At 53.4% G+C, this 136,489-nt stretch overlaps 7 protein-coding genes and 1 long non-coding RNA gene across 14 annotated transcripts in view; 5 read left to right on the top strand and 3 right to left on the bottom strand.

Annotated features, from left to right (window-relative positions):
• POU2AF1 (POU class 2 homeobox associating factor 1) overlaps window positions 1-3,008 on the top strand; it is an 11,411-nt gene extending 8,403 nt beyond the window's left edge. Inside the window, exons 2-5 of the mRNA XM_036397601.1 lie at window positions 1-66; window positions 891-933; window positions 1,012-1,283; window positions 2,694-3,008. The exon at window positions 1-66 is cut by the window's left edge and continues 62 nt beyond it. Coding sequence (XP_036253494.1) covers window positions 1-66; window positions 891-933; window positions 1,012-1,283; window positions 2,694-3,008 — 696 coding nt within the window. The remainder of the gene's footprint in view (window positions 67-890; window positions 934-1,011; window positions 1,284-2,693) is intronic.
• Window positions 3,009-30,719: 27,711 nt separating this feature from the next.
• POU2AF2 (POU class 2 homeobox associating factor 2) lies at window positions 30,720-39,852 on the bottom strand. The gene is made up of 5 exons (XM_036397308.1): window positions 39,843-39,852; window positions 37,919-38,028; window positions 33,541-33,583; window positions 32,284-32,585; window positions 30,720-31,118 (listed from the first exon to the last, which is right to left on the bottom strand). Exons 1-5 carry the CDS (start codon window positions 39,850-39,852, stop codon window positions 30,720-30,722), a joined length of 864 nt encoding a protein of 287 aa, XP_036253201.1.
• A 1,628-nt stretch (window positions 39,853-41,480) lies between these two features.
• Window positions 41,481-47,041, top strand: HINFP (histone H4 transcription factor). Its single transcript, XM_036397623.2, has 9 exons — window positions 41,481-41,746; window positions 42,424-42,650; window positions 42,944-43,055; window positions 43,528-43,680; window positions 44,232-44,309; window positions 44,404-44,524; window positions 44,615-44,753; window positions 44,873-44,997; window positions 45,549-47,041. The coding sequence occupies exons 1-9, from the start codon at window positions 41,578-41,580 to the stop codon at window positions 46,054-46,056; spliced, it is 1,632 nt and encodes a 543-aa protein (XP_036253516.1). The 5' UTR covers window positions 41,481-41,577; the 3' UTR covers window positions 46,057-47,041.
• Window positions 47,042-51,303: 4,262 nt separating this feature from the next.
• ABCG4 (ATP binding cassette subfamily G member 4) lies at window positions 51,304-64,151 on the top strand. Of its 4 annotated transcripts, none has more exons than XM_036397437.2 (15): window positions 51,304-51,703; window positions 53,105-53,381; window positions 55,890-56,007; window positions 56,081-56,213; window positions 56,456-56,506; window positions 56,634-56,779; window positions 57,026-57,149; window positions 57,292-57,406; window positions 57,559-57,695; window positions 57,777-57,875; window positions 58,010-58,178; window positions 58,674-58,774; window positions 59,230-59,388; window positions 59,498-59,616; window positions 59,698-64,151. In XM_036397437.2, exons 2-15 carry the CDS (start codon window positions 53,153-53,155, stop codon window positions 59,921-59,923), a joined length of 1,926 nt encoding a protein of 641 aa, XP_036253330.1. In that variant the 5' UTR covers window positions 51,304-51,703; window positions 53,105-53,152; the 3' UTR covers window positions 59,924-64,151. The 4 variants fall into 4 exon arrangements, with proteins under 4 accessions (XP_036253330.1, XP_036253328.1, XP_036253329.1 ...); XM_036397435.2 differs by having other exon boundaries at window positions 51,305-51,703; window positions 53,144-53,381; XM_036397436.2 differs by lacking the exon at window positions 51,304-51,703 and adding an exon at window positions 51,802-51,905 and having other exon boundaries at window positions 53,144-53,381.
• A 910-nt stretch (window positions 64,152-65,061) lies between these two features.
• On the top strand, window positions 65,062-73,445 carry NLRX1 (NLR family member X1). 3 transcript variants are annotated; one of them, XR_008508771.1, is made up of 12 exons: window positions 65,062-65,148; window positions 65,568-65,699; window positions 65,800-65,927; window positions 66,084-66,144; window positions 66,497-66,594; window positions 66,785-67,401; window positions 68,273-69,687; window positions 70,492-70,578; window positions 70,662-70,913; window positions 71,023-71,299; window positions 72,869-72,933; window positions 73,390-73,445. XR_008508771.1 is itself a non-coding variant. In XM_054517077.1 (11 exons), exons 3-11 carry the CDS (start codon window positions 65,807-65,809, stop codon window positions 72,659-72,661), a joined length of 2,967 nt encoding a protein of 988 aa, XP_054373052.1. In that variant the 5' UTR covers window positions 65,062-65,148; window positions 65,568-65,699; window positions 65,800-65,806; the 3' UTR covers window positions 72,662-72,825. The 3 variants fall into 3 exon arrangements, 2 of the variants coding, with proteins under 2 accessions (XP_054373052.1, XP_036253461.1); XM_054517077.1 differs by lacking the exons at window positions 72,869-72,933; window positions 73,390-73,445 and adding an exon at window positions 72,623-72,825; XM_036397568.1 differs by lacking the exons at window positions 72,869-72,933; window positions 73,390-73,445 and having other exon boundaries at window positions 71,023-71,649.
• A 4,385-nt stretch (window positions 73,446-77,830) lies between these two features.
• Window positions 77,831-78,920, bottom strand: LOC118695771 (uncharacterized). Its single transcript, XR_004981582.1, has 2 exons — window positions 78,699-78,920; window positions 77,831-78,180 (listed from the first exon to the last, which is right to left on the bottom strand). It is a non-coding gene; the product is annotated as an uncharacterized LOC118695771 (long non-coding RNA).
• Window positions 78,921-79,219: 299 nt separating this feature from the next.
• Window positions 79,220-116,224, top strand: CBL (Cbl proto-oncogene). Its single transcript, XM_036397354.2, has 16 exons — window positions 79,220-79,450; window positions 85,462-85,709; window positions 96,162-96,308; window positions 97,531-97,687; window positions 99,142-99,263; window positions 99,716-99,853; window positions 100,255-100,342; window positions 100,740-100,871; window positions 101,305-101,508; window positions 103,088-103,219; window positions 104,400-104,738; window positions 106,656-106,750; window positions 107,177-107,332; window positions 107,833-107,936; window positions 108,747-108,929; window positions 111,452-116,224. The coding sequence occupies exons 1-16, from the start codon at window positions 79,304-79,306 to the stop codon at window positions 111,730-111,732; spliced, it is 2,673 nt and encodes an 890-aa protein (XP_036253247.1). The 5' UTR covers window positions 79,220-79,303; the 3' UTR covers window positions 111,733-116,224.
• MCAM (melanoma cell adhesion molecule) lies at window positions 115,926-129,134 on the bottom strand. Of its 2 annotated transcripts, XM_036397355.2 has the most exons (16): window positions 128,940-129,125; window positions 125,126-125,253; window positions 124,806-125,019; window positions 124,643-124,713; window positions 124,475-124,562; window positions 123,317-123,496; window positions 123,112-123,239; window positions 122,404-122,563; window positions 122,192-122,313; window positions 121,777-121,915; window positions 121,344-121,465; window positions 121,126-121,264; window positions 120,335-120,479; window positions 119,859-119,976; window positions 118,930-119,248; window positions 115,926-116,158 (listed from the first exon to the last, which is right to left on the bottom strand). In XM_036397355.2, exons 1-15 carry the CDS (start codon window positions 129,004-129,006, stop codon window positions 119,219-119,221), a joined length of 1,851 nt encoding a protein of 616 aa, XP_036253248.1. In that variant the 5' UTR covers window positions 129,007-129,125; the 3' UTR covers window positions 115,926-116,158; window positions 118,930-119,218. The 2 variants fall into 2 exon arrangements, with proteins under 2 accessions (XP_036253248.1, XP_036253249.1); XM_036397356.2 differs by lacking the exons at window positions 115,926-116,158; window positions 119,859-119,976 and having other exon boundaries at window positions 118,097-119,248; window positions 128,940-129,134.
• Window positions 129,135-136,489: the final 7,355 nt, after the last annotated feature.

Raw genomic sequence — 136,489 nt, 5'->3', positions numbered from 1 at the left:
GTGAAGGAGCTGCTGAAGAGGAAAAGGGGCAATGTCCAGAATTCCAGTGCAACTGCAGCTACAACGGTAGGGAGAAGCAAACGGGAGGAAAATTCTCCCTCGGGAGCTCAGTGCTTGCCCAGCCCCAGCACTACTGAGCCAAGGAAAGAAACCTTTGCATCTCTAAAGCATTTGGAAGGCCCTGCTGTTACCTGTTAATGCCATTGATATCTCTTTAGCTGGGGTGCTTTGATGTGCTGAGCGCCTTCCACCACTTAATGGAAAGGGGAAGTGCTTTGCACTTGGCAGGATCTGATTGCTGGGGACTGAAAACGGCTCGGGAGGGAGGCAGCAAGAAACCATCCCCAGCCATCCCTGGCTGTTTGCTGCTTCTTTTCAGCCGGGATTTGCCCTCCCAGCAGGCAGCAGCTTGGCTGGCTCCTCTCTGGAGGGGAATTCTCTCTGCTACATGAGATTTAAACACACTTGAGGGTCCCCTTGAGCTGAGGGTGTTTGGGGTGGTGTGTCCTGGCTGTCAGGGTCAGTTCTTCTGGCTCTTGTGTGGGGTGGGAGAGCTCAGACCCTGGCATTGATAACCAGCTGATAATACCTGGAATGCTCTGTGGGACTGAATTTAACGCTGATGGGCTTCACCTCTGATTTTTAGTTTTTCTCTTTGCTACATGAGATTTAAACACACTATAAGATCCCCTTGAGCTGAGGGGTTTGTGGGTGTTTGGGGTGGTGTGTCCTGGCTGTCAGGTTCAACTCTCTGGCCCTTGTGTGGGGGCCAGAAGAGTTCAGCCCCTGGCATTGATAATGAGCTGATAATACCTAGAATGCTCTGTGGGATTGAATATAATGCTGATGGGCTTCACCTCTGATTTTTATTTTTTTCTTCTCTCTTCCAGGTTGTTCTGCCCCATCAGCCAGTCCCTTCCTACTCAGCCATGGGTAAAGTATCCCTGACCCTCTGGGGCTCTCCAGGGAAGACTGTGCTGAGCTGGGCTTTGATCCTGTCCTGTTTTCCAGGCCAGCCTTGCATTGACATGGACACTGCTGCCCCTGCTCTGCCTGGCCCAGAGGAAGGAGCTGTGGCCTCTGGATGGATCCCCCAGGCCCCTGGCACCCCCCTGCAGCCCCTGGCTCAGTGGAGCCCTTACCCTGACTACGTGTCCCACGAGGCTGGCAGCTGTCCCTACTCAGCAGATATGTACGTCCAGCCTGTGTGTCCCAGCTACACCCTGGTGGGACCCTCCTCTGTCCTCACTTACACTTCCCAGCCTCTCATCACCAATTTTGCAGTAAGTCAAAAGCACCAAGATGGAAATGATGTTATTTCCCTCCTTCTAGCAAGAGCTGTGGGGTGGGTGGAGTTAGGCTGATTTATTTAATTACTGTAATGTTGTGTGTCTTTGCATCCATGCCACGTAGTTGCCAGGACAGGAATATGGTTTGAGCAGGGCAAAAAAGTTGTGTTGTACTGGAATCAGGCAAATTCACAACCTTTTCCAGCTACACCCTGGTGGGACCCTTCTCTATCCTCACTTACACTTCCCAGCCTCTCATCACCAATTTTGCAGTAAGTCAAAAGCACCAAGCTGAAAATTACATTAATTCCTACCTTCTAGCAAGAGCTGTGGGGTGGGTGGAGTTAGGCTAATTTATTTAATTACTGTAATGTTGTGTGTCTTTCAATCTATGCCATGTAGTTGCCAGGACAGGAATATGGTTTGAGCAGGGAAAAAAGATGTGTTGTAATAATACTATAATATACTAAAACTATACTAAAGAAAAACCCATGACCCTTTCAGACAGTGACAACACAGCTTTGACCTAATTGGTCAATCAATCCAAAACAACCAGAGTCCAATTAACAAATCCCTTGTTGGTGGACAATCTCCATAACACATTCCACATGTGCCAAACAACAGGGGTAGCAAGTAGAGATAAGAATTGTTTTGTCTTCTTTCTCTGAGCTTTCTCAGTGCCTTCCCCAGGAGAAATGCTAGAAGAGAGAATGATGTCTCTCTCTGCTCAGAGAAACACATGAGTTGTAGAAGTGTCGGGGGTAGGATGGTCAGGATGGATGAAGATGAGAGATCTCAGAAGCCAGGTTGTGGAACTTGGGGTTTATTGCAAAGGGCCAAGTGCAGGGCCCTGCTGGGAGCTGCCAGGCACAGCTGGAGCAGGACTGAGAGAAGAGAGGGGAGAGAGGATGAGAGACAGAGAGAGAGAGAGAGAGTAAAAGAGAATGAGAGCATGACGTTCCCGTTACAGCACCATAAATCTTCTTCTGTGCTGAATATTCTAATTCTCACTAACCAATCTAGTACAATACACAAATCCTACAGCATTCCCATACAGCCTATAAGAATCATTACATCACCATCCTGTGTTACATTTTAAACCCTAAAAACTCCTCTTTGGGCCCCTTCTGCCAAGCTGCAGGATCTGCTCTGCCCCTTGGGCCTGTCTGCAAGCAGAGGGTGTTGTTCCATCAAAAGGGGATCACCTTCAGCAGCCACACCATTGTTTTCCAGTTGTTCAGTAACTGAGGGATCTCAAAGCTTGCTTTCACTTCAATTATAGTTTCCATATTCTCCAAACCTTTTGCCAGGCAATCACATTGCTAAGGCTTTCCTGTTTCACCTTCCCCAGCAGTGAGTACCACCCTGCTTGTCTCACTTTGCTGTGTCTCTGTCCCCTCCCAGCCCCGCAGCAGCACCCCGGCCGTGGTGCCACCGCTGGAGGTGACGGAGCAGCAGCCGCCCCTGCCCTACTTCCCGTGGGCACAGCCCCTGTCTGCCCTGCCAGCCTCCAGCCTGCAGTACCCTGCAGCCTCCTCCTCCTCCTTCCCTGGGCCCCAGCTGGTGCCCGTGCCCATCTCCATCCCCGAGCCAGCCCCGCAGGAGCTGGAGGATGCCCGGAGAGCCATCGGCGCCCTGCCCATCGAGAAGCTGCTGCTGGAAGATGAGGACAATGATACGTACGTGTTGAGCCATGCTCTCTCTGTTGAAGGGATTTAGGTTGCACGTCTGGAGCTCCACCCAGCAGCTCAGTGGGTTTTGGATCAGGCAGGGTGGGGTGGGAGTTTTAGCACGCTGTGATTTGTGTGGTGAGGGAAATTTGCTTTGTCCTGGCGCCCAGCACAAGGTTCCTCTGCTGTCCCAGCTCCTGCTGCCTCTCCCAGGCAGGTTTGGATGCTGCACACTTGTGCTCAGCACCAGCACAAGGTGATTTTCACCCTCGTGGCCTCAAAATGACAGATTCCACTGTAGCCACAGCCAGCTGTAGCATTTGGTGAGGGTACAATTGTTCCTAAATGTTGGCAAACCCGATTCAATAGGGTTGCTTTTGTGTAAAGGCCTTGTCTGTGTGTCTTTGAGCCGTCCAGGGGAGGAACTCACCAGATTTAGGCCACTAGAAAACATTTGGGTGAGCCTAAATTGACATTTTTCTCTCCTAAATTTTGCAACTCCTTTGGAAATCAGGAAAACATAAAGCATAGCTTTGTTCTGCTAGTGCAGGTAGGTGCAGTAGTGTGAAAATAAAGCTGAGCTAAATGCCAGAGCAGTCAGAGATCCCTGTTTGCAGAGCAGGAATTCACACCAAGGTGTACCTGGAAGCTCTGTGCCCCTTGTCTGCCCCTGAGCCCAGCCCTGCAGGCGTAGAGCAGAGGGTAAATCCGTGTTCTTTCAGCTGCAGGGGGGTTTGGGGCTCTGAAATATCAGAATTTGAGGTGTGGGGCTGATGCAGTCGCTGGCTGGTAACGCTGCCAGTGCCAGATGCTGATCCACTGAAGTCTCTGGGAGTTTTGTCTGAGTCAGGACTGAATTCATGGCCCTAGATCAGGAGATCATTGAGAAAACAGGGATTTTCCAGAGCCTGGACTGCAGCCCAACAAGGACTCCATGGCATTGCTGTTATCTGGCAATATTTTTGCTTTTCTGTAGTGTTTGAGTGTGATGTGCTGAGCCAGGGAACTTTGGTGACCTCTCCTTGGAAAGCTCCCCAGGCCCAGAGGTGCACACAATTCCTTTATGGCTTTCTGATTTCCTTTCCTGGAGAATGAGTAGCTTCACTTTTCCCTCCAATGAGAGTGTAAATATTTTGGTTGAGGCTCAGGAGTGCCCCGGCACAGGCAAATAAATTGATATATTTCAGGAGATACATCCCCTTTGAACCTTGTTTATTGCTTTCTTGACAAACAAGAGGCTCTTGGCTGGTGAACACAATTTCTCTGGGTTTTTCTGCTTTCTAAAGCCCAGGATTGTTAGATGGTTTTATTATTTATAAGATTAACTGAAAAAATAATTTCTTGTACTCTTTATTACCTGGAGTCCAGCTGCCACCCAGGCAATATTTCAAGTGACCTTGAGAGTTCATGCCTGGGTGAGGTTTGAAAACCCAGGTTGAAAGTCTTAAAGACTTTCCAAGAGTATTTTTTAATTGAATATTGACAAATGTGGAAGACACGAGCACTAGATCATGTAAGTGATCATAAAGTTGTTGGAAAAGAGCAGCAGTTGAGGCTGGCATTGAAATTAGTGGCTTATATTTGCAGAAAAACCCAGCAAAGAAATTAATTCAAAGGAGCTTAACTCACCACTGCTTCCTCCAGTAGTATGAAATTCAGAGATATTCCCTAGGTCAAACTGGGACAAAGCAGTTGTGAATCAAGCTCGTGGTTGCTCTGATTGCTTTTCAATTCCTTTCACTCCAATGTTATGTAAATTCTGTGTGTGAACATAAAACAAAGATGAAACTGTTTCATCATTTCTTTCTGGGTTGTTCTGGTTAGAAAAAAAAAAGACTTTTTTTTTCTTTTTTTTCAATAAAGATCTACAGTAACTTTGCTATGCCTAGAGTGTTTTATTTCCTACCCACAAGCGTTGGTTTAGCAATCAATTAGTTCAATAATATATGTACAGGCTAGAACCAGAGGTTAGCTGTCAGACTTTGTGCTAATTTTACACATTAAGCAGACTAAGAAGGAATTCCTTGATCCAGCTGTGGCCTGGAGGCATTTCCTGCAGCAGTCCTTGCTCCTGCAGTTCAGCTTCAATCACTTTTATCCTCTCCTGGCACCCTTGGGGATGTGTGGGTGTGCAGCCACAGCTAATGCTGAGCTTGACTGAAAATCAGATTAGCCAGAAAATTGTATTTCCACTTCCTGAGATTGTGAGGGGTGGCTCTGGAGAGAAACTACCCGAGGAGAGAAACAACTCCCACCACCTTCTGCCTGAAAAGCATCAAATATTTCTGTCTGCAGCAGAATAAGCCAGGGGTTGGTGTGACTGTGTGGGGGGTGGGTTCCTCCTGTTTTAGAGGGTTGGAATTTCCTTCAAGTGGGAGCTGGGGGAATGGAAGTGGCTCCAGCCAGAGCCAGATGACCAAAGTGAAGCAGAGAAATGTTCTCTCCATCACTGAGGGCCACCATCCACTCCCACGGGCTGTGCCAACTCTTTGTCTGGTGCGAAATATAAGGACGGTAAATAAATTATAAATAAATAAATAAAACTCCTCTCACCAGGAGTTTTGATAGAAATTAGAGTTTAACAGGTTGATGTACTACAAATATATCAATTAGGGAGTTTAACAGGTTGATATATTACAAATATATCAATAGAGGGTTTAACAGGTTGATATATTACAAATATATCAATTAGGGAGTTTAATAGGTTGATATATTACAAATACATCAGCTAGGGAGAGGTTGTTACCCCGGATGATGAGGTTTCACCCACACACTCAGAGCTGAATCACCCCAAAAAGGGATTTATACATCCAATTCCCCAAACTGGGAATGGTGGAGGACTTTGACACCTCCCAGTGGTGAATCTCAGCTGCAGGATGGTGCTGGAGTGGGAAGGAGGCAGCAGGCAAAGCTCAGGAGCGCTGAGGGCTCTTGGACTCCGCAGCTCTTCCCGTGAAAATGGGAATTTTGGGGCTCGTGGCATGGATTTGTGAAACCCTGGCTGTAAAACCCCAAAAGTGGCAGTGCTACCCCGTAAAACTGTTTGCTCCCAGGGTGGTCCATGGTCCATCAGTGATGGGTGTCTTTATTTATTTGCTGTCTTAGAATTCTGCATATTTATGCAGCTAAAGGCCTGCGGGCCCACACGCTGGCAGCCGCAGAGCGCATGAGAGCCCTGAGGAGACTCGATGCCAAGGAGCACAGAGGAAAGGTAAAAAGGGTAAAAAAGGGAAAAATCTTTCTCCTGCAGACAGCAAGATTTGGGATGGGAACAGGCTTGGCATGACAGGCAGCAAGGTACCCTAAAAATCCAGCTCTGCCCCTGCAAGGAAAGCTTGGCACTGATGGGCCTCACTCGGGGGCAGGGTTGTAAAATTCAGTGGCAGGATTGTAAAATTCAGTAGCAGGGTCATAAATCAGGTGGGATGAGAATGAGCCCATTCTTTTTTCAGCCCATGAGTGATGTGAGAAAACACTGGTCCAGTAAAATGTTTGTGTGTTGGCATCAGTCTCTGAGGCTGAAGGGTTTACAGCCAACTGACTTGTGCTGGACCTGACGCAGTTGGGGTTTAAAAAATGCTGAGTTTGGGTTGCCATCAAATTAAGGGCTGAAGAACAGCAGAGGGAGTTCAGCAAGAGCTGGAAATCCCCATCTCAAGTGGGATTCCAAACCATCCTGCGAGCTGTGCTCATTCCTGGCACCACAATCCTTGGGATTTCAGCCAGCACTTTCCCCACTCCTTGTTTTACACCAGCAGCTGCTGCTGATGCCTTAGGATTTTAGCTTTTATATCTTTCATATATTTATAATCCTGCAATTCTTTAGTGTGTAACTCTAAAGCTCCATAGCCTGTCAGCTATTGTTCTCACATTTTATTCGGACAAAATAATTCCTCTCCAGGCCTGGAACTCAAGAACACCTCACTGTCTCAGGCCCTAAAAAGTATAAACAAAAGTGGGTTGGGGAGAGCAAACTGGGGGTAAATGACTTCATTACCTACAGCTGTAATTGGAGGATTAACCCCTGAAATGATCAAGCTTATAATTGTCTGAAAAACCCATGACCATCTTGGGTGGAGCCTCTGGGAGGCTTTGACTGCCCAAGTTGTACCTATTGAAGGGCTTTAATAAACACACACTTTTATTCTGTTAATCTTGTCTAGCCTCTGTTTTAGGCAGCCACTCCAAGGCATGCCTGGCAGGCTCTGGAGTTAGGCTGAGCCCTCACCGCTGTCTGTGCTGCTGTTGCAGACTCCCCTGCTGGTGGCTGTCACCGCCAGGCAGGCAGCCATCGTCCACGACCTCATCCAGGCAGGAGCAGATGTCAACGCTGTGGACAACAAGGGGCAGTCAGCTTTACACCTTGCTGCAACATATGGCTACACCCAGGTCCTCCAGGTAGGGGAAGCTGGATGGTTTTAATTGCTGATGAATAATAGAAAGTGTATATATTGTATATACATACATACATACATATATATATATATATATATATATATATAAAGTGTATATATATATAAAGTGTATATATATATAAAGTGTATATATATACATATATATTTATATATGTATACTTTATATATTTATATATAAATAAATATATAATATATAAATATATAATATATAAATATATATTTTATATATAAATAAAAATACAAATATGTATTTTTATATAAATATAAATTGTGCATATTTTATATATAAATATATGTATGTATATATCTAGTATATTGTACATATATATAGTATATTGTACATATAAATATTGTATATGTATTGTATATATGTATATATACAATATATATGTTTATATACAATATACGTATATAAAAAAATATATAATGTATATATAATATACCTGTATATATAATACATATATACATGTACATATGCATATTATATATACACATATACACGTATATATTATATATAATGTATATATAATATAAAGTGTTGATGTTGGTGTCTTTAAGTAAAAGCAAGAGCTCAGTGAGAGATGGAGGCTGAGCAAAGGCTCCTTGTGTCAGGGATTGACTTCCCAGGGTGGGTTTTAACCCATTTTAGGGCTGTGCTTGCAGCCTGCTGTTACAGAGGAAAATTCTTTAGTGGCTCTGTGGGGAGAAAGAAATTATTTCTGCAGATCACAGCTCTAAAAGTGCTGGTGGCTCTGCTGAGCTCCCCGAAGGCAGGGGACGGGGGTGAGGTGTCCAGAAAATGAAATTAATTAAAAAACCTGCCTTGAGCCATGTCAGGGCTGAGCACAGGCAGAGTTTGGTGGCCCTGCTGAGCTCCCTGAGGGCAGGGGTGAGGTGCCAGTGTGTCCAGAAAATGGAATTAATAATAAAACCTGCCTTGAGGCCTGAGCACAGGCAGAGTTTGGTGGCTCTGCTGAGCTCCCTGAGGGCATGGGACAGGGGTGAGGTGCCAGGGGGTGCCCGTGGTGCTGGCACCACGTCCAGCATTCGTTAGCTGTGCCCAGGCTGAGCCCTGAGAGGGCAGTTAATGTGTAACACAGCCAGTTCTCTGGAAAACAGGTGTTTCCTTAAGTAGGAAAAGGGGGTTTAGTCCAGATGATGCCAACAAAGCCTCTCAGAGTGCCTCGTGGTGGTTTGGATTGCAAGGTTCCTTTGTTTGGTTTTTCTTTTGTGGGTTTCTTTGTTGGTTTTTTTTGTCTTGACATAAAAAGGGACAACGGGCAGAGACTCGCTCCTCGATGTGGTCAAAGCCATAAAAGGCTTTATGGTTTGTTTGTTTATTTTATTGGAGTTTTTTTTTTTTTTCCTAATGGATTAACTATCTAATCTCTAATAAGAACCTCAGAGCTAGGTGTCAATATTTGATCTGGACATATTTTATTTTTGTTAGAAGATAAGTCAAGCCCTAACCGTTCTGGGCGATCTTTCAGTGGGAGGATTCTGTCCTGAGCCTTGTCTGGCTTGACACAGATGAGTCACTGCAAAAATTCTCAGCTATTAATGTGAACAACTTGCTTTATTCAATCAAAAGAAAGAAATAAATTCTCTGTAATAATATAGACAAGGAGCCACTTAACTTCTTCGTGTTAAATCTATAACTTTCTTATATTAAAAAGTTTTAAAGTTGAGATTCTCTGCTAAATCCAAGAAATTCTCATCTCCAGATCACAATTCCTGGTGTTTCTGTAGTCTCATTGCCACAAGCTGAGGCTTTAACTTCACACACTGCTGCACACTGAGAACAAAAAGTAAATAAATCCAGCCTGAGAATTGTCAATGCTGGCAAACTTTTAGGCCATAAACTTTGGCTACACCTGTCAAGGAGAGGTTTTCATTTGTCCTTGTCAAGGATCACTCAGAATGAACCTGTCCTGGTGTCACTGGTGGCTTTGCCTAACCCAGGGTGAAAGTGAGGAGTCTGGCACTCCTGAGCTGGGGGCAGAGACTGAGTTTTACTGTCCTGAACTGAGAACCTGAAAGGATAATTGGGTGTGACATAGGAAATCAGGGAATGTGATCACCTTGAATGTCCCTCTTGGGAGCATTCACAGCACTGGGATCTAGTGTCAAATAATGGTTTGTAATTAAAATATCATTATCTGATGTTGTTTGGTTTTACATTTTGTTGGTTTTGGCTTGCACAGTGTTCTGCTGAACTAAAATTCTGCATTTCTCTGTTGCCTCCAGGTTATCCTGTCACTGGGTTTCCCTCTGGATTTGGAAATGAAGGATTTTGAAGGTAAAAACCTTTGCACAAGTGGTGTGAAAACCTGCATTGGATATTTCATTGCCTGATGCTCGGTGGGTTTTGGGCCTGTGCTGGGAGACCAGAGCAGGCTCAGAAAATTCCTGGGGGAGAGAGAGAGAGTTGTGTCTGTGCACTCAAATGCCACGAAACTCAAAGGTGCTGATGGCTCAGGGGGGATTAAATTGGAGCTAAAAACAAAAACATGCTGGAATGCCCCAAAAAGTGCCCAGACAGAAAAAACCTGAGAAGGGCTTGTGCCTTGACAACACCTGCACAGATTGGATGAATGGTGGAATAAATGATGGAGTGAATGATGGAATGAATGATTGGATGAATGGTGGAATGAATGATTGGATGAATGATGGAATGAATCATTGAATTAATTGTTGGATGAATGATTGGATGAATGATGGAGTGAATGATGGAGTGAATGATTGGATGAATGGTGGGATGAATGGTGGAATGAATGATGGAGTGAATGATTGGATGAATGGTGGAATGAATGATGGAGTGAATGATTGGATGAATGGTGGAATGAATGGTGGAATAAATGATTGAATTAATTATTGGATGAATGGTGGAATGAATGATGGAATGAATGATGGAATGAATGGTGGAATAAATGATGGAGTGAATGATGGAATGAATGATTGGATGAATGGTGGAATGAATGGTGGAATAAATGATTGAATTAATTATTGGATGAATGGTGGAATGAATGGTGGAATGAATGGTGGAATGAATGATGGAATGAATGATGGAATGAATGGTGGAATGAATGATGGAGTGAATGGTGGAATGAATGATGGAATGAATGATGGAATGAATGGTGGAATGAATGATGGAGTGAATGATTGGATGAATGGTGGAATGAATGGTGGGGTGAATGATTGGATGAATGGTGGAATGAATGATGGAGTGAATGATTGGATGAATGCTCTCTGTGCCAGCCCTGCCTCCTCTCTGCACATCAGTATTTTCCCGGCACTGTCCTCACCCCCATCCCACGTTCCTTTTCCAGGCCATACCCCTCTGCACTGTGCTGTCCTGGCCCACAACGCCCTGCTGAGGGAGCAGGGCAGGCAGGCAGTGCCAGAGGAGCAGCACAGGGAGCTGCAGCAGCAGAGCAGGGAGCTGGAATCCTGCATCCATCTCCTGGTGCAGACCGGAGCCTCCATCTACAGCCGGGTGAGGAGGGGCTGGGCTGTCCCTGGGTTTGTCTGGGAATTCTCCCCCAGTTCTCCTGCTCAAAGCACAGGATTGGAGAAGGAATGAGCTGCTGGCACAAGGGCCAAGCCTGTTCTCCTTTCAAGGGACTGCTGGCAGGGTTAGGTGCTTGTTGTATGACTATTGTTACTGTTATAACAGTATATTACAATTAAAATAGTTAACCTCTAGTTGTAATAACATAAATTATAACATCTGGGTTATCTCACCCTTCTCATACGATTAAAAATCAAATAAAAGTTTTTAAAATACCTCTCAATTACCCTATTTCTAAGTCAAGAAAACAAATATTATCCAACAGGTGCTGCCCTTTGGAGCTCCTGAAGCAGACGTGGACACTCAGAGGGTCCCTGAAGGGAGGGAGATGCTCCCCATGAGCTGCAGAGCTGGCCTGGCCTCCCTCTGTTGTGTTTATGGGATCTCTCCAGCTTGTCCTGCAGAACATTTCTTATTTGGCTTGGGTATTTTACATTCTTTTTCTCTGTTTTGAAATAGGATGTGAAAAGCAACAAGACAGTTCTTCATTACACAGTGCAGGATGGGAACGTCTCCCTGCTCAGGTACTTCCTGGAGCTGAACGCTTTCAAGTGCAAGGATTTTGTTAACAACAAGGTAATTTTTATCAACAACAGGGGGGGGTTTTACAAAGGGAAAGGGCAAAAGTTGCTATTCTGAACTTCTGTTCAACCCCAAACTGCATTTTCCAGTAAACAGACAGCTCACAGAAAAACAGCACCTGGCTTGAACTCTGTCATGAAAAGCAGGAGAGGAGAGAATGAGAAGGAGATAAGCAGGGAGGAGGAAGAACAGGGGAAATGGTTGCTTGAGGAGGAACATGAACTTTAGATTAGGCTGAGGATTGAGCAAACAGCCCTGCAGTGATGCAAGGTCTGACAGCAGCATGACACTGAGAGGTGGCACTTCAGGGCAGCCAGGTATCAATTCATCTCTGCTGTCAGATGTGGCACCACAGGAAGGACAAAGTCCCTGCTTCTGTCAAGGGCCACGGGGATTCTTTCTGCCTTAAACTTTATTTGCAGATTTTCTGGCACAGCCATCCCTAGGTTGGGTAAAGCAAGCTGGAAACCTCCCCAGAGCTGCCCCACAGCTCACCTGGGAGCAGATCCTGAGCAGTGACCACATCCCACAGGCAGCAGCTGCTCCCTCCTCCCAAACAAAAATCTGACATTCCTGGGAGCCTCAACTGAGCCACCAGTGCCCAGCAGGCAGAGCTTTGGGACAGGCTGCCCCTCTCAGCAGGGCTATAATGGGGAGATTCTTGCTGCTTCCCCTCTGTCCTCCTTTGGGGAAGGGGACAAACCTGGGGGTCCCTATTTGATTCATTTTGGGACAGGCTGCCCCTCTCAGCAGGGCTATAATGGGGTGATGCTGGCTGCTTCCCCCTCTGTTCTCCTTTGGGGAAGGGGACGAACCTGGGGGTCCCTGTTTCATTTTGGGACAGGCTGCCCCTCTCAGCAGGGCTATAATGGGGTGATTCTGGCTGCTTCCCCTCTGTCCTCCTTTGGGGAAGGGGACAAACCTGGGGATCCCTGTTTGATTCATTTTGGACAGGCTGCCCCTCTCAGCAGGGCTATAATGGGGAGATTCTGGCTGCTTTCCCCTTGTCCTTCTCCTTTAGGGAAGGGGACAAACCTGGGGGTCCCTATTTGATTCATTTTGGACAGGCTGGCCCTCTCAGCAGGGCTATAATGGGGTGATTCTGGCTGCTTCCCCTTGTTCTCCTCCTTTGGGGAAGGGGACAAACCTGGGGGTCCCTGTTTCATTGCAGCACCTGCAGTCTCAGCCTTGCTCCCCAGAGTTTGTGCCCCTCAGGAGGGAAGTGAATTTCTCTGTCAATCCATTGCTCACCGAGGCAGACAAAAGGCAGCTTCACTTTTTTTACCCCTCCAGATTTCTGTTGGGCTGCAGAAAACCTATTTTGGGTTGTGTTTGTGGGCAATGGCGCCGAGCTGGTGCTTTTGTGTCCACTGAAGGGCTTTTCACTGCATTCCTTCTGTATCTTTAGAGACCCTCAGGCAGGTGAGAGCCTGTCCAGGGGAGCCTCTGTTGTCTCTTGATCACAATCCTGGGAGAGCTTCCTCCTGTGATAGGATCACTCAGAGTCCTCTGTCTTGTTGCTGAGCTGTTTGGGGCAAGGAGATATCCTGGATTTTTTAGCTCTTCAAAGCATGAAGAAGCCAAGGAAACAGCCATGTTTAGGTTTCCCTGGCTCACCCACTGCTTGTGCTTGTCTCACTCCAAATCTGTCTCCACGGCATTTTCACAATGAGAAAAATATTGAGGCCTTGGAGGTGTTTTCCATCTGGAGGATTCCTGGAGCCCACTTTGTCTCAAATGAGACCTATTAAAGTCAGCCTGAGGCTTCAAGGTCAGGCCTTGTCAGATTGCCTCATTATCTTAGCCCATGCCTGGATTTGGAATCTCTCAAGTGCAGATCTTTCCATTTTAACAAGAAATCCTGTAAAGAGCTTGTAACCATCCCTTGACTTTCTGGGATAATAAACTTGACAAGGATCTGCTTGTTCAGGGCTTGTAAAACATGCCTTGTCTGAGGAAAAACTGTTAATTTTCTGCAATTTTATTTTCTGCAATTTTATTTTCTGCAATTTTATTTTCTGCTTCAGTTCTCCCTGATGTCTCAGTGGTTAACAGGAGTTGAAAATCACGTTTTTCATTTCCCATTTGAACAACTGGAACATTAACACAGGCTGCACTTTGTGTCCAACCATTCCAATGCCATGGCAAACCCATGATTGTTTCTGAGAGTAAAAAGCCAAGCAGCTGCCTCAATGAGACTCTTGCAGACTAAAAATACCTCACCTTGTGCTTTTGTTTATCAGCTTTTTCTCACTTACAACCGTTACCAGTCATACCTGACCAGACAGGGCACAGATTTCTTCATGGTCTGGTGGCACCAGAGCTTCTGCAGCCCCCTCCATCCATGCCTGGCTCCACAGCCAGCTCTGTCCCTCCTGTGCCAGTCCTGGCACTGCAGCCAAGCCATGCCTGGCCTTGGGAACTGGAATCTTCCTGGCACTTGGAAGTTTTGGGAAAGGGGGAATGTGTGGAGCACAAACGGGACTGGTGCTGTGGAGCTTTGTGTGGTGGGCAGCACTGTGATGTGTTTGGTGTCTATAATCCAATGTTATTTATTATATTGCTATAATTTAGTGCTTCCCAATTAAATATTTCCATGCCTGTTACAGCCTTCTCTTTTTCCAGTAACTCCCCAGGTCTGTTTCCATGAGGCTGTGATTTAGGGGGTGATTTCAGAGCAGTTTTAGGGGGGGTTTCAGAGCAATCATACATGAGGTTGTGATTTAGGGAGTGATTTTTTAATGGGGGATTTCAGTGCAATCATACATGATGCTGTGATTTAGGGAGTGATTTTTTAATGGGGGATTTCAGTGCAATCATACATGATGCTGTGATTTAGGGAGCGATTTCAGAGCAGTTTTAAGGGGGACTTCAGAACAACCAGGCTATGATTTAGGGGGGGGGTTTCAGCAGCCAGGGAATGTTCCTGCTTCAGGGCTATTAATTACCTACACCCAAAGCATCAAAGCTACCGATTTGTGGTGCTCTAGCAAAGAAAAAGAATCTGAATCCACAAACCTCCTGCCTGGGAGAAACAGAGCAGAGATCCTCCCTCAGCTCCTGATGACAAATCCCATGAGGATTCCTCTCTCATTTCACACCTCCATCCATCTCTAGGATGATTCTGGGGAGATGGCACAGCTCACCAGGGAATTTATCTGGGTTTTTTACTCCTTTTTGTTCCCCCTTCCCCCTGCTTCAGGCCCATGGCAACACAGCCCTGCACATGGCAGCTGCTTTGCCTGGGGACAAGAACCAGAAGGAAATGATCCAGCTGCTCCTGGAGCACGGGGCAGACCCCAGCATCAGGAATTTGGACAATGACCAGCCCATCCACATGGCCCCTGCTGGGATAGCTGGGGATCAGGTATGGGATCCACACTGCTGCTCCCCCCTAACACACCTGCACGCTCCAGGGGGGGCTGGGTTTTGTGCTTGTGAATATAAAAGTATTCCTGATGTATTTGGGTGTTTATTTAGGTCCACGTGTATGTGTCAATAATTGTGTGTGTGAGTGGTTTTGGTGGCTCAGATGGTGCTCCCTGAAATTCCACGTTTTTTGGCAGGTCAGGAATTTGCTGAAGAAAGGGAAAGTCACACCTGCATTCAACTCCTGCCACAGAAGTGCCAGATCCTGATTTATCTGCAGTTTATAGAACAGCTTCAACTCCAGCTTCTGCCTCCTATAAAAACTGTGAGGGTGGTTCTGCAGCACATCCCTGCTCCTTCAGGCTTCAGCCAGGCTGGGCTGGGAGTGTTTCTCAACCTGTGGCCACGAGCAGCACATCAGACAGCAGAAGATGGGCTTTCAAATGGTTGAAAACTCAATTTTGGTAACAGAAAATGTGAATAAACCTCCAGCAAGGAGGCAAGCAAATCAAGGAGCTGCTACATAAATATTCCAAATAAGTTGAAAGCACAGCCAAGCTTTGAAACTCTTGGATGTGACAGAGCACAAGGTGACAGTTTGGCTGTAAGAGGTTGAGAAATGCTGCTCTGAGACACCCCCAAACTGTGCCTCTGGCTGGGCCTGTGCACAGGGAGTGCTGGAAATGCTGCAGCCTCTGGGATGTGCAGCTCCCACTGACCCTGCTCCCCTGGGAATGCAGGATCCCGAGGGGGGAGAGCCTGGATGGAGAACTTGAGCCAGCCCTGGCTGGATTTCACCCCAGGGGATGGACATGCAAAGGCAAGAGCCCCAGGGGGGGCTCCTGCGAGCTGGAACTGCCATTCCCAGAACTTTGGGAGGGCTCTGGAGCAGCTGCCCGTGGCCATCCCAGGGAAAGAAACAGCTGCTGTAAGAACAAGGACATGGGGTAGGTTTGTGTGGCTGCTGAGGGGAGGATTCCAATGCAATGCACTGCAATCCAATCCCATCCCATCCCAGTCTCCAGCTCTGGAAGCCCCTCAGGTGGGAGCTCACCTCACCTGGGGGCAGACAGAGAATCCCTTTGGGTCTCCCAGAGCCTTTAGGGCAGCAAACCCGTGTGGGTGCGTGCAGGGAGTGCTGCCCTGCTCCCTTTCCCACCTGACAGGGGTTTGGCCGATTCCTTTTAGCGTTTCTGTGAAATGATTTGTGGATTGCTGTGCAATCTGTGGCTCTGCAAGGCCGTGTTTTGGCAGAGGCTGGGGCTCACTCTGAGCTGTATTTTGGATGTTGCTGGCTCCTCAGTGTGTGCAGGTGCTGCTCTCCAGCAGGGTGAGCACAGAGATGAAGGGCAGAGTTCTTAAATCACTGCAGCCACTTCCTTGAGCACCCACTGGCTGCTGCCTCACTGGGATTTCCTGAGGCACTGGCAGGCCTGGAGTGTTTAAACAACTGACAGGAGCAAAAGCTCTTAAGAAATGCAGAGACCTCGATTTTCCAGCCCTCCTCTCTGCTGTTGGGCCATCGCCTCTCACTACACGTACCTGCAATCCTGCTGACAGAGAAGCAGACGTGTATTTGCATGTGTTTGCATAAATTTTCATGTATCTGAGCACAGGCCAGCAAAAGCCAGTGCTGTCTCACTTGGAAGGATGCTACAACGAGCCCTGAATGGAGGGAGAAGGGTATCAGGGAGGTAATACCGTGTGTCAAGGCAAAACGATGGAAAAAATATCAATTTCTGGATCCTGCAGCAGCAGAACTGTCAAACTGCGAGCGATGTGAAAGTGTAAAAAGCTTTTTTCCACCTAGAAATGTCTGTGAGGTGACTGAATTCCTTTGGAAGTGAAAAAATACAGGAGCTTTCTTCCCTTGAGTGGCTTTTCCCTTTATTGTGTCATCTCTAGGGTGTTCCATACAAACCAGTGTCAATGGGAGTCTGGAATCATCACCATCTCCAGAATATCAGGGAAAATATCCTTTTAGGGGAGGAATTAAAGCATCCCCCTGGAAGCTGGGAGCTGGTGGATGAGGTTTGCAGTGGGAAGAGCCCGTGGCAGCGCCAGGATTCCTCCTCTCTGTGCTCAGCTCCCCAAAGCTCAGCCTGCAGAGGCCTCCTCTGGAAGCAGCCACCATCCACAAGCTGCTCCTGTTGGCTTTGGACTGGAGCCACCAGACTGTTGGAAGCTGCTGCTTCCCCCCTGTGTGTAAAACAATTTTCTCTTTTCCTTTCCCAATTCCTGGCCTGGCTGTGGAGAAAATCACTTTTAAATCTCAAACCTGAGCGTCTTCTCTACTTCTCTCACTGATTTAAGCAGTTCACACCTCACTCCTCAATTTTTTATTGCTCTTTCAGGGCAAATGTAACTTCTCAAAGCTCAGGCTTGCTGGCAGTGTGTGATATCCCTTTATTTGCACAGTTTATCTCTTCCTACCTGTGGCTTTGGATAAGTTGTTAATAACAAAGGCTCGTTATCACCAAGCAAACGTTCTGAAGTGGCACCATAGAAAAGCTGTCAGTCGGTTGGCAAGGGAAACTTTTAGATCAAATTCTCGGGTAGAGAAGCTGAAAATAAGAACCTTTTCTCGGTAACTGTGGGTGACTTCTGGGGTTATTCATGGCTTTGTAAGCATGAGATGATCCTCGGGTTTGTGTTTATAGAGGCAGTCAGGGCTTCACTTGGCAGGGACTGATGAAATGCCAGCCTTTCAGCAGAGGCAGCTCTGGTTTAGGTATTTCCTTTAACTCCTTTTTACTTTTGGGAGGGATGAAAGAGGGAAATAATACATTTCTCACAGAAAACACACAAGTAACCTTTGAATGGCTCCTCTGTTGTGTTTTTTCCCTTTCTTGTGTCAACAAGGCCTTGTGTCAACAGCCAGCAAGCTTCTACTTGTCCTGAGTGTGTCCCCGGGGCTGTTGACAGCATCTCAAACCAGTTTCCAGTCTGGCACAGGTGGGATTGCAAAACCACTGCAGGAGGAGCAGCAGGGAAGGAGGAAGAAGCTGCAAGGGATGGAAATGGTGCTGCTGATGTGATGGAAGCTGGTACAGCCCGGAGGTTTTGGTCTGTAGGAATATTCTGCTGGAAATATCTTGGCCTCCTCCACTGAGGAGGGGTTTTTTGGCCTGGATCAGGCATCATCCGAGGATCAGGATGGGATTTAGGGTGGTTTTAGTGCTGATGTTGCTTTGTGGCTGTGCCAGCAGTGGGATCAGGGGTGGGCACAGATATTGATGAGTGTGCAATCTGCTAAAACCCTGTCAGAATTAAACATCCGCCTCAGCTGGAGGTCAGAAATATCTTGTCAGACTCCAACACTTAAATCCATTCTGAAACCCGTATTTATCATTTCATGGTGCCCTTTCACTCCCTGAGAGCATCTCCCTGGCTCTGCTAAGCTCAGGCCAACCTTGGGGAGGATGTGGGCACCCCATTTCCTCTAGAAGCCTCCAGTTTCTTGCCTCAGCCTCATTTTCTGGCTTTTTCTTGCTGCTGCTCAGGGGTTCTGATGTGTGGCTCCAGGTGTGCCTGCTCCTGAGGCAGCAGGCAGGAGCAGCTGGCACTGGGTGAGCTCTGGGGTAGAATTCCAGCCCTTCAGTGCCCCAAAGGATCACCCAGGGGCTGAAGCAGCTGCCAGCACTATGGAAATGACACTTGGTGGGGTGTCCCTGCACAGGGGTGATCACACCTTCAACTGCTGCAAAGTTACAGCTCTTTAGCATTTATATAATAATAATATATATATTTTGCTGTGACCTCCTGCATTTATCACTTGGGCCAATGCTGAGATTAATCAGGGGAGAAGGAGAGATATTATTTGAATATTTTTAAAGCACGTTTTGGAAAAAAAACAAACCTGGTACCTTACATAAGGTAAAGGAACGGGAAAGGTTTTCAGTTCGGCATGGAAGTGTCTGGGTGAGGTGAGCAAACAGCTGGATAGAATTCATATTTGTCTTTGCAGGTGTAGTTATTTCTCTTTTTTGGTGGAATTTAATATGGAGAGATGCTTCTTTCTTTCTTTCCAGTTTGTCTCACCAAGAGGAGGCAAGACAAAATGTTAGGAAGCTCTGGGTTTATGCAAGAAGGAGGAAATCCTCAGGTATTACAATTTTCCTATTATCTACTCTAAAAAATAAATCATTTTGCTCCTGTTCAGCTGATTTTGCTGAAAACCTTTTAGCTCTGAGGAGCCAGGGCTAAACCCTGGTGTGGCAAACAGCAGCTTTCCTTTTCTGCCAGAACCACTGGGAAATGTCACCAGGGCAGCCTGAGCAGCAGCAGAGGTGAGGAGCTGCAGATCCAGCTCAGAGCTGGGTGATGCACAGAGTTCTCTGGGGAAAAATGGATTAAATATGGACTTTTTATCTGCTGGAAAAGGTGAGTGAGAGCTTTTGTGTCACTGAATAGGCTGCTCAAAACCTCATCCTCACTTCTGTGAGAGCAGGGTCAGCAGCAGAAGAGAAAAGCACTGACCTTTTGCACATGAAAAATGAGCAGGCTTCAGCATTTGCACCAAATGATTTATTTGTATCAAAAAGAGCTGGTTTAATAACAAGTGTTTGATAAGGCAGCTTCAGATTTATTTTTAAAAACAGCAACAATGAAAAAAAAAACCAGGGACAAAACCCCACCAAACCACCAACAAACCCCCCCTAACCGTAGATCAATGTAGTGACAGCATTGTGTAAAAAACGTGTGAGTAGTGAAGAATAAACGGGGCTGTGTTAGGCAGCACAACTTTGCATAGTTCATGGGCAATTTAATCTGATTTGGATAGAGTGGATGTGTGAAACCACAGCCCCCATTAGCTGTAGCAAATGTCCCAGCTCCTGTCCCTCCTGAAGAAGTCCTCAGCCACGGCCAGGGGTGGCAGCAGCTCCAGGCAGTCCGAGCTGGGGCAGGGGCAGCACTGCGGGCCCCTGCTGTCCCTGCCCTGAGCCCCACAGGCTGGGCAGCAGCACGCAGGGCTGGCCAGGGGACACGGGGGGTGGCAGGGCCACTCCTCCATGGGGCAGCTGTAGGGTGGGCTGGGGGTCAGCGGGGTGAGGGGAGACAGCTGAGGGGGAGAGCAGCTGGAGTTCCACGGGCTGGGCAGGTCTGCTGAGCTGGGAGAGCTGGCAGCCTGGAGATTGAGAGAGAAAAAGGGGAAAAAGGAGATTTCAGGGAAATATGGCCAGCGGGCAGGATTGCTGTGCTGTTGCCTTTCTCATGTGGCTGCCCAGGGAGGTCCTGGAGGTGTGAACCCAATGTTAACAGGGACAATCCCTGCCCAGGGAGGTCCTGGAGGTGTGAACCCAATGTTAACAGGGACAATCCCTGCCCAGAGAGATCCTGGAGGTGTGAACCCAATGTTAACAGGGACAATCCCTGCCCAGAGAGATCCTGGAGGTGTGAACCCAATGTTAACAGGGACAATCCCTGCCCAGAGAGATCCTGGAGCTGTGAACCCAATGTTAACAGGGACAATCCCTGCCCAGAGAGATCCTGGAGGTGTGAACCCAATGTTAACAGGGACAATCCCTGCCCAGGGAGATCCTGGAGGTGTGAACCCAATGTTAGTAGGGACAATCCCTGCCCAGAGAGATCCTGGAGGTGTGAACCCAATGTTAACAGGGACAATCCCTGCCCAGGGAGGTCCTGGAGGTGTAAAACCCAATGTTAGTAGGGACAAATCCCTGCCCAGGGAGGTCCTGGAGGTGTAAACCCAAAGGCAGTTTCTGTTAGTAGGGACAACCCCTTGCAGGAGCTGTGCTGCTCTTTGCACAAAATCTACAGGACCTCTAGAAGGGACATTCCCCATCCTGCAGCCTCTCCCAGTTTATTTGGGGTTCCCCATGGGAAAAGAAGGGACATTCCCCATCCTGCAGCTTCTCCCAGTTTATTTTATGCCCCCTGTGGGAAAGCATTCAGAGCCCATGAGCATCCCAAGCTCCTAAAAGCAGCCAAATTCCCACATTGCTGCTGCTCTGCCCCAGGAGGTGACTCCCTCTCCCCCTGGGGACACCTGTGGCTGCTCCCCTGGGTCCCAAAGCTCACCAGGCCCTGGTTGAAGCAGAGCTGGACTGGCTGGAAGGTGTCTGGGGTGCAGTGTGGGGGTGGCTGGAAGGCACTGAAGGCTGCCTCAGAGGGTGCATCTGACTGCAGGCAGGAATCTATCAGCTGCTCCAGGTAGCCAGGGCTTTCCTCACAGGACAGGCAGCTGGAAAACTGCCAGGATGGGCAGCAGCTGGGCACAGGAGGGATGGGTTCTGCTTCAAAAGGCTCTAGGAGAGAAAGGAAAGCAGACAGCAGCAAATTAATCAGTGCCTGTCTTCACAAAGGGCAGGTTTCAGTGCTCTCCCAGGCTCAGTAACCCTGTGAATTCAGACATTAAACAGGCCTCTCAAGGGCAAGGGGGATTTTGTAGGAAAGCAGAAACCACAAGGGAGATGCTCCAAAGCATGTGAATAACTCAGGGAAGGCAGCCCCCTCAGCTCTGAAGCTCTTTAACTGCTGGAAACTCTTCTGGCCCCAGGCATTTTGGACAGGGATCCAGCTGGAAACTCCCTCAGACTCTCGACCCTCTGGCCTCCCTTCTGTGCCCTGTTTGCAGCCCCAGAAGGTGCCAGGCAGTGATTTGTGCTTCCCAGCCTGGCAGATGTGCCTTTGCCTCATCTCCAGACCCGGGGCAGCTACACCTGCAGGAACAAGGGGATAACAGGAGGATAATTTGCCCTTTTTTTATCCTCCAAACAGCCAGACAGGAGCAGAACAAATGGAGCAAGGCAGGGCTGATGTGGCATTGTGACCACGTAGTGTTGCTGGCCAAAGGGTGAGTTCCTGGAAAGCTCACAGCAGATCTGGCTTTCCAAATTATTATCTTTTCACACCAAGCTGAAACATGGTTTAAGCCCTGTCCACGTGAAGGGCACAGGTCTGAAATGCACATTGCAGGGTCAAAGGTGGCAGTGTTTAGCTGGCTCTGGGGAGTGAGAAACACCCAAAATACATAAACTGATGGAGACTTTCCAGCCTGAAAAGGCTTTGGCATGTCAGCTTTGGCGTGTCTCACGTTTCTTTATTAACATAAGCAAATGGATTCCCAGCTATCGATGATTTAACAATTTCCTTGTCCATGCCATGTGTGCACTCACACCTGCCCAGCCTTTCCTCTGTGCTTTGGCTGGGGATACCTGAAGGATCTGCGAGCCCAAAGTGCCCCTCCCCTCACCCCTTCCCCCTTTTCCTTGGATATTCGCAGGCAGGAGGAGGAAACTCTTGGTGGCGTTGAAAATCTGGTATTTCTCTCACTCCTGTGGATGCTGGCAGGAGAGGGAGGAGAGAACAGAACCCAGCCAGGAGCCCCAGGGCACTCTGGCCCTCAGTGGCCCCCAGAGCCTGGGGAAGGCGATGCTGTTCCCTCGGGATGAGCATCTTTTCCCGAAGGGATGGAATTCCCTGCTGTGGGATGGATAAGCTGGGAAAGGAGAGCCCCGTGCGCTCTCAGCTCCTCATCTGCATCCCGCGGGCTCCCTGCAGGTGCTGATTGGCCCCACCGCGGGCGCTGCCGGCCTCAAACAGGGCTGGGAAGGCTCGGGGCGGTGGGAAAAATTGGGAATGGGGCGGGAAGGGCCGTGTGGATGGGCTTTGTACCAACCTGGGTGAGGCGGAGACACAGACTCTGCAAACTGGATGCTGCTGCTGCTGCTGCTGCTGTCCCAAGGAACCTGAGCAAAGAGAAGGGAAGGAGGGGAGCTGCGGCACAGAGCGAGGTGAGTCTGGATTTCAGAGAAAACTCTTGAAATAAACCTTATTTCCCTCCTGGCTGTGGCTGGGAAAACCTCGCTGGCACTGACAGAACATGAGATGAATGTGCATAACAGGATTTTTGATGGGCACAGCACCCACCCGGGGTGAAGCCCCTGAATCAGCTCTGTGCTGAGGGGCTCTTTTTGCTCGTTTTGCTGCATTCCCCATTCTACAGAGCTGCCTCTGAACTGGTGTGTGTTAATTTCCAGGAGCGTGAATTCCACACTGGAGGGAACCCCAAGGAGTTCCTAGGAATGGATATTACTGGGAATGAGTCATTAACTAAAGACCACTGCAGGTGTCCCAGCAGACTGGATTGGTGTCGTTTGAGAAGCAGCTCTAGCAGTGCTCCTTGAAAAGGGACAGCTTCGTTTTTTAAGGAATGCTGGAAGCTGCAGCAAGACAGATCAACCACTTCCAGGGACCTGACCTGCTGGAAGGAAGAAACCCACCCCAAAAGGAACAGGAGTTTTGCTGCTTGGGGGCCAGGATTTTACTCTGCAAGTACAAATGCTGGCGGGATTTTCCCCCTCAGATTTAATTCATACAACCCTCCATTTCCTTTATTCAAGCTGCTCTCGAGTGAGCAGCTCATTTCCCTGGCAACAACTTCCTGGCACATCCCGTGCATTTAATTCCTGAAACAGTGGCTCTTCTGAGCTGAGGGTGCCTTTTGTCCCTTTTTGCTGCAGACGTGACAAGGCAGAGATGGAGTCCCCAGGCTGAGCTTTTCTCAGCGCACATCCTGCCAGCCCAGAGCCTCGGGGCTTTTGGGGCGGGCCATACCTTGTGCAGGTCACCGAGGTGACTTCCCTCACCGCCGCTTTTCACTTTTTCCTGTGTGGGCACCACAGGGGTTGTGTGAGGTGCTGGTGGGAAGTGAAAACCGGTTCCACGCAGCCCTGGGACACCTGGCTGTGATGAAGAGGCTGCTGCTCTTGGGGCTGCAGGGGAGCAGTGACCCAGCGTTTCCAAAACCTGGCAATTCTCTTCACCCAGACCCTCTCTGCCCCTGGATCTCAGGCTGATTTTTGTGCAATCAGCTGCAACAAAGTGCAGAGGCTGAAATCTGAAAAGCTCCAAGAACTGCAATGTCATGAACCAGGAAGAAATAATGATTTGCCAAGCTCTTTATGCAAATCCCCTGAGTGGCTGGAGCTGGAGGAATCCTACAAAGGCTGGAAGAGGGAATGAGAGGGAATGTGCAGGTGTGTGTGTGCACTCAGAGCTCAGCCCCTCCTCCAGAAGGGATGGGGCTGCCCAGGTGTGCTTCCATCCCGGAGGGAGTGACTTTTCTGGAGAAGCAGCTCTGCTTTCTCCCTGTATTCCTCAGATTCTCACTCCTTTAAGTCACTGCTGCAGCTACTCTGACTGAATGTTCCTTTCCCCCATCCTCACCCGCCTGTTACACTCAGATTTTGGCCCAGAAATTACAGTCTGGCAAAAAAAAAACCCAAAAAACCAAAAAAACAAAACACAAACATTGAAAGAGAAGCTACAAAGCCAACACCACAATATTTTCACTCACTGCTGAACCAGTGGCTGCTTGTCGTGCTCTCCTCTGCTGCAGCAACTCCTTGACCGTGATCTTCACCCTCACACCTTGGTACACCTTGGGCTTTCCTGGAAGAATTTGGGGAAAAACACTTTGCAAGGAGGGAGAATCTCAGAGCAAACAGCAAATCCAGCAGCTTTTCAGGTGTGCTCTACGTGGAGAACAGTTTTAGACTTTACATGACTAACTTTTGAGTCTCTGTTTGCAGTCACACTCACAGCCCTCTTTAACACCTGCTATCCCAGCTTGGGACAAGCAGGCACTCATGAAAATCTTGCTGTTGATAATATTTAAAACCCACATGTTTATTATCTATCTCCTCCTTCCCCTGCCCCCTTCCAGCTTTCCCAATACCAAGCTCCATCTGGTGCTGCTGTTGGAATCATTTAAATTCCTGACATATTTGCCTCCCTCAGGACCTGAAAATAAATGTGGGAAGTGTTTCATCTGGCAGATGAAGCCCAAGAATAAAACAATGGAAATATGTGGGTGGTTATTCAGAGAGCTCAACAAAACACCAATAAAATGATTGTTTTCTTGCAAAGCCTAGATTATCTCTTTATTCTGCTCATGTACAGCCCCTATTTATTTCAAACAAGAATTTAGGGTGTGTTTAATCCAGCCAAAACCAGGCAGCAATCACCAGCCACTACCAAATGAGGGATTTTTAGGACAAGAAATTATAAAGAATTTACTTCTTCTGAAAAACCACTTTCACTTGTTGCACTCATGGTAAAACACTCAGCTCCTCTGGCAGTTGTCCTAACTTTCTGCTGGTGTTTTAATTGAAATCACACAATAAAAGGAAACACACCCAGACTGGTCTCTACACTCAAAAAATGCCAGAGCAGGGAGCAGACAGCCCTGAAGGAGGCACCAAAAATAAATTCCCAGCAGGAGAGCAGCAGTGCCAGAGCTAAACCCGGCCTTCCAGTGCCACCTCTGGGCACAGAACACCTTCTCCAGGGCAGATGCACAGCACCAGGAGATCCTGGCACAGAAACAACGCTGGTTCTGCAGATTCTGCCCACACAGCCAGGGAATCCTGCACTGCAGGCACTGTCCTCTTGTGCTGGAACCTCTGCTGTCAGTGCCCCTGGGGTGATCTGGGGGAGGACAGGCTGGGACAGGCACCCCGGGCACTCCAGAGAGTGACAGGGCTGCCCTCAGGGCGGTTTGCTGAGCTGGGCTCAGCTGGGGATTATCCAGCTCGTGTTTTGGCGTTTTGTTTCTGTTCAACAAGCTAAAGCTGGGCAAAATGAGGGAGGAAGAGTGGGATTTAAGGAGAACACGCTGTTACCAGAGCTCCCTGCAGGCAGGGAGGGCTCTGAGGTGGCAGGGCCAAGGGGGGGATGGTGAGGGTGGGCAGGGAGCAGAGTGATGGGGCTGGGGGCAAGGGTGGGCACAGGGTGGGCACAGGGTGGGCAGGGCAGGTGGGGGATCAGGAGCAGGGTGACAAGGACAGGATGGGGTGGGGTCGAGGAGCGGGATGGTGAGGGTGGGCTGGGGGCCAAGGGCAGGGTGATGGATTTGGGAGTCAGGGAGGAGGGTGGCCAGGGTGGGTCACGGGTCAGGGACCGGAGTGACGATTCCAGGGCACAGAGAGCAGCGTGATGGGGCTGGGGGTCCAGGGGCACAGTGATGGTACTGGGCACCGAGGGAAAGGCTGGGAGGGTGGGCTGGGAGTAGGGTGACAAGGACAGGGGGTGGACTCGGGGTCGGGGAGTGGGGCTGGGATTCAGGGGCAGCGTGGCCGGGGAGGAGTGTGTGGGGAGGGCACAGAGGTGCAGGGTGGGCACACAGAGATGCAGGGAGGGCACAAAAGTGCAGGGAGGGCACAGATGCAGAGAAGATACCCAGAGGTGCGGGGTGGGCACAGATGTAGAGAAGGCACACAGGGATGCGGGGTGGGCACAGAGGGCGGATGGGCCCAGGTGCAGGGAGGGCACAGATGCAGAGAAGATACCCAGAGGTGTGGGGTGGGCACAGATGTTGAGAAGGCACACAGGGACGCGGGGTGGGCACACAGGGATGCAGGGAGGGCACAGATGCAGAGAAGATACCCAGAGGTGTGGGGTGGGCACAGATGTTGAGAAGGCACACAGGGATGCGGGGTGGGCACACAGGGATGCAGGGAGGGCACAGATGCAGAGAAGATACCCAGAGGTGCGGGGTGGGCACAGATGTAGAGAAGGCACACAGGGATGCGGGGTGGGCACAGAGGAGCGGGATGGACACCCAGCTGTGCGGGGTCCCCTGTGCCCCCCGGCCGGGTGTGCCAGCCCGGCAGCAGCGCCGCTCGGAGCCCGCGGAGCCCCGTGCCCAGCCGGCACCCGGCGCTGGCACCCGGCGGGCAGCAGCCGATCGTGCCGTGCCTCCTCCCTCCCTCCCTCCTCCCCGCCCTCCCCGCTCCCTCCTGCCTTGGCAGGCGGCATCGCCTCGCTGCCGGAGTGACCCCGGCGAACCCCGAAACGGCCCCAAAGCGGGGTGCGGGGGCGGCGGGGGGACGGACAGAGCGGGGCTTACCGGACATGCCGAGCCGGAGCGGGCAGCGCCTCGCCAGGTGCCCGGTGCAGCAGCAGAGGTGGCCCCGGCCCCGGCCCCACAGGCTGGCCAAGGGGGCAAGAGGAGTCAGCCTTGAAATTTGGGGGCGAGGGGACCTGCCTGCCCGGTGCCAATGGCAGGTGGATCCCGACAATATTATTGTTTTATCCCTACGGGTATAAGTTTGAGTTTTTCTCTCCTAATGCCAAGTATTTAAAACCTCTAGAAACCAATGATTTGACAATCAATGATTGCGCGATACTTTCAATTTGAATATTCAAAGGCTCCACAAAATGGGCTATCTTTTTGTGAAACAGAGCACATCCCCATCTAGCAGAGGGTCTGGGGGAATAGGATTTGGTGGGGTCACTCTCCCCACCCTTTGCTTTTGGGACATTTGCAGGGTTTTATCCATCTTTCCCTGAATGAAGCAGATGCCTCTAAAGCAGCTCAGTGTTTTCCCCTCAGATGCACAGGCTGGGCTCCAGCCCTCTCAGATTTCATTTACTACCTGCACTGAGCACTCTGCAAGGGACCGACTTGCTTTTTGCACATTTTTTCACGTTTTAAGGCTAAATTCTGAGGTTTTGGGGCCAAAACGGCAGTAGGCAGTGTGGCCTAACAAAGAGGCTGCCCTGGGCAGCCGGGAGGCTGAAGTTAACTGAGCCCCACTTGTCCCCACAGCATTCCCTCCCTCTGCCTGGATGCTGGGCTCACACTGGGGTTTATTTGTGCTTTCCCCTAGTTCAGGCTGTTTTCCTGTGCTGCACAAATCGGCCTTTTCCTCACAAGGCTCAGGGCTGGCCTGCCCTTGGAGCTGCAGCTGTGGGGTTCAGCGTGTGGCTCAGACTTTTGGGATGAACATCCCTTCCCAGCACTGCTGGAATTGGGTTTTTAGGCTGCCTTTAAGCTTTTCCCCGGGGACCACAGGCTGAGGCACGGGCAGGAGTGAGGCAGAGAGCAGGCCAGGCTGTTAATCTGTTAATCATCTACCAGCAGCTCAGGCTGGCTGTCGTCACAGCCGAATCTTTTTTTTTTTTTTTCTCTTTTAAGTTGAGCAAATAACACTTGATTTCTGTGGGGAGTGAGGCCATTCCTGGCTCTGAAATGTGCCCCTGCAGCTCCTGGTAGGCCAAGCCTTGCCTGGGACAGCTTTATAGGGACACAACCCACCAGGAGAGGAGCCCACCTGCCCTGGAGCACAAAGGAATGCGCTGTGCAGGGAGGGGAGGGCGTCTCACTGAGGAATTTGGGATCTGAAACCCTTCCCTTAGTGGGGCTGGAGCTGCTGTGGGTGGGTGCAGGCTGCAGGGAGCTGGGTGATGATTGTTTACCCCTGTAAGCAGAGAGCAGAGCCTGCAGGCTGCCAGCCCTGGGGGAGCTGGGTGCCCTCAGGAACCACGAGGCAGCAGAGTTCTGGCTCTCCTGGACTGCAGAGCCTTTCCAGGCTGAGGAAAACCCTGCCTGGGTTAGGAGTGAGTGCCTGAGTGGGTCAAACCCCTTGAAGACCCCTCCAAACCCTGTCCCTGCTTCTCCCCAGGGCCTGAGGGCAGCACAGCCGCCATGGCCTGGTTCAGGGCCTGGCCTTCAGCCCCTGGCAGAAGGAACAGCTCAGATGGTCACAGCCCAGCAGTGCCACCTCCACAGGTGCCAGGTTTAACATTTTCCAGCCACAAGCTGGGAACTGAAGCAGGATGGAAGGGCAGCTCTGGCTCTTCCTGGGCTGCAGAGCCTTTCCAGGCTGAGGAAATCCCTGCTGGATGCTGGAGTCAAACACCTCAAAGACAGCTCCAAACCCTGTCCCTGCTGCTCAAACCCCCAGGAAAACCCTGCCTGGGTTAGGAGTGAGTGCCTGAGTGGGTCAAAACCAGCTCAAAACCAGCTCAAAACCAGCTCAAAACCCTGTCCCTGCTTCTCCCCAGGGCCTGAGGGCAGCACAGCCACCATGGCCTGGTGGCCCTGCTTGCCTGGCAGAAGGAGCAGCTCAGGTGGTCAGTGGGGCTCAGCCCAGCAGTGCTGTCAGCTGTGGGGTGGAAAAGGCTCAAACTGGGCTCAGGTTTGGGGCAGCAGGGCTGTGTGTGGGGCCAGGAGAGCTGCACACACCCTGAGGGGATGGGGGAACAGCTCTGGCTGGGCAGGGCCACCCCTGGAGGCTCCACAGCTGCCACTCAGGGTGGAAGGGGCTGGGAAAGCTTCAAATGCCCCAGGATTTGAGGAGGAAAGGCAAGGAGGGATTGAAGCATCCATTGAAAGCGCCTCATCCCCACACATTCCCTGGGGCTGGAATGCTCCAGAGCCTCCTCCTGCTGCTGCTGGGGGTGCCCGGTTTAGGGGTGAGCTGGGCCGAAGGGGGTGACCCCCTCTGGGGACAGAGCAGGGTGTGCTGCTCTGGGAGGGCCCCATGGCGGTGTTCGTGTGTGCAGAGCTACCTCTAGCGGCCACGGGGCTGGCTGCCGGCGCCATTGGCACTGCCAGCCCACCGGCATGTCCCCAGAGCTGGTCCTATTGGCACTGCCAGCCCACCTGGATGCCCTGGGGCTGGGTACCGGTGCCATTGGCACTGCCAGCCCACTTGGATGCCCTGGGGCTGGGTACCGGTGCCATTGGCACTGCCAGCCCATCTGGGTGCCCCCAGGGCTGGGTACCGGTGCCATTGGCACTGCCAGCCCATCTGGGTGCCCCCAGGGCTGGGTACCGGTGCCATTGGCACTGCCAGCCCATCTGGGTGTCCCCAGAGCTGGGTACTGGTGCCATTGGCACTGCCAGCCCACCGGGATGTCCCCAGAGCTGGGTACCGGTGCCATTGGCACTGCCAGCCCATCTGGGTGTCCCCAGAGCTGGGTACCGGTGCCATTGGCACTGCCAGCCCACCTGGATGCCCTGGGGCTGGGTACCGGTGCCATTGGCACTGACAGCCCACCTGGATGTCCCCAGAGCTGCGTACCGGTGCCATTGGCACTGTCAGCCCACCTGGATGCCCTGGGACTGGTCCTGTTGGCGCTGCCAGCCCACCTGGATGTCCCCAGAGCTGGGTACCAGCGCCATTGGCACTGCCAGCCCATCTGGGTGCCCCGGAGTTGCCCACCAGGTGGGTGTGGATCTGCTGTGAGCTCATTCAGGGTAAAAGAGGTGTTGGGGAGGGGGTATTTGGTGCCCTGCAGGGGTGGTGAGGCTTCCTCGGGCACAGGTCAGTGGGCAGGGCAGTGCCCACACCCTACACAGCCCCCAAACCATTTAGGCTGGAAAAGCTGATCTGAGGAGGGATCCTTGTTGCGAGGGAAAACCTGCAGAGCACAGAGGTTTTTCACTTGGTATTTTACTTGTGGTTTTTCAGGCTGAGTGTTTTACTTGTGGGGCTGAGAGAAATCCCTTTCTGGAGGCACCAGAAGGCACCACCCCGAGCTCAGTGTGGGGTGTCCAGTGATTGTGTTTCTAACCAGAGCACAAAGCATCACGCTCGAAGGAGCAGTTTTAGGAAGGAGTCACAGACATATCTTCTGAAAAATCTTTTCATTAGGATCTTTTCTTCTGAGAAGCTGGGAATCTTCAGCTTCTCCGTGTTTTGCTGCTTTGGAATGTGATTTGGAGAATTGTTTACTTAACATGTGAAATTGTTTTTACTTGATGACCAACGACAGCCACCTGTGTCGAGGCTGTGAGCAGTCACAAGATTTTATTATCATTCTATTCTTTTCTTTGCTAGCTTTCTGATGAAATCTTTTCTTCTATTCTTTTAGGATAGTTTTAATATATCATTTTCTTTTAATATAATATATATATAATAAAAGAATAAATCAGCCTTCTGAAACATGGAGTCAAGATTCTCATCTCTTCCCTCGTCCTGGGACCCCTGCAAACACCACCACAGGAATGAGCATAAAATTTGCTTTATAATGGTCTGCTTCTCTTTCCTCCAGCTCCTCTCTCTCCTCAGTAAGTTCTCCTGCCTTCATAAGTCCCCCAGAGGGCACTTCCATCCTCCTTGGCCCAGGCAGAGTGCTCAGGAAGGTGTGGTGGCTCTGAGGGTGGCTCTGGGCACAGGTGGCTCATCCTGGAGGGCTCGCTGGCCACGGCCATGAACGGGGACAGGCTGTAGGGTGAGGTGGCAGCGTAGCTGGGGGAGTAGTGGGCGTCTTCAAGGGGGTGCAGAGGGTAGGGCTGGGCTCCAGGGAGGGCTGGGCTCCAACCTGAGCCTCGGAATGGGGAAGCAGCTCCAGGTTCGGGCAGGGAGAGGCAGCTGGAGGTGGCAGGGAGCGCCTGCAGAGGCTCTGAGCAGGCACTGTCAGGCTGGCCAAGGCTCTCTGGTGAGGGCTGCTCCCAGGGCTCTCTCTGCAGGGAAACAGGGAGAGAAGGCAAGGAAAACGCTTAGGAACAAAAGCCTGTCTTGGAGGGAATGGAATTTCTATCCCTGGGAATGCCCAAAGGGTTTCTGTGGCTCTGGAGCAGTGTTTGGTGTTTGAATTGTGAAAGGGATCATCCATCCTATCAGCAGTGTTTGGGGTTTGAATTGTGAAAGGGAACATCCATCCTATCAGCAGTGTTTGGGTTTTTAAGTGTGAAAGGGAACATCCATCCCATCAGCAGTGTTTGGGGTTTTAAGTGTGAAAGGGAACATCCATCCTATCAGCAGTGTTGGGTTTTTAAGTGTGAAAGGGAACATCCATCCTATCAGCAGTGTTTGGGTTTTAAGTGTGAAAGGGAACATCCATCCTATCAGCAGTGTTTGGGTTTTAAGTGTGAAAGGGAACATCCATCCTATCAGCAGTGTTTGGGATTTTAAGTGTGAAAGGGAACATCCATCCTATCAGAAGTGTTTGGGGTTTTGTGTGTGAAAGGGAACATCCATCCTATCAAAAGTATTTGGGTTTTTAAGTGTGAAAGGGAACACCCGTCCTATCAGCAGTGTTTGGGGTTTTAAGTGTGAAAGGGAACATCCATCCTATCAGCAGTGTTTGGGTTTTAAGAGTGAAAGGGAACATCCATCCCATCAGCAGGCCCTGGAGCAGGGTCCCAGTAGGACTGACCAGCTCTGATCCTACAGGATCCAGGGGCTCTGTGGTAGGGCTGTGAGTGAAGCTGGGGTAGGGAGCCTGGACTCACCAAGGGCTGTTTCTAGAACCTCAGGGAGGGAGGGTTTCATAAAACCATAGAATCACAGAGCTATCCTGGGTTGGAAGGGTCCCAGCAGGACCATCAAATCCTGCTCCTGACCCTGCACAACCCCACCCCGAGCCTGGGGGCAGTGTCCTGCTCAGAGCAGAATGGGAGTCCCCAGGGATGTCTCCAACAGGAACAGGGGACATTTAGATGGAACCAAAGAGAAAAACCACATTTAGATGGAACCAAAGAGAAAACCCCTCCCCACAGAGTCCTGCCCCACCTGCCACGGCTGCTCCTGTGACAGCCACATCCTTCCCCCACGAGCCCCCCTGACCAAACCCCACATTTAGAGGAGGTGACCCTGCCCTGGGGACAGAGCCATGGAGGCACTCACGAGCAGGAAGTGCCCTGTGTCACTGGGGAAGGACGGCAGCAGAGGAGGCACAGCCGGAGCGCTGAAGAAGGAGCTGGTGGCAGCTGGGAGAGGAGGAGGAGCACGGTGATCCCCGAACGGCTCGCTGAGATAGGGCTCCAGGAGGGCTGGGCAGCCCTGGGGGGCAGAGGGGTCGCAGGAGAAGGGCTTGGAGGCCAGAGGGGAGGGGTGGGCATCGCTGACAAACTGCTTGGGGCTGTGGAAATCCAGCTCGGCCCCAAAGGGTCTGCGGACGCCGTAGTAACCAGCCATGGTGGGAGAGCCTGGGGACAGAAAATGGGGTGGGAAAGTGAAAAGAAAATTCTGACAGCTGCCGCAGAATGATGGACACCCCTACGGGTGCAAAGCAGAGCCCTTTTCTCTCCAGCATCACCCAGGAACCCACCCTGTGTCACTGTAGGACACGAAACAACACGAGCGCTCACACCTGCTGCTCTCTAGGTGAAGAAAAGGGCAGTTTATTTTCTGATTCCAGCATTTCTAGATTTCCAAAAGTGACAGTGGATTGGAGGGTGACAGTGCCACCTCTCCAATGACACTGCACAAACCAACAGCCCATCCAATTTCTCCTCCTCCATAAAGGAATGCAAACCAATCAGTTATTTACAGAAGCGTGTGAGAAAGTTCATTACAAGAATGTCAACATCAGAAGGCTTCAAAAATCTTAAAAAATCAGGGTGACATCCCTGCCTTGACACAGGTGTGTGAGCCCAGAGGTGCTATTGGTTCCACCTGGTGACTCCATCAGCAGCAAACCCAAAGTGTTGGGGAAGCTTTAAATAGGAGGGCAGGGAGGTGGAGGTCAGCTCAGCCAGGCTGTGCTTGCTCCTCGCTCTGCCACAGCCCCTGGGGAGGAGGTTCCAGCCTCACTCTGCCTTCCCTGCCCCAGAGCCAAGGGATAAAACAGGTCAGCTCCTGGGTTTGTGCTTTCTCTCTGCAGCTCCGGGGAAAATGGGAAAACACAGGAGGAAAAGGAGGGGTTCTGTACAGCTCCTCTGCTAAAGGAGGTGGGAACTGCTTTAATTACTCAGTTTGAGGATTTTATACAAATTATTGCTGTTCTTTTTTTTGATTCTTTTAATTACTTTCCTCCTGGGCTCCCTCTGAGGGGTGGCCCTGCTCTGGGGCTGGTTCCACATCCTCTGGAGGAGAACAGAAGGGCTGTGCCAACCCTCCCATCCGCATGGAAGGTGTTTAGCAGTGGAGGGAAAACCTCACCTGGCATTTGGCCGAAGGGTGACTGTGCTGTGCTGGTGCTGCCCTGCAAAAGATAGAGATGTTTGAAAGGATGACTTTTCAAAGCAAGGCAGCTCTCTGAGTGGAATTCACGCACACTATTTGAGCCTGGCTGCTGTGAAGGGTTTAACTCCATGATTTCCTCACGGGAATTAACAGATGTAGGCTAAGCAGAGATTGTGAAGGTCTCGTGCAGAGCTGCTAAGAGGAGGAGTATCAAGATAACTGGCTTCTTCCTCCTGTCCCACAGAGTCCCTCAAGGCAGGCAGAGTGCTGAGGAGTCCTTTGGGTGTTGGCACAAACCAGGCAAGGTGAGATCTGAGCCCTCAAGTGGCCAAAAGGGGCAGATTCCAGCCCATGTTCCAGCTCAGCTGGGCCGGCTCTGCTGCCCCAGGGCTGCTTTACCTGCCCCTTCCTGGCAGGGTGGGTGGAAAGAGAGTTCCTAAATCCTATTTGGGTCCTACAGCAATGGTGATGATGATGATAATAATAATTTTATTAATCATCATCCTCTCCTCTTGGTCCCCAGGTAAAAGAGAATTACCCCTGGAGTGACCCTCCCAGTGCCTAATTCCTTCCAAAGCACCTGGCCAAGGCACCTGCTCCCCTGGAGTCCCCCTGAGCTCTGCTTTGGGGAGCTCCAGAGAGGAACAGAGAGCCCCCAGCTGCACTGCTGTCACTCTGCTGTCCCTGGCCCTGCTGGTGGCACGCTCTGTCCAGTTTGCATAGTGCAAACAGGAGGTTCCTGCCACAGCAGGCAACCAAATTTAGAGGTTTAGATTTGAATTAAATTTGCCAGCTCTGAGGACTTCCTTCTACTGCAAGGGAAGGTTTGCAGCTGCTCCCTGCTCCACCATGGAAATGAGCTCTGAGCCTGCACAGGCCACACAGGCTGCAGAGGTGGCAGGAGATGACAGGAGGTGTCAGGAAGGAGCCCCCGGGCCTGTGGGCAGAGGAGTGTCCTTGTCACACGGGCAGGGCTTGCACCTGTCCCCAGCTGAAGCCATCACATGCAAATCCAGGTCACTTCCAGAGGAAAGAGCCGAGCTGGGAGGTTCAGATGCTGCCCAGGGGACCAGGGGCTGCAGGGATGGGAGCTGGGATGCTCTGCCAGCTCCCTGGGCACGGCTGGCAGCCTCCAGCAGGGATCATTTCCAGTTACCAGAGCATTTAATCTTTGATCCTGTCTGTTCAACAGCCACTGGAACTGCCTGCCTGTGTGTACACACCTGTGGTGAGGAGTCCCAGAGGTGCCAGGAGCTACCAGGGCTTTGCCTGCCCGAATTCAGGGCAGGAGGCTCTGCTGCAGCCCATCCTTGGGCTCATCAGAGCAGAGCCCTGCATTTCATTCCCCTCCTTGCTCCTTATTGGCCTTAATTGAGACCCATTAATTCATTTCCTCCCTGCAGTGCTTCCTTTGCCTGCCATGGCAATGGGGAGCCTGGATCTCCTGCAGCTCTGCTCAGCCTCCCTGGGGCCCAGAGTGTGTCCAGCTGCTGATAAGCTGGGCTCAGCCTGCCCTGCCCATGGCCAGGCACAGATCCTGCCTGGGATTGCTCCAGAGAACTCTGCTGCTTCACTGCCTCCTAACTCCCCTACAAATCTGCCTGAATTTAAGGATCCAGATCCAAATGATGACCTGGCCCTGCCCTGTGGCAACGCTTTGGCTTCAGGGCATCCCCTCTCTGGGCCCAGTCTGTTGTGGAGCAGCTGAAGAATAAAAATCCTCCTTAAAAGCAAAGCTGAGCCTGGGCAGTGCTGGCTGAGTGTCCCTGCTCTGGGAGTGCTGCTGGGCACTCAGCAATGGATCCTCTTTAAACCCCAGCCCTGCCCTGCTCCACTGTGCAGGCACCTCAGAGAAGACAGGAATCCTTTCCCCCTGCAGAGAACACCTGGAGTCTCACACCTGTGCAAAGGAAAATCCAGAGCCCCCCTAAAGCCCAGCCCTGAGCCCTGATTTTTGGGTGGGTTTCCTCACAGCACACCCTGATTTCCATCACTCCATTTGTGCAAGGCCTGGCTGCCAGGAAACTGTTGAAACCTCATCCCAAAGCTCTGCTCTGCTGAGGGTGAAGGCTGAGTAGAAGCTTAGATGGAGGTAGGACGTAAAGAAAGTTATAGGGTGGGAGCTATAATTTGTCGAGTCAAAACCAACTGTCTTAGACTAACTTTCTGTTATCCTGCTCATTCTAACCTGCCTTGAATTCATTCATCGACTAGTCCTGGGGTAAGGAGGAAGATGAGTGAGGAGGTTTCAGGCTAGGGTGGTGGGAGAGGCCTGGCACCAACAACTGCCCGGGGCTGGTTTAATTCTGGAGCAAAGATCACCCTCAAACAAAAGATGCAGCTAAATTACCCTGCATCACCAACAGCCAGAGGGGTGTTCAGTTATCTGCCCCTGGCTTTGATTCTGGCTTGTTTTCTGGGTTATATTCTGCCAGACAAACAGAGCTGCACTCCCAGCTGCTCTTTTCATAATACATCCGAGCAAATACGGATGTTTGCCCTGCACAATCCTTTTTTGTCTCTCACAGGGAATGAGCAGCAGGGCTGGTTTTGCATCAGCTAGAGACACACACACACAACTGCTGGGCCTGAGCACAAAGCCCAGGGCAATAAAGGCAGGAGGATTTTACAGTCCCAGGGCGTTTCCTCTGTGGCTGTTGAAGCTGCCGCCCGCACAGAGGTAGCGGGTCACTGCTGATAGCACCAACAGCAGCTGCTTTCTCAGCTGCTTCCCAAGAATTCTGTCAGGACCCAGCACATCCCTCTGGCTGTCCAGGATGGCCAGGACACCTGCCAGGGGGCTCAGAAGCCCAAAATGCCCCTGTGGGTTTGATTATGACCCGTGGAGCAAATTACCAATCTTATATGAAGATCAGCAAGCCATGACAGTTTAGGTAGAATGATAGTGAAGTTATCACAGGGTGGAAAAGTAGATTTTGAGGTTTTTAGAATGGGGGTTCAGGGGAGCAAGATGGAGGAATCTGGGCATGTCCAGCCTTTCTCCTTCTTCTCCTTGGCCTCCATCTTCTGCTGTGCTGGTGGCACTTTGGGATTGGTTCAGAGTAGAAGCTCACTGTCTAACACAGGTGATGGGTATTGGGAAGGAATTGTAAACATTGTACAGGCAGTTTTTAGTATAAAGACATAACCCTGCCCTGGGGCAGGCAGAGTGCCTGGAACTGTCCTGCTGGATGGACCTCAGCAGGGCAGGAGAAAATTTTTTATAGATAAGAAACAATGAACAACCTTGAGAGCGAGAAATGAAGAGCCCTGACTCCTTCATCAAGCACCAGGTGGGAAAAGAGACTTTGAACATTCTCAGGGTCACTCTGACCAGCAAGAGATCCCAACAGAACTCTTCCTAAATATCTGCCTGCTGGGAGTGTGCCTGCCCCAGTGGCTCAGGGGGCCTCTGCCTCCCTGCAGCAGCTGAAGCCTGTGGGGATGGATGAGTGCCTGGATTTTGCTGTGTTTGGTGATGCCCAATCCTGGTTTGGTTTGGTTTTTTTTTCTGCCTGTTTTGTTGCAGCAAAGTCACAGCAAGTGAGTCCCTATGAGGCCTCTCCAGCATAAAGAAAAGCCAGAGGAGAATGGTTTTGGGGAAAAAAGCATCAGAACTCCCAATTTCTGCTATCAGTGATGCCAGGCTCTGCTCCCTGTCTCTCCCTGCAGGACACAGCTCCTGCTCCCCCTCCTCTGCCGCTGTCCCAGCTGGAGGTGAGGAGCTTTGCCCAGCACAGGTGAGTGCCAGGAGCACCCAGGGAAGGTTCCTCGTGCCACTGGCTGCCACCACATCCTGCCATCACAATATTTTGTCCCCTTCTGGGACAGCCTCCCTTTGTGGCTGGCAATTGAGACATAAAACCAATGTAATGCAGCAGGACTTGGGTTTCCTGTTGCCATAGAAGCACTTTAAGAGGAAATCATCTCTTCCAAGCTGATGCTTGGCCTCTTTCCAGCCCATCACATCCCTGCAGCTCCCCTGGCACCCTGAGAGGAGCTGGAAGGAGCTCAGCATTCGGGGAAGAGCTCAGATATTTTCGGGGCACTGACTTGTCCAAGTGTAGCTGCTGGAAAAGGAAGTTGGCTTGAGAAGGTGTCACACGTAGGATGTGAAAGGAAAGAGGAATTTAACATCACTGCCATGCTTGAGAAAGGAAGAAAAAAAGGGGGTTGAGGCATTTAAGGTTGACAGATATGAAAGTCAAGGAGCCATCATGTTTTGGAGAATGCATTATATTAATTATATTGATTACGTTAATATTGGCAGTGCCCCAAACTGGTTTTGAGGCAGAGGGTGGGATGAGGGAATTTATGGGGTTAAAAAAGCGGTGGGGGACGGGACGGGACTCACGCTGAAGCGGGAGCCGCTGCTCTGCCGGGATCGCTTTTCAGCCAGGAGATCCTTGACCGTGTGCTTCACTCGCACCCCTTGGTACACGCGTTTGCCAAAATCTGCAGGGACTGAGCGAGCGCAGAGTTCAGGGAGAGCACAGAGCAGCTGGGAGAAGCAAATTCAGCACCTCTGTGCATCGGGTTGGGAGGGGAAAATACAAATCTGCAATTCTAAGGTCTAGAAATGTCGACATATTTGTAATCTAGAAATAGATAGCTTTCTAGATATATAAATTATCTATTATATATATAATTATCTATTATATACATAATATATAATATGTATATTATATATTATCTATTTTATATATAATATAATAGGTATATTAAATATATTATCTATTTTATATATAATATAGTGTATATTATAGTATATGATATATAATATATATTATATATAATTATCTATTATATATGGGAATATATAGAATATATCTAATATATTCTATGTATTCCCATATATAGAGATAAAAGATAGAAAATATATTTAATATATAAATATATAGATTATATTAATGAAATATTACTTGTTGATATAAATAGAATATTATGTTGGGAAGGCACAAAGGGTCCCTGCCCTGGCCCCTGCAGGGTCTGGCTCTGGTTTTTTGCCCTGGAGCCCAGCCCAGCCTAAAGCAGCTCTGGGTGGCTTTGGCACGAGGCATCTGCCCTCCCCCTGAGCCTGGGGTGGATTTTGGGGTTTGCACGGAGGTTGTGGCACAGCTGAGAGCTGAGGGACAATGCAGGGACAGCTCTTTTGTCCTGCCTGAACCCAGCTTGCACCTGTGGAGCCAGGGAGGAGCTTCCACGGGGGCTTTTATTGAATTATCCCGGAAAAAAACCTGCCTGCCTTTGAAGCTAATCCTTTGGAAAACACAGAGGCACGCTCTCCTGAGGCAGAGCAAACTGCCAGGGCACAGCTGATGTGTTTGATCTCCAGGATTTATCATTTGGCTCTTCTGCCCCTCAGGATGTGTCCCTTGGCTCTGTTTCTGGTGGCATTGTGGCTCCAGGTGCACACACGCACCAGGAGAGGTGGGAGGGTTTAAACAACACACTGCTGCCTTGGCCTTGCCCCAAATGGGTTTTTTTATTATTTTTGAGGTCGTAGCAGCTGCAAATTTAGGCTACTGGAATTTTATTTTGGTGTTTGAGCCAAGGCCAGGCACAAAGCAAACACAAAGCAAGGGACAGATTCCCAAAAATGAGATGAGGTGAAGATGAGAGTTCCAAAAAAAAAAAAAAAAAGGCAACAAAAGTGGCCAGAAATGGACATCAGCTCTCACAGGTGGAGGAATTCCAGCAGGCCTGGTGCTCTGCAGGTTTCCTGACACCTTTGCTGTGCTCTAAAGTCATTAGAAAATCATTTCCACACCCCTCTGCTGTTCTGGGCTGTTGAGATCACTTCACTCACATCCTCCCTTGTTCCTCTGCCCAAATTGTTTTAATTTAGGATCACTCAGCCCTCTAACCCTGGGCTGAAGTTGTCACACAGCTGAGCCTGTTGCTGCCATTGGATTATCTAAAAAAACTTCAGATAACTCTGCCACTGGCAGCACTGGGGAAGAAAATGCTAATTCGGGCCTGAGTTTAAATCATTTCCAAGCAAATTGAATCCAATTTCACATCACTTTGATCTAACTGCCTTTCGAATAAAAAAAAATAAGAATAAAGCATTGCTCTGTGAAGGAATATAAATTCAGTCTGGAGAAGGCAGAATATTAATTGATACTATTTAATTCTTGGGACATTTAAGATGTCACATGTCTATTCTAGACAAATTTTTTGGGGTTTTTTTCTCAATAGGAGCCCAAGGACAACACAGCCCTGATATTGCCATGAAGATTCCTCAACTTGGGAAGATCTGAGCTGCTGCAACTCACCTGCTTCCATTGTTGGTGCTGCTGATGAGTCCCAGCTCCCAGATCCTGCAGGAATTTGGGGCAGATCTGTCCCTCATCAGCTTCCCAGAGCAGAGTGAAGCCTGTGCTCATAATTCCCTGGGAAGGTTCCAGCTGAGCCTGGCGGAAATGGGTTTTTAGAATTTAGGGATGTCTCCAGCACCATACCTCGTTTGGGATTTGCTTAAATGCAAATCCCTGGATCTGTGTTTGGCTCCACTTTGCATGGTCAGTGTGGGTCCTTCCCCAGGAGCCTCCTTCCTGCATGAGCTGATATTCCATGGAAAGGAAAGGAAAGGGGAAAGGAAAGAGGAAACGAGAAAAAGGAAGGGGAAAGGAAAGGAATGCGAAAGGAAATTTTATAACCATTTTATTACTGTTAAACTTTTAAAATTTTAAAAACAAGTGATTGGCGTTTTTCACAAGGTTAAATCCCCATCCTGTGGCTGCTCAGTGCAGGTGTTTTCTGTGCTGGCTGCAAAGCAATTCCATTGAAAACAGAGAGAGAACAAAAGCTCAGCCAGGCTTCTTTGAGATGGAAACCTCTTACCTGGTGTTTTCTATTCAAAAATCATCACACCCACATTTTTTAGGTACTTTGGTGGAGTTGGGTACGTGTTTGCCACTCACATCAGGGCAGAGCTGGGGCTGTGGTGGGATTTGCAGAGGCTGTTGTTTGTTGTCACAACACACTCTGGGTGTCACAGACATATTTTATGAAAAATCCTTTTGCTAGGATCTTTTGTCCTGAGAAGCTGAGAAGCCTCAGAAACGAAATGTAAACAATATAAAATGGGTATTTTATGATTGGCTTTTCGCAAATATTCAAGTGAATATTATATGTGTTGTGTTAGAAAGTGATGCTGTATTAATTCTCTTAAGTAGTGTGTTAAATACAGTTTTAGGCTATAACATAATTTAAAATAGAAACTATGCTATGTAAGGTATTTTTTAAAGAAAGGACTCGCACTGAGATAGCAGCCATAGGACACCTGAATCTTTCAGAGAAAGAGAATTTATTGCTCCCTTATCAGGAGAAATGAACTTCTTCCTGCCTCGCTCAGGCTTGAAGGCGCCGTCAGGATTCAGAGGAAGCAGCTGACACTGCCCAGCCAGAATCCTGTGTTTGGATGGAATTTCTGCATCATGGATGAGGTGTATGAATATGCAACAGGCTGTTGCTTTTAAGGGTTAATCCTCTGTTAACGTGGGTCCTTTTTCAGGCTTATTTTGCCCAGAAAAGGTACCCAGACTATCCCTAACCCTTTGTTTCTATTGTCTCCTAGTGTCCTAATCCAAATTGTCCAAAATTTTTATTACTCTAATTATATTTCTATTTTTATAACCATTTTATCGCTATTAAACTTTTAAACTTTTAAAAACAAGTGATTGGCGTTTTCCACGCTGCCATTACCCACGGCCCTAAACAGCCTGGGAACCTTTGTGCCACAGCACTGCTTCCCGGCGGGGCCTCTCTGCCGCCGCGCGCAGTCAGGGGGTTCCTGCGCGCTGATTGGCAGGCGGGCGGGCGGCGGCCTCTGTGATTGGCGGGCGGGCGCGCGCGGTGCGTCGCGTTCCGGGGCCCCCCGCGGGGCCGAGGCGGGCGGCGGGCCGGGGGTGGCGGCGCCGCTCTCCCCGCAGCCCGCTGGTCCCGCCGGGCTCGGCGCCGGTTCCGGGCGGTGTCGGCAGCCCCGGGCGGCCCCACAGCAGCCCGGCCATGCCGCCCGGCCGTGCGGGCGGTAAGGCGGCCGTGGTGCTGCAGTGCGAGTGGCAGCAGTGCTCCTTCGTGGCCTCGGACATGGAAGAGTTTTGCGCGCATGTGGCGCAGCACCTGCAGCAGCACCTGCCCGGCTCTGGCGGGCAGAGCGCCGAGATGGACCCTCTGGGTGAGGCACTGGGGAAGGGGAGGCTCAGGGGTGCCCTTGTGGCTCTGCACGAGCCCTTGACAGGAGGGGACGGCCAGGGAGGTCGGGCTGTGCTCGCAGGGAACAACAGGACATGGAAAATGTCCTCGAGTTGTGCCTTGGGATGTTCAGCGTGGACATGAGGGGGAATTTCTGCATGGAAAGGGGCGTCAGGCCTTGGCAGGGGCTGCCCAGGGAGGTTTGGAGTGCCCACCCCTGGAGGTGTCCCAGGAAGGGCTGGAGGTGGCACTGGGTGCCCTGGGCTGGGCTCAAGGTGGGCATCGGGCACAGCTGGGACTCGCTGGTCTTGGAGGGATTCTCCAGCCTAAATAACCCTGGGATTTTCTGGCCAGAGAGAGCTTCTGGCCTTTGTTCTCTCCCTGAGCAGAGCAGTGCTGGGTGTCAGGAGAACACCTGTGGTGTTTGTGCAGCTGCACTGGGAGAGTAAAGGGACTTGGAGAGACCTTCGAGCTGAGCTTGTGTGGGGCAGAGGGGAGGCCTGAGTTCCAGAGGAGCAGTCTGAGTTGCAGAGGATTTTTTTTTGTGTTGCAGAGGAGTGGTTTGAATTGCAGAGCAGCTGTCTGTCTGTGTTGCAGAGGAGTTGTGTGTGTTCCAGAGCAGCTGTCTGTCTGTCCCAGCAGTCTGTCTGTCCGTTGCAGAGGAGTACACGTGCCTGTGGCAGGACTGTGGTTTCTGCTCCCCGGCGAGCTCGGCCGAGCTGGTGCGCCACGTCTACTTCCACTGCTACCACACCAAGCTGAAGCAGTGGGGGCTGAGGGCCCTGCAGGGCCAGGCAGAGCTCAGCCACTGCCAGCTGGATTTCCAGAGCCACAACATCATCCCCGAGATCCAGGAGAGCTTCCTGTGCCTCTGGGAGTACTGCGAGGTGAGAGCCGAGGGGAAGGGGAGGGGCTGCTGTGTCACTGTGGGGTTGTGAGGGAACCCAGGATGGGCTGGGACAGGAGTGAATCTGACTCCATGTGCTCAGAGGCTGATATGTTACCCTTCTGATAAGGTGGAGTCAGATGCATCATTCTCTCCCCTTGTCAGGGCAAAAATACCATCTCTGCTGCTCTGCTGCTCTGCTGCACAGCTACAGGCTCTGTCTGGAGCTCTGTGGGAGCATCTGGGCTTGTTCTGGTCTCTCTCACCGTGCCCTGTGTGTCCTTGTCCCCTCAGAGGTCGTTTGACAACCCCGAGTGGTTCTACCGGCACGTGGAGGATCACAGCTTCTGCTCCGAGTACAAGGCAGCAGGGAAGGAGAACCACGTGCTGCTCTGTGGCTGGAAAGGTTTGTGGGAGCCTGCAGGGCCTCTCCTCAGAGCTTTGGGCTGGGTGGCAAACATGGGAACAGGTTTCAGAGAGCCCCTTGGCCTTCAAAAATAAGTTTTCAAATTCCATGGTTTTGACTGTGAAATATTCCTGTAGAAGTTCCCTCAGGGAACTTCCAGTTGAGTGCTCAGAACTTCCTATTTATGTGTAATCAGTACCTTGGAGAAAAGGCTACACATGGTTTATTTTTTTTTTTTTTTTTTTTTTTTCAATAATTTCTCCTGTGTTTGTGCAATTGCCCTAACTGCCTGGGGGGGCCACACTGGTTGTAGTGTGGTAGAACCAGTACCACACTGCTGATCTCACTGTGCTGATCTCACCCTTCTCTGTGGGGATTTTGGAGCCTTGCTGACCTAAACAGGATGAGGAATCTGCTGCTCAGTGAGGCTGTGTCCCTTGGGAGGGCTCTCAGCTGTGCTGTCCCTCCCCAGACTGCAACTGCAGCTTCAAGGGCCGCTGCAAGCTGCGGGAGCACCTGCGCAGCCACACGCAGGAGAAGGTGGTGGCCTGTCCCACCTGCGGGGGGATGTTTGCCAACAACACCAAGTTCTTCGACCACATCCGCCGCCAGACCGCCCTGGAGCGTAAGCCCTGGGGCTGGGGAGGGCTGGCCTGGGCTCTTGGGGTTGCTGGAGGTGCCTAAACCCCGTGAGCCAAGGGCAGGGTGTGCTCGGAACAGCCTGGCTTGGCTGCTGACTGATGGCAGCCGTAGAATCCCAGAATCATTTAGATGGAAAAGACCTCTGAGATTGATCCTCGCCTTGTAAGCCAACCATGAGGGGTAGGGACTCTCCCACCTCCCTGGGCAGCGGCAGTGGGTGGGCGGGGCCTCAAAGGGGAGGGGGCGGGACCTGGCAGTGAGTGGGCGTGGCTTGGTAGTCCCTTCCAGCATCTGACCGTCCTTTCCATGAAGAAATTCCTCCTGAAGTCCCACCTGAACCTCCCCTGGCCCACCTTTAGTCTGTGTCCCCTGGGAAGTGTCTCCTGGCAGAGGCAGGATGGAGGCTGTTCCTCCTGTGGGGACCCAGGGCTGCACACCAGGGCTTCCAGCCCCCTGGAGCACCTCTCCTCACTGCTCCCTGTGCTGTTCTCCCTGCCCTGATGTCCCCTGTGCCCTCCCTGCCCCCTGGTGCAGAGCAGAGGTTTCAGTGCTCCCACTGCTCCAAGAGGTTCGCCACCGAGAGGCTGCTCCGCGACCACATGAGGAACCACGGTGAGTGAGGGGCCCTGCTCCCAGCTCAGCCCCTGGGCTGTGTGCTCTGCCCTGCCCTGCTCTGGGCTGACATTTCTCCCCGTTTTTGGCCCAGTGAACCACTACAAGTGCCCCCTGTGTGACATGACCTGCCCGCTGCCCTCCTCGCTGCGCAACCACATCCGCTTCCGCCACAGCGAGGAGCGCCCCTTCAAGTGTGACTACTGTGACTACAGGTGAGGGCCAGGGCTGGCCCCCTCCCCAGGCCTCCCAGAGGCCTCTGTGCGTGTGTGCTGCAGCTCTGTTCCCTCACCTTGTGCTTCCAGCTGCAAGAACCTCATTGACCTGCGGAAGCACCTGGACACGCACAGCAAGGAGCCGGCGTATCGCTGCGAGTTCGAGGCCTGCAGCTTCTCTGCACGCTCCCTCTGCTCCATCAAACTGCACTACAGGAAGGTCCACGAGGTGGGAAGGCAGCAGGGCTTGCATTGCTCGTGATGCCCCGTGTCAGTCTTCTCAGAGAGCTTTCTGTCTCCTTCCCTGCAGCCTGCTGGGGTGCTGACGTGGCTCTCTGTGTCCCTCAGGGTGACTCCGAGCCCAGGTACAAGTGCCACGTGTGTGACAAGTGCTTCACACGGGGGAACAACCTCACTGTGCACCTCAGGAAGAAGCACCAGTTCAAATGGCCCTCAGGACATCCTCGCTTCAGGTACTGCTCACCTTCAGCTCCTCAGTGCCCCCTCTCCAGTGCATCCTGCGTTGTGCTGGCAGTGCCTGGGCTCTGTAGAAGTGTTCAGGACCCTTTTCCCAGTGGCTGGGAGGCACTGGGCAGTAAATGTTCAGTGGGATCTGGCTGGCAGCTCCAGGGCAGTGGTGCCATCACTGCTCCCTCTGCTGGGACATTTCTGAGCTTGGCAGGGTGTCCCCCTCTGGATAGATCAGTCTTGGGACAGAAGCCTCTGCTGCACCCCCTGTAGGAAACTCCAGAGGGTTTCCAGAGCCTGAAAGCTGGGAGGGGAAGAGGATGGACTCAAAATGGTCCCAGTGAAGCAGAGTGGTGGAAGGAGATGGGCAGGGGAGGGCATTGAGCCTGGCACAGAGCTCAGAAGCTGCCACACGGGTTTGCCTTTGGGAGGAGAGGCTGAAACAGCATCTGTGCAGCACGGGGATTGAACCTTGGCTGTTGTGCCCTCTCCCTGGCTGTTGCCCATCTCCTGGGAAGGGGGCTGTGCCTGGCTGACCCCTCCTGTCTGTGCCCAGGTACAGGGAGCACGAGGACGGCTACATGAGGCTGCAGCTGGTGCGCTACGAGAGCGTGGAGCTCACAGAGCAGCTGCTCAAGGACAGGGAGAAGCGTGGGGAGGCTCTGGATGGCTCCAGCGAGTGCATGGTGCTGCCTGAGGGCCAGGGCAGCCTGCAGGGAATCCTTCTGGAGCCTCCAGCAAACCCTGCCCCGGCAGAGAACAGCACATCAGAGCTGCCCGTGCCCCCAGCCCTGTGCTCTGCTCCCAGCCCTGAGCCAGCACGGCCCAGCCCCTTCCCAGGAGCTGCCTCCTCCTCCTCCTCAGAGCAAGGAGCCAGCAGCAGCAGCAGCCCCATCATCCGTGTGGTGAGCAGGACCAACGAGCAGGGCCAGAGTGAGACTGTCTATTACGTGCTGGCCAGCACAGCCTCGGAGCAGCAGGGCACAGCAGGCCTGGAGCTGGAGGAGAACGTCATGGACAGGCTGCAGAAAACAGCTGAGGAGCTGGGCATCCAGATCCTGTGAGGAGCTGCAGGGCATCCAGATCCTATGAGGGGCTGCAGGGCATCCAGATCCTGTGAGGAGCTGCAGGGCATCCAGATCCTGTGAGGGGCTGCTGGGCATCCAGATCCTGTGAGGGGCTGCAGGGCATCCAGATCCTGTGAGGGGCTGCTGGGCATCCAGATCCTGTGAGGGGCTGCTGGGCATCCAGATCCTGTGAGGGGCTGCTGGGCATCCAGATCCTGTGAGGGGCTGCAGGGCATCCAGATCCTGTGAGGGGCTGCAGGGCATCCAGATCCTGTGAGGGGCTGCAGGGCATCCAGATCCCCTGAGGGGCTGCAGGGCATCCAGATCCTGTGAGGGGCTGCCCCTCTGCAGCAGGAGAGCTTCAGCCTCCTGGGATGTGCTGCTGGAGGAGTGCTTGAGGATGTGCTGCTGGTTCTGGCCAGCATGGGGAGAGGGGAGGGATGCATCCCCCAGGTGTGAATCAAGTGATCTGAGTGGGACGGAGCTCTCTGCCTCCTCCTTTTGGGGACTGGGCCTGTCAGGGTTCTCCCACCCTTCTGGGAGGTTTGGCCTAGGCCTGGCAGGGTGGAGTGGTCACCAATGTGCCCTTCTGAGCCTGTTCCCCAGGCAGGATGTGTGTGGAGCACACTCTGGTGCTGAAGCCTCTTCCCTGGGAACACGTGTGGCCCTTGGCAGGGCTGTCCTGCCCCATCCATGCCTTCTCCAGGGGGTATCATGCCTTCATCAGCACTTCCTGCACACCTTTCCTGTCTCACCTGCTGCTGCTGCTGGTGGTGTTTGCCCCCCTGATCCCAGAAGCAGCACTGGGCTCTGGGAGGGCAGTGCTGGAGCTGCTGTCCCTTGCAGGCCAGTGCAGCACTGGGACATTGGGAGCTTCTTGCTGCTTTTGGCATCCCCTGGGTGTCCTCCCCACATTGGGGTTTGGGCTCCTGGTTGGGCAGAGTGTACTTTGGCAAGACAAATAAACATCAGGCTGCCAGGCCCAGCAGTGTCTGGTGTTTCTCTGCTCAGCCCTACCCGTGCCAGCCGTGCTGTGCTGGGAGGAGGGCACTGGGATGCTGCAGGGTGGGAGGTGGGCACTGAGGAGCTGCCAGGCTCTCCTGGCACTGTGCAGCTGGCACTGGAGTGTGCTGCTCCCCAGAGGTGGCACTGCAGGGCTGGGTTTAGCTCTGGCACTCTGTTCCTGCTGAGTTTTGCTGCCTCCCCAGGGCTTTGTTTGAATACAGGGAGTAGCCTGGGTTTGTGAGCAGCTCGTCCTTTGTTGAGTGGCTGGACAAGGACAGTGTGAATTTGGGGTCCCTGGAGTGCCCTCCCTGCCCTGTGTGTGGAGGTGATGTGCCCAGGGGGACACAGTGCTGCTCTTGGCTGGCATTGACTTTCCCCCATTGCTCTCTCTCAAGCAGCTGAGCAAAAGCTGCTGGAATTCCGGGGTGTTGGGGGAAACCCCTTGATCCCAGCACCTCTGGGGAGAGGCAGGAGCTGTCCCTGAGAGCCCCCACTGCTGGGGGAGGCTCTTTGCTCCAGGCAGAGCATCCCTGCCCTGGGCACTTGCCTTGCCCGGCCTTCCTGTCCCTGCCTGGCCTCTGCCTTGGCAGGGCTGGGCTGAGCTGCCCTCGAGGGAAGGACAGAAGGGCCCCGTGCCAGGTTTGCATTCGCAGCTCTTCGGCCTGGCCCTGCTTGCAGCTCCTGGGCAGGGCTGTGCTGCTGCTGCTGGCTTTGGGGCTGGTGCTGGAGTGTCCCTTTAAACACTGCCTCGGGCAGGCTCATCTGCCAGGGATTATCTGCTGGGGAGAGGATTGGCATTAAAGGCAATGTCTCCTCCCTTCCCCCTGTCCTGCAGCATCCCCGGGCCTGAGGGGGTGAGTGCAAACCAAGATCACTTTCTCCTGGGTGAGCACAGAGGGCTCTGGGCTTGGAGGGGCAAGGGGAGGAGGCAGATGATGGCACTGGGCCTCCTCTTCCTCGCCGTGCTGGCCACGCTCACCTCCTGCCAGGACCCAGAAGGTAACAGGGGGCTTGGGGCATGAGGGGCTTTATGGGGTGCCCCAGAGCTGGCACCAGTCCTGCCCAGTAAGGAGCAAGAGCGCGGCTTGGCTCAGGGGAGCTGAGGTCTGAGTGGCTGCACTCACAGCAGGGCTTGGGGAGGGCTGGGATGGCGTTTGTGGGGCTCTGAGGGCTGGGCAAGGGCTGGCAATGGTGTCCTTGCCCCCGCTGGCCCCAGGAGACCTGGACACGTACTGGTCTGGCACGGCTCCCATCTGCCTGGGGGGCTGCAAGGGGAGGCACAAGGAGCTGAAGAGGAGCCAGTGTGGGAACGGCAGCTGCTGCTGGCTGGGCTACAAATCCTTCTGCAGAGGTAAAGCCGGGGGATCCCTGGGGATGCTGCGGGGCTTTGTGCCACACTCGGTGTGAGCGCCTCCCGCAGCCTGGGCCAGGCGGGGACACAGCCTGGGGCACGCTCAGCCCTGCCTGGTGACCCCTGGGGCTGTCCCCAGGGCCAGCAGCCTGCCAGCCCCTGTCCCCCCAGCCCAGGGCACAGCCCCTGTCCCCCCAGCCCAGGGCACCCCTGGGCCCCCCGTCCCCCTGCCCAGGCTGCCAGCCCCGGCTGCATCCCTGTCCTCAGTGAACTGTGGGCGGCCCGAGGCGGATTTTAACTCGGTGGTTCACGGCAACGATTGGTGGGTGGGCTCCGTGGTGCGCTACAGCTGCCGGCCCGGCTTCGTGCTGCTGGGGGACCCCGCCAGCGCCTGCCAGTCCGACGGCCAATGGAGCCCCAAGCCCTCCTGCCTCCGTGAGTAACCCGGGGGTGCCAGCGGCTGCAGGCACGGCCCCGAGCCCTCCCGACGCCCGTGGGCTCCGGGTGAGCCCCCCGTGATGGGCTCTGCCCCCGCAGGGATCTGCCTGCGGGGCCGCATCGAGATCAGCGAGCGGGACCTCACGGGCCGGTGCTCCTCGTCCTGCAGCAGTCAGGAACACCTGGGAGCCTCCCCCAGCCGCGGCTGCATCAAGATCTCGGGCTGTGTCACCAAGCTGTCGGGCTGGCCCCGCTGGCTCCAGCGCTGTGACATCTGCGAGTGCGACTGCCACGTGCCCTGCGGTGAGCCCTGCGGTGGCACTGCCCAGCTGCGGGGCCCTGGTGCCAGGGCAAGGCTGGCAGTGGGAGAAGGGAGCTGCAAACAGCTCAAAATCCGCTGCCTTTGCTCTCCTCAGGTTCCTCCAGGTAGAGCTGGGCCAGCCGGGGCTGTGGCCGCTGTGCTGAGGGACGTTCCCACCCAGGCTCCTGCTTCCCTTCACCAGAGTCTCCATTGTGCTCCCTCCGTAAGCTCTGTCTGTCCCAAGGCTGCCATCTGACATGTTCTGGGCTCACTCTTGCAGACTCCAGACTTTCCAGGGCCAGGGGGTGCTCTGGGAGCAGTGGGTGCTGGGATCTGGGGGTGTCATCCTCCATTTCCCTGGCTGCTTCCCAGAGGAGGCTCAGAGCCCCTCTCAGAGGAAAGGCAGCACCTGTACCCGTACCCTGGTGCAAAATACCTGTCCTTCAGTGCTGCAGGTTGGGATTTCTCCGTGTCAGGGGATTCCAGGCCCTGAGCTGGGAGGTGGAGCTGCCCCCTGAGCTCCCTGGGGCCAGCAGGAAGGAGTGTGGCATCTGCCTCCTGTCCCCATGGCAGGGACAGAGCAGCCTGGCCAGGGCTGCAGCACCCACTGCTGAGGAGCCAAACTGCCCTGCAGCCTCCCTGGGAGTGCAGGGGGGGGAAAGGTCTCATGCCCCAGGTGGAAAATCTTCCCTACAGGCTGCTCCATGCACTGGCTGCTGGTGCTGCTCCTGCCAGGGGCTCTGTGGTCCTGCCCTGAGAGCCCCTTCCTGCAGGGCCTTCTCCTCCCAGCAGCTTGGGGCCACAAAGGGGGAGATGTGGCTCCAGCCAGGAGCAGCTTTGTGGCCCTTGAGGACATCTCTGGCCCCTTAGGAAGCAGCCATGGAAGGAGTTTTATTCCCTCAGGGAAGGAGAGGGTGGCCTGGAGCACAAGTGATGGCCCTGCTGAGGGTGCTGTGGAGGGGCATTAAAAATCTATTTGCAGGGAATCCCACAGGTTTTCCTGTCATGCAAAGAGGTTCTGCTGCCTGCTCTGTCCCTGCAGCCCTGAACACAGATGACAGAACCAGGACAGGCTCCCTCTGCCACTGTCCTGAGTGGGGACACAGCTGTGGACAAGGCCACTTTAGGAAGGTCCCAGCTGGGGATTAGAGGGATGTGAGGTCCCCATGGCGCTGGGCTCCATCCCTGCTTCCTCCCACCTTGAAATGACTCCCCAGCAGCTGCTGGGTGCTTCATGGCCACCAGCTTGGGCCCAGCTGAGCAGAAAGGGGGTTAGGGGTTTCATTCCCAGGCCATTCCCTGCAGGGAGGAAAGGCTGTGGCACTGCCCAGAGCAGGCCTGGGCTGGCACCTGCACACAGGGAGTGCCCCAGGGCTGGGAGGCAGCTGGGTACAGAGAGAACCGGGTGAGCCCCACGTGCCTTTTGCTCCAGAACAAGATGACTTCAGATCTCCATGAGGAGCTTGGCTCCATGGACAACTCCTTGTGCCCTCCCCTGGTCTCCTCTGCCTGGATCCTGCCCTGAGCTCTGTCCCAGCCCTAAGCTGGCAGGGGGTGGGGAAAGCTCTCCTTGGCTCAACAGATGGTTTTTTAATTAATACTCCTGCTGGTGCCACTCATTTCCATATGTCTCTGGTGTTTAAGTGCTGTGGTGGGTGAGAGGTGTGAGTAACAGCGAGGAGGGAGCCAGGCGTGGTGCTGGGGAGGTGCAGGGGGATCCTGCAGGACCGGCTGCACCAGGGAGGGTGTGCTGGGGGTAAAACCCCGGAGGGACACCCCCGTGCCACCCCCTTTGTGACCAGCTGTCCCCCCACTGCCTGTCCCAAGCCATGGCTGCACACTGTGCGCGTGCTGGGGGCTCTGCACAGGGGTCTGGGCAGGGCTGAGCGGGGCAGGAGCAGCTTTAGGGTGTGTGGGGCTCCCTCAGGGGGGTTTGGGCTGAGGGGGCAGTGCGGGGGCGGTGCCCCAGATGCGGGCCCTGGGGTGCAGGGGGGTGCAGAGGCAGGGCTGGCAAACCCGGGCGCGTGCTCAGGGATGCTCAGGGCCTGCTGGCAGGCGGCGAGAGGAAATAGGGCCGGTCCCTTTAAGAGGATTTTTCGCTGCCTGGCAGCGCTGCCCGCCCGGGCAGAGCCCATCCATCCATCCATCCATCCATCCTGCCGCCCATCCCGCTCCCCGCCCGGCAGCACCGGCCACGGCGCTGGGGCACAGCGGCGCCCCGAGCAGCCCGGCCCGGGGGGCTGCTGCCCACTGCGGGGCTACCGCTGCCCACTGCGGGGCCGGAGCGCCCCCCGCCCGCCCTGCCCGCCCAGCCCCGCGGAGGGATGGGGAGGAGACCCGGGCCGGGCACCCGCGGGGGCAGCGCCCAGCCCGGCTCCCGCCGCTGAGCACCGCGGCCGAACCGAGCGGAACCGAGCGAACCGAGCCGAACCGAGCCGAACCGAGCCGCCCCCCGCCCGGCCGGGCCCCCCGGGCATCGCCCCTTTGTCTGCGGAGGAGGCGAGGCGGGGGCGCTGCGGGAGCGGAGCCGCCGCCCCGCACCCTGCCAGGTGAGCCTGCGGGAGAGCCGGGAGCGTCCCCGGGGCCGGGCGGGGCTGGGGATGGAGGGGGCCGGCGGGGAGCGGGGATGAAGGAAGAGCATCCTCGGGCAAAGCCTTCCCGTCCCCACCCCGCGCCTCGGGGCTGGGCTAAGCCGCGGAGAGCCGCTTGCGGGATTTAGCGCTCCGTGAACGCCCAGCCGGAGGAGTCAAGGTGAGCCCGAGGGCGCTCCGAGCCCGCTGCCCCCCAGCAGCACCCCAGAACCCCCCGTTCCTGCACCCCGCGGATGCCGGGAGGGGACCCTCGGGATGGGAACCCCCACCCCTCCTTCCCCGGGGCTGGGCTGGCTTCATTCCAGCCCTGAGCGGGGTCTGCCTGCGGCAGGGCAGGGCTGGGCTGGGCTGGGCTGGGCTGGGGGATCTCCCGCAGCTGCCGGCGCCCCTCGCAGGGGCTGTCTGTGTGCGCTGCAGCCGCAGCGAGCCGCTGCCCGCATCCCGCAGCCGAATGTAGGTTAGCGAGGCGGTGGGACCCCAGGCTGGGAGGAGAGCTGGGTGCAGGGCACAGCTCGCTCCGGCACAGCCCGAGCTCCTTTTCCTGCTCCTGGGGGATCCCCGGCCCCCCGGCAGCCTCGGAGAGCCGCGCTCCCCACCCTGCTCGCTCAGCATCCCCCAGCACCGCAGAGCCCCCGAGCCGAGCGGGGCTCGGCCGTGCTGCAGCCGGCTCTGGAGCACTGCGGGCACGGCAGGGCTGGGGCAGGTGTATCAGCGTCATGGCCCCGGCTCTGTGCTGGCCTGGCCTCCGAGGCTGTGCTGGAAGAGCCCGGAAGGTGAAATGATGAGCGAGGAAGGCAGAGAAGGAATGGCACCAGCAGGGCCCCCTCCCTGATCTGTTAAGGCTCTCCCAGCAAGCCCAGGGGGACCCCAGGCACTGTGTGAGGGTCTGATGCACCCAGGACTGCTCTGCCCCAGGAGCACGGTGTGCTTTGTCCAGGAAACCAGCTGGAATCATCTGCTTGTTTAGGGTTTCATGCCCGTGTTCCTCAAGGCCAGGGCAGGGCTGGCTCCTGGTGAGTCCTTGGGGACACTCAGGCACAGGGCAGGACATCAGCCCCCCCTCCTCCCTTCCTGCACCCGCTAGGACAAACGGCACCGGGGCAGGGCCCCCAGGGGCTGGGGGAGCTGAGCAGCTCCGGCAGCAGAGCCGGACCGAGCTGCAGGAGGTGCATGAATTATTGACTGTGGAGCTGAAGCAAACCCTGCTGCTCCTCGCCCCGAGCCCCTGGGCGCAGGCTCGGCTGGCTCCATCCTCGCAGCCAGATGTGGGTGCCGGCCCCAGCTGGGCGGAGGGGACAGCGAGGCCCGGAGCCAGCAGGGGCAGCAGGGACAGGACTCGCTGTGGGCTGGTCCCTGCAGTGCCTGGCAGAGGAGCCGAGCCCCGTGCGCTCCCCACAGAGCGGCAGGATGGCGGAGAAGGGCATGGATCCCGCCTGCGTCTCCATCGCCCTGGAGGACACGGTGTGCCACGCCGGCCCTCCCGACGCCCCGCTGCTCACCACCCACTTGAAGAAGGTGGAGAACCACATCACAGAGGCCCAGAGGTTTTCCCACCTCCCCAAGCGCTCGGCCGTCAACATCGAGTTCATCGACCTGTCCTACTCCGTGCGGGAGGGATCCTGGTGGAGGAAGAGAGGTAGGAGCTGGCGGGTGGGGAAGGGCAGGGAGGGGAGGGGACCCGCAGGGCTCTCCCAGCCCGTTCCCGTTCTGCACACCATGACCTCACCCTGCTCTGAGTGCCAGGGGCTCTTTGTGCCTGGCTGTTTGTTCTGGGTGCCCGTGGAGGAGGAGGCAAAGGCTCGTGTCCCCCTGTGCTGGGCAATGCCAGGGGAAGGCAAACTGCATTCCAGGGAAACCTCTGGCCTGGGCAGACACCCTGGGCCAGCTGGGAGGGGTGGGATGGGGTGGGATGGGGTGGGATGGGTTACCCCAGCACTGCTGTTTGGGGTATAATGGATGGGATGGGATGGGGTTACCCCAGCACTGCTGTTTGGGGTATGATAGATGAGATTACCCCAGCACTGCTGTTTGGGGTATGATAGATGAGATTACCCCAGCACTGCTGTTTGGGGTAAGATGGATGGGATGGGGTTACCCCAGCACCGCTGTTTGGGGTATGATAGATGGGATTACCCCAGCACTGCTGTTTGGGGTAAAATGGATGGGATGGGGTTACCCCAGCACTGCTGTTTAGGGTATGATAGATGGGGTTACCCCAGCACTGCTGTTTAGGGTATGATAGATGAGATTACCCCAGCACTGCTGTTTGGGGTAAGATGGATGGGATGGGGTTACCCCAGCACCGCTGTTTGGGGTATGATAGATGGGATTACCCCAGCACTGCTGTTTGGGGTAAAATGGATGGGATGGGGTTACCCCAGCACTGCTGTTTGGGGTATGATGTCTGTGTGGGATGCAGCAGGACACCCCAGCTCCCAGCCTGGCCAGGAGAAGTGTGTGGTTTGTGGGGGATTTCCTCTCCCTGTGAGCCCAGGCCGGGGCCCCTTCCCTGTGTGACTCTGGCCAGTAGCTCAGAGAGGGGAGAGGGGAGGCAGATGGCGGCTGGTGGGTGGCAGTCTGCTTTAATTAGCGCTCTCACTTAATGGGATGCCAATCAGGCAGCCCGATAAGATGGAGGGTGCGCTGATCTGCAGAAGCTGAAGGCAGGCGGGGACGAGCAGGGACCGGGGTCACAGGGCTCGGCGAGAGGCTCTGCCAGCCAGGAGTGCCCGGTGGGGCTCTGCCCTGTCCCCAGGCTGTGCAGCTCGGGAATCCGAGGCGCTGAAACACCCTGGGAGCAGCCCTGACATCGGCCGGGATGGTGCCTCCCTGTTTACCCGGGGTGCTGAGGAAGCATCCCAGAAGGATCCACGGCACAGCCGCGGGCTCGCCAGGGCGGGTTGTGCCCTAGCACCCAGGAGGAACCGGCTGCTTGCCAGCGGCCCAGTGCCTGCAGGGAGGCAGCGGGGGAGGCTCGGGCAGCTGGGCCAGGTGGGAGCAAGCCCAGGGGTGCGGGGGTCTCTGGGGTGGCGGTGGGAGGGGGGCTTTTCTCCCTCCGTTCAGGCAGGGCTGGCAGGGCTATCGGGGGGTCTCGGTGGCTTTGGCGACATCCCCCAGCCCGGCTGGCCCGCTGTGCTGAGCAGGAGGTTACTGGCAGTCAATGAACGTGAGTAACCGCTGCGCAAGCTGCAGTGGCGCCGACGTGAGCAGCATGCGCGGTGCGGAGCCGTGCGCGCTGCCGGGGGGGGGGGGGGGCTGCTGGCCCTGCTCGCCCCTGACCACCCTGAGCAGCCCCCCCGGCCTCCCCTGCCCGCCCCCTGCCCGCGGGACCCCCTCCTGCTGCGGGGGTCCTGACCCCGAGGGGCGCGGAGGGGGAATGGGGCGCTGGATGCCCTTCCCTGGGGATGGACGAGCCACAGGGCTCCCCAGAGAGGCGGGACTGTCACTGCTCTGCCCCTGGGCTTGCCCCAGCTTGGGTTTGCTGCCCTTGCCCCACAGCGGCTGTGCCCGTGGGGCACAGAGGGGACGCAGTTCCATTAGAGGGATGCTCAGGCTCGGTCCATGGGCAAGCCCCCAAAACCAATTCCTGTCCAGCCAGGGCTCCATTTCAGGGGCAGATCCTGAGAGCCCGAGGCTGTGCTTGTTCCTTACTCCCGACACATCGTGTTCCTTCTGCCAGAAAATGCTAATCAGCCGCGTTTAAAGCAGAGATAATTCCAGGTCTGATTAGCAGCGGCTGCTGCCGGGTGCCACAGCGTGAATGCCAATGAAGGCATCAGCCGGATCGGGAATTCTGCCTGCCCCCTGCTGCCCCGCTCCGCGCTGGCCCTGCCCCTGGCCTTGGGGATCAGCAACTGAAGACAAACCCAGGAGCAGCCTGGTAATCTCCCTCAGCAGCTCTGACCTGACCCGGGGATTTCCCTGCTCTTTGCTGTCATCCAGGTCAGGAGCTTCTTCAGCGCCGGCAATCAGTGGGATCAGCCAAGGACCAGGGGCAGGGATGGTGCTGGAGGGAGCAGCTGCTGTGGCCATAGCCCCGGGGGTGCTGATGGGGCACACACAGCTCCTCCATGGCACACGGGGCTCCTGAGGCGCCCCAGGAGCTGGGGTGGCATGGCATGACCCTGCTGCTCTCCCCCTACAGGGTACAAGACTCTCCTCAAATGCCTGTCAGGGAAGTTCTGCCAGCGGGAGCTCATTGGGATCATGGGCCCCTCGGGAGCTGGGAAATCCACACTAATGAACATCCTGGCTGGCTACAGGTGGGTCTGGGGGGGTCCAGAGGGGCTGGGGGTGCAGAGCTGTTCTGCATCCCCCCACCTCTCCCTCCTGCAGGGAGACTGGCATGAAGGGGCAGATCCTGGTGAACGGGCGGCCGCGGGACCTGCGCACCTTCCGCAAGATGTCCTGCTACATCATGCAGGATGACATGCTGCTACCACACCTCACCGTGCTCGAGGCCATGATGGTGAGCTCTGGGGACATCCCGTGGGGCGAGGGACATCCTCTGGGGACGTCCTGCAGGCTGGCTCCTTGTGGGCACTGAGCCCACACCAGCACTGGGCATTTCCAAGGGCTCTGGGATGCAGGAACAAAATCCTGCTGTCCGTGCTCCCTCCATGCTGAGCAGACAGGGCTGCAACCACGGTGCAGCCAGCTCTGTTCCCTACACCTGACAGTCCTGTCTCCATGGCCATCCTCTCCCTGCAGGTCTCTGCTAACCTGAAGCTGAGTGAGAAGCAGGAGGTGAAGAAGGAGCTGGTAAGGGCTGGGGAGGGTGGGCCCAGACCCCCTCAGCTCTCCCCAAGATGGGGACAAGGGGAGCAGGGGATGGCAAGGGTGAAGGGAGGGGGATGGAAGTCCATGCAAACCCTTGGCTGTGTGACAGGTGAACGAGATCCTGACGGCCCTGGGGCTGCTGGAGTGCTCCTACACCCGCACCAGCTCCCTGTCGGGGGGGCAGCGCAAGCGCCTGGCCATCGCCCTGGAGCTGGTCAACAACCCGCCCGTCATGTTCTTCGATGAGCCCACCAGGTGAGCCCACAGGGGCTCCCAGCACTGCCTGCCCAGCTGGGCTGCCCCTGCTGGCATGGCCAGTGCCTCTGGTGCCCACCTGAGCGCGGGACGGGACCGTGCCCCTGGGGCTGGTGCTGCTCTGCATGGATCTGAGGGGAGGGTGCCCACAACTGGGGCATCTTCAGGATGTTCTTGTCCCTCTCTCAACTCTCCCTTGTCTCTCTGCTGTCTCTCTCTCCTCCACTCCCTCCTGCACGGCCACAGCGGGCTGGACAGTGCCTCCTGCTTCCAGGTGGTGTCCCTGATGCGCTCCCTGGCTCAGGGCGGGCGCACCATCATCTGCACCATCCACCAGCCCAGCGCCAAGCTCTTCGAGATGTTCGACAAGGTCTGGCCTGGCACAGGGTCCCTCTGGCCCCAAGAGCCAGGAGAGGGGTGGGCTGCAGGCTTTTGTCCCGGGGCTCGTGGCAGGAGTGGGTGACAATGCCCTGGCTGCCCTGCACCTGCCACATCCTGGTTTTCTCTTGCAGCTCTACATCCTGAGCCAGGGCCAGTGCATCTTCAAGGGCGTCGTGACCAACCTCATCCCCTACCTGAAGGGCCTTGGCCTCCACTGCCCCACGTACCACAACCCCGCTGACTTCAGTGAGTGCCCCCAGCCCAGCAGAGGGTGGCGAGCTCCAAACCCAGTGCCCAAGCCCTGGGGGCTGCCCAGGATGCCCAAGGGAGCTGCCTGTGCCCTTCCTGCTACGTGCTGGTGGCTCAGCACCTCTCAGGGGTCCTGTCCTCCTCCACAGTCATCGAGGTGGCCTCAGGGGAGTACGGGGACCTCAACCCCGTCCTGTTCCGGGCCGTCCAGAATGGGATGTGCACCATGGCTGAGAAGAAGAGCAGCCCTGACAAGGCAGACTCATCGTGCCCAACGTGTGGGACGGTGAGTGGGGCTCAGAGGAGCCTCCTGTGCCAGCAGGGGCCCCGTGGTGAGAACCTGACCCACGTCCCTGTGCTCCTGCAGGACGTGGATCACATCGAGAGCCACACATTTGCCACCAGCACCTCAACTCAGTTCTGCATCCTCTTCAAGAGAACCTTCATCTGCATCCTACGGGACACGGTGAGGCCAGGGCAGGGCTCGGGGTTGGGCTCTTTGGGGTCTGGCAGCGACAAGGAGCTCCACGGGCTGTCCTCTGCTCCCTTGGGATGTTTTTGGGGTGCAGCCCTGCCCTGCTGAGCCCCCTGTGCCCACAGGTGCTGACCCACCTGCGGTTCATGTCCCACATCTGCATCGGGGTGCTCATCGGGCTGCTCTACCTGCACATCGGCAACGACGCGGGCAAGGTCTTCAACAACACCGGCTTCCTCTTCTTCTCCATGCTCTTCCTCATGTTCGCTGCCCTCATGCCCACCATCCTCACCTGTAAGGAGCTCCCTGCCCTGAAATCCCCTCGGTGCTCCCAGGGGTGCTCCAGCTGTGTGGCACTGTGGGTGTGCTGGGCAGGGTGTGGGGAGCCAAAGGCAAAAGGGGGAAAGTAAGAGAGGAGAGAAAAAATTAAACAGGGAAAAGGCTTCTGTTTGCCTGTATTGCAGTTTTCCCTTTGTTTGGCTATAATCTGGTTATTTGACTCCTGTTGGCTCAAAGTAGAATGCTAGAATGTCAATATTTTATTTTTTTAATCTTTGAAAATGCGTGTAAATCTGTAAAAAAGCCCCACCCAAGCTGACTTTTCCACGTGGAAATTCCCTGCATCAGCCACTCATTTATTTTTTCCCCCAAGGAAAGTTTGGGCACCCTCTCATGATGTAGCTGGGGGGGGTTACCTGGTGCATCTCCCACCTGCAGGGTGGGTGTGAGAGGGGCTGGAGCACCCCAGGGCAGGGAATTTCTGGCTGCTCACCCCCTGCTCCCCTGCAGTCCCCCAGGAGATGACCGTGTTCCTGAGGGAACACCTGAACTACTGGTACAGCCTCAAAGCCTATTACCTGGCAAAGACCATGGCAGACGTGCCCTTCCAGGTGAGCTTTGGTGCCTTTGGTCACCACCCTGATGCTGCTGTGCCACCCCTGGCACAGCCACTCCCTGCCCAGTGCCCCAGGCTGGCTGTGGAGGGGTCAGCGGGGTGGGGATGGCCCTGGGTGGTGTCTGTGGGGTCAGTGGGGTGGGGATGGCCCTGGGTGGTGTCTGTGGGGTGGGGATGGCTGTGGGTGGTGTCTGTGGGGTGGGGATGGCCCTGGGTGGTGTCTGTGGGGTCAGTGGTGTCTGTGGGGTCAGTGGGGTGGGGATGGCCCTGGGTGGTGTCTGTGGGGTCAGCGGGGTGGGGATGGCCCTGGGTGGTGTCTGTGGGGTGGGGATGGCCCTGGGTGGTGTCTGTGGGGTCAGTGGGGTGGGGATGGCCCTGGGTGGTGTCTCTGGGGTCACTGGGGTGGGGATGGCCCTGGGGCCCAGCAGGGCTGTGTGTCTGTCCCTGCAGGTGATCTGCCCCATCGCCTACTGCAGCATCGTGTACTGGATGACGGGCCAGCCCCCCGAGGCCACGCGCTTCCTGCTCTTCTCCGCCCTGGCCACCGCCACCGCCCTGGTGGCCCAGTCCCTGGGGCTCCTCATCGGGGCTGCTTCCACTTCCCTGCAGGTCTGGCAGGGTTTACCTCTTCCGTGGAGAGTTGCAAGGGTGGCAGTCTGGCGTGAAGTGCTGCCGTGGGTGGGCAGGGAGGTGACCCCCAGTGGCCTCTGCTCCCCAGGTGGCCACCTTTGTGGGACCCGTCACTGCCATCCCCGTGCTGCTCTTCTCGGGCTTCTTCGTCAGCTTCAAGACCATCCCCACCTACCTGCAGTGGAGCTCCTACGTCTCCTACGTAAGGTGGGACCCCAGCTCTGGCCAGAGCTCCCTGTCCTGGGCTCCCCTGTGGCCCTGGTGACCCTCAGGTGTGCTCTGCCCTAGGTATGGCTTCGAGGGGGTCATCCTCACCATCTACGCCATGGAGCGCGAGGACCTGGAGTGCCTCGAGGACTTCTGCCCTTTCCAAAAGCCCATCAAGATCCTGCAGGAGCTGGACGTGGAGGAGGCCAAGCTCTACCTGGACTTCCTCATCCTGGGCATCTTCTTTGTCATCCTGCGGCTCCTGGCTTACCTGGTGCTCAGGTACAAGGTCAAATCTGAGAGATAAGGGGGCCGTGGGGCCCCAGTGCCGTTCCCGGGCCTGGCCTGCTGTGAGAGATGTTCTGCAGATGGACACGGTGCTCCTGCAGGTCCCAGACCATGGTGGAGGCACTGGGAGGTGCCAGCCGGGCCTGGCTCAGTCGAGAAGGGTTTTGAGACATCTCGGAACTGTTTTAACCTTTCCACACACACTCTTCATTGCAAAACGTTTTGTACAGCCCTGGCATGCGCCACTCTCCCCCCCAGGACTGACAGAGCTTGGGTCCCCTCTTGTTGTCCCTGCCTGGCTCTGCCCTGGGGACAGCAGGGACAGCCCAGCCCCGGTGTTTGTGCCCAGCACGGCTGGGAGGAGCCTGCCCTGCGCAGGGGGAGCGGCACTGGGGCTGGGCTGGGCTGGGAGGAGGGAGCTGCAGAGCTGGAAGTGCAGCCGTGGCCGCGTTCCTCGTCCTGGCCAGCAGCGTGGGAGTCAGCGCTGAGAGGAGCCCAAAGATGCCATAGGTGGAGTTGCACAAGGCTTTAGAGTTTCCTGTCGCTGTAGCCACAGAGATTGCTGCATCCCCCTTTTCTTTCTGTGCAAACCCTCCTTCTTTTTTTTTCCTTTTTCTTTATTTTTTTTTTCCCCAAAAGCCCCACTGCATCCCAGTCTTCAGCAAAGGGAGCAAACAGGCAGAGAAGGACTTGGGGCTCTGTCTCAGACGCCTGCTGGGACATCATCCTCAGAGATGGGATCTTCAAGCCAGGGTCTGTGGGAGCAGGACAGTGTTCTCAGACCTTAGGGAGTCTCACATTCAGTCCCTGTTGTCTCTGGGATCTGAGACAGGAGGATCTGAACCAATTTAACCAACATGGAGAGAAGTGACTGGTCCCTTGCATGGAGCAAGGAGGATTTGGGTTCCCACACCCTGCCCATGCCAGGAGGATGGAAAACAGGGCTGGGCTCAGCTGTGTCACCACTGGAGGCTCTGCTGCAGGAGGAGAGCTGGCCCTGAGCCCTGTCCCTGCAGCCTCTGTCCCCCAGCTCCACCGGGGCTGTCTCAGCAGGATGGGGCGGACGAGCCTCGCTCAGCACCGACTGTGCAGGGAGGGGACACCAAGGACACCCAGCCTGTCACAGTGCCAACCCCCCAGGGGGACACTGTGCACTGTGCAAGGGGGTCCCAGCAGTGCCTGAACTGGAAACCAGGTGAGATCCCAGACTGGTTTGTTTGCAGCAGGTGACCCAGACACTGGGAAGGCCTTTGCACTTAGCGATGGTACCAGAAGGTCCCTTTTGGTGTCTCTGGTGGCTACTCCAAACTCGCACACCTTGCAGAGGGAAGGCAATTCAGCACCTGGCTGGCTCTCCAGAGGAACTGAGCTGAGCCCAGAGCTGCTGGGGCACGTGCAGCTGCTGCTGTGCTGGGAACACAGCACCCTGCTCACCTGCCCAGCACAGCTCCGTGGGTGTGCTGGCACTGCTGGCACCGGGCTGCACGTGGCACCCACAGACGTGGGAACCTGCAGGATTTTGGCAAGCACGGACGTGGGGGAGGCAGCCCTGCCCCGCCCTGGCAGGCTGGCCCTGGCTCAGGTCAGCCTGGGGATCCTGCTCCTGGCCCTCTGAGCAGCCAGGGATTGCAGGGCAAACGCCAGATTCCAGCAGAATCCTGGAGACTGATCTTTGGTTTTGCTGGCTTGGGCTGGGGCTGCGCAGCAGAGTCTGGCTGGCCTGACACTGATGCTGGCACTCAGCAAAGCTGAGCTTCCCCTGCCTGGAGGGCATCGAGGAATCTTTGGCCATGGGGCTCTCCTGCACTGAGGGTCTGGAAGCAGGACCCACCCTGCTGCCCTTTCCACGCTGAGCTTGGGGTTTTCCCCAGGGGCTGCTGTCTGACTTTTCACCGTCCCTCACAAAATTCCCCTCTGCTCCTGGCTCTTCCTGCAGTGCAGTGGAGCTGTGCCAGCTGCAGGGCTGCCAGCCACAGCCACAGGGGCACGGAGGAGTGGGGGGCAGCCCCTGTGCCTGCTCTGTCATGAGGTGCACGGGTGGGCAGGGAGCTGGGGGACGTGGGGCTGTCACCCTTGTCCATCTCCTTGTCCCTGGAGCTGGTGGGATGATGCCCTGCTTCTGTCCTGCTCTTGGGCTGGGACTAGTCCCCACTCTGCTGGGCTGAGGCTTTTCCCTGGATGGATCCTGAGATGCAGGAGGTGTCAGTGGGGCAGCTCTGCACAGCTCCTGCTTCCCCCCTGGCATTTGGGGCTCTCGTGGTGGGTCCTGTCTTCTGCACCCTGGGGGTGCTGCTGTCCCCAGCGCTGTCCCCAGCATCCAGCACACCTGGACAGCCCTGTGCCATCACAGCCAGGGCCACCACCGCTCCCAGGCGGGCCAGGACAAGATGGAGTAGTGTGTGGAGCAAAGGGGCCACCAGCAGGCACCAGTGACTGCCACTGGCCGTGTCCCCCATGCCCAGGGAAGGCTTTGCTGAGCAGGCTCTGCTGCTTGCAGAGAAACTCCATGGCACAGGCTTCTCCAGATCAGAGCAGCACTACCAGGGCAGGTGGCTCCCACTGCTGGGCCCAGCCTGCCTGGGATGGGGCAGCACCCTGGGACATCCAGGAGGGCTCAGCACAGCCTGTGCCTCCTGTGCCCGTCAGCTGCAGTGTCCCAGCCCACCAGGTACGTGGACACTGCGGGGCAGAGGGCCTGGACAAAGCCTGGAGCTGCAGGATGGCTGTCCCCAGCTGGGCAAGGGCTCTGGGGACTGGGGGTGATGGGGCAGGCCCTGGGGCAGCAGGACACGAGTGAATGTGTGGGTATGAAGGGGTTGATGAGTGAGGGAAGTGGCACAGGGCAAAGGCACCCTCAGTGCTGCCTGAGGAGCTGAGCCAAGGTGCCACTGTCCTTTCCCTGTCTTCAAGGACAGCCCCAGAGGTGGTGGAAGGTGCAGGGAAAGGTGAGGAGGTGAATCACATTTGCACTGAGCCCCCAGGCTGGCGGGGCTGGGCTGAGCACCCCGGGCTTTATTGCCTGGCTGGTCCCTGCCCTGCCCCTGGGGTTTTCTCTGCCCTGGCATGGCAGAGGGATGGGGTGCAGCCATCCTGCTCCAGGGGGCCCCGAGGGAAGCAGCAAGGATGCACTTTATCAGAGCAGGGGAGCAGAGCCGTGGGTGCTCCTGGCTGCAGGAACGCCACGAGAGAACGCGTCCGGATAATCCCGAGGAGTGTGATGGAGGAGAGCAGGCTTCTTACCCCACACCTCCTCTCCTGCCCCTGCCCTCCCTTGTGATGCACTTTGAGTGGATGAGGGTGGGGGTCAAGCTGTGGCTCTGGCTCCCTGGGAACACCAGCTGAGCCTCAACACACCAAAAACTGCTTCAGCCCCTTTGGCCCACGGCTGTGTCAGGCTCTGCCTCTCACGGGCGCTCTGATGGCAGGCAGGCAGGCAGGGGCATGGCCACTCACCTCCATGCATGTCCAGGCCACCTTTGTCACACGCACAAGAAGAGCAAATGCTTCATCACCTGGCTGGGGTTTGCTGGAGGGGAGATTGGGCTAGAACAGGGAGGGGATGGGGCTTCTCCCAGGGTTTCATCCCTCTCCCAAATCAGGCAATAAAACAGTGTTTCCTTCTCACTGTGTGTGTGTGGACACCATTTGTCCTGTCCCCCTGCCGTGGGCTCTCTCTGTGTGTCCCTGCCATGCTGGACCCTGTGGTTTTCCAGCCTTTGCTGTGTCAGGACACCGGGCTGGACACTGTGGGCATGTGTGATCCAGGGGGGCACCACGCAGAGAAGTGCAGGCGTAGAAACTCACACTTCCACACGACCACAGGTGTGAGCTGCTCCCTCCCTGGGACAGCTTGCCAAAATAAGGCGCAGGTAGCAGCTCAAAGGCCGAGGGAGTCTGCTGGCACAGCTCTGTTGTGCCAGCTGCTCCGGGGGGCATTTGCCCAGGTCTCTCTGCCTTGCTGGGAGGAGGCTGTGAAGCAGGAGCAGGGCACTGCTGCCCACAGCTGCAGCCTGGCAGGAACCAGGCAGGGTGGAGGTGAGGCCCGGGGCGCTCCAGGCTGGGCTGCACATGCAGGTAAGTGCCCCGCAGGGCCGGGGTGCCAGGTGCCAGCTTGCTGCCCACCAGTGCCCAGAGGGTGCCGGGAGCTGCTGGGCAGGAGGAGATGTCCTGGTTTGTGTCGGTGTTTCTGAGATGCCAGCTGTACTTGTTGGACTTCACACATCAATAAAACTTATATTTATAGTGTACTGCCTGGGTGTCTCCTTTCCTGAGAGCCTTGAGGGCACAGCTGGGATGTTGAATTTGGGGTGAAAATACACAGGTGTGACCCCCTCAGTCCCAGCCACCCCTGAGTGAGCTGGCATTTCCTGGGACAGCACCCAGGCACTGAGAAGAGTGTGTGTGGCCCCAGTGACACAGCTGCCACTTGCTGGGTGGCCAGAGCGGCTCTGCCGGCAGCGAGAGGGCAGGTACAGGTGCGCGTGTTTGTGTGCGTTCAACAGGCACAGCCTCCCCCAGCTCCTTCCCCCGCTCGGGAGGATCCTCTCCTGCGTCCTGCAGGCTCCGGTTGCACGGCCGGGCAGCAGCTGGGGACGCAGAGCCGCCAGATGTGCCCGGAGGCAGCACATCTGGTAAGAGCGCGGCTCCCGCAGTCCTGCCGTGTTTGGGAAGCTGTGGGGGTGAGGGTGATCCTGCAGCCTCCGGCCGCTCTCCGATCGTGCTCGGGGAGCTGGCAGAGCCGGGCACGGGTTCCTCCAAACCTCCAGCCGCTCTCCCATCCGTTTCGGGGAGCTGGCAGAGCTGGGTGCGGGTGTTCCGAGTGTTCCTGCCAGGCTCCAGCCGCTCTCCAATCCTGTTCGGGGAGCTGGCAGCGCTGGGTGCGGGTTCCTTCCAGGTTCCAGCCGTTCTCCGATCGTGCTCGGGGAGCCGGCAGCGCTGGGTGCGGGTTCCTGCCAGGCTCCAGCCGCTCTCCCGTCGTGCTCGGGGAGCTGGCAGCGCTGGGTGCGGGTTCCTGCCAGGCTCCAGCCGCTCTCCCGTCGTGCTCGGGGAGCTGGCAGCGCCGGAGCGGGGCGGGACAGGGCAGGATGGCGTTGCAGGAAGTTCTGCCTGCGGAGCAGCCGCCTCCGCAGCGGAGCCGTGCCCGGGACAGGCACGGCGAGAGGCGGATGGGCAGCTCGGGGCTGCGCTCCGTGAGCCCGGCAGGCCGAGCACGGGCAGTTCCCGGCTGGAATCCTGCAGGACGAGGTAACCCCAGCCCCGGGCTCCGGCCCCTGCACCGCCACGGCCTCGCCATGAGCGGGGAGCCGGGAGGGCACAGGGGCCACCAGGACACGGGGGTCCCCAGGGGGGTCCCTGGAAGGGCTCAGCAGCGGGACGGCAGCTCGGGGCCCTCGGCTCGGCAGAGGGGCTGGGAAGGGGCTGGGAACCGGGCATGGGACAGCGTGGGGTTGTTTCCTGCGGGGGCACCGAGGTCGGGACACCTGTGCTCAAGGTCAGCCCCTCTGCCCCCGCCCCCGTGCCTCAGTTTCTCCACCTGGATCACGTAAAAAGGGGCTGTAAACAGCGTGGCTTGTGGGACGTGAGAGTGAGTGAGCGAGTTGTCACCCTGCTCATCCCTTCCTCTCGGCTGGGGCTCGCTTATATCTTTCTCCCCCGTGCCTCAGTTTCCCGGGATGCTGGGGGCTGTGAGCACCGCCCGGGCTCCTGAAGGATCGCCCTGCTGAGCCCTGCTGGGGCGGGAGCCTGAGTCAGCGCCAGCACAGCCGGTTCTGCCGGGCTGGACCACGCTGGGGCAGGTAAGGCTGGGCAGGACTCTGCTGCACCACATCCCACAGCCCCCCGTGCTCTGCTGAGCCCCCGGAGCCCCTCACCCGCCTGCCACGCCCTGTGTTTCAGGAGGAGGATGTCCCGGGCCATGCAGTGCCAGGGCTGCCTGCCCTGGGGCAGCTGGGCGCGGCTGCCGCGGTCCCTGGCAGGGACAAGGGGGACCCGCAGCGTGTCCGTGTGTGCGGCTGCCGTGCCAGGTGAGCTGGGGTCGGTGCCTCTGGCGCTCAGCCCTGTCCCCCTTGGACATCCCTCCCCAGCTGGGCAGGGGTGGGGGCACCCTAGCGAGGTGTGGGGTTACCCTGCTGGGCTGGAGAAAGCCATCCCTGACCATGAGCATTCCTCCTCCCCACCAGGTGGTGCAGGCAGGAGTTTCCTCAGGAGGATCCTTGGCACAAGCAGCATCTCCCTCCCCAGGTACAGTCAGTGTCACACGGCTGGGGCTCTTTGTCACAGCACCCGGGTGGACCAGGGACACTGCTCTGCTTCCAAACAAGCACCCAGACCCACCTCCCTGCCTGCTCTGACTCCAGCCCACCTGCCCTGCCTCTCCACGGGTTTTCTGGGAATGCACAGCCTGTGGCTTCCTGACCTGCCTTCCCCTCCCAGCCGTGCCCCTGCCCTGGCCCTGCGCTCTGCCCTGGTGTGGGGGGAGGAAGGGCTGAGCTGGCTCCTCTCAGCACTTCCCACAGCCTGGCTGGGGATCTGCCCACCCTGCCCCAGGTGGGGTCTGGGGCTGCTCCCTGTGACACTCTCCCTCCTCCTGCAGGGGCTGTGTTCACTACCAGGGAGACTCCCAGGAGAAATCTGCCCAGCCCAGCTCCTCTCACCATGGTCAGTCCCAGCTGAGGAAAGTGGCTTTTTCTGGTGAGTTTGCAGCTCTGGTTTGGAGGGAGGGTCCTACACAGTGGGGTGGGGGCAGCCGCTGTCCTGGGCAGTGTGAGGGTTCCCCATAACTGGGTGCTGTCCCCTCTTTGCAGTGGCTTGGGGCAGGCAACTTCCCCAGTGCCCTGCCATTGCACAACCCTTGTCATGTCCAGCACCTTCCTCCTTGCAGGTGCCATCAAGAAGCACCAGAAGAGCCTGTCTGCGTGGTTCAGCCACCAGCCCAATGAGGAGAGGCAGTTCGGCCCTTCCTTCTCTCTGGATGCCGTCCACGTGGACCCAGTGATCCGGGAGAGCTCCCTGGAGGAGATTCTGAAGCCCTCCCCTGATTTAACCATCCAGAACCAGCTCCAGCAGCCCTCCAGGAAGGTTATCAGCCTCCACAACCTGTTCGACGTGGACGCCTGCGGGCGGCAGGTGAAGAACGTGGTGCTCTACGGCACCGTGGGCACGGGCAAGAGCACCCTCATCAAGAAGATGGTGGTGGACTGGTGCCACGGGCGCCTGCCCCGCTTCCAGCTGGTCATCCCCTTCTCCTGCGAGGACCTGTCCCACAGCCATGCCCACGTGTCCCTGCGGCGCCTCATCACCAAGAAGTACCAGCACCTCCGGGACGTGGTGCCGGTGCTGGAGGCTTCCAACCTCAGCGTGCTCTTCATCCTCAACGGCCTGGAGCGCCTCAGCCTGGACTTCAGCCTGGCTGGCACGGAGCTGTGCTGTGACCCCAACGAGCCCGTGCCTCCCTCTGCCATCGTGGTCAACCTGCTGCGGAAATACCTCCTGCCCGAGGTCGGTGTTGCCCAGCTTTGTGCTGGGAGAAGGTTGGGGGTGAGCCCTGAGGCATCACAGGGCTCTTGGGATCATTATTTGCAGTCCAGCTTGGCTGGGAGAGCAAGCAGGCAGCCTCTGTTCCTGGAGGAACTTGCTAAGGTGGCCTCATGTCACTGGTGGGATCTTTGGGGGGGTCTAGTAAGTAAGGAAGGCTGTGATCTTCCAGATTTTATTTATGTCTAGGAGGTCTGGTAAGGTAAGGAAGGCTGTGGTCCTCCAGATTTTATTTATGTCTTAGGGGCCTGGTGTGACTGTGTTCACAGGGGTCCGAGGATGAGGGAAGAGACGAGGATCAGACTCCATGTTTCAGAAGGCTTGATTTATTATTTTATGATATATATTATATTAAAACTATACTAAAAGAATAGAAGAAAGGATTTCATCAGAAGGCTAGCTAAGAATAGCAAAAGGAATGAATAACAAAGGCTTGTGGCTCGGACAGAGAGTCTGAGCCAGCTGGGCTGTGATTGGCCATTAATTAGAAACAACCACATGAGACCAAGCCAGATGCACCTGTTGCATCAGCAGCAGATAACCATTGTTTGCATTTTGTTTCTGAGGCCTCTCAGCTTCTTGGGAGAAAAAATCCTAAGGAAAGGATTTTTCATAAAATGTGTCTGTGACAGCCTGCTAAGGTAATAAAGGCTGTGATCTTCCAGACTTTATGTCTAGGAGGGAATGGGGGAAGTTCTTCTGTCCCCTCTGCCTGGGCCAGGTTTGATCCAGCGCCTTTGTGAACCCCACCCTGTGGATGGGGTTATCCTGGTGCACCCCTCAGTGGGTTACACCCTGCTGGGCAGCCCAGACTCACCCAGCCCTGTGTCCCCAGGCCAGCATCATCGTCACCACGCGCCCATCTGCCGTGCGCCGCATCCCCGGCAAGTACGTGGGGCGCTACGCCGAGATCTGCGGCTTCTCCGACACCAACCTGCAGAAGCTCTACTTCCAGATGCGCCTCAGCCAGCCCGGCTGCTCCGGGGAGGAAAGCCAGCAACGCCACTCAGCAGAGCAGGAGAACCTGGTGGAGATGCTGTCGAGGAACTTGGAGCGCCACAACCAAATAACGGCCGCCTGCTTCTTGCCGTCCTACTGCTGGCTGGTGTGCACCACCCTGCACTTCCTCTACTTCACCAGGGCGGTTCCTCCCAGCCAGACCCTCACCGGTATCTACACCAGCTTCCTGAGGCTCAACTTCAGCGGGGAGGTGCTGGACAGCACCGACCCCACCCACATCTCCATGATGAAGTACGTGGCCAAGACAGTGGGCAAGCTGGCCTACGAGGGGGTGATGTCCCGCAAGACCTGCTTCTCAGAGGAGGACCTGCGGCAGTGCTTCGAGGTGGAGATGAAGACTGAAAGCGAGCTCAACCTCCTGGAGGTTTTCCGCAGCGATGTGTTCCGCTTCTTCCTGAGCCCGTGCGTGCAGCCAGGCAAGGAGCACACCTTTGTCTTCACCATCCCCGCCATGCAGGAGTACCTGGCAGCCCTGTACGTGGTGCTGGGCGAGAAGAAGACCCTGGTGCAGAGAGTGGGGAAGGAGCTGTCAGAGGTCCTCGGGAAGGTAAGCGAAGACGTGGCTGTGGTTGTGAACATCATCTCCAAGGTGCTGCCCCTGCGCTTCCTCCCTGTGCTCTTCAACCTCCTCAAGATCTTCCCTCGCTACTTCTCCCGGGTGGGCGGCAAGGACAGGGATACCATTGCCCACACCATGGCAGAGGAGCTGTTCAAGGAGGAGGATTACTACAATGATGATGTCTTGGACCAGATCAACTCCAGCATCCTGGGCGTGGAGGGCCCCATGCGCCACCCCGATGAGGCCCCGGATGATGAGGTCTTTGAGCTCTTCCCCATTTTCATGGGTGGGATCCTGTCCCGCCGCAACCGCGCCATCCTGGAGCAGCTGGGCTGCTCCATCAAGAACCTGGCAGCCTTCGAGATCGCCAAGGCCATGAAGAAGACGGTGATCAGGAAGGGCCGCAGGGGCCTGCCCCCCTCGGAGCTCATGGACTACCTGTTCTTCCTGCACGAGTTCCAGAACGAGCGCTTCACGGCCGAGGCCATCCTCTCCCTCCGTGCCGTCAACCTCTCCTCCGTCAAGATGACCCCTCTCAAGTGCTCTGTGCTGGCATCTGTCATGAGCACCACGTGTCACGAGGTGGAGGAGCTGAACCTGACCTCCTGCAACCTGGACAGCGGCAGCTTGAGGACCCTCTTCCCTGTCCTGCTGCGATGTAAAGCTCTCCAGTGAGTACCACCTCCTCCTGCCTTTGGGCACTGCTCAAAAATCGGGTTTTTTCTCACCTCTGCCCATCACAGGGATGCTTTAGGAGCCCAGGTATGGAAAACTTAGGAAAGGGCATGTTTATTCCCAGTGCAGACCTAGGGAACTACAGCTTCCAACATGCAACACTCCTTGAGCAGCCTTTCTAGGGCACTGCATGCTGGGATTTGCAGTCCCAGCTCACCCTCCCGCAGGAATTTCTGGGGAGTTCCCTGCAGCTGGTACAGGCTGGGCGGGCTGCCAGCTGTCCTGACAGACCCGAGTCCCTTCGGGAAGTTACCCGGCATCCCCGTGTCGTTAGCTCTGTGAGGAGTTTGCAGTCCCAGAGGTGGGAGTCTGGGCTGTGCAGATGTTCCCACAGACGTTCCAGAACGTTTGTGGAGCTGCAGGTCTTCCTGCCGCCCAGGTGGTGGCGAGACGTGCTCAGCACAGATGGATCGGGGCTGTGCAGCTGGGCTGTGCCGCACTTCCTTCCTCCAGATGCTCAGGAGGGCTTGATGGAGCCCTGATCCCTCCTCTGACCTTCGCCCACCTCCTGAAGACTCTGCCATCCCCTTCCCCTTGCCCCGCTCCTGCTGGCACCGGCTCTGCTGGCTCATGCTCGGGTGCGGTGTCACTGTGCTCCCTTTGGGAGAGGAAACCTGGAGTGGCCTAGTTTGGGGAGCCCAGGGAGGATGGTGATGGGCAAAATGGAGCGGGCAGGGCTGCCAGGCTCCCAGGTAACAGCCATTTTGTTCCTGTCACACCCGTGTCTTGCTCTGCACCAGTCTGCAGCTCAACAGCCTGGGCTCCGAAGCCTGCAAGGAAATCCGTGACCTGCTCCTGCATGACAAGTGTGTGGTGAGCAGCCTGCGGTGAGTACGGCCCCCGCCCTGCATGACACTGCCACTGCTGTCCCCCACGTGCCTGGGCACTCCCTGAGCTCCGTGTCCCACAGGCTGGCCAACAACCCCGTGGGGGAGCAGGGCGCTCGCTACCTGGCCGAGGCGCTGGCCGGCAACCGCTCTCTGACACAGCTGTCCCTGCTGCACACCTCGCTGGGGGACCCCGGCGCTGAGGCCATCGCCCAGCACCTGGCCCAGAACCAGCACCTGCAGGAGCTCAACCTGGGCTACAACTCCCTGACGGACACGGCGGCCCTGCGCGTGGTGGAGGTGGCCAAGAGGCACGAGACGCTGGACAAAGTGCAGTGAGTCCCCTCTGCTGCGCCCCTGCCCTTTTACCCACACAGCATCCCTGCCCTGTGTGCCTCTGTCCTTCCCCTCAGCCCTCACCAGTGTCTCCTGCTGCTTTCCCAGTCTCTACTTCAACGACATCAGCGAGGATGGCAAGAGGGCTCTTGACTCCCTGCGCATGGACCGGGACGGCGTCAGGGCTCTGGTTTTCCTCACGGCGGGCACCGACGTCTCCGATTACTGGTCCCACATCCTGAACGTGGTGCAGAGGAACCTGCCCTTCTGGGACCGCGAGCGGGTCCGGCAGCACCTCACCCTCCTCCTGCAGGACCTGGAGAGCAGCCGCAGCCAGACTGCCAATCCCTGGAGGAAAGCCAAATTCCTGCGAGTCGAGAGCGAGGTCAAGAAAATGCTGGGGAAACTGCAGGATGGGAGCCTCTAACCTGCTGCCCATCCACCAGCCAGGGGTGGGGCAGTGGAGTGTGCCCAGCAGCACATTCCCTATGCCCTCACCCACCTGGAGATGCTGGGTGGATGGTGCTGTCAAAGGTGCTGGGTGTGTGGGGCTCAGCCCCATCTGCAGTGTGGGAATGGGACAGAAACCAGGCCAGGAGCAAATGGGACTTGTTCTTCTGGGCTTGTGGAAAGCCAGCCCCTGCACCCCAGCCAGAGTGCTGGCAGGGAGCAGGATTGGGGCTTGTCTGTGAATCTTTTGGGAGCATTAAAGTGCACCTCTCTATTTCCACTGAAGCACACTAGTTCCAAGACTTGATCTCCTCTTCGGGCCCTTCCTGGGGAGGAATGTGGAGCAGCTGGAGTGGAGGGTTCTGCCTTTCCCCATCTCCCAGCACTGGCATGGAGCAGCCCACCTCTGCTCCAGTGCTGAACCAGTCATTCTCCCTCACTGTGTCCCCCTGGAAGCCACCAGGAGCTGTCCCCAAGCTGGGTGTCCCGGGGTGCTGGTCCCTGCTCCCAGCTCTGGCTGGCAGTGCCAGGGGCTGGGAGGGCAGGGGAAACTCAAGGCTGTTTAACCATTAAACCTGGGGCATCTTGGGAGAGGCGGGGACACTTCCCTGCCACTTCACCCTGTACCTTGCTCCCTCTGGCAATCCCTGCAGCCATGAAGCAAACAAAAGGTATGTGCCTGCCGGGGAATCCTCTGCAGACCCTTCCCCACACACACAGGTGTGTGCCAGGTGGAGCAAGGCAATGTCAGAGCCCAGGCAGCCCATGGAAGGAGCCAGAGGCATGCAGGAAAATGTCTCCTTGTGGGGATGCTGGGGAGGCATCCCCTCTCCCTGGGTTTGGGGTTCCTTGTGCCCAAAGAGGTGTGGAGGGGTTTTATGGGGGGATGTGTAACAGGGAAGGTCTCTGTTTCATTCTCCTGGCTCCAGCAGCTCCCTGGGGTCCTGGTGAACCTTCTCAGCCCTCACTGAAGAGCCCTGTAGACCCCCAGGACTGAGCCCATCTGCTTGGCCCCTCTTTGCCCCAGCAGTGAGTGCCCATGGGACCTGAGCAGCAGGTCCTGCTGTTGGGAAGGCAGGAGGACAGTGGTGGCAGGGCCAAGGGACAACCTGTGCTGAGAGACAGAGGGGCTTGGGAGCTGTGTGGGCTTGGCAAACCCCCTCACCTGGATGGCAGGCTCAGCCTGTGAGTGCTCCAGAGTGTGGGGTCTGCTCCCAGCCCACCACCTCCCGTGCTGACCTCTCCTCTCCCTCTGCAGGACTCGAGGGAGACAAGATGTCCATCATGTAAGTGCTGATCTCCCCTTGACCAGGGGCTTTCTGGGGCCCAGGAGAGACTTGGGGAATGGTCCAAGAGGGAAATCTTGTCTGTCTTTCCCCAAGGAAAAAGGAGGCACAGGCCCCACTTGGCCCTTTCTGGGAGGAACAAGCTCCCCAAAGCAGGGGGAGGCAGGGGCAAGGCCACCCTGCACTAACGTGGCCTCTCCTGCCCTTTATCATTTCAGAAAATTTGAATTTAACCCCAAAGTTGGGATCGACAACCCAGCCTTGACCCTGACTGAGGACACGGGTAAATACACGCCCTCATCTCCCAGGGTGTCCCTGTGTCTGCAGGGGGCTGTGGCACCTGGGGGTCCCTGTGTCTGCAGGGGGCTGTGACACCTGGGTGACCCTGTCTGTGCACGGGGCTGTGGCACCAGGGCATCCTTGTGTCTGCAGGGGGCTGTGACACTTGGGTGTCCTTGTCTCTGCACAGGGATGTGGCACCTGGGTGTCCTCGTGTCTGCAGGGGGCTGTGACACTTGGGTGTCCTTGTCTCTGCACAGGGATGTGGCACCTGGGTGTCCTCGTGTCTGCAGGGGGCTGTGGCACCTGGGCACTGCTGGGGTCCTGAGCTCTCTGCCACACTGGGGACCTGTGGGAGGTGAACACAGGAGGGATGAGCAGACCCCCAGCCCAGGATGGGGTGCAGAACTTGTGTGAGGATCCCTGCAGGGCTCTGCTCACGGGCTGTGCCCCCACACAGATGGTGAGGGCATGGGGGAGCCCCGCTTCTACCTGCTGACCAAGGAGAGCACAGAGACCTTCGGCTTCTGCCTGCACGAGGAGCTGGGCTGCCAGGGCCACATCATCCGGCAGATTGAGCTGGGGGGGGTGGCCCAGCGCAGGGGGCTGCAGGACGGGGACCGCCTGCTCCAGGTCAATGGCCACTTCGTGGACCACATGGACCACCTCAGGGTAAGCTGGGAGCAGCCCATGGGAACGCCTGGGTCCCTGGGATCCCTGATTCCTGATCCCTGATTCCCATGGGAACGCCTGGGTCCCTGGGATCCCTGATTCCTGATCCCTGATTCCCATGGGAACGCCTGGGTCCCTGGGATCCCTGATTCCTGATTCCCATAGGAATGCCTGGGTCCCTGGGATCCCAAATTCCTGATCCCTGATTCCCATGGGAATCTGTGGGTCCTGCCCAGCCAGGGGCACAGAGGATGCATGACTCAGCTTGGACTTGAAGCAATGAACTTTTTTTTGCATTGTTTTTGCATTTTCTTATATTGTAAGATTGTTTTAGTGATATGATAGAATTTGATGTTCTACAGGCGAAGAATTTCCCTGATCATTCCACATCAGCACTTGATTGAGGTTTTGATTGGCAACAGATAACCTCTCAAGTGTTTGTTCTTTCCTCTGCATGGGCCCAGCAGACAAAATCACAAACACTTTTCTTTTTAATTTTATTAAAATAAAAAGGGTGATATTTCACAGACATGTTTTAAAAAAATCTTTTCATTAGGATTTTTTCTCCTGAGAAGCTGGGAGTCCTCAGGAACAAATTGTAACCAATGGTTATCTGCATCTGCTGCTGTGGAATGCAACAGGTGCAGCTGGGATTGGTCTCATGTGGTTGTTTCTAATTCATGGCCAATCACAGCCCAGCTGGCTCGGACTGTCTCGGTCAGTCACAAGCCTTTGTTATTCATTCCTTTTCTATTCTTAGCTAGCTTTCTGATGAAATCCTTTCTTCTATTCTTTTAGCATAGTTTTAATATAATATATATCATAAAATAATAAATCAAGCCTTCTGAAACATGGAGTCAACATTCTCATCTCTTCCCTCATCCTGGGACCCCCGCAAACACCACCACATGCATGAGCCCTGCTGACCCCAGGGCCCCCACCCCATCAGAGGGTGCCTGCTGAGGGTTCCTGGGTCCTTCCAGGTGGTGCAGAAGATCAAGGCCAGTGGGAACCAGGTCCTGCTGGCAGTGCTGGATGGTGACTCCTACGAAGCCGCCAAAGCCCTGGGCAGGGACCTGTCCCAGATGCTGCCCGAGGACATCCGCCCGCGCCTCTGCCACGTCACCAGGGACAAAAGCGGCTTTGGCTTCAGCGTGTCGTGTCCAGAAGGTAAAGCAGGATGCTGCCACCATGAGCCTCCCCATTGTAGCGCCTCACTCACCCCAAAATGCCCCTTCTGCTCCTCCTGCAGGCACCAAGGGCACCTTCCAGCTGTCGGTGCTGCAGGATGGGCCAGCGGACAGAGCAGGGGTGCCACCGGGCTGCTGGCTGCTGGAGCTCAACGGGGACAGCGTCAAGAGCTACTCCCACACCCAGCTCACCAGAAAGGTGCCTGCTCTTGGCATGGGGGGTGAGGGATGGGGCTGAGAATGTCATTGAGCACCTGTGCTTCCCATCCAGCTCAAGCAGAGCGGCAACAAGGTGACACTGCTGGTGGCCTCCAGCGCCGTGGAGGAGTTCTACCGCCTGCGGGGCCTGCGGGTCACGGCTGCCTTGGCTGACACCTCCAGGCTCCCCTTCAAGGTCCGGGAGCTGCACCTGGTGAAGGGTCCTGCTGGCTACGGGTTCCTGCTCAAGGAGGATGACTGCAGCTCGGGAGGAGTAGGTGAGAGGGCTGAGAGGGGCAGTTTGTACCTGAGCAAGGCATTTCTGAGGGCTGGGAAGAGCTGACAGCTCTGTGCCTGCAATAGGACCCTGTCCCCACCTGCACACAGGGGTCAGCAGAGCCAGTTCCCCTCTGTGAGCCTCTGCCCCCTCCCTGTGCTGTGGCAGGCCAGTTCCTGTGGGATGTGGATGTGGGGCTGCCAGCAGAGCAGGCAGGGATGAGGGAAGGGGACCGTGTGCTGGCCGTGAACGGGGAGAGCATCGAGGGGCTGGACCACGAGCAGACCGTGCACAGGATCCGCGCCCGGGAGGATCAGGTGACACTGCTGGTCATCGACCCCGCTGGGGACGAGTTCTACCACTCGGTAGGTCCTGGGGGCACGCCCCTGCTCTGGCTGTGAGGTGCTGTGAGGCTGCACAATGGGATGGGTGTCCCCAACAGGGGCTGTGTGTCCATCCCTCTTCTGCTCTTCCAGATCGGGCTGTCCCCCCTGCAGTTCTTTGGGGACGGTGACCCCGCCTCAGGCTCCTGCACGCCCTCCCTGCCCTCTCGCAGTGGCTCCCCTGCACTTTGTGACGTTGAGGTGGCACCCAAGGGACCTGTGTCCTGGCTGATGGCTGCTGCCAACAGCATAGAGATCATACAGGTAACTCCTCAGGGCAGTGCTCACAGCCCGGCAGGGCTCTGAGTGCTGCCACCCTCCTATTCCGCCCATCCTAACATTTCCTGGCATCTGTGGTGCTGCCAGGAGGAGGCTGTGTGCCACAGGGGCAGGCAGAAAGACGCCTCCAACCTGTGTCCCCGCAGAGCCAGCGCCAGGAGGAGCACACAAAGCTGTGCCAGGCATTCTAACAGCCCAGGAGCCTCTGGACAGGCTCTCCCACACAGCACCTGCACCCAGGCCACGTGCAGCCCCTCGGGGCTCAGCACTGCTCAGCATGGACCCTGCACACGCAGCTCCTGTGTCTCCATGCCTGGCTCACAGCATGACACTCCCAGGGACTCGTCTCTGCTCACCCAGGCTGCCTCAGAGCTTTTATCAACCACAGTGGCAGCTCCTCCTAACCTGACCACAGAGCTGTGTCTTTGCCTGCCCAGCTACCTCCAGGGATTCCTCAGGACATTGCACTGAAGCCCTTGCCCAGCTCCAGGCTGTGGGAGTTCCCAGGAGAGCTGAGGCACTGCCCTCTGCACCATGACCCAGGGGACTCGAGAGTTGGCTCAGATCTGCACGTGCATGGACATCTCTCCTGTGCTGCTCCTCTCATCCCCTCTCTGAACCTGTGGGCAGTGAGTGTCCACCAGCCAGCACCACCTTGCTCCTGCACCACCTTTTTGGGGTGATTAAAGGACAAATCCACGCTGCTGTTTGTGTGGGTGATGTTATGGACAGCACTGTGACTGGGCAGCACATCCCAGGGCCAGACCCATCCTCTGCCTGCCATTGGGCAGTGGATGTAGGAAGCTCTCCAGGTGTGCTGCTGGGAGGGTGAGGGCTGAGAGCCATCCTGAGAGCCCCTGGGCACTGCACCTGCAGGAATCTGACAGCAGACTCCTGCAGGCATCCCTTGTGCTCCACAGCATGGGTTTTTCCTGAGGGTTCCCCTTGCAGGTGACACATCAGGAGCATCCTCAGGGTTCCCCTTGCAGGTGACACATCAGGAGCATCCTCAGGGTTCCCCTTGCAGGTGACACATCAGGAGCATCCTCAGGGTTCCCCTTGCAGGTGACACATCTGTTCCTGCCCTGCCAGGGCGGTGGCAGTGCTGGAGGAGGGTGGCAGGGGGGGATCCCAGAGGGGAAATTTCACCTCTCTGCCGAGCGTGGGAGAGTGAAAACGAGCACAGAGTTTTGCATGTGGCCAAGAACCACAAACCTCTGGCTGAGGTTTTACCTCGGCCCCTTCTCGAGCGTGAACAGAAGCACCACACCGGAGTCCCTGCCTCTGTGTCCTCTGAGCTCAGTGCAGGTAGCTGGGGGGGAAAAAGTCCTTGTCCAGAGCTTTTGGGAGCTGACAGCTCGGGAGGGAGCAGGACTGGCCAGCTGCAGGCTGGTTTGGGGGTGAACAGTCAAGGGAGAGGTGGGAAAAGCGTGGCTGGGAGCCCCCAGCAGCACCAAGGTGTAGGGTCCCTGCATCAGCCCCAAGTGAAACCCTCCCAAGAGTCCCAGGCGAGACAGTCACAACAGTCTCAAGCAAAATCAACCTTTGCTTGAAGTCTCACAGCCCCAGCTCGGGGTGAATCATGCCCAGAGAAGCAGATAGTCAGGAATGCAATTACTCAAGCATGTTCCCTGATCTCTTTGGATCAGAGCCATGGTGATTTTTGTACTTGGCTCTCACAAAGGCAGTGTTGCCCTCCCCAGTTCTCTCCCCAGGTACTTGTGGTAGCGTGGAGCTGGCCAGGGCACCTGCTGGTGGTCAACCCTGCTTGACTATTAGCCAGAATCCATTAGCACCTAATGGGAAAAGCCTCAGGAACACGGCCTCAATAAACGTTGACATATTTGAGGTCAATATAATCCTTAGGAAAATTTGCCCTGGTAATTAAAGCCAGACAAGGAGTTGCCTGTCTCAGAAATATTTACCAAGCTTTACCAAAGGCAATAAAATAAAGGCAGAGAGTTTTATAACCAATCCATGCTGGGCTCCCTCGTTGTGTTTAGTGCTGCTTCCTGCTGTGCTGTCCATTTGGCTCCTCAGCAAGTGGGTGCCACAGGGGAAGCAAAGCTCCCTGGAGGAGGCTGGATCCAGAGGTTGAGGCTGTGCTGTCCAACCTCCAGGCCTGAGTTTGGGGTGCTCATGTTCCCCAAACTGATGTGGGCAAACCCACAGTTTGCCTTTGCCTGGTTTCCTGTCGCAGCCCCTGTAGTACCAGCCACAGCTGGTTTTTGCAAAAGGATGTGTTCTTCTGCCTGGAGAGGAGATGAAAAGAGGATCTGAAGGCAGCAAAGAAACAGAACTCAACTGACTTTCAAGCCCATGTTGTAATTTTTAAAAAAGTTTGGTGGTGTCAGCTCTGACAACCTCACTCCTTACTTAGTTCCCTTTAGATTCCCTGCTCCCCTCTTCTCTCCCTGGTCCCTTTTCACTCCCTGGTTCCCTTTTCTCTCCCTTGCCTCCTTTTGACCTCTGGTTCTCTTTTCTCCCCCTGGTCCCTTTTTCTCTCTCTGGTTCCCTTTTCTCTCCCTTGCCTCCTTTTGACCCCCTGGTTCTCTTCTCTCTCCCAGGTCCTCTTTTGTCCCCTGGTTCCTTTTCTCTCCCTGGTCTGCTTTTCACTGCCCCATCCCCTTTTCTCTCCCTGTTGCTCTCACTGCCCGGCTCCTGCTCCTTCTCCTGTTGGAGCCGGGATGATTCTCTCCCCGGCCAGGAACGGGGACTCAGCCCCGGTGGGCTCTGCCTCCCCTGCTTTGCGGGGAGAGGCCTCAGGTACCTGCCAGGTGCACCGGACGCTCTCCCGTTCCCATCCCCTCCCCACCGTGGGGACGCCGGTGCCGCTCCTGCCTCGGGCACATCCCTCTGCGGGAGAGGCGGTGTGCAGTGCCGCTTCCCCGCGTCGGGGCCGTTCTTAGAAAAGGGAACGCGTGTCCGGGAAAGGGGAAGCGATGCGGTTGCGCAAGCCGGGCACGGGAAGGGCCGCGAAGGCCGCGGGTCCCTCCCGGGGGCGGCGGGGCGAGCGCGGCCCCCGCGTTCCCATGGCGACCGCGCCCCGCCCCGCTCCGCCCTCACCAAGCATGGCCACCGCTCCGCCCTCACGCCGCCACAGTGCGCATGCGCCTCACTCCGCGACCAATCAGCGCCGGCTCCACCCCGGAGGGGGAGGCGTGGCCGGGCGCGCGGGGGGGCAGGCGGCCAATCAGCGCCGGCGAGGAGGGCGGGGCCTCGCTGGAACCGGGCGCCGCCGCCGCCGCCACCGCCCACGGCCGCCGCCGCCGCCCTGCCCGGCCCGGCCCGGCCCGGAGCGCCCTCAGCCCGGTCCCCTCCAGGGCCGCGGCCCCGGTGCCGGACGGGCCCCACGGGCCGGCTGTGGGCGCCCCCATGTCGGCGCCGCTGAAGAAGGGCCCCGGCGGGCTCATCGGGCTGATGAAGGACGCGTTCCAGCCGCACCACCACCACCTCGGGCCGCACCAGCCCGGCGCCGTGGACAAGAAGATGGTGGAGAAGTGCTGGAAGCTCATGGATAAGGTGGGGAGGGCGCTGGGGTGGGGAGGGATGGCTGTGGCACAGGGCTGGCCTGGGGGGTTCGAGGCTCTGGGGTCAGGGGGGATCTGGGATGAGCCTGGAATTTTGGAGTTGGCTGGGCTGGGAGAGAGGGGTCTGGGGCTCCAGGGGGGATATCTGGGGGGTTCAGAGGTGCCTGGGCACAGAATGGGGTGCAGCGCTGTGGGGGAAGGATGTGGTGAGCGTGGAGTGACAGGACAAGGGGGAATGGCTTGGCACTGATGGAAGGGAGGCTTAGATCGATATTGGGAATTAGGAATTGTGCCCTGGGAGGGTGGGCAGGCCTGACACAGGGTGCCAGAGCAGCTGTGGCTGCCCCTGGATGTGCCCAAGGCCAGGCTGGACAGGGCTGGGAGCACCCTGGGGTAGTGGAAGGTGTCCCTGCCAGGGACAAGATGGGCTTTAAGGTCCTTCCAACGCCAACCTTCCTGTGATTCCGTGTGGAACCTGGTGGAGAGGTGAGCCATGGAGGCTCTCCATGGAGGAGAGGCCAGAGGCAGCACCGGAATGGGATGCCAGGATGGGAAGGCGTGGAGGGAGATCAGCAGCTCTGAAAAGAACAAGGCGGAGGAAGAGGGGGCACTTTGGAATGGAGGATTTGGAACTGCCTGAGAGGATCTGGGATGCTTCCCCAGGGCAATGGTCACAGCCCTAAGGCTGCCAGAGCTCAGCATTTGGACACAGGGATTGTTGGGGTGTCCTGTGCAGGGCCAGGAGTTGCACTGGATGATGGGTCCCTTCCAAGCCAGGATTTTCTGTGATTTCTGTATTAATCATATGCACGTATAGATAATTCCAGTCCTGTAGGTGCTGGGTTGGGCACTGGTGGTGCTGGGAAGAGGTAGGGGCTGGTGGGGAGCTGCAGGTGGTGACAGCAGCAGGACAAGGAAGAAGTCCAGGATTTGCTCCTTGCAAGCAAATAGAGCCTGGTGTGTGGGTAGTGGATGGTGAAGCTTTGTGGCAGGCCAGGTTATTCCTTTTGGAATGAACAGGAATGTGTTGCTGCACTCAGGACAAAACCTTTTCCTTAAAACTGAGGAAAAACTGTAAAAGCCTGAATAAACCCTTGTGCAATAAGTAGTTAGAGGAAGATAAAGTATCAAGTGATGTTTAACAAGAAAAACTTGTGGCGTGGGAGCTGGAAAGGCCTTCTTCCAGCCCCACACCTTTAGGAGGGGCTCTCTGGGGTCATTAAGACTCTCCACTCCTCCTCCTCCTCCTTTTCAAATGCCAGGAAATGGCTCTTGCCGGGGGCAGGACACCAGACCTTTTGGCCTGTTGGTGTGATGGGATATTTGATTTACTGGCCTGGCTAGGTGTGCTGGTCAGTCCAGGGTTTCCAGAAATGCTGGGGGGTTGTCAGGGAACGATCAAGTGAGTGAAAGCAGGCACACAGAAATAGGCACAAAATAAAAATCGAACATTTTGGTGGAACTTTCATTGATAATTACTATTCAGCCCTGAAATCAAGGCTAGGCTTGGCATGCTGCAGTCTGAAATGTGCAGTGCATTTATGACACTGAGTTTAGGGCCCTACAAGTGGTGTAGAGTAAGAGCATCACCCAAGTTGCCCCCAGGCCTTGGGGACTGTCACCTGGCCACCTCCTTCCCCTCTGGGAGCAGAGCAGGCAGGGATTTTGGGCATCCCTCATCCAATTGCCCCTCAGGCTTGTGCATTTTCCTTCTCTTTCCCCTGCATTGTTTATCCATGCAGTGTCTGAACCTCCTGCAGTAAGTGCTAAAAGCAGGCAGAGCAAATGACTTCTTTAAAGGAGTATTAAATTCTGTTCCTGCCAAGAAATCACTCTGTGTTGGCTGGCTCAACAGAAGGCAGGGTTTATGGTTGTGCCTTGCTGTGCCTGTGATGAGCTTTGATCACCTACAGAGACTGGGCCAGAGGAAAAAAACCCTTTTGAGAGGTGCCGTTGGCTCTGTTACAGACTCTGAGGGCCAAGCACAAGTGCTGATGTAGGAAAGGCAGCTTGGGCATGGAAACAGGACCCTAAATAAGTGTAACCTGTAAGAATGCTTATTTTCATCTATAGAATGTGTAGATATAGATGGCAACTTGTGTTTGAGCTCATAACCTGCTCTGCTCAAAGGAAAAGATTAGCCTGAAAAAAAGCTGATTATTGTGGCATTTTAAAATGGAGCAGGATGTTTTTTTGGGGGGAATTTCACAGCTTTAGGTCTTTGTAGCAGGTTGGGTGTGTTCTCTCTCCACTGACAGAAAAGCCAGGGCTGCTGCTGTATTTGTCACAAGTTACACCAACCTCTTTTGACTCCAGGTTTACTCACAGGCAGCATCCAGAAGCTCTCAGGCTTGAAGTCTTGTTCAGTCTGATTTGTACAAAAGGAGAGATCTGGCTCTGAAAAGCCTTTCAGATTTCAGTTAGATTTCAGCTGTACTTATGCACCCTCAAAGAACACATCTGAATTAAAATCTCTTTAGCAGTGTAGCAAAAACCCTGAGAAGCTCCTGGTGAGGAGTGCTAAATGGATGGAAGGTGTGGAGAATGGGTTAGATTTCTGGGCCAGGAACATGAAATTCCAGGTGCAGATAAAAACCTGCTTGTGTGCATGTTGAATAGATGATGTTTTTGCCTCTCAGAGCTGCGTGCTGTCTCTGTGTGGGTACACTACACTCACGACCTCATTTGTTAGTCTGCATAATTAGCTGCTGTTGTCAAAGCATTCGTGCATCTCTGCTTTGGGATGTGACTGATGAATTTCCTATGCAAGTTGATTCTTGTCCAAATATTTTCCCTGTAATGCTCTCCTTAAGCTGCCTGACATATTTATGTCTTTCAGATTCTTTCATTTGAAGCCCTAATTTTTTGTCAGTGCCATTCCTCCCACAGCTACATGTGGTCACACAGAGCCTGGATATAAAATAGCCCTTCCCACCCCTGTTGGATGTTCCCCTTCAGCTGAACGAGGTGATATTTCTGCATTTCTCTGCAGAGCAGAGATGAAATGCAGCCCCCTGGATGGAGTTCACTTCTGTGGGTGGTATTTGAGGAATAGGTGGGTTAGTCATGAGCTGCTTGGGATGGAGCAGAGTGGAATAAATGTGGGAAGGCACAGAGGAGGAAGAGGAGCTTTGAGATAAAGCTTCCCTAAAGGGTTTCCTGATACCATTCAGTCCCTAGAACTGATATAGAGAAGTGCCACTGCAGGTCGCCTTCATTGTGAGGAGAAGAAAGGCCAAACACAAATCTAGCAAGAGATAAGAGATGTTTGAGTAGGTTTTGTTTTGCTGTTGGCTTGCACTGGAATGCACTGGATCTCAGTGCAGTTAGCTGTTCAGCTGCTAAAGGAAGGAAAAAATGAAGGAGTTTTCAGAACTGCCCTGGGAAGGGAAATCTTACCTGGGAGTAGCCCCTGGATGCTCGTCAGGCTTGGGGCTCTTAATTTCCAGAATTAGTCAAGGCAAGCTGCAGATTGTTGAGGGGAAAGATTCAATTCCAGGCCTCAAAGATGTAGATGAGATTATTTTTCCTAGAATGAGTACATAACAGATTCTTTCCTCAAAACTCAGTTGGGGAAATTGATTTTCGACTTGTGTTTGGAAAATGGAAATGGGTGAAGTCAATTTTCAGGTTCTTCACAGGCCTACCTCTCTTCATGCTGAGCTTTATTGCTGTGTCTGAAAACCCAAAAATATCTCCCTAAATGGTTTGTTCCTCAGAGAACACAACACGAGCCAGGCAAATTTGGATGATAATTTAAAACCATGGATTGCTTCTGTTCGTTGCCATCACACCTAAACAAAAAAATATTTTTCTGCTTTTTGCTCAATTTCCTTCCACGTTGCTGGTCCCTGTGGAAGGCTGCTGAGGGGCAGCTGTTCCCAGGGCTGGGAACATTCCTTTGGATGTTGTCATGATGCTGCAAGTGCACACGTAGAGAAACAAGGAAAATGCCACAAAATGCTTTTGTTGCTGCTGTGTTGTAAAAACCCCAAGTTTGCTCATGAGGCAGCAGCTCTTAGTTATGCAGTTTTGTTTAACTGCTCATCTTAGCTCATTTTGGTCTGCTTGGTAAATAAAGAAGCTGATTTGATAATAAAATACCAGCAGTTTTGACCTTTCTGTTAACTGTTTGAGGTATTTACTTCTTGGGAAGCATTTTACAGGGGCTCTGAGAATGAGCAGTTTGCAGAACTCTCTGCTGCTGTGGGGGAATTGTTTTAATTGATATCAAAGTCTGAAATGCAGCAGGTCTGCTGCTCCCATAGCTGGGTAATTTCAAAGTGTAACAGCCAAATTGTTCTCTATTTCCAGCAGGCTGAGGGAAGTGCAGGCTCTGCTTGCTTCATGTGGCTTCCTCCTCTGAGCTGACTGTGTTTGTTAACGTTTTAAACCCACTGTATAATAAACAATTTCTGCTGAAAAGGTTTTGCTGCCCAGAGCACAGCTCAGCTGGGTCTGAGGAGCAGATTTAGAACCTATTCATGCTCGTAGTGGAACTATATTTTTTTTTCAGGGGACAAATGTGTTGACTCAATTTGTTGATATGGTTCAGTGTACAATGTTCACAGGCTCCAAGGAAGCAGCAGTTGAGGCATCAGCATCAATTGACTAAATCAGCTGTCTGGCCATCCATCTCTTTATCTTAAGGCCTTGGCAGCCTCCTCAAAATGGAGGGAAAGTTTTAGTGGTTTGTTTTTCCCATGTATTCTTGCAGAGGCTTTTTTAGGTGTTTATTTTTTTTTTTTTGCCAGCAGTCTGATTTTTCTGGTTGGAGTTTTGATACACTGTGTGCCTTTCTCTTGGCTGAAATTGAACCTTTCTCAGGTCAGCTCTTGGTACAGGCACTGCTGTAAGTCAGATAAAATTGGAGGTGTCACTTCACAAGGTTGCTTTTTGCACATACCCTAAATGGCAAAGTGAAAAGCTAAAGCAGTGTTTCAGAAGGAATGACTCTGTTTACCATCTATATTTAAAGGAAGTAGGTATTTAGGCCTGCACTGTACGGAACTGCTCAATTCCTCTTGAAGGTTTCACAAGGTTTTGTGGAAATGAGATGCTGCAAAAGGATGTTAAACTGTTCTTTTGCTTTTTCTTATCCACTTTACTTAAGTTTTGCATTCTGCACTGTTTGATATCTGTAATTCCCTCAGTGTCATGAGTTTAGACCTCATTTATATGCAGGGTGTTAAGCAGCCAGACAATATTCATTATAGGGAAGAACTTTGTAGCTACATTTTGTGCTCAGGTTTGCTGGAAATCACAGAATACAGAAGTGTCAGACTGCTGCTTCTTACCTTGTAAACTTGATCCACAACTGACCTCACAACTCTAACTCCAGCCCTTTCTAGAACTGAAAGTTCACTAGTTAGTTTTTTCAAGTGGCTGCTTTGCCATCAACTCTCCCTTTAATTCTCTGAGTTTAGATAATGGAAACATTTGGCTATGGCGGATGGTGAAGCGGCTTCCTTTCCCCTCCCCTGTCACATAAATTTATTATCATGAGTTTCATCAGTCCACATGCACTTCAGCCCAGACATTGCATTCTTTTATGGTGGCTGGGCTCAGTATCTGGAGAAAAGGAGGCTCAGGGGAGACCTGATCACTCTAAAACTCCCTGAAAGTTCTGGTGAGCTGGGGGTTGGGCTCTGCTCCCAGGATGAGAGGAAAGGACCTCAAGCTGCACCAGGGAAGGTTCAGGTGGGACATCAGGAGGAATTTTTCCATGGAAAGGATGGTCAGGCTATGGAAGGGATTGCCCAAGGAGGTGGTATCCAAGGAATGCCAGATGTGGGTGCTCTGGTTGGATTGGTGAGGTGGGGACCAGGTTGAACTCGATCTCTGAGGTTTTTTCCAGCCTCAGTGATTCTGGGATTCCATCTGGACTTGTCCCACAAATGGGATTTGTTGCAGCAGATGGGTTTGTGACAGTGAGCTGTGTTTGACCCCTGATCCTGCACCTCTCCTGGAGTTTTCACAGAGCTGCTTTCTCCAATCCCTCAGGTGGTACGTCTGTGCCAAAACCCCAAGCTGGCCCTGAAGAACAGCCCTCCCTACATCCTGGACCTGCTGCCTGACACCTACCAGCACCTGCGCACCATCCTGTCCCGCTACGAGGGCAAGATGGAGACCCTGGGCGAGAACGAGTACTTCAGGGTCTTCATGGAGAACCTGATGAAAAAAACCAAGCAGACCATCAGCCTCTTCAAGGAGGGCAAGGAAAGGATGTACGAGGAGAACTCCCAGCCTAGGTAATGGAGAGAAATGGGTTTGGGTGTTCATTGGAGGAATTAAATGCGTTGGAAGCTTTGTGTTTAAGGCAGATCTGTTGTCAGCTCGTCTTTCATTTTGTACAAAGGCATAGCTGAGGTCAAGGGGCATCTTCAAGGTGAACAGCATTAAAAAAGGGATAGGTGGAGGTAGAAACTGAATATAAGGTTCTCTTGAGCAAAATAGTATGAACTTAGTGTACCTGAGAAGGTGTTTCCTCATCCAGCTTTGAGAAAAGGAAAGACACAGTGAATGAAGAGTAAAGCTCTGGGAAAGATGAATCTTACACATTTGTGCAAGGTCTAACAGGCAGAGATATACGAGGCATACATTTGTAACACTAAACTCATTTCAGATTTTTGGAGTAGATGTTGAATTTCAAAAAAAAAAAAAGGTGGAAAAAATGTGAAAACCACCCAGTGGCTGAACATAATTGCCCTGGGGAGAATGTGGTTAACGGCCTGGCAACAGCCTGGAATACTGGAGGGGGGAGAAGTGTTGGCACATGTTTCTGGTTTAATATTGAACTCTGTGTAGCATATTCCATGATATTGAGCTCCAAGCAAAGGCTGTGACAGTGGCTCCAGAAGGCATTGCTGGTGCTGCTTGGCTTGCTGCTGCCTGTGTTGAAGAATGGGTTAAGAAATGGAAGTTTCTTTCTGGAGTGCTGTTAACTGTGTGTGTATTGTGATCTGTCATAAATCTGGAGCATCTGATGGGTAAATGGTGGCTGTGTCAGTCATGAATCCAAAATCCCACCTCCAGTGCCTTGGTTTTTCAGAGAGGAGCAAAGAGAAGTAATTCCAGGGGGTTAATCATCCTAGTTGGTTTGTAATCCAACTAATTGACTAGAGGGAGCAGGGGAAATCCAGATTGATAGATGGGAATGTCAGGGCTGCAGCAGAGGCTGCCGTTCTCACAGCAGGCACAGGAGTCCTGGGGGAATTGCTAATTGTCCCATTTATGAATAAACAGCTTTAGCAGGGAAGGAACTGTGGGGAGACTCGTGTTAAACACAAGCATTAAAACAGCATCACATCCTGGCCACTCTCATGGCATCTTCCTCTGCTTCTGCACAGCCCAGGAAGCAGCAGTGGCTGTTTGCTCCTAGAGGGGTAACACCAGAGAGCCTTTTCCTTGTGCTGGTGCTGAGCTTGGGAACATTCTCAATTCTTTAATTTGCCACAAAAAAGGACAGGAGCAGAGCAGCCAGTGCCTGTGGTTGTGTACCAGCTCAAGAGATACCTACACAAAGAATGAGGATTTTGGTTTTGGGGATTCTGTTAAATGCTGCATTGCCAGTGCCAGATTCCATGGTTGTGGGAGCTCTTGGAACCCAATACTTCAGTGCTATTTGTTAATTAAATAAATTAATTTCTGCTATAAATGCACTCATAGATATAAAATAGGTATACTATAAATGCAGAAATTTATATCTATACCTATAGATATCAAATATATATACACTAATCTAAAGTGAAGAAACTGAAATTTTCTCACCTTGCTAGGAGCTGAAGAAAAATTCTAATCTTTTTTAGTTAGAATTAATGCATTCAAAATTAATAATAATTTATTAATACATTAATACATTCAAACACCTCAAGTGTGGGAGAAGCTTTCTGGAAGGTGGTCAGCAGTCTGTAAAGCAAACAAATAGAACCTGAATCTGGTATTCACTGGGAATGTACTCATGGCAGTGGGTATGTGTGTGTGTGTATATATATGTGTGTATGTATATATATAAATATATAAATATATAAATATATAAATATATAAATATATAAATATATATATTTTTAATTTTTATATATATATATATATTTAAAATCTAGTTTGCTCTTGATCTCATGCAGGTTTGTGGCCATTAGTCTGCAGTGTTTTCAGAACAGGACTTTAAAAGTTAAATGTGTTGTTTTGACTTTTCTGACTTTTTTGTCCCTGTTGTTCTTGTAGCTTTTTCCCTCCTCTCTTCCAGACTTTGCATTCATTTTGCTTCCTGTTGTGTATGACCTTATTTTCTCCCCCAAATGGCTCCTGGTGTAGAGCAAAAGGCACAATTTTGACATTTGCATAAGCAGTGTGAAAAGTGTAGTTTGCTCCTCCAGCCCAGTCATGAAAAATGACTGGAGTAGGATCAGAACTGCCCTGAGCACTTGAGCATCCCCCCTCTATTCCTGTTATTTCCAACTTGCTCTTTGTGTACTTCCCCTCGGACATCTGGGAGGTCTCTGTGGCTCTGTGGTGTCGGTGTACAGTGGTTCAGACTATAAATATATAAATTAACCATGCTTGTACCTCTCCTGCCTTCAACTCACGCTGTGATTTTTGTCAGGAGAGCTCACTTGTTTTGTTAGGAGAGCTTTCAGGATGCTATTTAAATTCTGCTTTAGCTCACTTCCATGTCTGTTTAAAAATTCATGCTGCTGAGGGTGCTTTTAAAGCTCTGTGTGCATTTCCCGACTGATAGGTAGGAGCAGTAACTTCTGGCTACTGTTTAAAAGTGAATTTTAGCCAGTAGATCAAATGCAACTTGGTAACTTTGGGGTTTTTATTAGAGATACTGTGTTGCTCCTCTGAGTTTTGATAGCTAAAAGTAACATCTGCAGGCTTGGAAACAAGTAGTGTTTCTAGTTAATAATTGTGGGTATTTTGTTGTATGCTTGTGATAAGGCAAAGGCAAAAGATCCAATGATTTGTTGGCTGTGTGCAGTCATTCGAAATTCTGAGGGTTGAGCACATTTCCAGAGATGCTGCTTCCTTTTATTTATAGATTCAGTGGTAAATAAGTGACTTCTCTATTGGGAACTTCCTCAGTTTCCTTTTTAACAGCAACAAAAAGATGAAATAAACATTTTCCCCTGCAATGTGATGGTTGCACTGCTTGGCAGTGCTGTTCTTACTCTGAACATGCTGAACCTGCCTCAGGTCTCGATTTCAGTTTCATTTAGAAGCTCGGTGGGTTTGCTGGACTATTTTTTTTTTCTGTTTCCATTGCAGGAAGCTTTTACTTCTCAGCCCTCTTGCTTGCACAGAAGAGCTGCAATTTGTCAGCTTTCCACACTACATAAATTACTTCTTGCAGCAGTGGTTTTGCAGTTGTGTAAATAGATTATACTTGACATGGCAGGAGTGAAAAATAGCTTGTTGATCAGGAGACAGGTAGAGGAATTGTCTGTTCCTTGGGAAAGGATTAATTAGGCTGAAGAGTCCATTTTTCACCAAAGAATCAAATTTACTAATTATGTTAAACCAGTCTATAAGGAGGGAAAATTCAGAGAGTTATTTTCTAAATAAAATCAGAGCACTGCAAATGTTTCCACATTAGAACACAGCTATGGAAGCTGCAGGGTGAGTGAGGAGAAATGAGTTTTCAGGATATGGACTGGATGTTTAAGGAGTGGCACAAGATACTTTTCTAGTTCAGCTGTGGGAAACAAATTGTTAACAAAGCCAGTTAAAATAGAAATATATCTGTAAAGAGAATGGGGTTAAGCAGGGAATACAATAAACTTTTTCCATGGAGCATGGAGGTGAAAAAAAGCTTTGGGAAGCTGGTCCATGATTAATTGTTCTTCTGACAAGAGCTTAGGGGATGCTGGCTCAGCAGGATTTCATATTCTTCTCCAGCTCCAATGTTAAGACTCACTAATTTACACAGGAAAAAGCTACCAGTGTTTAATGTCTCCTGGAAATGACCATGAATATCTCTGAAGGGGAAGGAAATGCATGAAGAATGACTTGGAGAAATAAAAAAAAAAAAAAAGGAAAAGGTTGGAATTTAAAGAGGAAAAAGTTGGAAAACACTTGTGTTAAACCCTGAACCAGAAAACCCTCTGGGACGAGGGGGGCTGGGGCTCTAATCTCATCTTTGAGACCTCTTGCACACATTCCTGCCCAGGGAAAACGAGACAGTGCAAAATGTGGAACTCAAAATGGTGTGTGTGAGTCCTCTTTCTGTCACTTCCTTCTAATACTGCAGCACTTTTTTTTTTTTTTTTTTTTTTTTTTAAACAAAACCCACTAGTGTGAAGTCTACATCTGCATTTAAATTAGAACATCTTAAAGAAAAGAACAGGCTCCAAAGCTGCCCACAAGAAAGGTTTCCTTGCCAGGCTCCAGCATATGAACACTAACTAACTGCTTATTACCCAAGAAGAAATTCATTATCATGCAAATGTTGTTGGAGGGGAGGAATGTGAATTATTTCTTTCTAATTTGGTTTTAAATTGCAGTTTAGGTGATAGTTTTGGAACTTAAGTAACACTTAGCATAATTGGCTTAAGCTTGCATTCATTCTACTTTTCTTTCTGTCTAAAATTGGACCAACCGTCTTGAAAATCAATTTGTGGACAAATGCAAGATTTCAGATGATTGCATAATAAGGAAGGAAGATTTTCATTCTTCTTTCCTCTCCGAGCCTATAAAACTGGAGAGTTTTATGGGAGGCTGTGGACTCGCTGTTGTGGGTGGAATTACAAGCATTGGTTCATTTGTAGTAATTATCATTGGAAATGTGATGGATTTCTCCCTGCTGGCAAAAATCTGCTGCTGCTGCTGCTACTTGGCAGCTGTACCGTGTCCATTGGGGGCTTGGCTGGGGTGCTGAGGGCTGGGATGCCACATTTGGGATTTCTGGGGTTGGATTTTAGCCCATCCCACCCCCTGCCATAGGCAGGAACACCTCCCACTGTCCCAGGTTGTTCCTTGGGCACTCCCAGGGATGGCAGCTGAGCCAGGGCCTGCCCACCCTGGAATAAAGAATATTTTTCCTTAGAGCAAAGATATTTTAAATATCTACTCTGAACCTGCCCCAGCTCCTTGTCCTGATACCACTTGATATCCAGTTTTGAGATGGTGAAAATGAATCATGAAATATGGGATGTTCCTTGATTTGGAGTCAGAACTTTTGTGCTCTGTTTTTCTCTTTAACTACTGCAAATAGTCCCTGAAATACAAATTTTTATTCCAGTGCACAGAGCACAAAATTAGGTATAATGAGAAGTGTCCTGAGCAGTAAGCTTGTTGTGTAATCCCCTGAATCTGGTGAAATAAAAGAATCTGTTACCTAAGTGAGAGTTTTATCCTTTAGCTTCTCAGTCCTCTGAATATGTGCTGAACTCTTTCAAGGCCATTAATAATACCAAATGTATTCCTCTCTTTAAAGCAGAATCTCTAAAATTTAAATTTTAGAGGTGGATTTTTAGCTTCTTAACAGCGAAAAAATAATGTAACACCAACACTTGTGCCAAAAATAATAATTCCAGATCCTTTAAAGGTCAGTGGGTTTGGTCCTTGTGGTCAGCACAGTGGCCTGGTGTTCTTTCTGCTTCCCATCAGTCACAGCCATACTGATAGGGATATATGATGGTTTTGGGTGGTTTATGTGTTTTGTGTTACCTTTTGAAGTGATGGGCAGGCTCTGCTCACAGAACTCAAGGTGTTAAAATATATTTATGTGACCTGAAAAGTGCCAGGGTTCAGCAGAGCCTAAGGAAACTGCCCTGTAATACCTAAAGCACTGAAAAAGGAGGAGCTGATGGTGAAAAATTCTATAGAACAAGCAATAAATGTAATGTTAACCCATTCTTTTAGTTACTCTGAGGAAATCCTGTGAATGTTCCAGAGCCTGGCTCTGTAAGGTGCCTTCTGTTGAGCCAGCAACAGTTAAGTGGAATTTCATTCACTTCCTGTGTTGCAAGTTTTGTTGAAAGTAGTTCCGCTGTTTCTATTTTTATCCTGATCAGAGGAGCCTGAGCTGCCTCGGGGTTACAAAAGACAGCTTGGGATCACCTCGAGCATTTCCACTCACTGCTTCTGTGAACACCAGCACACAGAAAACTCCTGGCTGGGCTGGGAGCGCAGCATCACACAATTCTTCTTTTTGAAGCCAGGCATATCAAAATCTCTGCTGAAATCAAACTGCTCATGCCTGGTGCATCTGAAAGCCCCTGTGACATGAGAACCTCACATCTTTGTGGTTTCTGAAAGGTGCATTTTACTTGTTGGAGTCGTTAAAAGAGCTGTTTGGATTTTTTTTTAATTTTTTTTTTTTTTTTTTTTAGCTCTTCAAGTATAAAATTGTAAGATGTAGTTATAGGAAAAAAACTGTGGGTTTGTGGTTGATGTTTTCATAAGTAGTGGAGCTTGCACTTTATCCTGTGGATGCTAACTGTGTCACCTAAACTGAATCTGGTGGTAAGAGTGTAAAAGTAAGAAATAAGGACAGTAATTACAGAGAAGTGAAGCATTTTGAGGTTGGTTTCTTGTACTACAGCTCATAATTCCTCTGTGTTTGTAACATGCCTTCAGCAGAATGAGCGTTACAGACACGACAGTGCGTGCACGTCAAATGATGGCATGTGAGCACAATATTGTGACTAAATCAGCCTGTGGAGCTGATCCTTGCTACGTGTGAGGAGCTAAATTATATTGTGCCAGCTGGGTGCCTCTGAAGGAGGCAGGAAATACTGGAAGAAAATGAAAAAATCGTAGCTGGCAGTGGCAGAAATGGTTGTGCCACGTTAACATTGCCTTGAGGGGAAAAGGCATTTAGTCACAAAGCACATTAATTTAACTAATTGTGTCAACGTGGCTGAGAGACACATCCCTGATTAAACCAAACCTTTCATGGCTTTCCAAGATGGAGCCCATACAGGAAACTGGGAAAGAAGAATCTGCTGAGGGTCTGGGGGAGGGAGACAACACCACCAGAACCCCCAGCTCAGTTTGCAGCTGGAAGTTTCTGCTCAGCCTCCTGGACCCCACAGCAACGTGTGGAGCAAACCCAAACCCATCCTGGGGCAGGAAGGAAGAGCAGAACCACAGCAGAGGGCTCAGGGCAGGAAGGAGGGGGAACCTGTCCGTGGGCATGGGGTAACTGAAGGAACACTCTTGCTTCATGCTGGTTTTGGTTCCCCAAAGTTCAGAGCCCGGTGGGTGCTGGGGTTGGGCAGCAGGGGCTGAGCTGAGCAGGCTCTGGGGCTGTGCCTGGCTGGTTCCACACCCAATTCTCAGCTCACTCCCTGTGCACAGGCACTGATCCCTCCGTGCTCCAGCTGCAGGTGTTCCTCACCATGTGTGAAACACTTGGCTACTGTACACAGTGGAAAAAATATTTATCTTTTGACGTTTTCACATGTTGATTCGTTATTTCCAACCATAATAAACCGAGAGCTTTGCACGTACGTGTGAAAGCGCTCGGGGCTGTGAAATCCCACCTCAGCTGGTGCTGTGAGCACACAACAGAGTCAGCTCTGGCTCTTTGAAGCTGGCCCAGGTGTTCCTGCAGCTGTCTGCACACTCTGGGGACAGCTCTGATGTGGCCTGAGGTCCCTGGGTAACGTTTTCAGCACTGCTTGGGTGGCAGGTGTTTAAATTCCACAGCAGCAGGATTTAGGTGCTGCATTCAGCTCTTCCCAAACTGGACTTGGCATTTCAGTCTTGTGAGATTTAATTTTAATTAATTCTTGTAGGATTTAATTTTAACTTGTAAGATTTAATTTTAGCTTGTAAGATTTAGTTCTTTAACTCATAACTTGTCTCTGGTGGAGCCCTCGCTGACAGTTTTCTGTGCATTACTGTGTTGAGGTAAAATTTTAAAAAGTGGGACATTGCTGGAGGTCTGTGGCCAAAGCTGTTTGGCAATCTCCAGTTTAAGAGCCATAAATGTTCTTTGAATATGTGCCCCTTTTTCTGAGAGTACATTCACATCTGCTTAGTTGAAGCAATAGCAATAAGGACAGTTCTGCTGTTACTAAAAATAAAGCACAATCATCAGTAAGCTTTGACATGCCAGTAAAAATATTCTCTAGAATTGAAAGTGTTTATTTGGTCTGTATAAATTTACAAATATGTAAATTGTTAAAATAAAGGAAACATTTAGCCCAGGATTGGTAACTATTTGCTGTATGTAAGAGCCAGTAACGCAAACTATTCTGCAATTTGCTGCTCTTGATGTTCACTTCCTGTGGTTTTTCCTGTTATTTACTTACAATATAGCTGGATATTTATAAAAAATATGATAACCTTGAGAATTTAAAATGTTCAGCTGGTTTTGCAAACCAAGTCCTTCAATGTGTGTGTGTAAAACCGTTTGTTTATCCATCCTTAAGCCTGAGGAAGTTCTTATTTCTCTCATTAACTGATGTGCTCAGCTGAGTGCAAGCACTTCCTGGAGCTCAGCTGAGGCAGAAGAGATAAACAGCTGGGCCCAGGAATATTCCCTGGCTTCTTGCAGTGTTTTGGTTAAACCATGCACTTGTTCAGGGTCAGAAATGCATCAAAGTGCTTTTCTGTCATACGCAAATTTCCCCACATTGTTCTGGGCAGCAATAGGAGAGTGCAAAATCATTAGCAAGTTTATTAAAGCCTCTATTTTTATAAACTCAGTAAAAAAAAAGCCCATAATTTTTTGCTTGGGTTGTAGATTAAATGATTGATAACAGCCTGGTGTTTGCTTTTTCTTTTTGCACGAACACAAACTGTCCTCTTTTTGGTTTTGCCTTTTTATGAGTGAGTGCTTTCAGAATTCCACACCTCTGATTTGCAATTTTTCTAGTATTTCTCAGAAAAAGGCATTGCAGGGACATGGTGAGAATCTCCATGGGAGGGACCTGGGGTGGGAATTTACAGTTAAATCATTTCCCTGTACCACGAGCTCAGAATCCGAGCCTTCCCCAGAAATGCAAGGAGAAATACACAGCTTTGAATTACTTAACATGCCAAACCCAGACTGTAAAACTGCTTCAAAATACCCAGTTTGAGTGTGTGACACATCCAGAGACAGCTGGGGAATGGGGCAGCTCGGGGAAGAGCAGCTGGGGGCTTTTCCTTGTGTTAATCCCAAGCACCTGCTGTTGTTGGACACGTTTGAAATGACAAAAACCAGAATTCTTTGTGTAGCTGGTGTTTTCCATAAACACTTCGAGCAGCTTTCATTGCTGCACACAGATGAATATGTAGCTGAATAAAGAAGGGTGAGGAAGAACTGCTGTCAGAGAAAATTTAGAGTTTTGGGCCCTTCTAATCTACCCAGACTGTCAGGGTATGGAGAAAGGGCTCATGAGGGGCTGAGGAAATACTAGAATATATGTCAAACAATATGGTCACTTCCAGTTGAGTCTAGACTCTGTGAAAATATGGGAAATGTCCCAAATGCCCAGGGAGTTTTTGTGGGAAGGCTGGAGGTCAGTTCTGCAATCAGGCACATTTACAGGATAAGTCCTTCAAGTGGCAATATCATGTTTGGAGCAACTGGTATCTGAAAAATGTCCAAGATGAAGTGAACAGGAACCAATCCAACCAGAACACCAGAAACTGGTGAAAGGCTGGAGCCTGGGGCAGTGGAGTTCGCTGCCAAACACAAATGTTCTGCAGCAGCAGCAAACTCAGGGAGAAAGATGGGAAAAGAAGAGAATCCAATGTGGCTGGGGATGTTCCCTCCCTGTGTGGTTCAATATTTCAATAATCAGTGCCATAAGTGAGTCTGTGCCATGCCTGGGTGGTTTCTGAGCAGCTCTGGTGTGCTGGGCACTGCTCACAAGTTGTTCTTCCCCACATGATGCCAGTTCCTTCTTTTACCTTCCAGCACATGATGTGGGGGTGAGAAAAAACCCTCTGGCCTAGAAATATCCCTGTGTCTTTTCAGGAACTTGTCCTAGCAGTGGAGTGGAGGAGAATATTTGGAATATTTATTTGGATAAAGGAGTGAGAGAGAGGTGTCTGTGATGAATAGAATAGCAGAAAATATCTATTCTCTTCTCCAGCTTAAAAAAGGCCATTTCCTGTGGGATAGAGCACTCCTGATGTCTCAGTGGCACCAGGCAGGGAAGGGACTTGAGGTCCCAGCTGTAATTCAAATTGGATAATTAAACACAATGTTTGAGAGCTTTTGTGTGTAAGTTATGACCTTTTTAGGAAAAACCTGCAGGTGTTTTTGCATTCCCTTGGGAGCTTGGGCCTGTTAGGATCAAATAGAGATTCCCTGAGCAAATCTATTGTGTTGGGAGCCTCTGGAGACCTGCAGAGACATTCAGCTTCCTTTGTCTGGGGTAGGAATAGTTTTATGTGCTCTCAAAAGGGATTTTCAGACCCAAACCTGAGGAGTTTTTGTCTTCAATATTTGGTAGGTGAGGTCTGAGTATTGGTTTTGCACATTTTCTGTGAATGTGTTTTTCCATGGGAGGATTTTTGCCTGCCCACCTAAAAGAGGTTATACAGATTTTGTCATTGTGGAAAATGTCTGGAGAAACACAGACCTTTCTGGTAGTTCCCATGTTTTGGATGTTTGCTGGGGAAACACTTGAAGGAGAGCCCCAGATCAGAATTTTGCATGCTGGGATCATTCTTGAATTGCAATAAGTGCTGAATCTGCTTTACTTGGAATGCTAAACTCTTTTTTTCCTAAAAGAAACAATTTCTGTGGTCCTTTGCAGGAGGAACCTGACCAAACTGTCCCTGATATTCAGCCACATGCTGGCAGAACTCAAAGGGATTTTCCCCAGTGGCCTCTTCCAGGGGGACACGTTCCGGATCACCAAGGCAGATGCTGCAGAATTTTGGAGAAAGGCTTTTGGTGAAAAGTAAGTTCCTAACTGTGCTTAAAAACAGGTGTGGGAGCAAATTGCACCCGGTATTTTTTAAGAATTCTGGTTGGCCCTTCAGGAAGGGCTTTGTCAGGTTAAAATAAATGATGGGAGAGACCTACTGCTCATTCCTACATTAAATTTCCCAGTTTTTGTCCTGTCTGGTTTTAAATGTGTCAAGTGATGAATCTTTCCCCAGTTTCCCCAGGAGACTCTTGTATTGTCCCAGTGTTTTCCTTGATTATTCAGCTTTAATTTTCCTCTCCTTGATTTAATTCTTTAACTTTTAAGTAAGCTCTACAAGCTATGCAAAATAATCCTTTCTTCTTCCAAAGGTTACCATGCCCCCAACATGGGTTGTTCTTTAGCTGAGCCATAATATTATATTCTTTTCATCTTCCCTCCAATTAGTCTTTCCAATCATTCACTCACCTCTCTTCTTCTCTGAATTTCTGTGTAGAAAATGGCTTTGCTAAGAGTGAAGGGGAAAGGGAAATGTAACAGTCTGTGTGTGCAGACTGCTGAAATGTCAGGTTTAATTTCTGTATCTAATGAAACACTGGCTAAATGAACCATGGAGGTGTTCACAGCAATGTTTGGGGATTAAAGTTAATGGATTGGGTACTGCTTTCAAACGGAGGGAGCTGAGGTACTTCACCTAAAGGGTTTAATTAGTAGCTGTCAGAACAAAAAGCCATAATGTATTTACTCATGAATAGCACAGTTGTCTGAAGTGAGGCATTTTCTTTCTGTGTTTCTATGCCACTTGATTTATTAAAAAAAGGAAAATATTCCTTTAAACAGGAGCCTGTGTTTTGGCTTCTGATTATCTTCCTTCTCCAGTTAATGCTTCTTTAGAGAGTTGGTTGCAGCTTTTTTTTTTTAACCATCTAGACTTAACTTCTTCTCTGCCAGCTGCAGCACTGTGAAATTATTATCAAGTGATGCTGTGGTAGGACTGCAGAAAGAGGGAAAAGAGAAACCAGAGGGGGGCTTCTAATTCCAAAATTTTGCATGTGCAGAGAAAATTGCTATAATTTCATTTGGCTGCTGATTTCCTGCAGTACCAAGAAATCTGGTTTTTTGTGTAACATGAATAAATCTCGTGTGGCTGTTTTTGATTTTCCTCTATTATCACAACGTGGATACTGACAAAGATAAGGTGTGGGTGTGTTCATGGTGTGGTGCTCAGCCATTTGCCCTTCCCTGCTTTCCCCAGGACCATTGTTCCTTGGAAGAGTTTTCGCCAGGCCCTGCACGAGGTGCATCCCATCAGCTCTGGCCTGGAGGCCATGGCTCTCAAATCAACCATTGACCTGACCTGCAATGACTACATCTCAGTGTTTGAGTTTGACATCTTCACACGACTCTTCCAGGTGAGAACTGAGCAATGGGAATCACTTCAGGTGTTTTGCTCTTCTTTATCCAGGCCAATATTTTACACTCATTATTTGTGCTGTATGGGATTTGCTTGCCTTGCCCTCCATCCCTTAAAGAGTATTACTTAAGACCCCATATTGCAGTAAATGTGAGTAATATTTCTGGCTGTAGAATAAGAAAAATCCCTAAATATACACTGCAACTCCCAGGCACATTCAGCATCCTGCCATGAATCAGGATTTCTCTTTCAAAGGTCACTTTGAGACTGAAGCTCTGACACAGCTTCTGCAAGCCAGGAAATGTGAAGCTTAGTTCATCACTCTGTCTTCCCTTTCTTTATTGTCAGATTTATTTTCCATGGAGGGGGGGGTGTTCAGGATGGAGCTCAAGCATGGAAATTTGGGTTTCCTATCTTTTGAACTGCCCCAGCCAGGATGTTGTGAACATGTCTGTGTGTGTGAGGAATCTCTGTATCACTGAAGGGATATTAACAGTAGGTGAAATTCTTCCCCACAGTCTCTAATAGTGCTAAATTCAAAAACACAGCTTCTGATGGTACAATTAGGTATTTACAAGAACAATCACTTACTTCTTTGGCTCTGACTTGCCTTTTCCCATGTGATGGGGTGGGTTGTAATTAAGATATGTCTAGATGAAAAATTCCCATGTTTGGTGTTGCAATGTAGCTGATCTCATTCAGCACTTTTTCCAAGTGTTGTACATAAAGAACAAGTCAAGAGCTGCTGCAAATTCCAGGGGTTGCAGAGTTCTTAGGGAATGCTGATACCTTCCTGCAGACAAGTTAAAAAACTTGGAGAAATCAGGGGAGATTTACACAGCCAAGCCTTTCTCAGGACTGTGAGATTTCAAATGGTTGTTATGACTTTTGGGGCATCATTTTAAGCAATATTTGAGATGTGTGTGCTGGTTTCTTCATTCAGATCTGAGCCCAGCCACAGTCCTTGCCACACCCTGGTGAGGCTGGGTTGGTGAGGAACAGTCACAAGTTACAGACAGTGAAACTGAGACAGAGGGGAGGCCACTGTCCCCAGGCCATGCAGGAAGTCGGTATTGGAGAGCAGAGCAGTCATGGTTCCTGGGCTCTGCATAATCTCATTAAACTCCTGCCTTTATCCCTGTCTGGGGAATGACTCATTCTCTCTGCAGAAGCAGCACAATTGATGGCTATTCTTAAGCTGTGACCTCAGTGACTTCTCCTTTTGTATTTATTAAGGGAGTTTTGATTAAGGTCTGTCTTAGGTGATAATTTGATCCCCAACAAGCGACAAACTCAAATGCCACGTGCTGCATGGGAATGAATGTTTTGATTTCTCTACTGGCTTTGTGGTGGAACAGAAACATGTTCTTCTAACTGCAGAACCCTTTGATTCAGGAACATTAACCCTTTCCAGAAGTGTGTGGTTAATTTGTTTCTTTGGTTATTCCCCAGCCCTGGTCATCTTTGCTGAGGAACTGGAACAGCCTGGCAGTGACTCACCCTGGCTATATGGCATTCCTCACCTATGACGAGGTGAAGGCCAGACTGCAGAAATTCATTCACAAACCTGGCAGGTGAGAGGGAGCTCAGCCAGCAGGGAGGGTCTGCCTGCCATCACTGATTGCAGCAGGGCTGACACAGATTATCTGTGCTCCTTTCTGCAGCTTGTGTGGTCACTTCTGGGCTGCTTTTAAACAGGGAAGCCTCCTGTAGTGTGTTTGTTTGTTGGGTTTTTCAAAGTTGATTTGAAACAAATGGTTTTAAGGATGTTAGCTTCTCTTACTCTGGATTCTGGGTTTAATTTCACCTGGAGGCCAGTTGGATTCTTTTCTCATTTTGTATCATATTGCAAAGTTCCCCTTTGAACTGCCTGGGCCTCAGTTGAGGAAAGCTGCTACAAATCATCAAGTTATTCCTACTAATTTTATTTACTGTCTTGATATGGCCAGACAAAGGCTGCCTACTTGTCATTAAACGTCTTCAGTCAGTTCCAAGCTGAGGTTTCTTTCCCTTTGTGTGTTTTTAGTTACATTTTCCGACTGAGCTGTACCCGCCTGGGTCAGTGGGCCATTGGCTACGTCACTGCAGATGGGAACATTCTCCAGACAATCCCCCACAACAAACCTCTTTTCCAAGCACTGATTGATGGCTTCAGGGAAGGCTTGTAAGTAACTTTATGAAAATTAGGACAACAAAGCAGTTAAGATTTGAATAGCCCCATTGCTGTCAGTGGAATAAGTCATTGCTGAACTATTTTGGCACTCAGGAATTACTGACAGCTGTCTTTGCACTGTAGAGCTCTGCAAGAGCAGATGATAAATGTGCACCAGTGTTTCCCTTCTCATAAATCCTTTTTTTTTTTTTTTGTCAAACCCTTAATTTGAACCAATACTTTTAAGAATAATGTGTTTAATTTTGGAATTTCTGGAATAAAATTCCTCCAGAATTTTAGAATTCAGAATACCTTGACTTCCCACCCCTTGCTTCTCACCTTCCCTCCTCCAAAAGAAACCTTAGATCTGTGTACAGGCATTTAGAGATATTTTTTCTCCCAACTTCTTCCAGTTATTTATTTCCTGATGGCCGGAATCAGAATCCTGATTTGACTGGCTTGTGTGAGCCCACACCTCAGGACCACATTAAAGTTACACAGGTGAGTAAAGTATTCCATAAAAGATTCCATTCCATGCAACTCTCTGCCTTTCTCCCTGATTTCCACCCTCCTTAGCTATTCACCCAGTTCTGTCAGAATTGTTTTTAGTGCTGCAGCATTTTACAAAATTCCGAAATCTTTGTGTGATAGGGATGGGCAGATAAGATGGCAAAAACAGATTTTAAGGGTTTATTTTTAGAATGTTCTGCCAACATTGATGCTTTTGTGCCATTCAACATCAACACGTCTTGAACCCTGCTTTTCTTGGGATGCTTAAATGAAAATTATTGGATCATTTGAATTCCACTTTTTTCAGAGCTTGACAGATGCATCTAGCACATAAAATGATGGTGAAATCTTTGCATTTATGCTGTGATTTATGCTGGCTTTCCCTCAGGAGCAATATGAGCTGTACTGTGAGATGGGCTCCACTTTCCAGCTGTGTAAAATCTGTGCTGAGAACGACAAGGACGTGAAGATTGAACCTTGTGGGCACCTGATGTGCACCTCCTGTCTCACAGCCTGGCAGGTGAGCCTTGGCCTCTTCTTTATCTGGCTCTTCTTTATCTCTCTGAGGGCAGCTGCTTGATCTTTTACAGGTATTCTCTTCTTTTGCAGATTCTTATACAGAATATCTTTTACAGGTATATTCTTTCCTCAGAACTGTTCAGGTGTGGAGAGAACATAGCAGAAACATTTTCTCATTATGTCACAGCATCAGAAGCTGTTTAGATGCCTCATATCTTAATATGGAATAAGGAAAAACTGTGAATACTTCCTAAAGTGCTGTTTTTCTGCTTCAAGGAGAAAATATTCCCTATTTCTAGCCCAGTTTTCCTTTGTTATTCCTCCCAGTCGAAAGCTCCCTGCCAAAAAGCAGGTTACAAGCTGATTGTTTAGGGAGCAGGTGATAATTGTGCCCCCCAGAGGCTGCTGTGACAGATCTCTTGTGTCCCCTGCAGGAATCCGAAGGCCAAGGCTGTCCCTTCTGCCGCTGTGAGATCAAAGGCACGGAGCCAATCGTGGTGGATCCCTTTGATCCCAGGGGAGGAGGAGGATTGTCCAGGCAAGGGGCAGAAGGAACCCCCTCTCCCAATTATGATGATGATGATGATGACAAAGCTGATGATTCCCTCTTCATGATGAAAGAACTCGCTGGTACCAAAGTAAGTTCATAAATGATAAATGTGGCAGGGCCTTTTCTGCAGCAGTTTTCTTTTGGTGATTTTTAGTGCCTGTGAGGTTTGTCAGACCATGTAGCAGTAAACATCCTGCTCCCTACGGAAAACAGGGGTTTAGGTCCAGTTTTGTGAGCTCATTTCACACTGCCAGTTTGGGATCACAATTTAAAGCCTTTGATCTCTTGTGTGTTGTCTTGGAGGAATCCCCAGAGGGGTAAAAAAGCTGGACTGACCTGTTGGAATGGAAGGTCTGGGTTTGGAGCTCTCCTCTGTGTGTTAGATTTTGATTTTCTAGCCAGAATTCACCCAGATCAGCAGAAATTCATCCATTTTTCCCCAGTGATGGATACAGCCTTCCCAAGGTCCTGATAAATAACAGGGCAGGCTGTTCTGCTGAGGAACTCAGTTTGGCTGTCATCTTTTTATATGGTGGCTGATAAATCTGTCGAATAAAGGTGTGATAACTCTGCTTCCCTCCAGGAGCTGTGTACAGGCATTCTTTGTGGATCCCTGCGTCACTTTTTCATTTCATTTTCATTTCTCATTTTAAAATCTGATTGCTGCTCTTGCATTTTTTTTACTGCATAGGGAAGTAGGTTTGAATTTGGTTAATTTTTAATAGCTGAATCAACTAAAATAAGCTGCATTTCCTAGTCAGAAAAAATCTTCACCTCTGGTTTACCTGGAGTCTTTTTTCCCTTTATCTTCCATCCTGTGAAAAAATATACTAATCTGTAAACACTGTTCCTGGAGGCCTTTTTTTTACATATTTTGGGGAAGCAAAGCAATTTTCTTGGTGTGACATCCTGTCAATGTTGGCTTTAGTGAGCTCAAACATACGTGAAGCTTTTCAAAATGCAACAGCACTAACTTTGATTGTAAAAAAAGAGAAAGAGAATAACAGGCACTGTGCTGCTTTGTTAAGTGGAAAAGCAGCTTTCCAGAGACAAAAATGGAGGCTTTGGTGCACACCAGTGCTCTGTGGTGAAAGCAGTTTGCACAGGGACAGGAGGCTTTGCAGCAGATCGTGCCCTCTGGTGTTGAAAAGCAGCTTGTCCCTGCTCCAGGCCCACTGAGGCAGCTTTGTTACTCCATGAGAGCAGCTCGGTTTGGGTTTCTAAGTTGAATTTTTGTTACTCCATGAGAGCAGCTCGGTTTGCATTTTCATTACTCTATAAAACACCTTGGTTTGTGTTTCTAAGTTGCATTTTTGTTACTCTGTCAGGATAACTTGATTCGTGTTTCTAAAGTGCGTTTTTGTTACCCCATCAGGACACCTTAGTTTGTGTTTTTAGGTTGCATTTTTGTTACTCCATCAGGACACCCTGGTTTGTGTTTCTAAGTTGCATTTTTGTTACTCCATCAGGACACCTTGGTGTGTGTTTCTGAGTTGCGTTTCAGTGGTGTCTGACTGCTAAGCTTGGATTGCTCCAAGCGCTGGGCGCCGCCTCCATTCCTGGAGGACAGCTGTTACCCACAGAGCACTTTGTAGCTGGAGAGGCTCTCCAGAGGGCAGGAACTCCTGGCCTGAGCCCTGTGCTGATGTCCCATGTCTCTCTCTCAGGTGGAACGCCCTCCCTCGCCGTTCTCAGTGGCTCCTCAGGCCGCGCTGCCCCCTGTGCCGCCCCGGCTGGACCTGCTGCAGCAGCGAGTGGCCAACCCGCCCGGGGCCTCCAGCCCTGGCACCACTTCCAAGGTCAGACACAGCCCTTTCTTTCCCCTTCAGTGTGGTTTGAATGAGGCAGAATCAGACACACCCCTCTTTCCCCTTCAGTGTGATTTGAGTGGGGCAGAACAATCTGGGGACCCCGACATGTTCTCTCTGACATCCCCAAGTACTTTCTTCTTTTTCTGTCCTGCATCCTGAACTACCAGATTATTATTGCTGCTATCACATTCTCTGTTTTCAGCCTCAATCCCTGCTCCCTGCACCCTTTGGATTTTCCTCATATTTTGTTCTAGCTGATACAGAAGGTATCATATTTCTCTCCCCCAACTTTTCTGCACTCATTTCTCCATCAAGCATTTTTTACATAGAAAATGAAGGAAGGAATTCAATGTATGTGACTGGGAGAAATGAACTGGCTTTCTGATTGATCAGCAGAAGGCAGGAGGATGATCTTGGTGGCATTAAGTTAATGGTACTTGAGATGCAGCAGCAGCTCTTCATCTGGTTCAGATGAAATAATGAAATTAGGAAAGTTCAGGCAGAAGAAAATACCTGTTTCTGTGAATACTTATCACTGACTGATGAATGTTAACTTGTACAAATAACCCACAACTGAATCATTTTTTTAAATAATGGGGAGGCTCTGTTTGGATTCCAATCCAAGGCTGCTGTAAGCTGATGTTTTCCCTCAAGAAGAGGAATCTGGGTGTTGCAATAGGACACGAAAGAGCACAAGCACACACCGCTGTTCTCGAGGTGAAGAAAAAAGGAAGTTTATTTTCTGACTCCAACATTTATAGTTTTCTAAGAGTGACAGTGGATTGGAGGGTGACAGTGCCACCTCTCCAATGACACTGGACAAACCAGCAGTCTGTCAGCTTTCTCTTCTTTCATAAAGTAATGCAAAACAATGAGTTATTTACAGAAAGTGTGTGAGAAAGTTTGCCACAAGAATGTCAACATCAGAAAGCTTAGAAAATCTTCAAAAATCAGGGTGACAATCTGGGGTGTTCAGAGCCTGGCTGGAGCGCACGTAGTTCCTGTGTTATCTCCTCAAGCCTGTGCAGAAGGTGCGGAGACATCTCGACATTCTTGGAGATGATGTACTAATACCAACAGATAAACCCACCCCAAACTCTCCCTCCTGTTTATCTCTTCTGCCTGGGCTGTCTGTTCTAAGCACTGTTTCTCTCCCTGCTCCTCCCAGGCTGCTCCAGGTGCTCTGCACAAGGACAAACCTCTGCCGATCCCCCCCACGCTCCGGGACCTGCCCCCTCCACCACCCCCGGACCGCCCGCACCCCCTGGGCCCCGAGAGCCGCCCGCAGCGCCGGCCCCTGCCCTGCACTCCTGGCGACAGGGACAAGCCACCCCCGCTGCCCTCCAACCGCCAGGGCGACCCCTGGCCCGCCAGGCCCATGCCCAAAGCCCCAGCGGAGCCCTGGGCCGGCAGGGAGCTCTCAAACCGGCACTCGCTGCCCTTCTCGCTGCCCTCGCAGCTGGAGGCCAGGGCGCTCGGCAGCACCCTCAGCCTGGACAGCCCCGCGGTGAGTAGCTCTGGAGGGAGCCTGGAGGGGCAATCTGGGAGAAAAGGCACCTTCCTCTCATGCTGAGGAGTGGGATTTTGTCATGGGAGAGAGGGAAAAGAATTGGTGTGTTCCAGGCAAGAGAGATGCTTTCATTCCTTTTGGGAACAAGGTTGAAATCCCAGTTGAAAGCCCCGCGGTGAGTAGCTCTGTAGGGAACCTGGAGAGGCAGTCTGGGAGAAAAGGCACCTTCCTCTCATACTGAGGAGTGCCATTTTGTCATGGGAGAGATGGAAAAGAATTGGTGTGTTCCAGGCAAGAGAGATGCTTTCATTCCTTTTGGGAACAAGGTTGAAATCCCAGTTGAAATGCCAATTGCCTGGTTGTGGCATTCACATGTCCTCTGAACGTGCTCTCGGCAGCACCCTCAGCCTGGACAGCCCCACAATGAGTAGCTCTGGAGGGAGCCTGGAGAGGCAGTCTGGGAGAAAAGGTACCTTGTTCTCATACTGAGGAGTGGGATTTTGTCGTGGGAGAGATGGAAAAGAATTGGTGTGTTCCAGGCAAGAGAGATGCTTTCATTCCTTTTGGGAACAAGGTTGAAATCCCAGTTGAAATGCCAATTGCCTGGTTGTGGCATTCACATGTCCTCTGAACGTGCTCTTGGCAGCACCCTCAGCCTGGATAGCCCCACAATGAGTAGCTCTGGAGGGAACCTGGAGAGGCAATCTGGGGGAAAAGGCACCTTCTTCTCATACTGAGGAGTGGGATTTTGTCATGGGGGAGATGGAAAAGAATTGGTGTGTTCCATGCAAGGGAGATGCTTTCATTCCTTTTGGGAACAAAATTGAAATCCCAGTTGAAATCCCAATTGCCTGGTTATTGTTCACCTTTCAGTGCTGAAAAGCTGAGGATGTCTTCTGTTGTTCTCTTGTCACAGACATATTTTATGAAAAATCTTTTTGCTAAGATCTTTTCTCAGCTCTGGAGAGAAGCTGAGAGGCCTCAGAAATGAAAAATTAGCAAAAAATTATCTGCTGCTGTGGAATGCAGAGGTTTATCTTTGATTAGTCTCACGTGGTTGTTTCTCATTAATAGCTAATCACAGTCTAACTGTCTCAGACTCTTTAGTCAGTCACAAGATTTTATTATCATTTTATTCTTTTCTTTGCTAGCTTCCTGATGAAATTTTTCCTTCTACTCTTTAGTATAGTTTTACTATTTCATTTTTTTTAAATATAATATATATCATAAAATAATAAATCAACCTTCTGAAACATAGAATCAAATTCTCATCTCTTCCCTTGTCCTGGGACCCCAGTGAACACCACCACATTCTCTGCAAAATTCTGATTTACTCTGCTGGCTTTTCAGCCCTGAGAAAACTACCATGTCAGCTGTGAGGAGTTTGACTGGATAAAACCTGAGTTCAGTTTGGGTCTGTTCACCTGCAGGACACTGTTACCAGTGAACTGATTAGTCCAACATTTTGTTGTCTAAAGGAAATTTCAGGCAGTTTTGCTTTCCTTGATTCCATTTCCTTATTTTTTCCTTCTAATGCTTCCAGCTTTCTAAAATTGAAACAAGCACAGTTTTAGCCAGATTTTCTAAGAAAATGGCACGTGCACAGTCTAGTCCTGTCTCCAATTCTGTCTTTATCTGCATCCTTTTCCTCTTGGCTCCCATCTTGGCCTGTTTCAGCTGAATTTGCCAAGGCCATTGGAACCTCAAAATGTGAAGTTCTTCCTGCAGGACAGTCCCTGCAGTGTCCCCACTGAGGGGAAGCTGTCAGAGAATTCCTAGATTTCTGAGGTGTCAGTGAATTCTGTGGAGAAATGAGGATACTTCATTCCCACAGAGGCTGTACAAGGAGTGGCTTTGCAGCTACACTGGGCCATGAGTTGTTTCTGATTCCTGGTTTGGAATTTTGTCTTCCAGAGCTCCAACAGTGGTCCAGCAGCAACCTCAGAGTGTGAACACCCCAAAATCAAACCCTCCTCATCTGCCAATGCCATCTACTCCTTAGCTGCCAGGTCTGTTGGGACTTTTTATACCTTACAGAGTGGGAATTGCTGGGTGCTGGTGCCAGAAACAGAACTGGCACAACCCTTTCAGTCTTGGTTTTAAACTCTGACAGATTCAAAACACAATTTAGAGAAAGCAGCTGAAATCAAGGAGCTGTGGGGAGTGGTGGGAGCTCCCCTGGGCTGTGGCAGTTGCCATCAGCTCTTTAATAAATTCGCTTTTGAGTGGGGCTTTGTGTGATATAAATGTGCATGATATTGTCACTTCCTTTTGCATCATGACCTTGTGCTGGTGTGACCTTGTGGGCTGCATCCTGAAAACCAAATTATTTCTTTAGACAGACTTGCTGTGAGGTGACTGTGGATTTTAAAGGGCACCTTGGTATTAATTAGATTCGGTGTAAATGTTTTATATCTTGTTTCTCCTGCCTCCAGACCACTGCCTGTACCAAAACTGCCTCCTGGGGAGCAGTCTGAGAGCGATGAGGACACTGAATACATGTCACCATCCTCTCTGCCTGTGGTGCCTCCAGGTCCTGCTGTGCAAAAACCAGAGCTCAAAATGCCTTTGGAAATGACTCAGAGTTTACGGTGAGATTCTGGCTGGGTTTGCACTCCCTCCTCCCAGCTCTGGGGCAGCAGATTTGGGACATCAGGGTGGGAATTTCGCTTGCTCAGATTTCTGAATTCCCCCAGTGATATTCACCAGATCTTGACTAAAATAGCAATAAAGGAAATGTGACCACTTCTCTTTGCAGAGTCCTTGTACAGTATTAAAGGACTCAGATATCCCCTTCCTTCCCACTCTCTCTGCCAAGAACCTTTTGAGAGCAGAAACAACTGAAATTCAAAACTCTTACTAAAATGTAATTTTCAGTGATATCAGTTTTGTTGGTATCATTTTAACTCTTTTAAGCTGAGGTACTCTACTGCAATAAACATTAATAGAGCATTTTCTAGAACAAACATTTCACAGAGCAGTGGTGATTTCACCTTGAAACAAGAAGCTGTGCACAAACTCTGTCACAGAGGCAGGGTGGAGGTGGTGGCCACTGTCACCTGTGTGATGGGGAATGTCTTCTCTCCCTCAGAGTTTTGGACTGTGACCAGCAGCCCGAGGGCTCCATGTATGAAGCAATGTACAACATTCACTCTCAAGCAGCATCCTCTGCTTTCGAGGCTGTCAACGCTTCTGGTGAGTGGGTGTGCTAAAGAACAGCTGAGCAACTGGCCTACAATGAATTGCTCCCAGTGGAACAGCATTTTAGGCTGAATTAGAGGAATTACATTTGGTTTTGTTGTTAAAATAGCTGGGATGTATGTGGAAGTACGAGTCTGTACTTCATGCACACTGAATCTATCAAGTATTTTTAACCTAATCACAGAATCACTGGATCACAGAATCACAGAATCAGAATCACAGAGTCACAGAGACACAGAATCACTGAATTGCAGAATCACAGAGTCATAGAATCACTGGATCACAGAATCACAGAATTACAGAATCAGAATCACAGAATCACAGAGACACAGAATTACTGGATCACAGAATCACAGAATTACAGAATCACAGAGTCACAGAGACACAGAATCACTGGATCACAGAATCACAGAATTACAGAATCACAGAGACACAGAATCACTGGATCACAGAATCACAGAATTACAGAATCACAGAGACACAGAATCCCAGAATGATGAGGTTGGAAGAGACCTCTAAGATCATCCAGTCCAACCTATGCCCTCACACCTCAACTACACTGTAGCACCAAGTGCCATGTCCAGTCTTTTTTTAAACACATCCAGAGATGGTGATTCCACCACCTCCCTGGGAAGAGCATTCCAGTGCTTTAATTTTCCCATCTGGAAAGAGCTGCCATTAACTGTGAGGTTTTAACAGCAAAACTTTGGTTCGGTGTCCTGTCAGTGCTTGGAAAATGAGGGAGTGGAGTCTGCCTTGAGAGACAGCTCAGCCCCAGAGCTCAGCACGTGCCTCCTCTTGCAGATGAAGGGAGCCTGGCAGCAGCCACTGCCAGCAATGGCCCTGAGGAGTCAGAGAATGAGGAGGATGGCTACGATGTGCCCAAGGCTCCGCTGCCCGTGGCCGTCGCTCGCCGCACCCTGTCTGATATCTCCAATGCCACTCCTGCCTTCAGCCGAATGTCCTTGGAAAACGACCCTGTCACAGGTCAGAGAGCTCTCCTCCCTCTTCTTGCTGCTGCTGCCTGGCTCTGCATCTTTGAAACTTGTGTCATTCACTGAAGATTTTGGATGTAAGGTGTAAAATCAGGTTTATGAGGCAGAATTGGTTCTTAGGTATTTTGTTTGATTTATTTTAGCTTTTGTTTGATTTATAGCTTGGAATGTGCTGCCTTGGTCATTTAATCCCCAAGCTTGCAAATCACACTGGAATCTCAGTTAGGAAAAGCTTTTTTCAGCTTAAAGTACATTCCTTAAACCAGTGTTTCCTACAGAGCATAGACTGTTTTGGTACCATGGTGTACCTGGTTCTGAGACAGGATTTCCCATCCCTGGAAGTGCCCAAGGCCAGGTTGGATTTGGGGTTGGAGCACCCTGAGATAGTGGAAGGTGTCCTGCCCATGGCAGGGGGTGGAAGGACCTTTGAGGTCCCTTCCAACCCAGACCATTCAGGAATTGTGTCCCTGTGCCAAGTGGAAGATGCAGGGTTGGCCTGGCAGGGTTTGTGGCACTGCCAGTGCCTGCAGATGGCACAAGAGTTCTGCACACAGCTCCTGATGCTCTGAACTCCTCTGAGCAGGGACCAGTGGCTCAGCAAGTTCAGCTTTTTGTCCCTGGGGAATAGAGGACATGGTGTCCTTCTGGCTGCAAGGCACATTCTCTGAGGGAAAAACTAAAGCCTCGTGTCTCCAAGAGCCTTTCTGAATAATGATTGACTTATTTCCTGCTCAGCAGCTCTTAAGGAAGCTCTGAAACTCTTTCTGTTGGGGGTTTTCAGTCTGTGCTGGTGATTTGCCAAGCAGCAGGAATGAGTTTCTTGTTCCTTCTGGAAGCAGAACCTCCTGTACCCAGAACCCCTTCCCCCAGTGAGTCTTCTCTTCTCCTGCTTCACCATTCCACTTCCCTGACCTTCTTTAGCACAGAGAAGAGTTTCCTAGTGCAGAAAAGTTCATTATTTTTGCCCCACCTCCCTTTTTCACTTTTAAATCTGTTCCTGTGTCTGTAGAATTTGGCTGAAAGGGATAAAAAAGAAACAGAGCAAGTCCCACCCCCACCTCCCAGATGAAGTACTGAGTTTAATCATTGACACTCTGTTTCTACAGCCCTGAAATAACACTGCTGTTGTCCTGCTTTGGGGCTAGGAAAATGGAAAATGTGGAAAATGCTGATTGTTACTGCTGTGGGAAGCAAGGCACTGGTGCAGGCAAGCCTGACTGCTGTGGGATTCATCTTGGCAGATTTATGCTCTCAGGAGCTGGACCCTGCAGTTTTAATTAATGATTTACCAAAATAACTGTCTTAGCAGTTGTCCTTTCAGACTGACCCGTGGTCTCTGAAACTTGATCCAGCTCAAGCTGAAACAGCAATTCCAGAAGGCAGTCTGGGGCAGAGGAGGGGGCAGACCTTCTTCTCACATGTACAAAAAGCTTTTTATGTGTGAGAAACTTTAATTCTGAAGATGAGGGAGCTGGACTGAGCTGTGGTCGGTGAGGAAGCTTCAGGGAATCTGGTTCCTGAAGAGCTTTCTCTGTCTCAGGGCTTTTGGGGCAAGTTTTTGAGAAAAACCCCACAATGCTGCTTCTCTGAGCAAGCTGCAGTGCTCACTCTTAGAAAGGAATTGTGTGGACGTGATTTGTCTGTTGTACTCCCGTTCTCTGCCAGAAAACTCTGTGAAGTGCCCTGAGGACTTTTTCCGGGAGACAAATAAATCTTTCTTTAAGGTGATGTCAAACATCCGTGTAGAAAAGTTTCCTGTGATTGGCAGAAAATGCTTTCTGCAATGATACAGGAGGTTAAAACTCAGAAATGTCAGATGCTGGGTGAGCACGTTAAACAATGTGTATTTTCCTTGGAGAGTTTGGTGACTTGTTTGGTTTATTGGCTGTTATTTCCTCTTCCCAGCAGTGCATGATGTGGCTGCAGGGCAGTGTCACATCAGAATGACTCAGGGAAAGGCAGAACAGGCTGAGCTTTATTGATCAGCCATTAGGCAGGCAGAGCTTCAGCAGAGGAAGAGGAGAACATAATTCAGTTGCTGACCCTTCAGAGAGCATAATTCAGTTGCTGAGCAATTGTGGTGGGAGTGAGTTTGTGCACACAGAGACGAGGGAGCAGCCTCTGGACAGTTAAACCGGGGGGTTCTGTCTGATTCTGGAAGGAAATGAGGTGTCTGGTGCATTGAATATTCACTCTGTCATTTTTTCTGATTCTAAGGCTGGTATCTGAGCTCTGCTTACACACATAGATCCTGTGCCATTTTTTATGTGGTTTTATCTTACTAAATGAGCCTGATGAACCTTGTTAATTAAGAAAAACCTCCCCAGCTGTTTTTGCACCCAGGTGGGGAAGCTGAGCAGCTTGGGTAGGAGGATAAAAGGGCTGGAGAAAGCAGCAGAGCTCAGTGACAGCTTTTTTGAAGTGCCATTTATCTCCCTGCTGTCATCTCAGCTTCGTTCCAAACAAAATTTCCACATCTTTCTGTTGAAGTGATGCACTTGTTTCTCCTGCCAGGTTTTTCAGACGGCTCCCAGGTCCCCGAGCGGCCGCCGAAGCCGCTGCCCCGGCGGATAAACTCGGAGCGCAAAGCCGGGAGCTGCCAAGCAGGAGGAGCCAGCAGCGGGGCCAGCTCCTCCCTGCACCTCTCCAGCGAGATCGAGAACCTCATGAGCCAAGGCTACTCATATCAGGACATTCAGAAAGCTCTGGTCATTGCACATAACAATATTGAGATGGCCAAGAACATTCTGCGGGAGTTCGTGTCCATCTCCTCCCCGGCGCACGTGGCCACATAGCACACGGGCACCTCACACCTGAGCTGCTGTGGACCAACTGCCTGGGCAGCTGCTGCCCAGCTGTGCACCAAAGGGGAAGGGGGTTCCTTTAGAGACTTCGTGCTGAGGTCAGTCCTGCCTCTTGAAGAGAATCAGTTATCAGGTTTTCGTGGTTCCAGATTTCAAAGCAGTGGGATGGAGCGGAGCGGTGTTTTATACAGTGTATGTCTTGGAGTCCTTTACCCCTACCTCTTGTCTGAGAGAACAGATTTATTTCCAGGGTGTTGGTAGAGAAAGGTTTCGTGACGAGGGATCCCCGAGCCGATGCCCTGGAGGCTGGGGGGAGTTGTTTTGTGCTGTGAATTTTAAGTGGATGCTCAGAGAAACAAAGTCTCGAGGTCGGTGTGGTGTGTCCTGTGGTTCATGGTACTAGGTTTGGATCTGTTCGCTGCTGTGTGTCTGGCTCAGGCTTTTCAGAGAAGCTGGAAGGTCACTTTCTGCTGGGAATTTATAGGAGACCTTGGAAGAATCCTTTGATTGCTTCCTGTTGGCCGTGGTGTGTCCCTCTTGCCTGTAATAATAGCAGTTATTGCTTCTGATTCCAGTCCTCCCTTGCTGCCTGGAGATAGCAGGACGAGTTTCTGTCAGGGGTTTTGATCCTGGCGGTTGGATTTCTCTCGTGTGTGTGTGTGTGTGCTCTTGCACTGGCAGCACCAGATTCCAGGAGCTGGAGGAGCTTGGTGTGGTTTTGAGGGGTGGGAGAGGGGGGCAAAGAATTTGAGCAAGAGCAAAGAACTGGGGCTGCTGCTTCTCCTCTCTTAGCCTTGAGCATTTTGTGCTTCAGTGCTCAAATTTGATTTGTGGCCCTGCTGGGCTGGAGCAGCCGTCACTGACACTCCCATTGCTCTTCCCTAGGAATGTTGCACCTGGTAAATAGGATGTTTTATTTATCTTCATTGCATGGTGGCTGTTGCAGACTAGTGGCCTTCACACACATTCCTCCAGAGAGCTTTTGCAGGAGCCATGTCGTGCCAGGATGTTTTGTGGAATTGGTAGATGCAGCTGATGTGTTTGTTGGAATTTCACCTGCTTTGCAGTCCCAGAAGTGCAGCAGTTCTCTGCATGGCTGTCCAAACAACATGGGGGCTCTCCTTTCCATTTCCATTTCTCTAAGGTGTTGCCAGATCTGGTGTTAAAACAGACCTGGGGAAAAAATTCTGTATTTGTGAAGTGATCACATGGTTTTAAAGGTCAGAACTCAGCTGTTGCATTGGAAAAACCTGGCTTGCCTACTCAGCTACTTAACTCTGTTCATATTAGAGGAGTGGATGGTTCCTTTGGAGAAGATTTAGATCCAGGAGGCACAGACAGATCACAGCCTGTCAGCCTGAGAGGCTCTTGGCCTTTGGAGCATGTCCAGCATTATTTGCCTCTCCCTGAGGTCAGCAGAGGTCACTGGGCTAAGGGCTGCAGTTGGAATATTGCTGGAGTGATTCTGGCACTCGGGGGCACTCTGGCCTTTTGAGGAATCCAGGGGCTGGGCCAGATGGCCCCAGTGGCAGAGAGCCCTTCATGAGTGCTGTTAGCAGGGCAGAAAGTGGATCTGAATTCAAGCTGAGGTTTCTCTCTAGACCTAAAGCTTTCTGAATTGCTGCAGGACACTTCCAGGCAGGCTGAAGTGTCTCTTTACTCCTCTCCTCTCTGTAGTGGAGAAAACACTCAGACAGCTTGGGGAGCTCTCCTGCCACGTCCCTGACCCCTCCCTTGGCTGGTTTGGGGGCAGGGCTGGCACTTGCCAGGCCTGGCAGTGGGCAGGGGGGTGCTCTGCAGGGCACAGGGCTCGGGCACAGCCCTGGGCTCAGTGCCTGGGGGAAGAAGGAGGGGAGGAAGAGCTGCTCTTCCTCGTGTGCCCCCAGTGCAGCTGCCAGGGGTGCCAGCCCTGCTCCCTGTGGGATGTGTGGGAGCCTCTGCAGGAGCAAGGCCAGCACTGGTGCTGCTGAGGCAGGAGCAGGGGACAGCAGGAGCAGGGGACAGCTGTGGCTGTCAGGGGACAGGGGACAGTTGTGTCACACTGGGCAGCCTGAGCAGCCGCAGTCCCTTGTCCTGCAGATCCAGGTGCAAACCCTTTAGTGAGGGGTTTATTTCCCTTTTTTCCACACTCCCACTGGGCTCTGTGTTGGTTTGGAGCCCTTTGGTGTCTGTCCTGCTGTGTGAGCTCAGTGTGACTCCTGCCATGGCTGAGCCAGGCTGACCCAGCCAGCTCCAAAGCCTTAACTCTTGTCCTGCCCAGCGTGTGTGGCACCAGTGACTCCCTGTGCCCTCCAAGCCCCTCAGGGCAGGCTGGCTGTAATTTCCATGAAATCCTGCTTGGCAGAGCTGTTCCAGGCCTGTCTTTGGGGTCTATGTGCCAAGAGATGTTCCTGTGGGTGTTGTTCTGGGTATTAGAGATTAGAGAGAGCAATCTTTGTGGCATGTATCGCTGATTTCTCTGCATGTGTCCTTTCTGTGCACTTGTTTATGTCTCAAACTGATTTAAGAAACTTAAGTCTTGCCTTTTCTTCCTTAGACACGTTAAGAATTTGCTGATTCCACTGAGGGCAGCAGAGTCCTGGCCATGTCTTGTGGCTGTGCTCTGCCAGCTCAATCCAGGCCCTGCCCAGTGGATTTTTCTTGTTCTTTCTAAGCCCAAGATTGATTGCTCTTCTTTCCCTTCACCTCCCTCTCCTTTATTCTTAAGAAAATTACCTTTCTGATGCTACTTTAAAAAGGAAAAACAACCCAAATGTCTAGTGCCTTTCTTAAGGGGATGCTGCGTGGCCAGGCTGGATCTGAGGATCCATCCCTGTGGGGAAATGAGCAGAGCTGGACAAGCAGCACCAAACTGCTTTGGGAAGGGTGCAGAGGAGGAGCAGGAGAGATGGGCAATGCTCACTTGGACTCTGACACTGTGTTTTGTAGCATTTCAGCCGTGGAGCTTCCGTGTCTGGACTGGAGCTGAGCCGAGCTCGGGGCCAAGTCAGGATCGTGGGATGGGGTAAAAAATGCTGGGGGTGTCCTGCAGCTGTCCCTGAAAGGAGCTGGAAACACTCCCAAAAAGAGTGGGAAACACTCCCAAAAAGAGTGGGAAACACTCCCAACAGGAGTGAGGGAACACTCCCAAAAAGGGTGAGGAAACACTCCCAAAATGAGTGGGGATCACTCCCAAAGGAGGGGAAAGTCTCCCAAAATGAGTGGGGATCACTCCCAAAGGAGGGGGATCACTCCCAAAGGAGGGAGATCACTCCCAAAAGGAGTAGGGATCACTCCCAAAGGAGGGGGATCACTCCCAAAGGAGTGGGGATCACTCCCAAAGGAGTGGGGATCACTCCCAAAGGAGGGGGATCACTCCCAAAGGAGGGGGATCACTCCCAAAGGAGTGGGGATCACTCCCAAAGGAGGGGGATCACTCCCAAAGGAGGGGGAACACTCCCAAAGGAGGGGGATCACTCCCAAAGGAGTGGGGAACACTCCCAAAGGAGTGGGGATCACTCCCAAAGGAGGGGGAACACTCCCAAAGGAGGGGGATCACTCCCAAAGGAGGGGGATCACTCCCAAAGGAGGGGGATCACTCCCAAAATGAGTGGGGATCACTCCCAAAGGAGGGGGATCACTCCCAAAGGAGGGGGATCACTCCCAAAGGAGCTGTGGGAAGCAGGAGGTGCCCTCCTGAGCAGGATCCAGGTGATTTCCCGTGTCCAGAGCCGAGCAGGAATCCCCAATTTTCCCCTTTTTTAGTGCATGTCCTCAACCCCAGCCCTCCCCAGGGTCAGACAGGCTCAGGGCCCAGCATGTGGCTCCTGCAGCAGACTGGTGACATTTCTGTAGCTCATCCTGAGGCAGGCTCCTTGCTGTAAATGTGGTTTGATTGGTTGCTTTGTTGGGTTTTTGTTCGTTTTATTTCTTTTTTTTTTTTTTTCAGTTGAGCAAGAAAAAATGCAACTCCCAGGGCACCTTCTCAGAGGTGCCACTTTAAAGATTAGTGGGGAATAAGGACATTTATTTTTAAAGTTCCTCCTAGAAATCTTTTTTTGTTTGAAATTCCCAGTGGAGGAAGAACTGCTGTTACTGTTGTTCTTTCTCATGGACAAATACCAATTTGTAAAATATCAGTGTTAAAAAATGTTGAGATTTTCACGAGATATTTTAAAAAAAAAAGTATAATAGTGTCATTAATATAAAATTATAATAGCAGTATTTAATCCTTTCAGATCTGTAAAGAATAAGGAAAAACAGAAGGTAAATATTCTTACAGAGAGTAGCTGAGCTTTAAGGTTCACTTGGTTTAAAGTCCTCATTTTGTTTGCAGATGCATTGTTAATGTTTAGAGGTTATACTAATGTTATTTATTAATTGTTTCCATCCTTGTATGCTGCCCACTAAGAGCTTCTTTGTTTGGGATTTCATTCACCTGTGTCAGTAAGAAAGAAAACAAAACAAAGTTTTATTTTTAAATAAAATTTCCTTTGTTGTAGCAGATGGTGTGTGTGTGTTGTGGTGCTTCTGTAAGTGCTGGAAAAAGAAAATTTTAGGATTTCAATCTCCTGGATCCTTTGCAGGCTGACTTTGGAGTTATTTTATAATTATCACCACAATTATCTGGTAAATTCAAATTTATTTTCTAGCCACTGACAGAGGCCAGGAAAGATTTATATAAAGATTATAATGATTAAACATATTCTGAGAGATTCAATGAATAAAAGCTCTAAGCCAGCAGGACCAAGAAGAACATGAAGTTACCACCCAGGAAGAGAATCCAAGGGAATATTCTGCAGACTTTTAAAGTTATTGCATGGAAATTATAGAAATAAATAAATAAATATCTCACACAATTCTAGAATTACATGTGTATGAATTACAATTCTAGAATAGAGTTATTAGAATGTATTATTAATAAAGATAGGAAAAGAATTATATATATTTGAATCCGTTCATTGAATACTCATTGGTATCTATTCTTATATGTCAATCTATGAATATTTTACATAGAAAACAGATATAATAAATCCAGGCTGTGCCACACTCCAACCTTCCAGAGGGGCCCAGAAATGGAACAAACAGGGACGCACTGGTCCAGGGGCCAAAGGGGACATTCAGGAGCCAGGGGAGCCCCCAGAGGGGTCAGGGAGGGTGTCTGGGGCCACGGGCGTGACTGGACTGGGCAGAAACCTCTCACAGAAGCCACTGAGGGGTGAAATGAGGAGAAGAGGTTACCTGAGGTCATTTGAGGCCCTCTTCGGGGTTACTTGAGGGCATTGGGGTCGTCCGAGGTCATTTGAGGTCCTGATCGGGGTTACTTTAGGTCATTGGGGTCAATCGAGGTCATGATCGGGGTTACTTTAGGTCATTGGGGTCAAGCGAGGTCATGATCGGGGTTACTTGAGGTCATTGGGGTCATTTGAGGTCACAGGGGTTACTTTAGGTCATTTGAGAATTTTTTGGTTTTCCAGGGGTTACTTTAGGTCATTTGAGACCCTGCTCGGGGTTACTTTAGGTCATTTGAGGCCCCGATCGGGGTTACTTGAGGTCACAGGGGTCATTTGAGGTCATGATCGAGGTTACTTGAGGTCATTGGGGTCATTCGAGGTCATGATCGAGGTTACTTGAGGTCATTGGGGTCGTTCGAGGTCATGATCGGGGTTACTTGAGGTCATTGGGGTCGTTCGAGGTCATTTGAGGTCCTCATTGGGGTTACTTTAGGTCATAGGGGTAACTTTAGGTCATTTGAGTCCCCAGTAATTAATCAAGGGCTCAGATGAGGACACAGGAATTAATTCTTGGGAGCTGGGCCAAAGGAGCAGGGACACTTTGGTGTCACCCATCATTTACCCTCTGTCCTCTCAGGGTAGTGACAGGGGGTGGTTATCAGCTTTATTAATATTTTTTATTAATTAGTAGTGTTAGTTTATAAGTGTTTATTATTATCTCCAGTATGTACAGACAGTATTGGTGTCAGCTATTGATTCAATTATCAAAAAATTCTAACAGTCAATTTTATTTACAATATTATTTTTTAAGATCCAGTGGTACAATCACTTATTGCAGCCTAAAACTAAGATTATGTAATTTGAAATTATTATTATTATTTTATTTTATTATTTTTTATTTTTATAATTGCACTTATTTTTATCATTTTTTTTATTTTATTATAAATATATTTTTATTATTATTAGAATGGACATATTTGTTAGCATTTATAGTAATTAGTGTATTATTAGCAGCCACAGGGGCATAAATGGATCCTCTTGGAAGCTCCATGCAATTATGGAATGCCCTTCCCACCCTTCTGGCTGTGGGAACAAACTCCACCACTCAGCTTTGAATCCGTACTTTATTTTCACATATATAAAAAAAAAAACCTTGCAAGTATCGGACAACCAAAAAAAAAAAAAAAAAAAGAGAAATAAAACTCCTGGAAATGTACACACAATCCAACAAAAATATATATAAACCAAAGCTTTTGCTTTTGGACACCACGTGGAGCAGGTGGGGACAGGTCCCCTCTGTCACCGGGGGACGAAGCCTTGTGGGCAGCAGAGCTCAGAGGAGGGGATGGAGGGGCAGGAGGGGCTGATCCCTCTGGGATGAGGCAGGGGAGGCTGGCACTGAAGCTCATGGAAGGTTCTTGCCCTTCTCCTCTCCTCCCCGTGGGGCCAGAGGTGGCAGCGGAGCACAGAGAGGAGTTGGACCTGGGGCTGGCAATGGCTGAGCACAAAAAAACCCTGAGACGTCACTGACTGGCCCTGTCCAATGTTGAATTTCAACCTGTGGGAGCTCTGGGTCCTGCTGTTGCAGCATCCCTACAATGAACCAAATTCAGAGGGGAGAGAGAGCCCTGCCCTCGGGTCAGCACAGCTCCAAACCGACACCCTCAAGCCTTCCTGGAGATTGGCACCCCCTCCTTGCTCTGCCAGGTCCTCTCCTCCTGTGGGATCACTGCACCACTGGGATAAACCGACCCAGGAACGCTTCAAAGACAAAGCCAAGCACTCAAACCCTCTTGGAAGCTGCAAACACCCCTCTAACACACCCCCCTTCCACTCCCCTCTCCTCCAACCTGCACTCACTACTGCTAAGGTGCCTCAGACATCCCAAAAACTGAATTCCACCAGCCTCTCTGAACAAGGTCAGGGTAAAAAGAATGTGTCAAAACCTTCCCACAACATGTACAGAACAGATTACCTGAAAGAGCCTCAAATCCTTCCACCAAGTAGGGATTAATGGGGTATAATTCTTCCTAATATTGCTGTGGCTTCTCTGGAGTAGTAAAGCGAGTCCAGCTTTGCTGCTAAGGCAACACCTGCGAGCCCAGGGCTGAGGTAGGGGCCAGGTGAGTCAGGGAGGTGTCCCCAGCACGGTGACACTCGGCTGGTCCCTGGCCGTGCTCCCCAGGGGCTGGAGCAGGGGTGGGAGAAGGCAATCCAAGAGCAGGAAAGGTTTGAAGGAAGAAAGCACTTAGGAGGTTTCCTCTCTAGTTTCTCAGATCGATGTATTTCTCGCTCTTCAGGTCCACCAGAAGAGAAAGGGAGAGGGGGAAAACACAAGGTTAGGGAGGAACACAAACCCAACCCTCTGCTGCAGTGACACACACAGGGGGGTGGGGACAGCTGGGGCAGCCCAGGGTGGCCCCCAGGCCGAGGGGAGGGGAGTGTGAGCTGTGCAGAGCCAGGCAGGGGCTCTGGCCCGGCCCGAGGCAAATAAAACCACAGCGGGCTCAGGGGTGGTGCCCAGCAGTGACGCTGAAAAGCTGCTCCATCCCAGGTGAGGGGCACACACATGTCCCAAAAGACTCATCCCAAGATCTCTGGCTCAGAGGACCCATTCCTGCAGCCTCTGCTCTGACTTCTGGCCAAACATCTTTCTATTTTAGCTCCTTCTCCCCTGGGCAGCCTGGCTGCTGCTCCACGGAAGGGGCAGAGCCAAGCAGGGCACTGCACGAGCAGAGCTTTGTCACCTCCCATTATTGTCCCCTCCCCTCCCTCCCACGGCCCCCCCGAGTGCTGCTGATGGATGATGGAGCCCGTGCAGGGTGGGCAGTGCCGGAGGAGGGGAGCAAAGGGGAGCAAAGCTTTACCTGGTGCAGCCCCGGGCGGTGCCGAGCTCGCTCCTACCTGGTCAGCTGCAGCTCTCTTCTCGCCGTTAGCGCCCTGCAGGAGCCCCGCCTCTTCGGGAAGTTTATCTGACTTAACTTCAACTACAATCTTGTCTTTACGGGCCTCTGGCTTTGTGCTAGGGGAGGGAGGTGACAATTTTTGAGACGCGTTGGGGATACCCAGGAGGGCGCGTGGCTGGCCGAGCACTGGGGCTCCACCTCAGGGGACCAGAGCGCTGGGGTCAAAGAGACTCCAGCTCACAGAAAGCTTTGGGCTGCCCAGGGAGGGGGCCCTTGGCTGTTCTACCACTCTGCTGTCTCCTCCCTGCATGGCAGTGCCCTGTGGGAAGCTGGAAAAGCCGTGGAGCCCCTGAGGCCGTGCTCCCGCCCGGGCAGGGAGAGCTGGAGCGGTGAGATGGGATGGGATGGGAAGCATGAGTGATATCAGGCACCCCCAGCCCCACAGGCCCCTGGGGGATAGGTGGCAGTGCTTACATGTCCTGCTTCCCAGCACGGCCACACGGGAGCTTGCCTTTCTTGTGCAGGAAGTAGATGACAGCGCCCAGCACAGCCACCACGAGGATGGCCACGATGATGGCCACGATGATCACCCCTTGGCTCTCTGCTGTTGACTTTTGATCTAAACAGAACAGGGAGAGGAAGAAATTAATGCCTGTCCCACCATGACGCCCTCCAGCTTCCCTTCTGTGTTAGGAAAGGGCCCCTTCTCCCAGAAAAGCTCCAGTGCTTCCCCAGCTGCCTGCAGGATGCAGATTTCAGTACAGAAATGCTCCGTTGGGGCAGTTTCTGTAGGAACACAGAAATTCTGCTCTGGGCTGCCATGCCCCATGTGGCACAGGAGGGTGGATAGCAGGAATTCCTGCAAGGAATTCCTAACCCAATCCACTCTGCTTCCTTGCCCAGCAGGTTTGGGCTGCAAGAAGCTGCACTGGGTGGCCTCGCTGAGGACAAGCAGGCAGCGTTCCCCCGCTGGGGACAGAGCCTCAGCCTCCTGCCTGGCTTGGCAGGGAGAGAAACAGCAAGAGAAGCAGTGCAGAGCCAGCAGCCAAGCTCCCTCCCCAGGCTAGAGGTGAGCATAACTCGTGTCCTGATGGACACCAGCAGCAGACTGACCTTTCCTGATGGAACCGTCTGGAAGAGCAGGAAGGGAGGGAAACACACCGAGCTCAGCCCCCCCAGGGCAGCACGGCACAGCCGGCGCCTGGGCCAGGGGGGCCTGACGCTGCTGGGGGGGCCTGGGACGGAAAGCAGGGCCTGACACTCACCCACCACCAGCTGGATGCGCTCCTCACTGACACCCAGCCTGTTGGACACCCGGCACAGGGCTCCTGCCCGTACCAGGTCGTGGCTCACCCGCACCGTCAGGTTGCTGGCGACGTGCTGGTTGTCCACGTACTCGTGAGCCTGGGCAGGGCAGGCAGGGCAGGGTTCAGTGCCTGGGCAGCCCCTGGGACATGCCAGGCTGGTCCCTCCCGGCTCTCACCGTGCCGTTGATGCTCCACTGGACGGTGGGCGGGGGGAAGGCGATGGCCTTGCAGGTCAGGTTGATCACCTCGTCCTGGCGCACGTACAGCGGGGAGCTGATGGCCACGATCCGCGGCTTCCCTGGGGGCAGGCAGGGGACATCAGCACCCACAGCTCCCAGGGAATGGGTACAGGGCAGGCAGGGGTCACCCTGCACCCACAGCTCTCAATGGAATAGGTACAGGGCAGGCAGGGGTCACCCTGCACCCACAGATCTCAGGGAATAGGTGCTGGGCAGGCAGGGGTCACCCTGCACCCACAGCTCTCAATGGAATGGGTGCTGGGCAGGCAGGGGTCACCCTGCACCCACAGATCTCAGGGAATAGGTACAGGGCAGGCAGGGGTCACCCTGCACCCAGGCCAGGTCTCTCTGCACCCAGGCCAGGTCTTACCCTCGACAGCCACGGACACCTTCTTGCTCTGCTCCAGCCCAGGCACACTCGGGGCCATCACCTTGCAGCTGAAGGTGTTGGACTTTTCAAAGGTGAGGTTCTTCACGAAGAGCTGGTTCCCTTCCACCAGCTTCTTGCCCTGTTGGGAAGGAATGTCCCCAACAATGAGCCCTCTGTGCCCACATCCCAGAGGGGTTCAGCTCTCCCACACACAGTGAAGGAGCCTGCAAGCACAGGAACCTCCCTGCAGTCCTGGCCAGGAGGTGACAATATTGGGGTGGACAATGCAGGTCCATGAAAGAGGGACTCCTTCCCCCGGCCTCTCAGGAGAGACAGAGCAAGATCCTGACTCTGCCTGATTTGCTGCAAAGCCCAGGCTGAGCCTGAGCACGACAGAACTGGGATTCCTACTCACCTTGTCATCCCTCCACTGGTATTTCAGGCCCACGGGGCTGTAGGCATCACAGCTCAGCATCACACTGTCCCCTTCACGAAGGGTCGAGGACGGCTCCATCTTCACATGGACCCCTTCAATGTCTGGGAGAGGAATGGAGACCAGGGCAGGGTGAGCAGGAGGGACAAAGCACCCAGCACGAGGTCCACAGGGTCCATTCCCTTCTCTCTTACAGTTCACAACAAGATCCACATCCTTCTCTATCTGTGACAGATCATCCAGGTCCAGGGACTGGCACTTGTACGTGCCATTGCTGGTCTTGTTCACGTCGTGCAGCCTCAGGATGCCGCTGTCGGGCTCTGCCAGCGATGTCAGATCCTGCCACTCATCCAGCTGCAGACCGTGGGCACAAAGCAGAGTGTCACAGGCATCTTTTATGGAAAATCTTTCCTTTAGGATTTCAGAGGATTCTTTCCTCTGGAGAAGAGGAGAGGCCTCAGGAACAAAATGTAACCAATGGTTATCTGCTGCTGTGGAAAGCAACAGGTGCATCTGGGATTGGTCTCATGTGATTGTTTCTAATTAATGGCCAATCACAGTCAGCTGTCTCAGACTCTCTGTCTGAGCCACAAACCTTTGTTATCATTCTTTCTTTTTCTATTCTTAGCTAGCTTTCTGATGAAATCCTTTCTTCTATTCTTTTAGTATAGTTTTAATGTAATATATATCATGAAATAATAAATCAAGCCTTCTGAAACATGGAGTCAGATCCTTGTCTCTTCCCTCATCCTGGGACCCCTGTGAGCACGGTCACAGCAGAGTCCTTAGCCCCACACAGGCCCCCTCCCACCCAGCCACTGCATCCCCTCCCCAGGACTCTCTGGGCAGGGGACAAAGAGCAACCAGGAGACGTTTGGTGCCCTGGTCCCCTCCAGCCTCACGTTTTTCTTAAAGAAGCTGAAGACAGGTTGTGGGTTCCCATCAGCCTCGCAGACCAGTGTCACGTTGTCCCCTTCCTTCACCAGCGTCGAGGACGGCATCACCTTCAGCTTCAGGTTCTCGGCGGGGTCTGGGCGCAGGGACGGGCAGAGTCAGTGCCAGCCCCTCTGCAGGGCACCGGCGCGGCCCCCCCGGGCCCAGACTCACAGAAGATGTTGACCTGGACGGGCTGTGAGTCCAGGGCACGCTGCTGTCCCCGCAGCCAGTAGTGCACGGTGCAGTGGTAGCGGGAGTGGCGGTCCTGGCGCGTGACGGGCGCGTAGAGCGCGCTGCTCACCGTGTACAGCCCGCTGGACTCGCGCGTCAGCGTCGACGGCATCGTCACCTCTGCGGGGGACACGGCCGCACGCAGGGCTCGTCACTGAGATGTTTTATCAGAAGTCTTCGCCAAAAAATTAGGATTTTTTTCTCTTGAGAAGCTGAGGAGCTTCGGCTTCTCCGTGTTTTGTTGCTTTGGAATGTGATTTGGAGAATTGTTTACCCAGCGTGTGAAATTGTTTTTACTTGATGACCAACGACAGCCACCTGTGTCGAGGCTGTGAGCAGCCACAAGATTTTATTATTATTATATTTATTATTATGACTATAATTATATATATTTATATTTTATATATAATTATATTATATTATATATTTATTATTATTATATTTATACTTTTCTTTTCCTTGCTAGCTTTCTAATGAAAATTTTTCTTTTATTCTTTTAGTATAGTTTTAATAGATCATTCTCTTTTAATATATCTTTTAACCTATATATATATTTTAACCTATATATATATCTTTTAACCTATATATATCTTTTAGTATAGTCTTAATACATCATTTTCTTTAAATGTATTTCTTAACCTATATATATCTTTTAACCTATATGTATCTTTTAATCTATAGATATCTTTTAGTATTGTCTTAATAGATAATTTTCTTTTCATGTATCTTTTAATCTATATATATATTTTTAGTATAGTCTTAATAGATCATTTTCTTTTACTATATATTTTAATCTATATATATAAATTGTAATTTTTAATATATATATTAAAATATCTTCATATATATGTGTGTATATATATGTGTATATATATGTATATATGTGTATATATATGTATATATGTGTATATATATATGTATATATATATGTATATATATACATATATATCTCACAAAATAATAAATCATAGAGTAAAGAGTCTCATCTCTTCCATCATCCCAGGACCACCACCACCACGTTGGCTCCCTGGGGTTCTCTGGCTGCCATCCAGCCCCCAGCCCCTCTGCTGACCTGGCTGCCATCCCCACCAGACTCACGGTTGTCCTGGGCGTGCAGCTGCTCCCCGTTCTTGTGCCACGTGATGTTGGGAGGTGGGAAGCTGTTTTTGCTCACACACCTGGCAATCTGTGGTGGCAGAGACAGCCGTGAGCACAGGGCAGGGTTAGCAGGCAGCCTCCCTGTCTGTCCCCTGTGTGTCTCCTCACCTCTGGGATTTTACCGCTGTGCACAGAGATGCCTCCTGAGTTGGGCTCAATCTCGGGGGTCGTGGGGACCTCTGGAAAGAGAAGCTCACACGTGTTAGGAGGGATGGGTTGGGATGGGATCCCTGCCAGCCCCCAGAGCAGCTGCCCGGCAGGAGTCACTCACTGTAGACGCTGAGCTCGGTGCTGTTCTCGCCCACGCCGTAGCTGCCAGCTCCAACCTGGCACACGAAGGTCCTGGGGTCCTGCAGTGTCACTGCACTGATGGACAGGGCCTTGTCCTCCCCCAGTGACAGACGCTTCTTGTAGTCCGTGTCATCCTCCAGGACCCCGCTGGCCGTGACGTGGTACAGCCTCACCTGCTTGTTGCTGCGGTCCACCTGCAAGGGCAGGGGCCAGGCTGGGCTGGGGGGCCCGGCAGGAAGCCCTGGGCTCGTTGCCACCCCAGCCCAGCTGCCAGAGCTGCTCTCCCAGGCCAGCACTCACGTAGAACCAGTCGATGTAGGTGTAGGAAGCATTCTCAGGGATGTAGAAGTTGCACTCGATCCTGGCTGTGCCCCCCACCTCCACTTCCACCACCGGTGGCATGGAGATCTCCAGCTTGCTGGCTGCAGCTGTGGGACAGAATTTACTGTTAGGGGCAGGAAGAATGGGGAATAATGGGCTGTCCAAGCACAGCCTGCCCCCATCTCCATCCTCCAAAAGCTGTGGGGCAGAGCCGTGCCTTGTGCTCTACACACCATGTCCCAGCCCAGCAGGAGTGACAGCCAGGACCTCACTGCCACACTGCCTTCAGCATCCACAGGGAGCCCGTGGGCTCAGGCCAGCGATCCTGTACCCAAAGGGGGCACATGGCATGTCGTGCCCCCACCAGCTGTGTCCCCAGGACACCGTTGGGAGGCAGCACGTCCCCGGCCACCACAGCCTTGGCACTCCCAGGTCCCTCCACAAGCTCGGACCCTGCCACCCCAGCAGGAACCCAGCAGTCAAAGCATCCATGCCTGCAGCATTGCCAAGGCTTCCCCTGGCTGCTGCTCTGCTCCTGCCCAGCTCTGCCCACCCACGGCACAGGGCCCATCACTGCACCCCACCTTCCTCCCTGCCCAGCCGCCCACAGCAGTAATGGAGCTGCTGGCCCTGCTCCAGGGAGGATGGGAAGGTAATGGCTATTGATCCAGGACAGGGCACGGAGCAGCTTCCCAAGGGATTGGGAGAGAGCAGCCCCAGCCAGGCACAGCAGAGACAAGGGCGGCACCGCAGCAAGGCTGGGAGCGTCACGGCCACCATCCCTGCCAAGGCAAAGGGGGCTCTGCACGCCCTGGGCTGGCACACGGCCCTGCAGAGGGGACAGCAGCCTGTCCCCAAGCAACAGAGCCAGCCCAGGTACGGGAGCTGGGGACAAGAGGCTTGGAGGAAGCAGCTGTGTCAACATCTCCCTTGATAGTGCCCGCTCTGTAACAGCCACCACGGCGACTTCAAAGGGCAGCACCGTGCCCACAAAATGATCTTTGTTTGCAGTGGGTGTGTGGTGGCACAAAGCCAAAACACAGCCAGGAGCCCTTCTGCCACAGCAAAGGCCCCGACACGCAGGACCAGCCGCCTCAGAACTCCCAACACCCAGAGTTTGGCCCTTGCCCATCCCCTCAGCGTATCGCAGTTGGCACAGAAAGATGAGCAAATCACAGCACGGCAAAGAAGGGGCTGGAAAAACAGGTGAAAGTCCCAGAGATAAGCACACAGCAGGGCCAGGAAACTGGCTGAGAATACAAAGGAAAAGATAACTTTGCACAGGAGGAACTGCCCACCTGTACAGCCACGACCTGGCTGCGTGCTGCAGGAGGGCACCTGCACCACGGGGCAAGCCTGGGGCTGGGGTGTGTCCCTGCTGACCCCACACAGCCTCCCCTGAGCCCTGGCACTCTGGACTGCAGGCAGCCAGGCCAGACTTTGCCTCTCCATCATTTTCAGAGCTTCGGCAAGGGCCCCAGGCAGAGGCAGCCCCGGGGAGAGCAGCCGGCCCTCCCCCTGACCCGCTCGGCATGAGAGCCCTCAACCAGGCAGCGGAGCAAGCGAAACCATGAGCTCAGAGCTGGAGAATGGCTGGCATCCGGGGCTGGCATGAGGATCACAACCCTCCCAGCCATCCACTGCCCTTGAGGAGGCTGACACGGTCTCCGCAGCCCCCACCCCGCCTGGAAAAAGGGCTCACTGCTCCGCACCTCCTCCGGGACAGGCTGGAAGAGGACACAAGGGGACACTCGCAAGGTCCCCCACAACCCTGGTGACACGAGGCTCGCTTCTACAGCTCCAAGACCTTTTGCTCTGTGCGTGGGCAGGCTAAAGAGGCGCTGGGCACTGCCAGCCTGGCACAGCAGGCTCCGGGGACTTGGCGATCCTCCCTCGTGCCCAGCACAACTGCAGGTTCGGTGATGGGACCTGGGCACATCCATCAGCCGCGCGTGGAGCAGCCCAGCTGCAGCACCGAGCCCCATCCACCCCAAGTGCCTGGCACAGCTCCAGCCGGAGACCTCGAGATATGGAGCGGGCGTCTGCAGGGAGCGAGCAGGGAAGGAGGAAGGAGAGCCCCCGTGCCTTTTCCATCTGGCTGGCGGACAGCCGGCCGGCAGCCAGAGCTCCACAAGAACAAAGATTTGCTTTTAGAGCTGGGGAAGGGGGTGGGGAGCAGCACAGTCCCTCGCCAGCCTCCTGCAGAGCCGAGGTGTGCGGCGAGAAGGCGAGAAGTGCGGCTGCGTTGGCGGCACAGAGCCCCCGGCCCGGAGCGAGAGGAGAGAGAGGCACCGCAGGGCTCTGGAGCCGCACATGGGATGCCTGAGGTTTCCGTGGGTTTGTGTTCCCCTCTCAGGAAAACCAGCTGCGGCCAGATCCCGCCTGCTGCCGGCACAGCCACACATGCTACCCTCCTATTCCTTCAGAGAGCTGCACAGATCCACCAGCCGGGGTGCCCCAAAAACAGCATCACCCACACCTTGTCTTCTTCACAGAGGGAAGAAAGAGGGCGCAGAGCCCCAGCCCCGCAGGAAGCAGCACCAGCAGCAGCGCCCGACACCTCCTGACACCAACAGCCCCCGCCCAGCCCGCACCCTGGCCGGGATGGGGACCGAGCCAGGGCTCTGCTGCAGCGGGGACCAGCACCTTGCACCCCAAAACAACCCCACCACCCTGTCAGGACCTGTCATGTGCAGCTGGAGAGGCAAAGCTCTCAACCCCACCCCGCAGCTGGGTGACAACATGCAGACACCTCTCTAAGAGCCAGACCGCGGGGCACAAAGGGATGGGGTGGCTCAGGCAGCCCCGGGGTGGGCTCAGCCCCCCGTTCCAGCAGCTCTGGCTGGCCTGGGAATGTCTTGGCCGTGGCCCCTTGTGCTTCTGGGAAGCATCAAGCCTTTCACGTGTCTGGGCTTCCAAATACACCGACGCCGCCAACCATTGAGAGACTCCTGGCTCGGCACATGGGCTGTGGGAAGGGGATCCCGGCACGGGACGGGGGTGGGAGCAGCCTGCTCTAGACTCCGCTCTGAGCCTGACTTTGGCTCCAACACCTCGGCCTGGGCAGGTTCCCAGCGCCGGGGCCACCTCCGCAGCTCAGCGGGGCTGGGAGCAGCCAGCGCACCGGGAGCGCTCCCGGGCTCCCGGCGAGGGGAGGGCGGGATGCGGGGAGCGGGGCAGGGCAGGAAGCGCAGCCACCCCCCGAGGGTGAAAATGGACTGGAAAGTGGATAAAAAAAGCAAGCGCGAAAAAAGCCAAGAGAAACACAGCGCTCAGGGGAAAACTCCTTAGAAGGAAAGGGGTGGATGCTTCCTAACAACAAGCAGCTCACCCCAGTGCGCGCTGAACGCACGTGGGTCACCCCTCAACCTGCGCGGCGCTGGGGGGGCTGCAGAGGGGCCCCCAGAGCGGGACGGGGCACGCAGACCCGCCCCGCCGCGGATCGCGGGGCCGCCCGGGCGGGGACACACGCTGGGAAGGGCCGATCCCACCTGGGCTGCCCCGACCCCGCGATCCGAGCATTCCCGGAGCCGCGCCAGGCACCGCCCGAGGGGCGCAGCGCTCCCGGCTGCCGGCGCCGCCGCGGCTCCGCGGGGACCCCGCTCGGGCTGGCACCTCGGGAGCTGCGCAGAGGCCAAGCGCAGCCCCAATGCAGCCCGGTGTCCCCCGGGGCGAGGGACATCCCCGCCAGGGCTCCGCGGCACCCCGGGGCGCTCCGCAGGTGCGCGCACCGCCCGCCCCGCACCGCCCGGGCCCGGCCCCGCGCTGCCCGGCCCTGCCCGCAGCCACTCACCGCAGCAGAGCAGGAGGAAGCAGCCCCAGCCCAGGGCGAGCCCCGCCGGCCGCCGCCCCCCAGCCATGCCCGCCGCCGGCCGCCCGAGACTGAGCGGGGCCGTGGGCTGACGTCAGGAGGAGGAGGTGGAGAGGAGGAGGAGGAGAGGAGGAGGAGGAGGAGGAAGGCGCGGTGCCTGCCCACCGCCCGCAGCCGCTTATCACCCGCAGCCGCAGCCGGGCGGGCGCCGTCGCCGCCCAGCCCCGCAGAGCGGTGTCCGGCCCCGCACGGCCGCGGGCAGCGCTCGGCCCGGCCCCCAGCCCAGCCCAGCCCAGCCCGGCCCAGCCCAGCCCAGCCCAGCCCGGCCCGGCCCGGCCCGGCCCGGCCCCCGCCCCGCTCGGACCGGCCCCAGCTCCGCCGGAGGGGCTCGCAGACCTGCCAGCTCCTGCCTGTCCGGGCGTGCACGGGCTGAGGCAGGCAGACAGCCGGGCGCTGGAGGTGGAATCGCTCACAGACCCAGAGAAGGGGGCCGAGGCGTGGGATGTGTTTTTCAGAGCGTTTGGGGAATGCCGGCGGTGCGACATTCCCTGAGAGTCCAATGTGCAGGTAGCAGTGGCGATAACCACAAGTGACCTAGTGCCCTGCTCAGCCCCACACTGCCCTAAAGCCCGGCCACAGCCGGGGGCCACCTTTGAACCCACGCCAAACAAAGACAGACTCAAAACACGCAGGCAAAACACTGTTTGTCATTGTCTGGGCTCCGACGGACACCTGGGGGCGGCTTGGGCTGGGAGCGGAGCAGGCTCGTGTCCAGGCGGGCCACCAGGGTCTGCAGGCTTCGCACCCCAGCCCCTGCTGAGCCTCGGTGTCCCCCAGCCCCGCCGGGAGCCCCGTGCTGTCCCCGAGGCGGGGCCCCAGGGTATCGCAGCGATCCGCGGCCCGAGCCCCCGCGCAGCTGTTGCTGAATGGGGCGGCTGTGCAGGAGCTGTTCCCCGCCGTGGCCGGGGCAGCGGCCTGGCCAGGGGCCGGCCCGGGGGCGGGGGACTCGCCGAGCTGCACAAGGCTCCCATTATCCAGGGGTAATCACCCAGCCCGGCCCCTCCGGCAGCCCGCGGCAGAGCCGGGAGGAGCACAACAAACCCCGCCAGGTGCTGCAGCACACCCGGCCCCAGCGCCCCTGCCCTGTCACAGCCTGGCTCCGTGCCTCAGTTTCCCCGGGTCAGTCACAGCCAGGAGGGCTGTTGGAGGACAAAGGTTTTCTTCACCTTCAACGCCGTTTCGCTCCCCCATTCACAGGACAGCCGAAACTCACTGGTTCAGATTCATCACACGTGGGGACGCACCCAGGGCTGTGACAGTGCCCTCCTCCCGCTCTCAGCCCAGACGCTCTGAACTTTTGCACATCCTTTTCTCTTCTCCACTTGCTTTCCCTGCAGCATTCCCGTCCTCCGGCAGCAGGGGCTGCATCCCTCCGACCCTCCCTGAGCCTCTCCAAGGCCGGGCTGCAGCTCCCCTGAGGCACAGAATTCCTCCTGGGAATGTCCCTGAGCCTCTCCAAGGCCGGGCTGCAGCTCCCCTGAGGCACGGAATTCCTCCTGGGAATGTCCCTGAGCCTCTCCAAGGCCGGGCTGCAGCTCCCCTGAGGCACGGAATTCCTCCTGGGAATGTCCCTGAGCCTCTCCAAGGCCGGGCTGCAGCTCCCCTGAGGCACAGAATTCCTCCTGGGAATGTCCCTGAGCCCCTCCAGGGCCGGGCTGCAGGTTCCCCTGAGGCACAGAATTCCTCCTGGGAATGCCCAAGCACCTCTCCCACCGCCAGCCCCCTGTGCTGGCCCCCAGCCCCAGCGCTGCTCCCCGGCTGGTGCCATGCAGCAGCCTTCCCATGCCCTCCTCCTCCTCCTCCTCCTCTGCATGGCTGACCAGCACCAGCACCCCCCTCACAAGACTTTCCCAGCCAAACACACTCAGTGATTCATCGGAAATGATTAAGTTTTTTCCCCAGGAGATCAGTTGCTTAAAATGGCAATGCTGGGCAGCGATAAGGCTGAGAGCCCTCGAGCTGCTGCTGGACAGGGGAGGCCTCCTCCCTTTGCTGGGAAGAACAAGTGCAAGGGAGCTGTGACATCATCCACGGGATGCTCAGGAGCTGCTCTCCAGCCTCACAGCCTCACTTTTGAGATGCTCTCACACCTCGTGGCAGGAGCTCCCTGCTTGTGGTGGGGAAATCCACCCTGAGTGGGTACCCCGGGCTCAGGGACTCCCTGACAATGTTCTCACTCTGCCCCTCCCTCCAAAGGGCAGGATGCAGCACCGGAGGAGCCTCAGGCTCTGCTCTCCTTGGAGCAGGGAAAGGGATTTTCCACTTGGCACAAAACACCCCTCAAATGCCACCCTGAGAAGGAAGGAGGCCCACGGGAAAGCATCCACCGAAGTCAAACAAACAAAGCGGGAGAGCTCGGCTGACACGCCCCTGGTGCATTTTGTTCTGGGGCTAACTTTTATTCCGTGTTAAAAATAAAGCAGAACGTTGCTAAGAAAACCTCTGCAGAAAATTCCCAGCAGTTGGAAAGGGCACTGCCACTCCCTGGGGAAAACAGGCTGGGGAGCATGCCACCCTCAGGCAGCCCCCTGCTCTCACTGCACGGCTCTGCCTCCAGCTGCTCAGGCCGCAGCCTGCTTCACTTTGAAGAAAACTTGTGCTTTTTCCCCCAAATAAATGAATAATTCTGGGGAAGAGGGGCAGGATTGGAAATCAAGGCATGAACAGATGGCATGAAATCGCCCTGCCACGCTGTGTGTGGCACCCGGCGGGCTCGGGGACTGCGTGGGGAGCGGGGCAGGCTGGCCACCTTCATCTTCCCTCCCTGCTGCCTGATCTCACGCCTCCTTGTTTATCTGCTGCCTTAATGGATTTGGCTGCAGTCCCCGCTCACAGCGATGCACACACACCGTGGATCAGGCTCCTGTGTCACACCCCACGCACACAGCTGGGGTGGGGAAGCCAGGCAGCAGAGCTCTGGCCCCACCTGAGGCACAGAGCAGCTCCCAGAGCTCCCACCCTCTGGCACTGGAGGGATTTTGGTGCCTGGGCCCCCACAGCTCCCAGCACTCTCCTGCTCCATCCCTCCTGCCACCTCTCAGAGGAGGCTGTGCCTGGGCAGGCAGTTCTGCCCCTGGCAGAGGTGAGGCTTTGCCAGTCCCTGGCACAGCTGCTGGAAATCTGGGATGCACAGGACCCTGCCCAGGGCAGGGCTGATTTCCCGGCCTTATCTGAGCATCGCAGGCTGCGGGAATGATCTGGAAGTGTGCAATTGCATTTGCCTCCCTCCTCTGGCTCCTGCTGGGCCTGGCTCTCTGCAGCCAGAGGGGAGCCATGGCCAGCACAGAGCTAGGCCTGGGGCTGTGCATCCCAGCACACACCACAGCTCTTCCACCTTTTCCTGCACCCCCAGACGGATCCCTGCTGATGTGGGGACCTTGGGACGCTGCCAGAGGGAGCTGGCTCAGCGTGGGCTGTGCCTGTGCCTGTCCTGACAGGCAGCTCGTGTGTCCCAGGTGGGACGGGGGCCCTGTGCCTTCCCTGGGCCCTGCAGCCAAGCCCAGAGAGGCTGGGCTGGGCTCTGGGGCGTGCTTGGGGTGCTCTGTGCCAGCTGCCCCCAGTGAACCCTCAGCAATGCCCATGGGCTGGGGGCTGGCCCAGCTCTGGTGCCCATGGGCTGGGGCTGGCCCTGGTGTCCATGACATGGCCCTGGTGCCCATGGGCTGGGGCTGGCCCTGGTGTCCATGACATGGCCCTGGTGCCCATGGGCTGGGGGCTGGCTCAGCTCCCTGCAGGTCTCTGGGGTGGATGCAGGGCAGCTGTGCAGAGTGGAAGCCTCTGGCTGTGTCCAGCCAGGCCTGCACCTCTTCACACAACACTGTCAGGGCCGCCAGGGGCCCTGTCCCCGGGGAAGGGATGGGATTCAGGCCAGCTCCAAGCGTTCCCACACCGCCCAGGAGCTCCAGCTGCTCCCCTGCCACTGCTCCCCTCACCCTTGGGGCACCTCCTGCCAGTCCCTGCTGCTGCATTTTGGGGGGCTCTGGGGCTTACACAGGGCTTTGCACTCTGGGGTGAGTACAGGAACCCTCCTGGGCTGCCCAGCCTTTGGTTCTCTGCTCCCTGGGTGCCGTGAGGTCACTTTGGGGTACCCCTGCCTCATCTCTGTTCACCTCTGGGAGCCCTCTTGGAGTTCCATGTCCTCCTCAGCTGGAGGAAAACGCCTCCATCCAGCCCCCTTCCTCCTTGGCTTGGCTCCCAGCGGCTCCTTTGTGTCTCCTCTCTCCTTCCTCTGCTCTTGTGCAGGGCCTTTCTGAGGGGATTATTAACCATGGCTACGGGGCCTTTGTTCAGGAGGGGCCGAGCAGGAGCCTGGAGGAGCCGGGAGGGTGGAGAAAGGAAGGACAGGAGCGGAAGGGGGAAGGAAGGTGGGGGGGGGAAAGGAAGGTGACATCTGGATGTCTGTCACAGAGGAGAGCAATTTTTGGAGCAGCTGTGCGGGGGTGGCCGGGGCTCAGCGGATGCAGAGCGGTGGCAAAGCCCCAAAAAGGAGCTGAGCTGGCAAGGGTCGCCCAGCCCAGTGCAGAGAGAGCTCAGGATCCTGCCCTGGTGATGGTGTTGCTGCTGGCAGAGGACACAAGCAGCACCCCAGGGCTCCAGGACTGCCTTTGAGGGCTGGTTTGTGGCTCACAGGGGTGGCAGACAAGGCTGTGGAGCTGCCCTTGCTCCCTGCCTCGGGAGCTGCGTGCAGGGTGGATGGACAAGGACAGCTGGAGAGAGAGGGAGAACCTTATCCAGCTGAGAGCCACTGCCAAGGAAGGCATGTGGAGAGGGAGCCCTGTGCCCAGGGCTGTCACTGGACATCCTGGGGCTGCAGGAGCCCCAGGGCCCGGAGCAGGTGCAGCCCTGGGACAGGGTGTGACAGCCACGTCCTGCCCCGGCTCACACACGGGCTGGTCACGTCCGTGTCCCAGCCTGGGAGCGCTGCGGGCACGAGGGAGGGCAGGATGTGGGGATGGGCGCTGATGGGGCGGCCGGGGGAAGCCAGGAGCTGTTTATAAACCGTCCTTTTCCTTGGGAGCACTTCCACGCCGGCCGGAAAATGGCCCCATTGTGTGCCGGCCGGGACAGGGCTGGGCACTCACCCACACAATGGGGCAGAGATGGGTCCAGGGCTGCCCACACAATGGGGCAGAGATGGGTCTAGGGCTGGGCATTCACCCACACAATGGGGCAGATGATGGCTCAGGCTGTGGGGTCTGGCATGGGCTGCCCAGGGGACAATGAGGGGTCCTGGCCACGCTCAGCCAGCGCTTGCCAATGCCACGGCTGACAGGGGAGTGGGCAGGAGGAGCAGCCCTGCCCTCTCACCCGGCTTTTCCGGCTCCCTGCTGCCAAGGAAGGGAGGAGAAGCTGGGATGGGCATGCAGCATCACTCCCTGGGCTTGCCTGCAGGGATCTCTTCCTCCTGGCTGTGTCTGCAGGGCTCCCCCGGGATGGTTCATTAGGATCATTTGTGAGAAAACCTAATGAGAGATTGGCCCCGGGCTAAAGGCTCAGCTTTGGGGGAGCCCTTCTTGCAGGGGATCCCTTTGGAGGCCTTTGGGAAGGTTCCCTGTGGAGAGGGGTGGGGGAAACTGGGGACTGACTGGGACAAGGCAGCAAGCAGGGCACAGTCCCACCAGGGCCCTGGGGAACGGTGGGGCTGGGCTGGCCAGAGAGGAATTCCTTCTTGCACGACTTTCCCATGGAAGAGGACTTGTCTTTCCCAGGGCTGTCTGGCCAGGCTCCAGGAGGAGATAGACATCCCAGCTCCCGTCGTGGGGAGACACAGAGCCCTCCAGAAATGCGGCGAGCAGCCCTCGTGCTCCTGCTCAGGGCCGCAGGGTGAGCAATATGAGGGAAGGCTGTGCCTGCTGGGGACAGGGCTGGGCTCCCTGCAGCTCCAGGTCCTTCCTGAGGACTCTCCCCAGCAGCCTCGGGGCGTTCCCTGCCCGCAGGGTGTGGGGGATCCTTCAGCTGCCCCTCCAAGGCCAGAGGAAGAGCGAGGCACAGCGTCCTGGAGCGCAGCCCGAGGGGGGCTGGGGGATTTTCCGCAGCGGATGCAGCGCAATGAGCCATTGTTCCCGCCTGGCCGGCGAGCTCGGGGCTGCAGAGCGCTGGGCAGGGCCGGCCTGGGGGCACCCGGGGTGAGGCAGGGCCCGGCAGGACTGTGCAGCCTGGCCTGGCTCTCGGGGCTGCCACACGCCCTGCGTCTGCAGGGGAGGGCACCCTGGGCATGGTGCCCGCTGCTCAGGCAGCTGGGGGCTTACTGGGAGCACTGGGAACACTGGGAGCACACTGGGAGCACTGGGAGCACACTGGGAGCACACTGGGAGCACACTGGGAGCGCTGGGAGCACACTGGGAGCACACTGGGAGCACACTGGAAACACTGGGAGCGCTGGGAGCACACTGGGAGCACACTGGGAACACCGGGAGCACACTGGGAGCACTGGGAACACTGGGAGCACACTAAGAGCTCTGGGAGCACACTGGGAACACACTGGGAACCCACTAAGAGCTCTGGGAGCACACTGGGAACACACTGGGAACACTGGGAGCACACTGGGAATGCTGGGAGCACACTGGGAGCACTGGAGTGACACCAGCAGGACCCACACTCCATAAGTCCCCTGGGGATGTGCCCAAGGATCAAGGGAGGCAGGACAAGATGCTGGGGCTGGGGAATCCCCCCAGGCTCCAGAGAATCCCTGGCTCCTGGGACACGCAGCCCTGGAGCTGTTCCCTGCCTCCCTCTGCTTCCAGATAAATCCAGAAGGGCTCGGGGTGAGGGCTGAGGCAGCCCTGGCGTCCCCTGGCTGCAGTTTTTCTGGAACGCGGGGTGAGCTCAGCTCGGTGATGGAGCCGTGATGCAGCAGCCCCGGGGCCGGGCTCGGTGCCAGCCCCGCCGGCGCTGCGCTGGCCCGGGGCTCCCGGCAGGGCAGGGCTGCGGGAGCCGCACTCGTGCCGGGCTCTGCGTCCTCAGGGCGGGCTCGGGGGGTCCCCGATGGCAGCAGAGTCTGTGCCCAGTGAGGATGAGGAGGGGAGGAGGCTCACAAGGGGGGTACACCCCGTGTGCTGCCACAGCTCCACAGCTGGGAGTGCGCCCCAGACTCCAGCGAGTGCATCAGCAGCCGGGGACTGTCCTTGTGAGGAGGGGTCCCACCCCAGCCTGGCTGCCAGGCACCTCGGTGGGCAGCTCTGTGTCCCCGCGGAGCCCCGGGAAGGGTTTCCATCCAAAGGTTTCCCCTCTCTGCTCCAGCCGAATCACTGTCCCAGCCCCCTGCGCCTCTCTCCTGCAGGTCGGGACGCCCTGGGGCTGGACATCCCACCGGAATGAGAGCGGGCAGAGCTCCCCTGCATCCCACGGAGCACAGAGCAGCCCTGCCGTGGAGCCACGACCCCTGAACGCTGCAGCCGCTGCCCCCCGGCCCGGCGGTGGGAGCCCACCAGGGTGCCCCGGGCACGGCAGGGCACGGGCGGGCACCGGGAGCG

The sequence above is a fragment of the Molothrus ater genome, chromosome 22 (assembly GCF_012460135.2).
Source record: "Molothrus ater isolate BHLD 08-10-18 breed brown headed cowbird chromosome 22, BPBGC_Mater_1.1, whole genome shotgun sequence".
Taxonomy (NCBI): domain Eukaryota; kingdom Metazoa; phylum Chordata; class Aves; order Passeriformes; family Icteridae; genus Molothrus; species Molothrus ater.
This window is presented reverse-complemented; position numbering and strand designations above follow the sequence as displayed.

Excerpts from the sequence above, each read along its gene's own strand:
- POU2AF2 (XM_036397308.1), bottom strand. Across the intron at positions 32,586-33,540 it reads ACCCTTCGGCCAAATGCCAG|GCTCTCCCACCATGGCTGGT; the intron begins GTGAGGTTTTCC and ends TTCTGTCCCCAG. Across the intron at positions 31,119-32,283 it reads ACACAGGGCACTTCCTGCTC|AGAGAGCCCTGGGAGCAGCC; the intron begins GTGAGTGCCTCC and ends GTTTCCCTGCAG.
- HINFP (XM_036397623.2), top strand. The coding sequence starts at position 41,578 with ATGCCGCCCGGCCGTGCGGGCGGTAAGGCGGCCGTGGTGCTGCAGTGC. Across the intron at positions 44,310-44,403 it reads CGACCACATGAGGAACCACG|TGAACCACTACAAGTGCCCC; the intron begins GTGAGTGAGGGG and ends TTTTTGGCCCAG. Across the intron at positions 44,754-44,872 it reads ACTACAGGAAGGTCCACGAG|GGTGACTCCGAGCCCAGGTA; the intron begins GTGGGAAGGCAG and ends TGTGTCCCTCAG.
- ABCG4 (XM_036397437.2), top strand. The coding sequence starts at position 53,153 with ATGGCGGAGAAGGGCATGGATCCCGCCTGCGTCTCCATCGCCCTGGAG. Across the intron at positions 56,214-56,455 it reads CCGTGCTCGAGGCCATGATG|GTCTCTGCTAACCTGAAGCT; the intron begins GTGAGCTCTGGG and ends CTCTCCCTGCAG. Across the intron at positions 56,507-56,633 it reads AGGAGGTGAAGAAGGAGCTG|GTGAACGAGATCCTGACGGC; the intron begins GTAAGGGCTGGG and ends GCTGTGTGACAG.
- NLRX1 (XM_036397568.1), top strand. The coding sequence starts at position 65,807 with ATGTCCCGGGCCATGCAGTGCCAGGGCTGCCTGCCCTGGGGCAGCTGG. Across the intron at positions 69,688-70,491 it reads CTGCGATGTAAAGCTCTCCA|TCTGCAGCTCAACAGCCTGG; the intron begins GTGAGTACCACC and ends GCTCTGCACCAG. Across the intron at positions 70,914-71,022 it reads GAGACGCTGGACAAAGTGCA|TCTCTACTTCAACGACATCA; the intron begins GTGAGTCCCCTC and ends CTGCTTTCCCAG.
- CBL (XM_036397354.2), top strand. The coding sequence starts at position 79,304 with ATGTCGGCGCCGCTGAAGAAGGGCCCCGGCGGGCTCATCGGGCTGATG. Across the intron at positions 79,451-85,461 it reads GCTGGAAGCTCATGGATAAG|GTGGTACGTCTGTGCCAAAA; the intron begins GTGGGGAGGGCG and ends CCAATCCCTCAG. Across the intron at positions 103,220-104,399 it reads GCCCTGGCACCACTTCCAAG|GCTGCTCCAGGTGCTCTGCA; the intron begins GTCAGACACAGC and ends TGCTCCTCCCAG.
- MCAM (XM_036397355.2), bottom strand. The coding sequence starts at position 129,006 with ATGGCTGGGGGGCGGCGGCCGGCGGGGCTCGCCCTGGGCTGGGGCTGC. Across the intron at positions 124,563-124,642 it reads ACAGCGGTAAAATCCCAGAG|ATTGCCAGGTGTGTGAGCAA; the intron begins GTGAGGAGACAC and ends CTGCCACCACAG. Across the intron at positions 119,249-119,858 it reads AGAGAGCTGCAGCTGACCAG|AGCGAGAAATACATCGATCT; the intron begins GTAGGAGCGAGC and ends GTGGACCTGAAG.